This window comes from Salmo trutta, chromosome 23 (genome assembly GCF_901001165.1).
Source record: "Salmo trutta chromosome 23, fSalTru1.1, whole genome shotgun sequence".
Lineage (NCBI taxonomy): Eukaryota > Metazoa > Chordata > Actinopteri > Salmoniformes > Salmonidae > Salmo > Salmo trutta.
Window position 1 is genome coordinate 29,289,308 of NC_042979.1, and position 144,179 is coordinate 29,433,486.

General features: G+C 43.8%; 1 protein-coding gene across 1 annotated transcript; it reads left to right on the forward strand.

The window, feature by feature from the left end:
- Positions 1 to 7,962: 7,962 nt before the first annotated feature.
- On the forward strand, positions 7,963 to 77,859 carry LOC115159743 (GDNF family receptor alpha-2). The gene is made up of 10 exons (XM_029709770.1): positions 7,963 to 8,899; positions 11,665 to 11,964; positions 20,674 to 20,751; positions 42,082 to 42,275; positions 42,391 to 42,578; positions 72,098 to 72,207; positions 73,161 to 73,301; positions 73,531 to 73,715; positions 74,519 to 74,566; positions 75,547 to 77,859. The coding sequence occupies exons 1-10, from the start codon at positions 8,860 to 8,862 to the stop codon at positions 75,679 to 75,681; spliced, it is 1,419 nt and encodes a 472-aa protein (XP_029565630.1). The 5' UTR covers positions 7,963 to 8,859; the 3' UTR covers positions 75,682 to 77,859.
- Positions 77,860 to 144,179: the final 66,320 nt, after the last annotated feature.

Here is a 144,179-nt window from a genome sequence, read left to right on the forward strand (position 1 = left end):
GTTGCCCCTAGTGGATGAACATCGAGTACTGCATTGGATCTGGAGTGACCTGGCTGGTGGTGGTTTGCCGGAGTGTCAGTCTGTATGACCAGTGCAGTAGGAGAAATAAGGCCTAAGAGCAGCCAGGGAGAGTGTTCTGTACCCACACATAATGTCTCTATGTGTGTAGGCCTGTAATACCCTCATACATGTGTCTGGGTCTTCATACTGGGTCTTCATATTGGGGCGGCAGCGTAGTCTAGTGGTTAGAGCGTTGGACTAGTAACTGAAAGGTTGCAAAATCTAATCCCCGAGCTGACAAGGTACAAATCTGTTGTTCTGAACAAGGCAGTTAACCTGTTGTTCCTAGGCCATCATTGCAAATAATAATTTTTTCTTAACTGACTTGCCTAGGTAAATAAAATGTGTGTGTGTACAGTTAGATCATCATAAGATAAGCAGCCCTCCACCCTTGGTGAGAGCCTAATAAACTAATACATTCTCACTCATTGGACTGAGCTCCACGGTAACCCCTGGGGGTGCCATTTAGAGGGTGTGACTGTAGATTACCCACAGTGACCCCAACCCTAGAGGTAAAATGTCATCATTACTCCTGGTCCATTCTGATTGGATATGAAGATGGTTGAGAAGCCAAACATTATTCATCCCCAGATATATTGTTCATGTATAGATACCCAGAGAGAGAATAGACTGACAGCAGGTGTGTTTTATGCCTCAGTCTAACGATTTGCCTTGCCTTGCCTTTAAAAAAGTTTTTAGTCACGTGTTTCATGTCAAACGTTTTACTCTACAAAGGGATTGGTTTATAATTTACTGTTGCAGAGATTTGCCCAGAGAGATAGTCATCAGCGATGACGAGATAGGATTAGATGTGATATGATTACATATTCCGCCAGCAGATGTCTGTCTCCATTATTTAATAACATTATTACATTAATGTGAGCAATTTCCCTAATGTCATATAAATATGGCCAGAGTGAGAGAGATAGGGACGGGGCGGGGGGGAGAGTGAGAGAGATAGGTACGGGGCGGGGGGAGAATGAGAGAGATAGGGACAGGGCGGGGGGGAGAGTGAGAGAGATAGGGACAGGGCGGGGGGGAGAGTGAGAGAGATTGGGACGGAGCGGGGGGAGAGTGAGAGAGATAGGGACAGGGCGGGGGGAGAGTGAGAGAGATAGGGACAGGGCGGGGGGGAGAGTGAGAGAGAGAGAGAGATGAGAGCTGATAATGACATCAGATTCTGTGGTTAGAGTACTGTGTCATATCTGTCATCATTGATAAAAAGGTCATGCACAGTAAGACTGTTGGCCTGTATCACCAAATTGTATCCTGCACTGGGCTTGATCTCTTGATGCTCGAAGCCAGACCGCTCTGCTTAGAGCCTCAATACTTATTAAGCCTTCCCTTAACCATAGCCCTAATCTGAGCCACTCGGAATGAATGACTAAGCTGTTAACCTTTGTGTTGTTTCTGTTTTAACCCTGTAACCACATGGAATTAACCCTGTAAACATAGGGAATTAATGCAGAAAAAGTAGACCATCCATAACACGCCAAATTTTGAAGGGAAACAATGAGATCTTTTTGGAAAGGACACATGCTATACCGCACACATGTTAATGATACTGTATAGTAGCATACTAAATACATGCTTATGAAATATACACACTAATCATATGCATACTTACACTCACTAATAAAAACAACACAAAAACAGGTAACACTTTATTTGGATAGTCCATCTGTTGATGCAGTACTGAATATCTACAGACTTTCAGTAACATTTCAACTAACTATCCATTAAACCTAACCCTAGCTCTAACCCTAACCTTAACCCTTACCCTTATTCTAAACCTAACATTAACCCTAACCGTAACCATTTGTTGATACTATGACTATCTGTAGAGCATCTACAGATGGACAATCTGGACTATCCAAATAAAGTGTAACCCAAAAACAATATACAGACACATTGGCGTAAGCAAATTATTGGTAGCTTCATTCTAGGTCCTTTAATTAGCCTTTATGCAGTCATTTTTGTCACATATACAGTAGTTGGTAAGTGTTATTTGATGTTATGAATAAAAAAAAACTTCCACACGAGAGTGTGTTTGTGTTGTCACCTGCTCTGAATAAAATGTAACTTTTGTCACTGTCAACAAAACATTTTTGGTCAGCACAGGAGAGAATAGATGTGTGTGTGTGTGAGAGAGCGAAAATGGTGATGTTGTCTGCTGCCATTCTGAGAAGATAACCTTGTCAGTCAGCCCATCGGCAACATTTATGTAAATACTGAGAAACACTGACAAATGCACTCATCCATGCACGCACGCACACGCACACACACACACAGACACAGAAACACTCACACACACGCAAACAAGCATGCATGAACACACAGACAAATACACACAGTTAGTAGCAGTAGTGGGCTGTTTCTCAGATTTGAGGGGGAGTGTGTATCTGCTCATGCTTTCTGCCAAAAACAACCGTAGGACAATATCCGTGGAACACACACAAACACGCACTTTCATAAAGACATGCATGGACACATACGCACACACACACACACACACACACACACACACACACACACACACACACACACACACACACACACACACACACACACACACACACACACACACACACACACAGACTCTCAGAAAGACATGCATGTACACACACACACACTTTCACAAAGATGTGCATGTACACACACCAGAGGAGTGGACTCGAGTCACATGACTTGGAGTCACAAATTTGATGACTTAAGAGTTGACTTGGACTTGGAGCCTCAAGACTTGGGACTCAACTTTGACTTGAGACTGATGACTTCAAATGATCTGGCCAGGTTTTGTAACATTTTGTCACTAATTTTGTTGCACAGAGTCGGTGTTGATTACTCTCAATGCAGCCATAGACAGTATCCCACTCGCAAAAAAAAACAATTGGCTAGTGAAACGCACACCTGGCCCTCTGAGTGGACTAGTAAACCGTCAATCAACAAGAGTCGGGTGAGCTAGCGCAGTGAGGTTTTGTGGGTTGCAAGTGTGAAACTGAATGGGAAATATATGACATATTTTAATAGGCTACATAGGCCTATAGCCTACCATTTGTATTTTATATTTATACCATTGCTTATTTGATCTGGTGACTAACATAGGCCGACGGCTTTGCACCAAATTCTTGTTTGAAAAACATCTAATCTGTGCTTCAGAAGTTAAAAGTTGTTCGCCTTGACTGTTGACCAATGACCGGTCATCAGCAAAGGCGGGAGCATATATCCATATTAGTGACCAGAAAGCGTCTGGAAAATCAGAGTAGCCTACCTACAAATAGCCACGGGAAGTAGGGGTGCTGAAGGAGCTGCAGCACCCCTTGAAAAGTCTTAATACATTGTTTTACAATGTAATAATAATTTAACATTAAAAAAATCATAGAAGTAGTTCACTGAGCCTTTACTAGTCCTGTCTATAGCTGTCTCTAGGGCGGGCAAGTATTTATTTTTTTGGACCATTTTCTTTTTTCACAAAGCAGTGCACTGGGCCTTTGATAGTCCTGCATTAGCCGATTGATATAGCCGTCTGTAGCGCTGGCAATTATTTATTTATTTTGAACATTTTAAATTTTCACAAAAGTAGTGCACTGGGTCTTTTCAAGTCCTGTATTAGCAGACCGAAATATCCTTCAGTAGCACAGGCCAAAAAAAATCCTGAGCTAGCGAAACAGATATAGGATTGGGTGCAGCACAAACCTCAAATTATAGGGAGAGAGGAGCACCATAAATTAATATGCAGCTCAAATTGTTTTGGGGGTGATCAAGAAAATGAACCATTTACTTTGCAAGCTCATCAGCAATAGGGAATCAAGCAACATTTACTAGCATAGGCCTACTGGTCTTTTGGTAGGTCAAAATTGCTTGAAATTGATAATTTACTTATGAAACTTGCATTTGGAATTTGTTGTTTAAAACAATTATTACATAATCAAAATGTATTGTAGACGAAACAATGAAAAAGGCTCTCTGGTAGCCTCACTAAATAGGCAAAGATTAGTAGTAGTTGAACAAGTCATTGCCTGTATGTATTTTTTTTACTTCACTTGAGACTTGACTTCCTCTTAGAATGCATGACTTGGACTTGAGTCCTACTTGGGAGTCAACCTGAGACTTAGACCTTGTGATTTGAATAATAGTGACTTAGTACCACTGACACACACACATACACACACACTTTCAAAATGACATGCCTATGCACACACATTTACATACACACTCTTGTGTGTACATACACATGTAAATGCACATACACTAATACACACACTTAATTATGCACACACAAAAACTGTCATGCACACTCACCAAGACTCTTCCCAGAGCTGGCTGCCCGGCTAAACTGATTAATCGGGGGAGAAGGGCCTTGGTCAGGGAAGTGACCAAGAACCTGGTGGTCACTCTGCCAAAGCTCCAGAGTTCTTCTGTGGAGATGGGAGAACCTTCCAGAAGGACAACCATCTCTGCAGCCCTCCACCAATCAGGCCTTTATGGTACAGTGGCCAGACGTAAAAGGCACATGACAGCCCGGTTGGAGTTTGCCAAAAGGCACCTAAAGGACTCTCAGACCATGACAAACAAGATTCTCTGGTCTGATGAAACCAAGATTGAACGTCACGTCTGGAGGAAACCTGGCACCATCCCTACAGTGAATCATGGTGGTGGCAGCATCATGCTCTGGGGATGTTTTTCAACAGCAGGGACTGGAAGACTAGTCAGGATAGAGGGAAAGATGAACAGAGAAAAGTACAGAGAGATACTTGATGAAAACCTGCTCCAGAGCGCTCAGGACCTCAGACAAGGGCGAAGGTTCACATTCCAACAGGACAACGACCCTATGAACACAGCCAAGACAATGCCAGAGTTGCTTTGGGAGAAATCTCTGAATGTCCATGAGTGGCCCAGCCAGTGCCTGGACTTGAACCATATCTAACATCTCTGGAGAGACCTGAAAATAGCTGTGCAGCGACGCTCCCCATCCAACCTGACAGAGCTAGAGAGGATCTGCAGAGAAGAATGGGAGAAACTCCCCAAATACAGGTCTGCCAAGCTTGTAGCGTCATACCCAAGAAGACTCAGGGCTGTAATTGCTGCCAAAGGTGCTTTAACAAAGTACTGAGTAAAGGGTCTGAATACTTATGTAAATGTTATATTTCAGTTTATTTTATTTTATACATTTGCAGAAAAATGTAAAACCATGTTTTTGCTTTGTCATTATGGGCTATTGTGTGTAGCTTGATCAGAGGGAAAAAAACGATTTAATCCATTTTAGAATAAGGCTGTAATGTAACAAAATGTGGAAAAAGTCAAGGGGTCTGAATACTTTCCAAATGCACTGATACGCATGCTGTATTGATCTAAGTGCTATAGCAGTCAGTATAGGCACTGGATGTATTGATAGTCCTATACAGATGTAGTATCTTAATTTGACCACCCTGTTGCTGGAGAACTTTCCTGCAATGCAGGACATTTTAAACTTGTAGTGCATTTGAGGTTTAAAAAGGCTTTTGAAGTTTGCAATTTCCACTTAGAAATTTCAGACTTGATTTTCCCAAATGTATCAACCCCTACAAAAATGTCCATTAATTATAATCCACATAATAATTCAAATGTCTTGTTGCTGAAAGATTATTTTCCTGCTGTAGCAAACTGGCTCAAATTAAGATTCTATCTGTAGCATCCTCTGCTGAACAGAGAGAAAAGACCTTGAAGATTAGAACACACTGAGAAGGAGACAACTATCCTTCTGCTCTTATAATGGCACTGGCATAGAGAGAGAGAGTTGTAGTTACCCAATGTGTAAAACAATCTCCTCTCCTCCAGAAGGTTGCTTGTTCAAATCCTGGCTCGGCAGATACATTGTATGTGATTAATCAGTAAGCTAGTTTCAGAACCCAGGTACCATCTCCTGCCCTTGTGCCCTTAAGCTCAAACAGCCCCAGGGCATCTAACGTGCCCATTTAACATCACTCCATCATTATCACTGATGTATCCTTTAACTTCAGCTCATTAATCAGCCTTAATTATTCATTAGACTTAATTGTCTTTCTGCCCGCTTGGGTAATTAAATTAAAGGTCCGGCTCATTGGGACTGACCCCACTGTCTTCCACTGGGAAGGAAAGAGGGAGAGAGGGAGGAGGGAGAGAGGGGTAGGGGAGAGAGAGATGGTGGGGGAGAGAGGAGGAGAGGGATGAGGGATGAGGGGAGAAAGAAAGAAAGAAAGAAAGAAAGAAAGAAAGAAAGAAAGAAAGAAAGAAAGAAAGAAAGAAAGAGGGGAGAGGGAGAAAGATATTGACAGAGGAGAGGGAGAGATAATGAGAAAGAGAAAGAGAGAGGAGATGAAGAGATAATGAGAAAGAGAAAGACAGAGGAGAGGGAGAGATAATGAGAAAGAGAAAGAGAGAGGAGATGAAGAGATAATGAGAAAGAGAAAGACAGATGAGAGGGAGAGATAATGGGAAAGAGAGATGAGATGGAGAGATAATGAGAAAGAGAAGAGAGAGGAGAGGGAGAAATAATGAGAAAGAGAGAGGAGAGGGAGAGATAATGAGAAAGAGAAATACAGATGAGAGGGAGAGATAATGAGAAATAGAAAGAGAGGAGAGGGAGAGATAATGAGAAAGAGAAATACAGATGAGAGGGAGAGATAATGAGAAATAGAAAGAGAGAGGAGAGGGAGAAATAATGAGAAAGAGAAGAGAGAGGAGAGATAATGAGAAATAGAAAGAGAGAGGAGATGAAGAGATAATGAGAAAGAGAAGAGAGAGGAGAGGGAGAAATAATGAGAAAGAGAGAGGAGAGGGAGAGATAATGAGAAAGAGAAAGAGAGAGGAGAGATAATGAGAAAGAGAGAGGAGATGAAGAGATAATGAGAAAGAGAAAGAGAAAGAGAGAGGAGAGGGAGAGATAATGAGAAAGAGAAAGAGAGAGGAGATGAAGAGATAATGAGAAAGAGAAAGAGAGAGGAGAGGGAGAGATAATGAGAAAGAGAAAGACAGATGAGAGGGAGAGATAATGGGAAAGAGAGATGAGATGGAGAGATAATGAGAAAGAGAAGAGAGAGGAGAGGGATAAATAATGAGAAAGAGAGAGGAGAGGGAGAGATAATGAGAAAGAGAGAGGAGAGGGAGAGATAATGAGAAAGAGAAAGAGAGAGGAGAGATCATGAGAAATAGAAAGAGAGAGGAGAGAGAGAGATAATAAGAAAGATAAATAGAGTGATATGATGTTAGTGAGGAAAGAGAGTGATGAGAAGAGAGAGAGTAATATTGGTAATGATTTAACTCATAGGCTAACATATGGAATTGTTTTAAGATGGTTATGCCATGGATCATATTGCTATTTGATTTTGAATATTAGGACCCATGTAGGTATATCATTTTTTTAATATAAATTATTTGATATAATATAGAATTTGGCCCCAGAGAAACACATTGCATAACACATTCATAAATGGCATAACAGACAGTCAAATAATAAATAAAGGAATACAGTTTTGAAGTGTCTGTCTTATATCTAGCATATACTAGATACCCCCCCCCCCCCCCCCCCCCCAGATATCTCTTACTTAAACCAGCGGAATTTTGTGGTGATGTTTCTATAATGTGTGTGTGTGTGTGTTTGTGTTTGTTTGTGTGTATTAGCCTCACTCGCTTTGATGAGTGCCCTACACCCCAGGTCATGCACGGTCTCGGTTCTCTATAAAACCGGTGTGTGTATGTCTGTTTGTGTGTGTGTGTATAGGCCTGAGAGTGTTTGAGTGAGTGTGTGTTGTGTAAAACACGGTTACTCTCATGTCGTTCGCGGTAACTTGCACAGCCCCGAGGGCCGAAATGCAACTTCAGTTAGAGAGAAAGAGAGGGAGGGAGAGAAAGAAAGAAAGAAAGACAGACAGAAAGAAAGAGTTTCCCCATGATCGAACACGAGCTGCTTTTCTCCCGCTGTAACGGAAAGGCGGGCAGACAGGCTCTAGGCTCTGGAGTGAATTAGAACTCTCCGCTATATCTATTACCGGGTAACTGTCTACCCGGGTTGGAGGGTGTACCACCATCACATACACACTCCCGGTCTCGGAAGTTTAATTGATTTAAGGACATCTGTATTAAACAGCCATCAGCTGCCTCCACGAGTCCGGAAGAACCACCTAGTTAGAAATAGCATACTGCTGTCTGACGTCCTCTCTGCCCCTCTCTCTTCATCTCTCTTTTTCTTTCTCTTTCTAGCTCACACACGCGCGCGCACCTTCCTCTATCACACACTAACACTGGAAAGTTTGAATGCGTTGGCCCGTGGTCAAGAAGACAGCGTTTTTAACGGAATCAGCCAGTCGATGTCAGAGAGACCATCCCTCTCCTGGCCCGGAACAGGGCACTCTCGAACCGTTTAACGGATACCGGGACAGCCAGCGAACAGGTTCTTGGCTCCGCGGCGGGTCCTGTTTCGCAAGGACAGCTGTTATTAGCGGGGAACTTTTCTTCCAACTCTTGCTCCTTCCAGAGAGGATGTTAACGTTATCAGTCCATTTCACATGACAACACTCCGTCAGAGTGTGTGTGTGAGTGCGTTTGTGCGAGCCTGTGTAACCTACTATATGTGTGTGTGGTTTCAAATGAAGACCTGAGTTCGTGTGTGTGTTTCTGGGTTCGTCTGGCGCGGCTCTGGTTTTTGGATTATTAACCGGCGAGGAGCAGTGTTGGAGATGTGTCTCTGTTTTACCGATTTACCTATTTATTTAGCCGTTAACGGCTGAACCGGACAGCTCGCATTCGACTCGTGACTTCAGGATTACTGCTCTGGAACCTGCCATGATTCTGCTGAACCTACTCAGCGTGCTGGTTCTGTTGGGTGAGTACACACACACACACACACACACACACACACACACACACACACACACACACACACACACACACACACACACACACACGGGTAAGAGGGCATCCACTCCACGACCAAAAATTCAGTTAAGGATATAACTAAAAGCAGTCATGCCTCCACCTGGTGCCTTGCTGCTGCTGGTTAAGGTTTTAAGAAAGTATAACCTAATAATTTACAATTATATGACCTCACGTAGACATAGTAAGCATCTGAAAGTGATTTGGGGTTTTGCGTAGCACAATAGTTCTTTGGAGTGTGATGACGTACAAGCTCTCCCTTCTGGTAGGATCTGACGGTCAAAGGGACAGAGCATGGGGCATGTTCCCTCCGCCTCAGCTGCTTGCTCAAGTGTGTGCGTGTGTGGGTGTATGTGTGCTCCTGCGTGTATAGATCTGGTTGCCGCTGTGCCTGAGGACTCGGCTCGCGCGGCAGAGCTGTCCTTGGTGCTGAAATCCGTTCACGGTAGTGGCGCGAGACTATGGTCTGTCACATTTCAGCCCTCAGCGTGCTGCCTGTTTGTCTGTTCAGTCGGCCACCATGTGATCCTATGAGTGTTTTATAGATTAATCTAGAACGCATTACTAACAAATCCAGAAGTTTATGATGTTTTCCTATATTTACATGATAGGTATTTTCACCCTTTGTTGTCATAGCTTTATGTTTTGAGGTGATTTAAAATAGGGTAAGAGAGAAGAGGAGAGAGGGAGAGGAGGAAGAGTGAGAGGAGAGAGACTGGAAGAGGTGAAAGAGAGAGAGGGAGAGAGAGAGAAGGGGGAGGAGAGAAGAGGAGGAGAGGATAGTGCTAGGAGAGAGTGAGAGGAGTGGAAAGGAGGGGATGGGAGGACAGGAGGGGATGGATAGAAGAGGAGAAAGTAGGGTAGAGGAGAGAAGGATGGAGGAGAGGAGGATGGACAAGGGGAGATCAAGAGAGAGGAGAGGAGGATGGAGGAGATGAGGATGGACAAGAGGAGATAAAGGGAGAGGAGATGGAGGAGATGAGGATGGACAAGAGGAGATGAGGATGGACAAGAGGAGATAATGGGAGAGGAAAGGAGGATGGAGGAGATGAGGATGGACAAGAGGAGATAAAGGGAGAGGAGAGGAGGATGGAGGAGATGAGGATGGACAAGAGGAGATAAAGGGAGAGGAGATGGAGGAGATGAGGATGGACAAGAGGAGATGAGGATGGACAAGAGGAGATAATGGGAGAGGAGAGGAGGATGGAGGAGATGAGGATGGACAAGAGGAGATAAAGGGAGAGGAGGATGGAGGAGATGAGGATGGACAAGATAAGATAAAGGGAGAGGAGAGGAGGATGGAGGAGATGAGGATGGACAAGAGGAGATAAAGGGAGATGAGAGGAGGATGGAGGAGATGAGGATGGACAAGAGGAGATAAAGGGAGATGAGAGGAGGATGGAGGAGATGAGGATGGACATGAGGTGATAAAGGGAGATGAGAGGAGGATGGAGGAGATGAGGATGGACAAGAGGAGATAAAGGGAGATGAGAGGAGGATGGAGGAGATGAGGATGGACATGAGGTGATAAAGGGAGATGAGAGGAGGATGGAGGAGATGAGGATGGACAAGAGGAGATAAAGGGAGATGAGAGGAGGATGGAGGAGATGAGGATGGACATGAGGTGATAAAGGGAGATGAGAGGAGGATGGAGGAGATGAGGATGGACATGAGGTGATAAAGGGAGATGAGAGGAGGATGGAGGAGATGAGGATGGACATGAGGTGATAAAGGGAGATGAGAGGAGGATGGAGGAGATGAGGATGGACATGAGGTGATAAAGGGAGATGAGAGGAGGATGGAGGAGATGAGGATGGACATGAGGTGATAAAGGGAGATGAGAGGAGGATGGAGGAGATGAGGATGGACATGAGGTGATAAAGGGAGATGAGAGGAGGATGGAGGAGAGGTTACTGCCCCAGATAATATTTGACAGTGGTGATTTTACTGATGATGACATAAACACAGAACTCCCCTGTAAACAGCCTGCAGCCAGCTCTGTACTCAACAAGATATCACTGTGTTTGATGTCCTTGGATAAACGTCTATTTTTGACTAGTAAACTGACTTAATCTCCCGACATCATGTATTTATGCACAAGGCTGACTGCGTCTCCCGACCTCCTGGGGACCTGCAAAAACGTCAAATTTCTACTTGAATCTGGAATGATCTCTCTGCTATACTGCTACCCCCCCCCCCCCCCCCCCCCCCCCCACACACACACACACACACACACACACACACACACACACACACACACACACACACACACACACACACACACACACACCTTTGGCTGTTCTTTTCTAGCTTTGACCTTGAGGGAAAATGTTATATTTTTTTACACCAGCATGAACAAACAGAGCAATTAGAAAAAACATTGTTCTAATGTAGCTAGAAAATATTTTTGAAGTAGATTATATTTAATGTAGTATATAGATCATATTTAATAATCTCCCAGAAGGAGTGTGTGCTGTGTGGGAGTTTAACGTATATCAATATGACCTTATTTCCCCCAGATGGTGTGTACAGTGTATCTGTGTGTGTGTATCTGTGTGTGTGTGGGTGTAGGATGTGGTGGTTAAAGTTAATCGTTAAAATGAATATAATGATGACATTTTGCCGCCAGACGCTGTGTGCGTGGGTTGTTAGGGTCAGGGTTAACTATTGTTAACATTATGACTAATCATTATTCCTCTTCTCTCTCCGCTGCAGGGTGTGTGTGTGTGGTGTGTGTGTGGGGACATGGATGGAGGGAGCCGCTGGACTGCGTGCGGGCGTTAGAGCTGTGTAACGGGGACAGTCAGTGCAGCTCCAGCTACAGGATCATGCGCCAGTGCCTGTCAGGCGGGGCGCGGGATCGCCAGACCATGCTGGCTGGCAGAGAGTGCCAGGGGGCCATAGAGGTCCTACAGGACTCGTCGCTCTACGATTGTCGCTGTAAGAGAGCCATGAAGAAGGAATTACAGTGTCTGCAGAACTACTGGAGTATACACCAGGGCCTGACAGAGAGCGGTGAGTTACCTGGGCTACATGGCACAGTAGCACACACTAGGGCATACCTGCGCAGGCAGTTTCATGTGTGTACTTTACTTTACTGACTTTATTGTCCCCATGAGGACATTTTGTTGCTGTGTCATGTACATGTTTTAAAGTGGCATTTTAAATACAAAACAAATTGACAATACAACTTTCATAACAGTTTCATACCAGTACCTGCGTGTCAGTAGAATGGAACATTGTTCAATGATGTTACTGTTGAGGATAATCCAAAACATATTTTTTGGTGCTTGCCGGGAATTCACTGTTGGTTTTTCATTCTTCACATTCCTCATGAATTATAATATAGTATTACTGATACCTCCTGTTAGTTGGGTTGATGTGAATGTATATGACCTCCAGTGCCTCTGCTGGCTCAGAATGCAATGCTCTTTTCTGTTTGTGTGTGTGTGTGTCCTCACTGCGGCTCTTTGGCACTTTGGCTCACACACGCACACACAAACACACACACGCACACACAAACACACACACACACACACACACACACACACACACACACACACACACACACACACACACACACACACACACACACACACACACACACACACACACACACACACACACACACACACACACACCCAAACACACACACACTCTCGCTGGGCTGGGAAAGCTGGCCTAGTTTAGTTTTTGCGGCAGTAGGCCTCATTAAGGAGCTTCTCTCTTTGTTCTCCCTTCCTCTCTGGATGTCTGCTGCCAACAATGCCTGCAACACAAACACACACACACACGCAAGGGCATACACACACACACACACAAACACACACACACACACATGCTCACCCTCAGCATGAGTGGGGACACACAGAGCTCAAGGGCACAGAGAGAGAGAGAGAGAGAGAGAGAGAGAGAGAGAGAGAGAGAGAGAGAGAGATTCTAGTTGTGGGTGTGACTGTTATCAGATATAATACATTCATCAATGTGGCTCCCTGAAAACTAAAATGCTCTGTTTATATTAGCATCCTGTGTGTGTGTGTGCAGAAATAAAGCTGAAAGGACAGCAGAGCAGTACTTGGTGTGTATGATACTCTGTAGTCTAGTCAGAAATAGACTGGCTCACTAAACAACAGTTACTATGGGGAACAGGGTCTTAAAGGAAGGAGAGGAGAGGAGATGAGATGAGAAGAGAAGAGAAGAGAGGGGAGGAGAGTTAAGGAGAGGGGAGGAGAGTAAAGGAGAGGGAAGGAAAGGAAAGGAGAGGAGAAGAAAGGAGAGAGGAAAAAGACATTGTAGAATCATAGTGAAGACATCAAAACTATGAAATAACACACATGGAATCATGTAGTAACCAAAAAAGTGTTAAACAAATCAAAATATAATTTATATTTGAGATTCTTCAAAGTAGCTACCCTTTTCCTTGATGACAGCTTTGCATACGCTTGGCATTCTCTCAACCAGCTTCACCTGGAATGCTTTTCCAACAGTCTTGAAGGAGTTCCCACATATGCTGAGACCTGTTGGCTGTTTTTCCTTCACTCTGCTGTCCAACTCATCCCAAAACATCTAAATTGGATTGAGGTTGTGTGATTGTGGAGGCCAGGTCATCTGATGCAGCACTCCATCACTCTCCTTCTTGGTCAAATAGTCCTTACACAACCTGGAGGTGGGTCATTGTCCTTTTTAAAAACAAATGGTAGTCCCACTACGCGCAAACCAGATGGGATGGGGTATCGCTACAGAATGCTGTCGTAGCCATGCTGGGTAAGTGTGCCTTGAATTCTAAAGAAATCACAGACAGTGTCACCAGCAAAGCAGCCCCTCCTCCTCCGTTCTTCACGGTGGAAACCACACATGCAGAGATCATCCGTTCACCTACTCCGCGTCACAAAGACACGGCTGTTGGAACCAAACATCTCAAATTTGGACTCATCAGACCAAAGGACATATTTCCACCAGTCTAATCTCCATTGCTCGTGTTTCTTGGCCCAAGCAAGTCTCTTTTTCTTATTGGTGTCCTTTAGTAGTGGTTTCTTTGCAGCAATTCGACAATAAAGGCCTGATTCATACTGTCTCCTTTTTGATGTTGTTGTGATGTGTCTGTTTCTATTTTTTTTATTTTTTTATTTCACCTTTATTTAACCAGGTAGGCCAGTTGAGAACAAGTTCTCATTTATAACTGTGACCTGTCCAAGATAAAGCAAAGCAGTGCGACAAAATCAACAACACAGAGTTACACATAAACAAACGTACAGTCAATAACACAAAAGAAAAGAAAAATTGAAAAATCAATGTACAGTGTGTGCAAATGTAGAAGAGTAGGGAGGTAGGCAATAAATAGGCCATAGGGGTGAAAATAATTACAATTTAGCATTAATACTTGAATGATAGATGTGCAGATGATGATGTGCATGTAGAGATACTGGGTTGCAAAACAGCAAGAGGGTAAGTAATAATACGGGGATGAGGTAGTTGGGTGTGCTATTTACAGATTGGCTGTGTACAGGTACAGTGATCGGTAAGCTGCTCTGACAGCTGACGCTTAAAGTTAGAGAGGGAGATATAAGACTCCAGCTTCAGTGATTTTTGCAATTTGTTCCAGTTATTGGCAGCAGAGAACTGGAAGGAAAGGCAGCCAAAGGAAGTGCTGGCTTTGGGGATGACCAGTGCAATATATAATATAAAACGGATGGCACTGTGATAGACTACATCCAGTTTGCTGAGTAGAGTGTTGGGGGCTATTTTGTAAATTACATCGCCGAATTCAAGGATCGGTAGGATGGTCAGTTTTACGAGGGTATGTTTGGCAGCGTGAGTGAAGGAGCCTTTGTTGCGAAATAGGCAGCAAATTCTAGATTTAATTTTGGATTGGAGAAGCTTAACGTGAGTCTGGAAGGAGTTTACAGTCTAACCAAACACATAGGTATTTGTAGTTGTCCACATATTCTAGATCAGAACCGTCCAGAGTAGTGATGCTAGTCGGGCGGGAGGGTACGGCAGCAATTGGTTGAAGAGCATGCACTTAGTTTTACTAGCATTTAAAAGCAGTTGGAGCAATTCGACCATGAAGGCCTGATTCATGCAGTCTCCTTTTTGATGTTGATGTTGTGATGTGTCTGTTACTTGAACTCTGTGAAGCATTTATTTGGGCTGCAATTTCTGAGGCTTGTAACTCTAATGAACTTGTCCTCTGCAGCAGAGGTCACTGGGTCTTCCTTTCCTGTGGTGGTCCTCATGAGTGCCAGTTTCATCATAGCGCTTGATGGTTTTAGCGCCTGCACTTGATGAAACTTTCAAAGTTCTTGAATATTTCCATATTGACTGACCTTCATGTCTTAAAGGAATGATGGACTGTCGTTTCTCTTTGCTTATTTGAGTTGATATTGCCATAATATGGACTTGGTATTTTACCAAATAGGGCTGTCTTCTGTATACCACCCCTACCTTGTCACAACACAACTGATTGGCTGAAACGCATTAAGAAGGAAAGAAATTCCACAAATTAACTTTTAACAAAGCGCACCTGTTAATTGAAATGCATTCCAGGGGACTTCCTCATGAAGCTGGTTGAGAGAATGCCACGAGTGTGCAAAGCTGTCATCAAGACAAAGGGTGGCTACTTTGAAGAATCTCAAATATAAAATATAAACACTTCTTTGGTTACTACATGATTCCATATGTTTTATTTCAGAGTTTTGATGTCTTCACTATTATTCTACAATGTAGAAAATAGTAAAAATAAAGAAAAACCCTTGAATGAGTACGTGAGTCAAAACGTTTATATATATATACATTACCAGTCAAATGTTTGGACACACCTACTCATTCCAGGTGTTCTGCATTTCAAATGAAAACATAACAGATGTGTTTAAATAGCAGCCATATATTCACAGTGTTACTACTGTTTCTAATGGCCTGAGTAACTGCTCCCAATTAGTGGTGTGACGCTCGTCGTAATGAGTAGACCAAGGTGCAGCCTGGAAAGTGCTCATCTTTATATTTATTGTAACTCAGAACACTCAAACAAAATAACAAACCAAGGGAAAACGAACGTCACGTTCTGCAGGCTTACTGAGCTGACAAAAACAAGATCCCACACAGGAGGGAAAAAGGGCTGCCTAAGTATGATTCCCAATCAGAGACAACGATAGACAGCTGCCTCTGATTGGAAACCATACTCGGCCAATCAAAGGAAAAAACACAACATAGAAATATAACCCATAGAATGCCCACCCCATGTCACACCCTGACCTAACCAAACAGAGAAAAACGTCTCTCTCAGGTCAGGGCGTGACAAGTGGGTCATTCTGTCTTGTAATGAATAAGTTGTTATGATTGTTTAGGACCCCCTTGGTTGCAGGTGTGTCACCACACAGATGATAACTTTTATTTGTTGCATCTAATCTGATCAAGTGAAGTTTGACACATAATGTAAGCACACAGTCTTTTCAGGAATTAGAAGCAGCCAGTCCCACACTGATTGCTTAATTAAGGTTAGCTCTGATTGGCTGTTATTCACAGCTCTTGTCCATCATTGGACGGCTCTTTGTGTTAAGTGCTAATTAGACTGACGGGACTGAGCCCGATCATGCACATACACACACGGACACACACACATACACGCACACACACACACATATACACACACACACGCACAGAGAGAGAGCATGATTCATTAGGTATTATTCTCTGCGACAAATTGGGGAACAAAGAGCAGCTTGGTACTGCCAACGCTTAGCATCCAAGCTAATAAATCAGCTTTTATCCATTCACTATAATGATTCCTACTCAGGTATTTAGCGATCAAGCTAATCTCAGGTTTCTAGTATTGACTCAGGTACTTAGCGTGCAGGCTAACACATCAACAAGGATAATTCAGGCTTTTAGCATCCAGGGCAGGCTAATAGATTACTCATTTAGTATTGACTCAGGTATTTAGCCTACAAGCTAATCACTGGGGTATGTAGCATTCGGGCAAATAAATAACTCATTTGCCATTCAAACTAATCAGGGAGGTATTTAGCATGCAGCGCTAATGAGTCAGTCTGAGGCAGATTAGTGCTGTGCCACTGAGGAATGGCACTGTTGTTCTCTGTTTACTCACTTCATTTTCTGTCAGAAAACATGCACATGCTCACACACAATAGAGCCAAAAGGAACAGCGATTCATCAGAGAAATGATTTAAACAGTCCAAAGACAGAATAGTCAGAAAAAGACGGTGAGAACGAGTGTGTGTGTGTGTGTGTGTGTGTGTGTGTGTGTGTGTGTGTGTGTGTGTGTGTGTGTGTGTAGATGGTGATTTAGAGTCAGTATTGGACTAGAACAAAACTGTGCACTGTGTGGCGGTCCCTCAGGAGAGAGTTGAGAAGCTACTCAGTATGCAGCTGAGTTAAAGGAGAAAGACCCACTAAGAACTCACACACACAAGTACACAGCTTGCTCATTACACACACATACATACACAGCTCGCTCATTACACACACATACATACACAGCTCGCTCATTACACACATATACACACACAGCTCGCTCATTACACAAATACACACAGCTCGCTCATTACACATACACACAGCTCGCTCATTACACACATACATACACAGCTCGCTCATTACACACACATACATACACAGCTCGCTCATTACACACATATACACACACAGCTCGCTCATTACACACATACACACAGCTCGCTCATTACACATACACACAGCTCGCTCATTACACACATACACACAGCTCGCTCATTACACATACACACAGCTCGCTCATTACACACACATACACACACAGCTCGCTCATTACACACATACACACAGCTCGCTCATTACACATACACACAGCTCGCTCATTACACACATACACAAACAGCTCGCTCATTACACACACATACACACACAGCTCGCTCATTACACACATACACACAGCTCGCTCATTACACATACACACACAGCTCGCTCATTACACACACATACACACACAGCTCGCTCATTACACACACATACACACACAGCTCGCTCATTACACACATACACACACAGCTCGCTCATTACACACACATACACACACAGCTCGCTCATTACACACACATACACACACAGCTCGCTCATTACACACACATACACACACAGCTCGCTCATTACACACATACACACACAGCTCGCTCATTACACACATACACACACAGCTCGCTCATTACACACACAGGCACACACAGACAGAGTAGGTAATTAAAAGTAGCCATTCTCTTATTCTGCTAGCTTCACTCATTACCCTACTGTACTCTTCTCTCTCTCTCTCTCTATCTCTTTCTCTCTTATTCCCTTCCTCCATCCGTTCATACTCTCTCTTACTCTATCTCTCTTTCTACTCTCTCTCTCAAACTCTCTCCCTCCCTTCACACTCTTTCTTTCTTTCTTTCTTTCTCTTTCTTTCTCTCTTTCTCTATCTATATCTCTCTCTGTCTCTCTCTCTCTCTCTCCTTGACAGTAATAGCTGTATTAACCACTCTGACCCCTGTTTGTTTAACTACATGCTGCTCTTTATTTCAGCTCACAAAGCAGCAGACTCAGATACACTCAGACTCCCACAACACTACAGAGAGAGGAAGAGAGATAAAGGAAGGCAGAGAGGGAGGGAGGGGGAGATGGAGACAACATTTGCAGAATGTATTTCATGCCAATAATGCACCTTGAATTGAATTAAGACAGAGAAAAAGATAGAGTGAGAAAGAGCTTGACTGATTAGGAGAAGAAGACAGATAAAAAAGAAAGCGAGGGGAAAGGGAGAGAGAGGAAGTATATTAAGAGTGGGTGAGTATGTGTTCTGTATTGTCAGTAATAATTAAAAAGGGATGAGAGGGAGTGAAAGATGAGAGGAGGCCTAGAGAGAGGAGTGCAGCTACAGCAGTTCCTCACGCCTCAAATTCAGCTTACTCCACAACACGCATGCAATCACACCTATACACCAGCACTCACACTCTACTCACTCACACTCTAAGCGCACACACACACGCACACACACACACACACACACACCCACACACACACACACACACACACACACACACACACACACACACACACACACACACACACACGCGCGCGTGCTCACACACAAACACGCACACACACACACACACACACAGACACACACACACGCACACACACACACACGCACAGACACACACACGCAAACACATACACACACACACGCACAGACACACACACACACGCAAACACACACACACACACAGACACACACACACACAAGTATTTTAACCTTGATGTAACATTGAGCTAATTTGAACTAGAATTGAACTAACACTGAGCTAATATAGACCATAACTAAAGTTGAAAGAACATGGAGACGGGTAAATGTGTAGACCAGGAATGTTAAGCGCAAAAGCATGCAAATACTACCTGTGTTACAACTGTAATGTACATGCTAATATTGTTACCGTTAACCAAATTACTGTTGTGAGCTTTGATGTTTGTCTTCCTCACCTCCAGACATCGTGACTGGAGTTCTGACTGAGGGTTCTGTTACCCAGGCAGGTGGTCAGCTAGTAACAGCAGCTCTCTCCACGGCACACAGGGAGAGAGAGAGAGAGAGAGAGAGAGAGAGAGAGAGAGAGAGAGAGAGAGAGAGAGAGAGAGAGAGAGAGAGAGAGAGAGAGAGAGAGAGAACCACTCACGTAATCAGAGGTGGTGTGTTGGAAGCGAAACAGCGACTTTACATAAATTACCCACCTGTAATCTGAATGCCCCCGCAATAAAGACTCGTCAGGAGTGTGTGTCTGTTAGTGCAAGTGTTCTGGAATGTAGAGTAGGAAAGAGGAGGCCAGAGATTGGTGGATAAGCTATCTGCTGAGTGATGGGATTGGTGGGCTGAGCTGTACAGGGACTGGCAAGGTGAGGATGGAGGATTGAAATAAGGCTGACCACACATACCTCTCAGGTGGGCGGGGGGGGGGGGGTTGTTGTAAGAGGAGGAGGAAACAGGTGAGGGGGATGATAGAGAACACAGGATAGGAGAGGATATGGGTTTGATGCAATAGAAATGAGAGGAGAAGGGAGAGGAGAGGAGAGGAGAGGAGAGGAGAGGAGAGGAGAGGAGAGGAGAGGAGAGGAGAGGAGAGGAGAGGAGAGGAGAGGAGAGGCTTAAGTCAGTAACGGTATGTATGGCTACAGGTGAAATCAGTCTTACAGACCTAAACCTTGTTTCAGAGCCTCATACATAAACATGGAGCCTTGTCACCAGCTTCATTAAACCCCTAAGGTACAATACCCCTCCACACACACACACACACACACACACACACACACACACACACCACACACACACACACACACACACACACACACACACACACACACACACACACACACACACACACACACACACACACGATCGGTGAGTCACCAGCAGAATAGAATGTGTTTTGTCAGGTCTACTAAATGCTTGATAATGTGTAGTCAACTGTTAAAAGTTAGGCTACATTGTTGCTGGAATTGAAAAAGAAATGGTTTATGTCTTAGCTTTTTAAAAGTTATATTCTAAATGTTTGATGGCTGCTGTCTTGGGTTCAATCTCAATGCTAAACAGGGCTTGATACCTCTTTATATCTCTTTCTTTCTCTCTGTCTCTCTCTTTTTCACTTTCTCTAACACACACACACACACACATTACACACACTCACTCTGTGTTTTTTTGTATTCCAGGGGAGGACTTCTATGAGATGTCACCCTATGAGCTCCACGAATTCTCAGAAGAGTTTAGACACGCCTCCATCATCTCAGGTAGCCTACCACTGGATATGTGTGTGTATAGTCCATGTCTAGTAAGGAAGCAGGGTTGGTGTGCAGACCTGGGTTCAAATCAAGATTATTATAGTAAACCTTCTAAACTTTGGGCAAAAATCAAATGGGGTATTCAAGCAGTTTTTTTTCTAATGGGGTTTTCAAGCTTCTGAATCTTGTGGGTAAATGCTGCCAGTAGATGCCGGTGTTTCAAATAGGCCTAGCTTGTGCATCACTATCACTAGCTATCACTAGCTAACAGGGAAGAAATATGAGGGTGAGCACGGAGCATGACTGGGCCAAGCTAGAGCAGCTTGTGAAGTTTCTGGAGCCTTTAGAAAATCCACACCGACCAACATACTGTCCAGTGACTGGGCCAATCTAGAGCAGCTTGTGAAGTTTCTGAAGCAATTGGCAAAATTCACACTGACCAGCTTCAAACTGACAGCCAGTCACTCTCTGATGTGGTGCCGTGCCTTCTCAACCTTGAGGCACACTTGCAGTCAACTACTGTTGCAAAACAGTTGGCGCAGGTTCTGCGACAGCACTTCGCATACATACTGAATCCTCTGGCAGCCAACTTCGATCCAACCCCTGCAGCAGCTTGCCTGATGGACTCAATTGTGTCTCTGGCACTTCGCTCAACAGAGATGGAGCCACTGAAGAGGGAAGCAGAGTCTTTTGTACTTCAGCAAATCAGAGAGTACAGCCATGGAGTAGCAGGACCCCAGGAAGATGCCAGCACAATGAATTCGGCAAGCATCTCAACCACAGTGCTTCAGAAATATAGCTTCCTCACATCGAAGATTGTGTCTGGGATCACTGTCCAGCCGGAGAGTTAACCTGGCTGGGCATTAAGTGCCCCTTGTGAGCTATGGAAATACCTGGAAGAGGTTAAGGGGGTCATGTTAACAGAGTCATCTTCTCCAGTTCTGGCAGGTAAGAATGGCTTTTTTTATCTAAAGCTGTGCTATGTGGCATTGGATCTGGTTTCTGCCCCTGCATCCCAAGCGTTCGTGGAGAGAATATTTTCAGTCTGTGGACCACTGTCATCAGGCTTGAGAAACCAAACAACCACCTCTCTGGAATACATAGTCTTCTTGAACACACACACACACACACACACACTGGCTTTGAACTGATAGATTTGTGAAGAAGTGTTGTATTGGTAATGTTTTTGCTGTTGTTGTAGCTGTTGTTATGAACACTATTGGAAGGGGTTAGTCAGTATATGGTTAGTCAGAATATTACATAAACATAACACGTCAAATGTGCCATAACTTCATTTGCTGTTTTTTCCCCTCTCATTCTGTCAGATTTAGGTAAAGGTTCTTGATTCTTCTAACATCTAATGCCAAAGTAAAAAATAATTTCCTTCCACTATATTTATTGTACCAATCTAGGCGCTTATCCTTTAAATCCAAGCCACATTAGGATTGATTTATAATTTAAACCTAACCAAACCTATGACCTGGCCGTAGAGTTGTATGGAGTCCTCTAGAGGCCAAAAGCCTGTGTTAGCATGGCCAATGCCATTAAGCACTTTCACCTTTTTGATTTAGTCAACTGGGTGGGACATCCAACTTCATTGGCTGATCCCACCTGATGACCCTGTTGACATGACTTAATGACCCGGTTGGAGTTGTGACAGCCGGGTCATCAAGAGGGATCAGCCAATTCATTTTACTTGAGAAGAAAATTGACTATTTCAATATTGAGCTGGCCTCAATGGTGCTGCCAATGCTCTCACAGATTCCATCATGACAGAGATACAGAGATGTTATGTCTATCCAATTCTATGGTCCTGGCCCACCACCTTATGTATTACTGCTCTCCAGTGGCAAGAAGTAACATCCTCCCAAAAAACTATAGGCTTACAACACCTAAATGGCTCTTAGCCTCCCAATCATAGGCTACTTTTTGTCCCTAACACTAACAATTGTTTACAGACAGATTATTTGACTTATAATTCACTGTATCACAATTCCAGTGGGTCAGAAGTTTACATACACTAAGTTGACTATGCCTTTAAACAGTTCAGAAAAGTCCAGAAAATTGTGTCATAGCTTTAGAAGCTTCTGATAGGCTAATTGACATCATTTGAGTCAATTGGAGGTGTAGCTGTGGATGTATTTCAAGGCCCACCTTCAAACTCAGTGCCTCTTTGCTTGACATCTTGGGAAAATCAAACGAAATCAGCCAAGACCTCCGAAAACAAAATTGGAGACCTCCACAAGTCTGGTTCATCCTTGGGAGCAATTTCCATATGCCTGAAGGTACCACGTTCATCTGTACAAACAATAGTACGCAAGTATAAACACCATGGGACCACGTAGTCGCCATATCGCTCAGGAAGGAGACGCGTTCTGTCTCTTAGAGATGAACGTACTTTGGTGCGAAAAGTGGAAATCAATCCCAGAACAACAGCAAAGGACCTTGTGAAGATGCTGGAGGAAACAGGTACAAAAGTATTTATATCCACAGTAAAACGAGTCCTATATCGACATTACCTAAAAGGCCACTCAGCAAGGAAGAAGCCACTGCTCCAGAACCACCATAAAAAAAGCCAGACTATGTGCAGTTTGCAACTGCACATGGGGACAAAGATCGCACTTTTTGGAGAAATGTCCTCTGGTCTGATGAAACAAAAATAGAACTGTTTGGCCATAATGACCATCGTTATTTTTGGAGGAAAAAGGGGGACGCTTGCAAGCCGAAGAACACCATCCCAACCGTGATGCACGGGGGTGGCAGCATCATGTTGTTGGTGTGCTTTGCTGCAGGAGGGACTGGTGCACTTCAGAAAATAGATGGCATCATGAGGAAAGAAAATTATGTGGATATATTGAAGCAACAGCTCAAGACATCAGTCAGGAAGTTAAAGCTTGGTCGCAAATGGGTCCTCCAAATGGACAATGACCCCAAGCAAAGTTGTGGCAAAATGGCTTAAGGACAACAAAGTCAAGGTATTGGAGTGGCCATCACAAAGCCCTGACCTCAATCCTATAGAAAATTTGTGGGCAGAACTGAAAAAGCGTGTGCGAGCAAGGAGGCCTACAAACCTGACTCAGTTACACCAGCTCTGTCAGGATGAATGGGCCAAAATTCACCCAACTTATTGTGGGAAGCTTGGGAAGGCTACCTGAAACGTTTGACCCAAGTTAAACAATTTAAAGGCAATACTACCAAATACTAATTGAGTATATGTAAACTTCTGACCCACTGGGAATGTGATGAAAGAAATAAAAGCTGAAATAAATCGTTCTCTCTACTATTATTCTGACATTTCACAATCTTAAAATAAAGTGGTAATCCTAACTGACCTAAAACAGGGAATTTTTTTCTACGATTAAATGTCAGGAATTGTGAAAAACTGAGTTTAAATGTACTTGGCTAAGGTGTATGTAAACTTCCGACTTCAACTGTACATGTGTTAATCCCCACCAAAACTAAATAAAAATTTGAAAATCAAGTCTGAAAACTAACTGAAACTAAGCTGAATTTCAAATACAAATCTAAAAACTAATAGAAATAAAAACCCATATTAAATCACAAAACTATAATAACCTTGGTAATAATACATGGGCATGTTTTTTAACTATTTATTGTTGTGTATTTGAGTATTTTCAAATGATTTCTTATAAATAGCATACATTTTATTTTCTCCCAAATACTTACTACCAAAATGTCTATGTAAGTAATTGAAATACCCTGAATAGTATTTGAACCCAGGTCTGTTGGTCTGTGTGAGTGTGATTCTGACACGGAGGGACTACTCAGAACGCAAATATAGAAAGCTCAGCCCGTTGCTCCTATGTTGATTGAGATGAACAAACAGAAGCTATCTTCTGAATGTGTGTGTGTGTCTTTCTGTCTGTAACTGAAGCATGTGTGTGTGTGTGTGTATCTGTAACTGAAGCTATCCTCCATCCTGTCACGAAAAGCTATTTTCTTTCTAATTTCTGTATGCGCCAGTTCACAATTCTCATTATTTAAAGCATTGAGAGGTAATCTTCAGCTTCTCTAGGAGACAGCTTCACTGCAGAATAAATAACATTCACACACACACGAAGACCAAAGACTCCACCATTCCATTTGTACATGTGAAACAGAGTGTGTTTATATTTTATGACTCGTGTATACTCTCTCAGTTCATCAAAGATAAACACTCTGTCTGATGATTGATCATACTTAATTTGAACTTTCTCTCTCTGTTTCTGTATTTTGCACGGAGTCCTAAGCTTGTAAATGTCAGTAGGCTCCAGCAGCACAGTGTGTGTGTTTGTATTTGTGGACATGCAGGTGAGTATGTGCATGTGTGTGCGTGTGTTGCCTAGAGTGAGGTGATGACCTTATAGACAGAGGTAAAAGGATCCTATCAGTCCGATTAGATTTGTAATAATCTCATGTGAAGATGCCCACTCATCCCTAGATAGTACTCTATCCACTTTCCATTCACCATGCAGATATCTGAGACCTGAGGGAGAGAGAGACAGGGAGGGAGAGAGAGAGGGACAGCGAGAGAGAGAGAGGGAGAGAGAGAGTGAGGGAGAGAGAGAAATAGAGACAGAAAGATAGATAGACAGACAGACAGATACAGAGAGATTAAGGGAGGTAGGAAATGACAAAGAGAAATGGGAGAATAGGAGAGGGAGAGACAGATAAAAAGAGAAGGATGGAGGCAACAAGAGAGGGAGAAGAATGCAGAGCAAGAGAGAGACAGATGGGGAGGTAGAGAGAGGGGTGAGATAAGAGGATGATATAGAGGAGTGTTAAATAGCATGTGCAGAAGAAAGAGGAAGAAAAAGGGTAGAACATTAAAGTATGTCTTAGACAAGACTGTTACCAATCGATTGGAGGGAAAGGCAGAGTGTGACAGAGAGAGAGTGTGTGTGTGTGTGTGACGAAGGACATTTTAGCAGACAACGGAGAAACAATCACCAACAAACACACTTATTTTTCCAAAACACTGAGACACATCAATATAGACAGCTCTGACTCAAATGTGTGTGTAAAATAGAGGGAGATAAATAGTGTGTGTGTGTGTGTGTGTGTGTGTGTGTGTGTGTGTGTGTGTGTGTGTGTGTGTGTGTGTGTGTGTGTGTGTGTGTGTGTGTGTGTGTGTGTGTGTGTGTGTGTTTCTCAGAAGACAGCTGCTTTGTTACAGATAGAGTTCAACTGTGGGATGCTTTAACTGTTTTTGCTGTTGGACAGAGAGTTGGATTGATCTGTGAGACAACCCTTTGATATGAAGGTACAACTCCCTGTCATAATAGTGACATAACAGACATCATAAACAGTTATAACCTCTCATATCAGAAGAAGAGAGAGAGAAGAAGGCAAAGAGAACCGAACAGAGGAACAGTAGAGAGGAGAGGACGAAAGGAGAAAAGAGGAGAGAGAAGGAAAGCAGAGGAGAGAAAGAGGGGGAGGAGAAGAACAGAGAGGAGGATGAGAGAGAAGGAAAGCAGAGGAGAGAAAGAGGGGGAGGAGAGGAACAGAGAGGAGGATGAGAGAGAAGGAAAGCAGAGGAGAGAAGGAGGGGAAGTGAGGAGAGGAGGATGAGAGAGAAGGAAAGCAGAGGAGAGAAGGAGGGGAAGTGAGGAGAGGAGGATGAGAGAGAAAGAGAAAAGGAGGAAGGAAGAGGGGATATAGTTACTTTTAGCTGTTCTGGCAGATAAGCTGCAATTACCAGCTTAGTCATACATCACAGTTTCAAATCAAATCATCACATTTTATTCATCACATGCTTTGTAAACAGCAGGTGTAGACTAACAGTGAAATGCTTACTTACGGGCCCTTCCCGACAATGCAGAGAGAAAGAAATTAGAGAAATAATAGAAAAGTAATAACACGTAATAATAAATACACAATGAATACACAAGGTTGGAAGCACAGAATAGTCTAGAAAGTCATTTTATGCTGTAGCGTTAAGATTTCCCTTCACTGGAACTAAGGGGCTTGAACCATGAAAAACAGCCCCAGACCATTATTCCTCCTCCACCAAACTTTATAGTTGGCACTATGCATTGGGGCAGGTAGCGCTGTACTGGCATCCACCAAACCCAGATTCATCCGTCGGACTGCCAGATAGTGAAGCGTGATTCATCACTCCAGAGAACACTTTTCCACGGTTGCGAGCTATACACCACTCCAGCCGACGCTATGCATTGCGCATGGTGATCTTAGGCTTGTGTGTGGCTGCTCGGCCATAGAAACCCATTTCATGAAGCTCCCGGCAAACAATTCTTGTGTTACGTTACTTTCAGAGGCAGTTTGGAACTCGGTAGTGAGTGTCCCATTATGTGAGCTTGTGTGTCCTACCACTTTGCGGCTGAGCCGTTGTTGCTCCTAGACTTTTCCACATCATAATAATAGCACTTACAGTTGACCGGAGAAGCTCTAGCAGGCCAGAAATGTCTCAAACTGACTTGTTGGAAAAGTGGCATCCCAGTATGGTGCCAGGTTGAAAGTCATTGAGCTCTTCAGTAAGGCCATTCTACTGCCAATGTTTGTCTATTGAGATTGCATGGCTGTGTGCTCGATTTTATACACCTGTCAGCAACAGGTGTGGCTGAAATAGCCGAATCCACTAATTTGAAGGGGTTTCCACATACTTTTGTATATATAGTGTATGTACTGTACATATAACTAGGAATAAAATGACTAGGCAACAGGATAAGTAATAAACTGTAGCAGCAGGGTGTGTGATGAGTAGGGATGTTGCGGTGACTGTATTACCGCAACACAGGCGGTCACGAGTCATGAAGGCAGTCAAATTCCACATGCCTGTTTAGTCACGGTAATTAGGCTTCTCCAAGCTCTGTAGCTGCTGCTGGTCATTAGTAGCCTACCAAACTTGCTAACAGCCTGGTACTCAGTACTCTATTGTTGTTACGACTTCCGCCGAAGTCGGTCCCTCTCCTTGTTCGGGCGGCGTTCGACGGTCGACGTCACTGGCTTTCTAGCTATCGCCGATCCACTTTTCATTTTCCATTTGTTTTGTCTTTGTTTTCTACACATCTGATTTCTATTCCCCAATTACATGTTAATTATTTAACCCTCTGTTTCCCCCATGTTTGTGTGCGTGTTTGTATATAATGTTCAGGTCGTTACTTGTTGGCTGGTATTATTTGCCAGGTTCGTTATTACGCCTGTTATTTACGAGTGACCGGTAATTTCACGCACCTTTAGTATTTGTTATATACTGGTGTTGTTCGTGTGGCACGGTTGTCGTAAGGAGAAGCGGACCAAAGTGCAGCGTGTGTGTCGTTCCATATTTTATTAACACGGTGAAACTATACAATACATAAACATGAACTAAAGAACAAAACAACAAACCGTGACGCAGAGGTGAAACATACACTACTCAAAAACAATCTCCCACAAACCCAGGTGGAAAAAAACCCTACTTAAGTATGATCTCCAATTAGAGACAACGAGGACCAGCTGCCTCTAATTGGAGATCATCCCAAACAAAACCCCAACATAGAAATACAAAACTAGAACCTGACAACATAGAAATAGAAAACATAGAAGAAAAAACCTGTCACGCCCTGACCTACTCTACCATAGAAAATAACATCTTTCTATGGTCAGGACGTGACATTGTGGAATAAATTACCTTGTACACTCATCTCTGCTCTCCTGCGCCTGATTCCATACACCAGTTACCCACAGCCTGACAATTGTCCCTTTAATCACTCTGACATCAATGCAAATGTACTCGAAATGAGAGCCCATCAACTCATGTTGCACAACATTTCAGTAGGCTATGCAATAGGCTATGCAATTGCACAAGAAAACAGAATGATGGCTTCTACTAAAAAGTGAAAATAAACCATGGAGAAAAGTGTCCTCCATTTGCTATTTAAGGGCATAGATGACATATATTTTTTCCCGCTGCCCCAGTTTTGATACATGTGCATGATAGTTGTCTATTCTAAATAAAAAATAATTTCACACATATATTATTTAGTATATGTAAAGACAAGATTAAATCAAGAACAGTCTGATGGGTGACAATATTAGCCTATCACTTGTGAATTATATATTATAACTTGTGATTGATGACCAGCATAAGAAACAATGCCTTTTTTTGCGACTTTTTCTAATCATAGTCGCACACCTCATGTAGCCTAGCCCATAGACCTATATGTTTTAATAAAGTTTGTATCACAACTAAAGTGGCCAAATAACTTCTTAAAATTAAGCACATTAATCCACTTTACAAGGGGTGTAGAGTCTAACTGGCATACATAAGCAGCGCGTGAGTTTCAAGTTTGGGGAAGATCATTTTCACCATAAAAATGCACCTTTATAATAAAAGCATAATTGCATTTGCGGTCACTTTTGATACTGGTGTTTTCAGCTAATGGAACATTCTTGCTTATAGACTACTAGCATGTGCACATTGCTGCGCTTATAATGTGAAGAATTAGCCTAATCAACATTTTAAGCTAAACATTCTGATCTGTTGCGTCAGCCACATTGCGTAAAAAAGTATTTTTTATGCTAATAGTTGTATTAATTTAGGATCTATCACACTCCAAAACTGTCCCAGAATATGTTTGGAATATTTATTTCTCACATAGAATAGGTCAACCTTTGTTCTATGGGGGATAGTAGATGACAAAGGCTACTGCTTTTGCTGTTTGTTATGCCTACTCATCTCGTTGGCTGACGAAAAGTAAATATCTTCAATATGCACTTCGGAATTGGATAAGTATGACTTAGGTGGCTGGAGACTTTGACATCTTTTAGGGCCTTCCTCTGACACCGCCTGGTATAGATGTCCTGGATGGCAGGGAGCTCGGCCCTAGTGATGTACTGGGCTGTATGCACTATCCTCTGTAGTGCCTTGCGGTCGCATGCCAAGCAGTTGCCATACAAAGCGGTGATGCAGCCAGTCAAGATGCCTTCAGTGGTGCAGCTGTAGATTTTTTTGAGGATCTGATTGCCCATGCCAAATCTTTTCAGCCTCCTGAGAGGGAAGAGAGGTTGCCGTGCCCTTTTTACAACTGTTGGTATGTGTGGACCATGATAGATCCTTAGTTATGTGGACACAGAGGAACTTGAAGTTCTCAACCCGCTCCACTACAGCCCGGTCGATGTGATTGGAGGCTTGCTCGGCCCTCCGTTTCCTGTAGTTTACCCTCCTGTATGTGCTTGTGTGTGTGTGTGTGTGTGTGTGTGTGTGTGTATGTATGTGTGTGAGTGCTTGCGTGTGTAATTGCATGCATGTGTGTGTTTGTGCATGCCTGTTGTGCTACCCAGCTACGTGCGCATGTACCTTCTGAGTACAAGGGACTCTAGACATTGATCATTATTATCTAATATCTGATGGGGTTTGAATACATTCCATGTTCAGCTGTGTTTTTATCAGTCTGGTTCTAACAAGGTTCTTCTTTCATCTGACACATCATAGGTCTGTCTGTACAGTATACTGTAGGTCTGTCTGTACCGTTACAAGCGTTGGTTTTTCCATCGGACGTTACCATGTTAGCCCGTTGGGCACACTGATTGGTGTCACCTCGTTAGTCAGTATGCGTTACAACTGTGCTGGTTTGTCATCTCATTAGTCGGAAGGTGTTTCACCAGGTGATATTTAAGAGCGGCTGGCCCAGTGCTCCAGTTGTCTTGATAGATGTGGATTGTTAACACCTTTAGTTGGCTCTCCCTATTTGATTTCTAAAAAACAAACCTTTATCTGATCTTCCGTGTTTTCGTTTTGCTCCACTTTTTGGTTTGCTTCCTGTCTTAAAGTTTGGTGTGGGTTTTTATTTTCTTTGCCTCTTCTTGGGCAAATTTAGTGGGTCTCATGGTGGATGTCTTTTAGGTTCCAGTTGTTGTTGCTAGTCAACTTTCAGTGGACACCCCCATAGTGTCTTTCAGAACCCCTCCTAGAATCCCAGCTGTTTTGTTTTGGTTGTTGTCAGTGACTATTTGTTAGTTCTAAAGAAACCAATTGTTGGTTTCTTGATGGGGAACTTAAAAGTACAATATACTGTAGGTCTGTCTGTATAGTATGTCTCTGCTCTGTTCTGTCCAGCTCCATCCATACATCTGTAATTCTCCATATCGTTTCCTTTCATATTCTGTCCATCTCTCTAACTCTATGGATGCGTGTATGTGGCTGTGGTCAGGCTAGCCAGCTGTGTCTACCCTGCTCTCAGGCAACTCTATTGATCTCTCTTCTCCCCCCCCTGTCAACTCCCTTCTCCTCTCTTTTTCCTCTCCTCACTTCTCTAGTTCCCCCCCCTCTCCCCGTCTCCTCTTCCCTCACTCCCCCCTCTCTCTAACCTTGTTAGATCAAGCCTCGATACGATGCGTGTGTGTGTGTGTGTGTGTGTGGGGGGGGGTGGGGGGGGTGGGTAAGTTGAGAGGCTGCCTGACTGCAGCACTTAAATAAAACATATGTGTAAGAAACCGTGTATGTGTGTAAGTGTGTGTGTACAGATAGTGTATGAGTGCATACGTGTTTGTGTGAGTGTGTGTGTGTGTGTACGTGTGTATGCGCCTGGTGCACGTGTGTGTGTGTGTGTGTGTGTGTGTGAGTGTTGGTGCATGTGTGTGTATGCATCTGAGTTCATGTGTGTGTGCGTATATGTGTGTTTGTGTCTGTGTGTGCCTGTGGGCAAGGCTTTGTGTGTAGATGCTGTAAAGGCTGTGTGAGAGAGAGATAACAGCCGACCTAGGGCAACACTCTAATTGGCCCATGCACTCACTCCAGATACTTCTTTCTCTCTCTCTCTCTCTCTCTCTCTCTCTCTCTCTCTCTTTCTCCTTCTTTCTTCCTCTCCTGGGATCCCTCACTCAGTTTATTACAGGAAAGAGAGGAGAGGGGATGGAGGGAGGGAGGTGTGGAGAGCATAGGAGAGGAGAGGATAGGGATGGAGAGGAGAGGAGAATAGAGGGGAGAGGAGGGGAAGAGCAGGTTGCTCAAGATCCACTTGTAGATCCAACATCCGTCCAGGTACCCAAAACCGGTCACTATCGGCAACGGTGAGAGCTATTACAATTAAGTAGGCTGAGGTTTTGCTAGGACGTTGTGGATGGGAGTGGTGGATGGACGTGAGTGATAGGCACCCATTTTTTTATTCTAACCTTACTCCAAACCTTAACCCTTAACTTAACTATTTGAAATTAATGCCTAAACTTAACTGTGGAGTTGTTTGTGTTTTAACCCATTCCCAAAGGCACAGTGGTCAAAAACGAGATTTTCCTGTGTTTTATATACACTCACTGGCCAATTTATTAGGTTCACCACCCCATTCACAAAAATGGATCTGACAGAAAGTGAGTCAAGGGGCTGTGGCTTGCTATATAAAGCAGGCAGACAGGCATCAAGGCATTCAGTTACTGTTCGATTGAACGTTAGAAGGGGCAAAACTAGTGACCTAAGCGACTTTGAGTGTAGCATGATCGTCGGTGTCAGGCGTGCTTTTGCTCCACTTTTTGGTTCCAGTATCTCAGAAATGGCCGCCCTCATGGGCTTTTCATGCACGACAGTGTCTAGGTTTTACCGAGAACGGTGCGACAAACAAAAAATATCCTGTGGGCGAAAACAGCTCGTTGATGAAAGAGGTCGAAGGAGAATGGCAAGAATCATGCAAGCCAAAATACGAGCCACAAACAAATAATGGCACAGTACAACAGTGGTGTACAGAACAGCGTCTTGGAACGCACAACTTGTAGATCCTTGTCATGGATGGGCTATTGCAGCAGACAACCACACCAGATTCCCCTCCTATCAGCTAAAAACAAGAAGAAGCGACTCAAGTGGGCACACGATCACCAAAATTGCCTGGAACATGACAGCGAATTCAGTTTACTTAAGTGGCCTGCGCAGTCCCCAGACCTCATCCCAATAGAGCATCTGATGCCCTTTTAGTGTGAGATCTGTGCCAGCCTGTTTTGGCGGGATGGAGTTTACGTCTGCCTAGTTAATATACCAATAAGAAACAGTGCTCCAAACCTCTCTGCCATTAACAGCTAGGTTTCAGTTTTCCCCTCTCCACTCAGACTACTCCGAGACAGTCCTCTTGCTTGAGAAATTGTTATTTTCTGAGAAGCTATTTTTGTTTCTTTTTGACCATTTTAAAAGAAACCCATCACAGTTAGGTACTTAATTGTTATCCATAAATAATTTGATATTGAGATAAAAACAGCTACATTGGGCCTTTGACTCTAAACTTAAACATTCTGAATTAATGCATAAATGTAACCAGTTGCGAGACATCGGCAACAGCAGCGGTACATCCCGGGGTGCAGCTGCAGCAGATGGAGCAACGCAGGGTATCCAAAACACTTTGAATTTAGACTTTGGAAAAATGTGGACAGACATCAGAATCTGATGTCAAATTGGTCAAACCGTGATATGTTGTTGAGAGGAGAGGAGAGGAGGGGGATTGAGATGAGATTAAGAGATAGACAGGGCCTTTTAACAAGAATACAGGTTAGATTACAATCAACATGGTTGGGTAGGTTACTTTCTAAATGTATTCCTTACCAGTTACTAGTTACCTGTCCAAACTCACTAATGTCATCTGATTACTTTCAGGTACTTTTTTATTACTTTCCCCTTAAGAGACGTTAGAAGAAGACAAAGATGAATATTACCAATTGCAGGATAAATCAATGTTAGAGTTTAAATAGCTGGCCATAAATGGATGTTGCATTTTACAATATGGATTATGTAGGCATCTTCTAACCCATTGCTTTCTACTGCAATACATTAAAAAAACTAAGTCCATCAGATTTCCAGTCATTCCAATTATTTTATACATCTTGATCTTCAAGAATAGGACTTGGAAATATGAAAATATAGATTTGTCAAATTATTTTACCTGAAAGTAACCCAAAAATGAAGGATTTATTAGCCCACTCTGTTATTTATGACTTTGTTGTCATGGAGGACTGATTGGGTTCATTGCTTCGAGTTTACAAATAAATGCTGCCCTTATTGAGTGGCATTTCTTTTAGTACCAATGAAAAGTGCTATTTGCGTGTGGAAAATGAATGCCATATGCTACATTTGCTATAGGCCTATTGTTTACGTGTTTTGTTGGTGACACTTTAATATCTCGATAATTGCTTTATTCATCACAAATTAGATTGAGCAATAAAAGCCCCATTGTGGTCTTAACCTTTTACTGCATTGGGCTAAATCAGGGTCACACAGAGTATTTCTTGGTAGTCTTAAACAAATCTACCTTGAAACAAAGGATACACCTCACATACATGGTTATGGGCTTTAAAAAGACACCTGTACCATGTCAGATATACTGTAGAGTTGAAATGGAATGCAAACTCATTTTTTGTTTGCATTCCAATATTACACTATATATACATCACAGAATACCGAAATATAGCAAAACTGTTTGACATAGAAACACCGGATTTTTGGCAGGGTTTTTGAACTAACATTTATTAATTATGAAATTCTGAAAAATATTAATAGCATTCCACCCATGATTCCACTAGATCATTTGACTGCAGGAAAGGGCTACATTAAACTTGTTTTTGACAGTATGTGGAGAACAATACCACGGAGGAGTTTAAAAGGGAGGAACTCCCTCAAACTTGAATTCCATAGGCTGGGATCCCCACTATGCTGTTGGAAGAGTGCATTTTTCACTGGTCGCAAAAACAATAATTGATAGGTAGCTTAAACTTCTTCAATTGAATGTTATTGTGTTAAAATACACACATATTGTATATACATTTGTGAACAGCCATCCACAGCAAACCATCCATAAGATGCAAATAGCTAAATGAGAGAGCAGCAGTGTGATTCACATAACTGCGCTATGTATCACCAGTAGGCTACACCGTTGCTGTCGTCCTCAGCTTCAAGCATTTATTCAAGATGGATGTATATTCTTTGAATGCCAACAGCCGTCGCACCATTTGGAAGACAGCGTAGCCCACAAAAGGCCTATTCCTGCTCTTTTCACACGATCCATCAAAATGCATTTGTTTGTGTCGTTATAGTGGTCTCTGACTTGTAGTCAGATTCGTTCAGGCGGAACAAACTTGAGCCTTTTTCGAATGCTGATTTGAATATCATTGATAAAGAGTAAAGGTGTCATAAAGAATTGTTTCGCAAATATTCTTTCTGAATTTAAAAGTAATCCTAGAAGTAGTCATCTAGTTTTTCAAAAGTATCAGTAATTTGATTCCAATATTCTTGCTGGTAACGTAACGGATTATTGTTACAGTTTTTTGTAATCAATTAAATGTAAATGATTATGCACACACACACACACACACACACACACACACACACACACACACACACACACACACACACACACACACACACACACACACACACACACACACACCTGCAATGAATACAGACATCAGTGCACACATCAGTAGTTCTGTGCAGCTGGAAGGTGAAGCTGTAATGAAGTCTTTATTCTCCAGTCATTAAGGCTTGTCTACTACAATCACCCTGAGCTCAGCTCATTTCACACAATCAATACACTACGAGGAGGAGGGGTGTGTGTGTGTGTGTGTGTGTGTGTGTGTGTGTGTGTGTGTGTGTGTGTGTGTGTGTGTGTGTGTGTGTCAGAATTGCCCTAGGGGAACAATCATGCTGTATAAGGCTTGAAGGACAGGACACATGTGTTAGTTGTACTTAGTCTACTATGGAAGCTAATATGCCCTGTGCTGACTTCACATTACTATTGGAAACACATATCCAATGCCAGTCCTGAGGCAAGTTCAGCAAGGCTACATGTTGCCAGTGTAACAAATTCAGTTGAACGATTTGAATGAACATTCCAAAATGTTACGGTGAAACATCAAACAGCTACTTTTTGTAAGGATTACTGTTTGTTTTTAAGCGATAATATTCAAACTGAAAATGTCTTAGCTATTCCTACTAAATCTAATAGAAAGTCTACATGTCCACTTGTTTATGTTTAGAGGCAGTTTAGACCCGAAACAGACACTTACGTTCGCTGCACACTGCCTTCTAACATTAGCGAACGGTCATGGCTAACACAAAACAAAATGGAATATGTTAGCTAACGTCAGCCAACTTTCATAAACTATTTCCCGTGTTTGAACGCACCTCTGCTCTATTAACAGCCTGATCACAAGAAATAGACTTTGATTTTGGACATTTGAAAAGGTCCTGAGAACATCGACATATATGCCTTCCTCGGCGCTCACAAAAAAAAATAAAAACGATTGCCCAGCACTGGGCACAAACTAGTGATGCTCAGAGCTGGCGCATGCTGCTTTGTTCACAATGTTCTAGCAAGCCGTGAGAATACTTGGTGATACTTGATGGTAATAGTGCGTTGTTTTTTATTATTTTGTTTTAAGCCTTCACAAACCATAGACTTAGTCTTAACCACTCGGAATGAATGCCTTCTGTTTTAACCCTGTACCAAGCGGGGATTAAAGGATCCGCCCCTTTTTTGTTGTTGCCTAAAATGACATACCCAAATCTAACTGCCTGTAGCTCAGGCCCTGAAGCAAGGACATGCATATTCTTGGTACCTTTGAAAGGAAACACTTTGAAGTTTGTAGAAATGTGAAAGGGATGTTGTAGAATATAACACAATAGATCTGGTAAAAGATAATACAAAGAAAAAAACAACAGTTCTTTTGTATTTTTTTGTACCATCATCTTTGAAATGCAAGAAAAAGGCCATAATGTATTATTCCAGCCCAGGCGCAATTTAGATTTTGGCCACTAGATGGCAGCAGTATATGTACAACGTTTTAGACTAATCCAATGAACCATTGCATTTCTGTTGTATCGAACACTGCCCAAATGTGCCTAATTTGTTTATTAATAACTTTTCATGTTCAAAATTGTGCACGCTTCTCAAACAATAGCATGGTATTCTCACTGTAATAGCTACTGTAAATTGGACAGTGCAGTTAGATTAATAAGAATTTAAGCTTTCTGCCAATATCAGATATGTCTATGTCCTGGGAAATGTTCTTGTTACTTATAACCTCATGCTAATCGCATTAGCCTATGTTAGCTAAACTGTCCCGTGGACGGGACACCGATCTCGAAGAAGTTTAACTTGTTATGGATAGGGGGCAGTATTTTCACGGCCGGATAAAAAACGTGCCCGATTTAATCTGGTTATTACTCCTGCCCAGAAACTAGAATATGCATATAATTAGTAGCTTTGGATAGAAAACACTCCAAAGTTTCTAAAACTGTTTGAATGGTGTCTGTGAGTAAAACAGAACTCAAATCGCAGGCCAAAACCTGAGAAGATTCTGTACAGGAAGTACCCTGTCTGGCCATTTCTTGGCCTTCTTTGTCATCTCTATCCAAAACAGAGGATCTCTGCTGTAACGTGACACTTTCTAAGGCTCCCATAGGCTCTCAGAAGGCGCCAGAACGTTGAATGATGACTCTGCAGTCTCTGGCTGAAAAACAGTAGCGCATTTGGATAGTGGTCGATCTGAGAACAATGAGACGGGTGCGCGCATGCATGTGAAGAGGCTATTTTACATTTTCAGTCTTAGAACGAAAACAACGACTCCCGGTCAGAATATTATCGCTATTTTACGAGAAAAAACGCATAAAAATAGATTTTAAACAGCGTTTGACATGCTTCGAAGTACGGTAATGGAATATTTAGAATTTTTTTGTCACGATACGCGTCCGCGCATCACCCTTTGTTACCGTTCGGATAGTGTCTTGAACGCACGAACAAAACGCCGCTATTTGGATATAACTATGGATTATTTGGAACCAAACCAACATTTGTTGTTGAAGTAGAAGTCCTGGGAGTGCATTCTGACGAAGAACAGCAAAGGTAATCCAATTTTTCTTATAGTAAATCTGAGTTTGGTGAGTACCAAACTTGGTGGGTGTCAAAATAGCTAGCCTGTGATGGCCGGGCTATCTACTCAGAATATTGCAAAATGTGCTTTCACCGAAAAGCTATTTTAAAATCGGACACCGCGATTGCATAAAGGAGTTCTGTATCTATAATTCTTTAAATAATTGTTATGTTATTTGTGAACGTTTATCGTGAGTAATTTAGTAAATTCACCGGAAGTGTTCGGTGGGAATGCTAGTTCTGAACGTCACATGCTAATGTTAAAAGCTGGTTTTTGATATAAATATGTACTTGATTGAACAAAACATGCTTGTATTGAATAACATAATGTCCTAAGAGTGTCATCTGATGAAGATCATCAAAGGTTAGTGCTGCATTTAGCTGTGGTTTTGGTTTTTGTGACATTATGTGCTAGCTTGAAAAATGGGTGTCTGATTATTTCTGGCTGGGTACTCTCCTGACATAATCTAATGTTTTGCTTTCGTTGTAAAGCCTTTTTGAAATCGGACAGTGTGGTTAGATAAAGGAGAGTCTTGTCTTTAACCTCTCTGGGCTAGGTGGGACGTTAGTCAACAGCCAGTGGAATCCCGTGGCGCGATATTCAAATACCTTAGAAATGCTATTACTTCAATTTCTCAAACATATGACTATTTTACACCATTTTAAAGACAAGACTCTCGTTAATCTAACCACACTGTCCGATTTCAAAAAAGCTTTACAACGAAAGCAAAACATTAGATTATGTCAGCAGAGTACCCAGCCAGAAATAATCAGACACCCATTTTTCAAGCTAGCATATAATGTCATATAATGTTTTTGCGATGTTTCTCGTAAAATAGCGATAATAATCCGACCGGGAGTCGTTGTTTTCGTTAAAAGACTGAAAAAGTAACATGGACTCTTCACGTGCATGCGCACGCCCGTCTCATTGTTCTCAGATCGACCACTTACCAAATGCGCTACTGTTTTTCAGCCAGTAACTGCAGAGTCATCATTCAACGTTCTGGCGCCTTCTGAGAGCCTATGGGAGCCTTAGAAAGTGTCACGTTACAGCAGAGATCCTCTGTTTTGGAAAGAGATGACAAAGAAGGCCAAGAAATGGTCAGAGAGGGCGCTTCCTGTTTGGAATCTTCTCAGGTTTTGGCCTGCCATATGAGTTCTGTTATACTCACAGACACCATTCAAACAGTTTTAGAAACTTTAGGGTGTTTTCTATCCAAATCAAACAATTATATGCATATTCTAGTTACTGGGCAGGAGTAGTAACCAGATTAAATCCGGTACGTTTTCTTTCCGGCCATGCAAATACTGCCTCCTATCCCCAACAGGTTAAAATGGTGTGAAATAGTCATATGTTTGAAAAATGGAAGTTTTCGGATTTTCGAGGAGTTTGTATTTCGCGCCACGCCCTATCATTGGATATTGGAGCGGTGTTCCGCTAGCGGAACGTCTAGATGTAAGAGGTTAATTAACCCTGTAACTACAAAATTCAGTCTCAATTACCAATTTCCCTGGGAAATAAATGGACATCACAAGAGACTGTATCCTGCACAGAGGTGACAGACGGAGAGGGGTAAGCGTGCCTTTCTCATTGTGGACAAACTTTTTATAGATGGACAGCTATTCCCGAGACAGCTCCATAACACCATGGCTATACTAAATTCTACGGGGACACCAGGTTACGAAAGAAATGATGGGGACTGTAAAATATCTGAACAGTATGAAGTTGATATGCGCACACACGCACTCAATTACACGCTCACTTACACACACACACACAGACACACACATACACACTTGATCTCGCGCTCTTCTCTCCTTCTCTCTTTCTCTCTCTTCTCGCCCTCTCTCCGCCCTCTCTCTATTGTCTAGAACTTTCTATAATTCAACATGGTTCTTGTTTGTCTGTCTACATGTCTATTTATGTTTACATCAAGCAATGGGAAGATATCAGAGCAGGGACATTGGGGAATAACATCTTGTACGGGATACATTTGTACTGTAGTGAAGCCGTCTCTATAGTAATGCAATGTCTCTTTCATAATCATATGATACGTCAATTACTATGTAAATGCTGGGATGTGTTTTCTATGAATATGATGTTTAATGCAACTTTGACGTTGATTCTATATGGATTACAATTATCATGTTGAATATGAAGGCTACACTCACTACAACAACATGAAACGTCTAAGAAGCCAGGCCTGGTATTCATAGCAGATTTTGAAAAGGCCTTTAAAAAGTAAGATTGGATTTTACATGGATCTCAAGAAGATTAATAAGAAAAGCTCAACCCTTGTTTAAAAATGGACTTTTGCCTTTGTGCAGAAATTAAATTAAAATGAAACCTTGTTTAAAGTATCTCTCTTTTTCAAACAAGCAATGCAGAGCTGGTTATAATTTCATCCCCCAGAAAAGACAGAATAAATGTTATGGTTGAACTAATAATCTGCTGGTTGATAAAATACCTGCATTTATGGAAAAGATGTTTGAGAAGGGTATTTTATTTTTAAATAATATTGTAAATTGGAATGATAGAGTTACAGTATGTCTTTCATGGAGCTATCGGAAATGTATGGGAAGGTCTTCTCAATCCAAGATTACAACCAATTGATTATAGCACTACCCCAAAAATGGAGGTAGGGAACTGGTCTGTCTGCCCAATATAAAGGATCAAAACTGGCAGAGGATCAAAAATAGCATAAATAGGAAAATAACCCAGTTTCATTTGGGGACCAGGATGTTGACAGCTGTGCCATACAGTTTGAAAAATAGCTGGGAAGAGATCTTTGATGTACTGATTCCATGGCACAGGGTTGTAAGAGTTCAAGATTCAAAACTTCATGCTTTTCAGCAAAAATTATGCCACCAACAAAATGCTGAATATTTGTGGCATTTTGTTGCCATGATACAGAATCAATAAACCATTTGTTCTGGTATTGCCGTCAGGTAGCTTGTTTCTGGTCTCAGTTCAGGAATGGCTAAAAAAGCATAGCATTAATCTAACATTGACGCTAGAAATAGCATTATTGGGAGATTAGAAAGACCTGGTCAGTCAATTACTAATATACTAATACTCGTAGTAAAAATATTTATCTTCAACTTGCAATCTGTGGATTCGATCAGATAGATAAAAAATGGTATGTTAAACATCAAAGCATAGTTGAAAGATGTTTAAATGGCACGTAGATATCCAAAGAGGGTGGCCAGCAGAGATAGGTGGGATGGGCTGAGGGAAACTGAGGGTTGTTGGAATGTGGAACTGGAGACAAGTGGGAGTGAAGATTGACGGTCAAATATAAAAGTAAAAAATACAGTCAAAATGAACAAAAAGGGGAGGGGGGGCTGTGGGGGAGTCAGGGGGGGCTGTGGGGGAGTCTTGGATGGTTGAAGGGCAGCTCTTGAGGGGAACTGTGGGGGGATCTTGGATGGTTGGTGGCCTGGCAGTTGGGAGCTTGGCCCGGTGGCCGAGAGGTCGCTGGTTCTGGTCCCCAATTCGACTGTGTGGGGGATCTGTCCATGTGCCCTTGTGTGGGGGCGCTTGACCCTGGTTGCTCCTGTGGGTCGCTCTGGATGGGAATGTCTGGTGGATGACTGAATGTAATGGAAATGTTGAGCGGCTTCACTGCAGGTAGATAGTAAGTAAAAAATAAAAAACAATAAAAACTGTAATTGACATTCATTCATAATATGTCAAATTCCAAAGGGAAGCTATGAGATCTTGTTGCTATTAGAAGCGTAGGAGGTTGCTGAGGGTTGAACAGCTCATATTAATGTCTGGAATGGTGTGAATGGAATGGTGTCAACCACATGGAAATACATTTTACATTTTAGTCATTTAGCAGACGCTCTTATCCAGATCGAGTTAAAGTTAGTGCATTCATCTTAAGATAGCTAGGTGGGACAACCACATATCACAGTCATAGTAAGTACATTTTTCCTCAGAAACGTAGCTACTGTATCAGTAGAGTCAGAGCTAGAAGGAGGTGGGGGGGTCAAGTGCAAGTGCAGGTTGTGTTTATTTAATTTTTTTATTCTGTTTTTAATTCCATTCCAGCCATTACTATGAGACCGTCCTCCCCAATTAAGGTGCCACCGGCCGCTTGTGATTAGAAGTCTAATATAGGATGTGAAGTATGAAATAAAAATGCTAATATAATATTTGTTCCCACTACGACAAACTCTGTCACCGATGATGAGAATTAGGTCTTGATCTTTACAACTTTTACATTTCTCCTCCCAATGCACTTAAACTGTGTGTGTGTGTGTGTGCGTGCGTGTGCATGCACATGTGTGTGTGTGTGTGTGCGTGTTTCTGTTGTAGCATCATTAAACAGATAATATAGTGAGTTTATATTTAGCTACAGTCACATTAGATGCTAGTGATGTGTAACAAGACAAACACTGGGGTTACACAGTGTGTTTGTGTCTGTTAACTGTTTGTGCTCATCATTTTCTCTCTCTCTGCCTCTCTTTCTCTATCCAACCCATCTCCCAGACTCTTCTCTGTCCAAGGCCAGCCCCTGTTCGGAGCCAGGGAAACCCTGTAACCCATGTCTCGATGCAGCCAAGGCTTGCAACCTCAATGAAACCTGCAAGAGACAACGCTCCAATTACATCGCTATCTGCAACAAGCTCTCTCAGCCCTCACTGGCCAACCAGGAGCCTTGCAGCCGCAAACGATGTCACAAGGTGGGTGGGGGTTGGACCTGCACAAATGACATCCTATTCCCTAGTAATACACTACTTCTGACCAGAGCCCCATCACATGGTGAATTATAATAATTATATTATTTTGTGTTCCCAGGCGCTGCGTCAGTTCTTTGAGCGTGTGCAGTGGGAGCTGAGTTACCCCCTGTTGTTCTGCTCGTGTCCGGACCAGGCCTGTGCTGAGAGACGTAGACAGACCATTGTACCTGCCTGCTCCCACCAGGAGAAACACAGACCCTCCTGTCTAGAGCTACGACGCACCTGCCGCTCCGATGCACTCTGCAGGTAAACAAACCCAGACAGACACACACACAAACACACATACACCTCTACAAAACGTACACTCAAGTATACACACGGATTTGCACACGCATGCAAGAACATAATTCCAAACACACTCAAGTGTGCACACTCATTTATGCATGAACACACAAACAAACACATACACATACATACCCGAGCACTGGGATCTGAATCTTTTGGCTGCCTCATGCATTTAATTTCCTTTCTGCCTCCTACATAATGTTAAAAAGCACCCAGTAGTGTGTGGATCTGTTTGGGTGTTTTTTGTGTGTGTGTGTGTGTGTGTGTGTGTGAGAGAGTGACCAAAGATGGACATAGAAAGAAAAGAGAGAGAGGTGTAAAAAAAGAGAGCAGAGAAACAGAGAGAAAGAAAGAGAGAGCGGTAGAGAGATTAAGAGGATAGTTAGAGAATGGTAACGGGTGTAACTTGGGGCAACCTCTGAGTTGGATGCTAATTGCAACAGGCAGCCAGGAACTCATTAGCTATGCAAATATGGTAAATATGTAAATGAGCAGTCCCAATGAGGGACGACTAATTAAAGAGAACGTTTAGACAAAACAATCTAATTATAACCAAAAACAGACACAAACATACCCACGCACATATGCATGTGCACACGCGTGCACACACGCACAACCACACACTAGGCAACAACCCATCTACACACTCCTATCTCCTCTCCCTTCCTCTCTTCTACAATCCTCTCCTCATGTAAATATAGGTACAAGTTGTTTAAATGGGAGTTTAGGCTATTTCTGACTACATTATGTTTTCAATGTCAGCAGTGTCAGGTATGCGTTTATATGTTATTATAATTACATGGTGTATTGTGTGTGTGTGTATTTGTGTGGATATGTGTGTGTGTGCGTGTGTGGGTATGTTTTTTCTGCCTCTGCTAATGTAGATATTATAATAAGGTGTCTCCCATGGGATTACTGTGAGTCTGCTTTACTGTGACTGACAAGTCAGGGTCAGAGAGAGAGGGGAAAAGAGCGAGAGGAACGAGAGCTGGGGAGGGTGAAACAAATAGAAGGATAGAAGGAGAGAGAGAGTGTAGAGAGAGGGGGGAGAGATGTCCTCATTAGATATGCATGCACACCCCTTTAGCCAGCCAAGGTTGTTAGCTTAGACACCAGAATACAGCATGTAGCAGCTAATTGTCACGCTGTAAGTCCAACTTATATTTCTTTGTGCCCAACTTTTTATTCAGTGTTACAGGTACAAAAAACAACGCATAGAAAGATAACCCCAACCCATCAGCAAACATTCACTGTCTACTTGATAAGCAACTCCAGTGTATATTTGGCCTTGTGTTTGAGGTTATTGTCCCCTTGAAAGGTGAATTAATCTCCCAGTGTCTGGTGGAAAGCAGACTGAACCATGTTTTCCACTAGGATTTTGCCTGTGCTTACCTCCATCCCGTTTCTTTTTATCCTGAAAAACTCCAGAAAAAATACCCATAACATAATGCAGCCACAATCATGCTTGAAAATATGGAGAGTGGTACTCAGTAATGTGTTGTATTGGATTTGCCCCAAACAAAACACCTTGTATTCAGGACAAAAAGTAAATTGCTTGCAACATTTTGCAGTATTATTTTACTGCTGTTTTGCAAGGGAGATAAGGTGTCAGATATTCTGTACAGGCTTCCTTATTTTCACTCTGTCAATTAGCTTAGAATTCTGGAGTAAATACAATGTTGTCATCCTCAGTTTTCTCCAATCACAGCCACTTTGACATTATCTGATATTGTGTGTTGGCCAGTGACAAAAAAAATCTTAATTTATCCATTTTAAATTCAGGCCGTAACACAACAAAAAGTCAAGGGGTGTGAATACTTTCTGAAGGCACTGTGTATAGTTTGTATTTATTATGGATCCCCATAATATCCTGCCAAGGCAGCAGCTACTTTTCCTGGGGTCCAGCAAAATGAAGGCAGTTTTATAATTTTAAAAACATAACAATACATTCATACCAGATTTTACAACACATTAAGTGTGTCCTCTCACTCTACTACCACATATCTACAACATAAAATCCATGTGCACTGTACGTGTGTGTATAGTGCATATGTTATTGTATGTTTGTATGCATGTGTCTGTGCCTATGTTTGTGTTGCTTCACAGTCCCTGCTGTTTCATATGGTTTATTTGTATTAATTTTTTTATCAAATCTTATTGCTTGCATGAGTTACTTGATGTGGAATAGAGTTCCATATAGTCATGGCTCTATGTAGTACTGTGCACCTCCCATAGTCTGTTCTAGACTTGGGGACTGTGAAGAAACCTCTGGTGGCATGTCTTGTGGGGTATGCATGTGTAACAGTATAGCTTCCGTCCCTCTCCTCGCCCCAACCTGGGCTTGAACCAGGGACCCTCTGCGCACATCAACAACTGACACCCACGAAGCATCGTTACCCATCGCGCCACAAAAGCCACGGCCCTTGCAGCGCAAGGGGAACAACTACTTAAGGTCGCAGAGCGAGTGACGTCACCGATTGAAACGCTATTAGCGCGCACCACCGCTAACTAACTAGCCATTTCACATCGGTTACACATGGGTGTCCGAGCTGTGTGCCAGTACTTCAAACAGACAGCTCAGTGCATTCAACATGTCAATACCTCTCACAAATACAATTAGTGATGAAGTCAATCTCTCCTCCAGCCAGGAGAGATTGACATGCATATTATTAATGTTAGCTCTCTGTGTGCATCTAAAGGCCAGCCATGCTGCCCTGTTCTGAGCCAATTGCAATTTTCCTAATTCCCTCTTTGTGGCACCTGACCACACTACTGAACAGTAGCCCAGGTGCGACAAAACTAGGGCCTGTAGGACCTGCCTTGTTGATAGTGCTGTTAAGAAGGTAGAGCAGTGTTTTATTATGGACAAACTTCTCCCCATCTTAGCTACTGTTGTATCAATATGTTTTGACCATGACAGTTGACCATGACAGTTGACACCATGACATCCTTGGTTAGTCCAAGCAGTTTAGTCATCTCAACTTGCTAAATTTCCACATTATTCATTAAAAGATATAGTTGAGGTTAGGGTTTAGTGAATGATTTGTCCCAAATTCAATGCTTTTAGTTGTTTTTCCTTGCTACCCATTCCGAAACTAACTGCAGCTCTTTGTTAAGTGTTGCAGTCATTTAATTCGCTGTAGTTGCTCACACATTTTTATTTTACATTTTTATTATTACTTTTTATTTTAGCCTACTTGGTAAATATTTTCTTCTTCTTGAAATGCACTGTTGGTTAAGGGCTTGTAAGTAAGCATTTCACGGTAAAGTCTACACTTGTTGTATTTGGCGCATGTGGCAAATAAAGTTTGATTTGATTTGATGTATAGTGTTGAGTAATCCGCATACATAGACACACTGGCTTTATTCAAAGCCAGTGGCATGTCATTAGTGAAGATTGAAAAAAGTAAGGGGCCTACACAGCTGCCCTGGGGAATTCCTGATTCTATTGTGTTGGATAGACTTCAATTTAGAACATCTTCTGCGTTCTGTTAGACAGATAACTCTTTATCCACAATATAGCAGGGGGTGTAAAGCCATAACACATACGTTTTTCCAGCAGCAGACTTTGATCGATAATGTCTAAAGCCGCACTGTAGTCTAACATAACAGCCCCCGCAATCTTTTATCATAATTGGTTTGTATGTGTGGGGCTTTAGCTGAGTCAAGTATATTCGTCCAGGCCTCAATTGATCCTTGATTAGCGCTATTCATTCTTGTGGTTGATAATGCTAATGTTATAACTTCTAATAGTAACTGTATCCACTAATTAAATGGGAGAGAGTTTGCAGTGCTGCCTGTGAGCAGTAATCTTCTCTGATTGGTTGAGAGATTCAAAGTGCTATCATCGTTAAGTGACATACTGTAATAGATGAAAAGCATTGAATATTTAAATTCATGCACTTCAAAATGTATTTTGTAAGTTTACCACAGAAGCATTCAATTGCAGGGCACTGCCACATCCTTTACCTGATTTAGGGGACACAGTGAACAGTTGGGAATTGGGGCCAATTTCATCGTAATATGTTTCCTTGGTGTTAAATACCGTCTGTGAACAAATGTAAAATGTATAAATTGATGGTTTGGATTACGGAATACCAAGGTCATATTTTTCCATGTTCTGTTCCAGTTAAAGGGTTGTTAATATTCAATTAGATCTACGGACCATACTTTTATAATGGATAATTATTCAGATACAATTAGATCTGTCAACCATACTTTTTTAATGACTAGCTCATAATATGAGCTTTCCCAAAGCTGTTTATATATTATAGAGATTGGAAGCACAGATTATTTATTTATAAAACCCATCATTGGATGGTTTGGTAGTTGGGTTTCCCAAGGGACTCCATAAGGGAAAAAATGTGGAATGTTCTCATACAATTAGTGTCCATGATATCGGTAAGGGTACGGATTCCACATTTGGACCATTGGGGGGATGCAAAAGGTTACCCTCTGGATTACAAGGCATTATTGTAAAATATTGGAGTACGGGCATACTATTTTGATTCCCAGTTAAAAAAAAAATGTAATGTTGTGCCAAATGGAAATTGTGGGAGCAATAATAGGACCAAAACATAGTTTAAATGTTTTAAGGGATATATCAGTGAAGACCACCTCATCGAGGGCAAGAGGAGACACTATATTTCTCTCTATACTCAGCCAAGGGACTGAAGAATTATGTCTAAACCAATTTAGGATGGGGTGAAATACTAGTACCTGGAAATCCTGGAAATACATTTTAATGTTTGGTACGGATAGTCCTCCTATCTCTTTCCCTCTTTGCAAATGTGTTAATTTTATCCAGGATCGTTTACCTCACCACACAAATGTTGAAACCGCACTATGAATTGTATCCCAATAGCCAGAAGGGGGAGCCATGGGAAGCATTAAACTACAGAAATTCAGCTGTGGCAGTTTTTCATTTTGACAATAGATATTCTGCCAGTTAAAGCAACTGGGATATTATTCCATCTACTGAGGTCCGATTTAATTGTTTTCAGTGTTCTGTTAAAGTTCTATCAATGGTTTTATCTAAGGAAGGAAATACATCTACTCCTAAATATTTAAAATGGGAAACAGCAGGGTTTCCATAAATAGAGATGGAATGCTCCAATGGGGTCTTGAGAGGCATTGGGGCAGAAATTAAGATGAATTAATCTATGATCTTCAATGCGTTTGGGACCGATTGAGATACATTGTCCAGATACAGTACAGTAAAATATTGTCTGTGTATAATGAGAGGAAGTAATCAGTAGATTTAGGAAAATGTGTGTTATTTCCTTCGATTGATGAATTGCCTGGGCCAGGGGTTTCATGGATAACAAGAATAGCAAAGATGAAATTGAATTGCCTTGTCTGCTGCTTCTAGTGATTCTGAATGGAGCAAAACATATATTGCTGGGTATAACTATGACTGAGGGATTAGAATAGGGTATTTTAATCATATGAATTAAATTGGAACCAATTCCCATATTTATTTTTATTCTACCTTTATTTAACTAGGCAAGTCAGTTAAGAACAAATTCTTATTTTCAATGACGGCCAAGTTCAGGGGCAGAACAACTGATTTTTATCTTGTCAGCTCTGGGATTCAATCTTGCAACCTTTACTAGTCCAACGCTCTAACCACTAGGCTACCCTGCCACCCCAAATATGTTCCAACACAGACCAGAGATATGACCATTCTAGTCTATCAAAAGCTTTTCCTGCATCGAGAGATAATACACTCCAAGGAACTGTTGTTTCTGATGAAGCATCTAACATACTGTACACTTTGAAATAGTAGAAGGAATTTATCAGAGAATAAACGCTTTTTAACAAACCCGTTTTTGTCCGTGTGGAACTATTAGGGTACGTACTTCTAGAGACGGGAGATGACAACATTTTGGAAAATAGTTGAATATCTGTATTTATCAAGATAGTGAGAACACTGCGTGGCATCCTTCACTATTTTTAATAAAAGCGAAATGAATGATGTATTCACATCTCTCCCAATTTAACCTTTGTGAATGGCTGTATTAATCATTTCGATTCAGGCTGGGGGTGCCTGTGTATGCTGCCGCAGTGCCTACTACTACAATTTCCAAGTCGATGTCGGCAACCCGTCCCTGCTCTGGATCGAGCGGAGCTTCTCCATCTTTCGGAGGCCTGCGCCAGGCGCCGGGAGCAATGGGCTCAAGTTATCCTGCCTCTCACCCATCCATAAAGGGTTCTCCGAGTCCTGTGAAGCGTGGTAGTGGGTGGATTTCCTCATCCTTCTCGCCAGCCGTGATTTTGGGAAGCTCCATGGTAAGAAAAGTGACCATCCCTGGTGCAAAAACAATGTCCTATCCCGGAGCTCGAGTAAATTACATTACTAAGCTGCTCATGAATGTACTACGTCAGGACATGGACATTGATTCTATCGTAGTCCATGTGGGTTTTAACAAAGAGTTGCAGTTAGTTTCAGAGTGGGTGGCAAGGACTAAGTTAGTCCTAAATATTTCCAAAACTAAAAGCGTTGTATTTCAGACAAGTCATTCACTAAACCCTTAACCTCAGCTAAATCTTGTAATGAATAATGTGTAAATTGAGCAAGTTGAGGTGACTAAACTGCTTGGAGTAACCCTGGATTGTAAACTGTCATGGTCAAAACATATTGATACAACAGTAGCTAAGATGGGGAGAAGTATGTCCATAATTGTCACGACTTCCGCCGAAGTCGGTCCCTCTCCTTGTTCGGGCGGCTTTCGGCGTCACCGGCCATCTAGCCATCGCCGATCCACTTTTCATTTTCCATTTGTTTTGTCTTTGTCTTATACACCTGGTTTCAATCCCCCAATTACTTGTTCATTATTTAACCCTCTGTTCCCCCATGTTTGTTTGTGAGTAATTGTTTGTCTTGTATACGGTCTGTTATTGCGGGCTTGGTATATTGTGTTGTATTTGTGATTTCTTGAGTAAATACGTTGATTACTCATATCTGCTGTCCTGCGCCTGACTCTCTACACCAGCTACACACAGGCTGATTACAGAATTACTCACCTGTCAAATGGAGTCAGCAGGAGCAGACCCCCTCCCTGTGGCGGTAGAGGAGCGCGTCCAGCAGCACGCGACCATGTTGCAACGTCTGGGCACCGCCATGGATTGCGTGCTGCAGACGATGGATCGTTGGGAGAGAGGAGGAGGTCATCCAGCACCTCCACCAGCCCCACTACAGCAGGCCCCACTGTCCACCTCTCCTTCACCCTGTCCCAGCGGGATTCGACTCACGCTCCCGAGGGAGTATGATGGGACGGCTGCCGGATGCCAGGGGTTCCTACTCCAGCTGGAACTCTACCTGGCGAATGTCCACCCGGCTCCTTCGGGACTTGAGAGCGTGTCCGCCCTCGTCTCCTGACTCTCAGATAAAGCCCTGGAGTGAGCCAACGCCGTATGGAGTGAAGGAGACGCGGCGTTGGACCATTACACAGAGTTCACCTGCCGCTTTCGGGCAGTTTTCAACCACCCGCCTGAGGGTTGAGCGGCGGGTGAACGTCTGTTGCACCTGAGGCAGGGGACGAGGAGTGCGCAGGATTTCGCATTGGACTTCCGGACCCTGGCCGCCCTGATCGATCACTACCGGTGCAGTCTGCGCGAGGACGTCCTTCCGGAATTGGCCTGCCGAGACACCACCCTAACGTTGGACCAGCTGGTGGATCTGTCCATTCAGCTGGACAACCTGCTGGCTGCCCGTGGACGTCCGGAACGGGGCCTGTCAGTTCCATCCCCCAGCACCTCCGCTCCGACGCCCATGGAGCTGGGAGGTGCTGCGCTTAGGGCGACCAGAGGAGGGGCCATTCCCTGCACCATCTGTGGCCGCAGAGGGCACACTGCTGGTCGGTGCTGGGGGGGTTCCTCATGGAGTCGAGGCAGCAGGCAGGGCACTATCGTGTCACTCCAGGTGAGTCGGCACCAGGCTCACCCAGAGCCCCCTGTTGCTCACATGTATGTGTTTATTACATTTCCTGAGTTTTCCCCGCATTCCTAGCATAAGGCGCTAGTAGATTCAGGCGCAGCTGGGAATTTTATTGACTGTTTATTTGCCCATAGTTTAGGGATCCTTCTTGTTCCTGTGGATATGCCATTCCCTGTGCACGCACTAGATAGTCAACCATTAGGGTCAGGGCTGATTAGGGAGGCCACCGCTCCACTAGACATGGTTATGCAGGAGGGTCACAAGGAGAGAATCAGTCTCTTCCTTATTGATTCTCCTGTGTTTCCTGTGGTGCTGGGCCTACCCTGGTTGGCCTGTCATGACCCCACTATTTTGTGGCAACAGAGGGCTTTATGGGGTGGTCACGAGAGTGCTCAGGGAGGTGTGTAGGAGTTTCCATCGGTGCGACTACGGTTGAAAGTCCAGACCAGGTCTCCACCGTGCGCATCCCCTCAGAATATGCCGATTTGGCTCTCAGCTTCTGTAAGAAGAGGGCAACTAAATTACCACCCCATCGACGGGGGGATTGTGCGATAAATCTCCTGGTAGAAGCAGCACTTCACAGGAGTCACGTGTATCCTCTGTCACAGGAGGAGACAGCGGCTATGGAAACATATGTCTCCGAATCCCTGGGGCAGGGATACATTCGGCCCTCCACTTCACCTGCCTCCTCGAGTTTCTTTTTTGTGAAGAAGAAGGATGGAGGTCTGCGCCAATGGATTGACTATCGGGGTATCAATCAGATCACAGTGAGGTATAGCTACCCACTGCCTCTCATCGCCAGTGCGATCGAGTCAATGCATGGAGCATGCTTCTTCACAAAATTGGATCTCAGGAGCACTTACAACCTGGTGCGTATCCGGGAGGGGGACGAGTGGAAGACGACATTTAGTACCACCTCAGGGCACTATGAGTACCTCGTCATGCTGTACGGGTTGATGAATGCTCCATCAGTCTTCCAGGCCTTTGTTGACGAGATTTTCCGGGACCTACACGGGCAAGGTGTAGTGGTGTATATCAACGACATTCTGATATACTCCGCTACACGCGCCGAGCATGTGCCCCTGGTGCGCAGGGTGCTTGGTCGACTGTTGGAGCATGACCTGTACGTCAAGGCTGAGAAATGTATGTACTTCCAACAGTCCGTCTCCTTCCTAGGGTACCGCATTTCCACTTCAGGGTTGGAGATGGAGAGTGACCACATTTCAGCCGTGCGTAATTGGCCGACTCCCACCACGGTAAAGGAAGTGCAGCGGTTTCTAGGGTTTGCCAAGCAGTAAAATTAGATTAGAAAAACCGAGAAAAATACACCTTATAGAACAACGGGGGCTGTGAACCAACACAAACATAGGCACAGACACATGCACACACAAGTACACGATAACATACACACTATACACACACTTACACATGGATTCTGTACTGTAGATATGTGGTAGTGGTGGAGTCGGGGCCTGAGGACACACAGTGTGTTGTGAAATCTGTGAATGTATTGTTTTAAAATTGTATAAACTGCCTAATTTTGCTTGACTCCAGGAAGAGTAGCTGAGGCCTTGCCAGCAGCTAATGGGGATCCATAATAAATACAAATACAGTAATAATAACGAAGTACAATGTTCAGCAATCATAATAATAATCAGGGCCGGCTCTAGACTTTTGGTGGCCCTCAGCGAGACTTGTTTGGGGGGCTGCCCACCAACTGGGCAAAATACATTTGTGGCCCCCCTCTTGTCATTGGAGAGAAAAATGTAAGCTTTATTCAGTCAATTCGACACCTTTTATAAACTAGTCAACACTTGCTGTGTCACGTCCTGACCAGTATAGGGGTTATTGGTTATGGTAGTTTGGTCAGGACGTGGCAGAGGGTATTTGTTTTATATGGTTCGGGGGTTTATGTTATGTAGAGGGGTATTGTATTTATGTGTTCCGGGGTTTTTGGTGTATGTTCTTGTTTTGGGTTTCTAGGTTTTCTAAGTTTTGTATTTCATTGTTGGCCTGGTGTGGCTCTCAATCAGGAACAGCTGTACATCGTTGTTCCTGATTGGGAGTCATACTTAGGGAGCTTGTTTTCACCTGTCTCATTGTGGGTAGTTGAATTTTGCACTGCTGTTATTATAGCCTGTGAAACTGCCGGTCTGTCGTTCTTTGTTTCTTGTTTTCGTGTTCACTTTAATTAAAATAAATAATGATGAGCACGCAACCCGCTGCGCCTTGGTCCCCTTCTCTCTTCAACGACGCCCGTTACATGCTGTTCAGTTGTAGTATGTGAAGCACACATAATAAAATAAATGAATGTGTCAGAAAACAATAATTAGGCTTAGTCGTGGATTTTGACTTATTGTTACCACTTATATTACATGGGACGTGCAAATTTATGTGCATCATGCTCTCTCTCCCTCCACTGTGCAAAGAAATTTGACAGCAACCAGAGATCTGTATATTATGACGAGTTTCCCTAACAATGGGAGTTGCTGTCCCAAAGGCAGGAAGGCAGGCGACAAGCTTAGGTCCAAAATACGCCCATAGAATCTCATTGGGCTTATTTTCGACAGATTCTCCCCTCTTCCTCTCTGCTGTGTTTCTCTGTCATCACTCGCTTTGTGACCGACAGGTGCCTATCCTATCAATAAATCGCTGAAGATGCATATCATTGAAAATTTTGAATGAAAAGTAGCCTAGTTCATATGAAGTGCAAAATGTAGTCGGCTGAAATTAAGCCGACGCTAATGGAAAACACTGATTACCACAAGTTTAGATAACTTGCTAAACTAACTTACCAATCGAAAAATTGTTAGCTGACATGACTAATGTAGTGACTGTCAGTGACTGACAAAACAAGAGAAAAACTGCTGATGTACAACCACATTTTGAACTTGCACCTTGTGTTTTCTACTATTATAACTTTCAACAGTAAATTGAGACCCCTACTGAGTCTTGTCTTATGCTGAGGGCAGCATCACAGCCATAGGCTAGGCTGCATGATAGCATACCTGACTATTATGCCAGTCAAACTGAGGTTAGCCTAAATCTGTTGGGTCATACCCTTGTATCAGGTATGAAGGTAAGACCCAGATGCAGACCACGTTGAAGAAACAATAGTTTAATATTTCAACAGGGGCAGGCAATAGACAGGTCATGGCAGGCAGGGGTCAGTAAACCAGAGGTGGGGCAATGGTACCGGATGGCAGGCAGGGTCAGGGTAAGGCAGAGGTTAGTAATCCAGAGGGTAGCAAAGGTAAAGGTTGGCAGGCAGGCTCAGGGTCAGGGGCAGGCAGAGTGGTCAGACAGGCAGGCTCGGAGTCAGGACAGGCAAGGGTCAAAACCAGGAGGGTGAGAAAAGAGAGACTGGAAAAAGCAGGAGCTGAGACAAACTAGCAACAGACAAACAGAGAACACAGGTATAAATACACAGGGGATAATGGGGAAGATGGGCGACACCTGGAGGGGGTGGAGACAATCACAAATACAGGTGAAACAGATCAGGCTGTGACACCTTGTGTGTTGGGCTTCATGTGCTTCTCGAATAAGTCTTGAGGCAGAGGAAAACTTGTGTGTTGTATTCTTGAAGGTCAAGATTTGTTTTGCCGGGTGGATGAAGCCACATCTCAGGTTTAGCATGGGTAACTGGGATCTCACCAGTAGGTTGCCCTCTGTTTCAGCAGTTCGGCACTTAGTTCTGGGTAGATGCTGATCCTCTTCTCCGCCTAGGTCAAAGCCCCTGATTTGATTTGATTAGAGTTGATTACGCTACAAGGCGAATAAATTGCAGTTTGACTTCAAAACTTTGGATTCGTACAATCCTGCACCAAGATCCAAGTTAGAAACGCCAAGGCTAGCTTTTTCAAACAGAAATTTGCTTCGTGCAACTCCAACTCTAAAAAGTTCTGGGACATTGTAAAGTCCATGGAGAATAAGAACACCTCCTCCCAACTGCCCACTGCACTGAGGATAGGAAACTCTGTCACCACCGATAAGCCCACTATAATTGAGAATTTCAATAAGCATTTTTCTACGGCTGGCCATGCTTTCCACCTAACTACCCCTACTGCATTCAACAGCACTGCACCCCCCACAGCTACTCGCCCAAGCCTCCCCCATTTCTCCTTCTCCCAAATCCATTCAGCTGATGTTCTGAAAGAGCTGCAAAATCTGGACCCCTACAAATCAGCTGGGCTTGACAATCTGGACCCTTTCTTTCTAAAATTATCTGCCGAAATTATTGCAATCCCTATTACTAGCCTGTTCAACCTCTCTTTCGTGTCGTCTGAGATTCCCATAGATTGGAAAGCAGCTGCTGTCATCCCCCTCTTCAAAGGAGGTGACACTCTTGACCCAAATTGCTACAGACCTATATCCATCCTACCCTGTCTTTCTAAGGTCTTCGAAAGCCAAGTCAACAAACAGATTACCGACTATTTTGAATCCCACCGCACCCTCTCCGCTATGCAATCTGGTTTCAGAGCTGGTCATGGGTGCACCTCAGCCACGCTCAAGGTCCTAAACGACATCGTAACCGCCATCGATAAGAAACATTACTGTGCTGCCGTATTCATTGACCTGGCCAAAGCTTTTGACTCTGTTAATCACCACATCCTCATCGGCAGACTTAGTAGCCTTGGTTTCTCAAACGATTGCGTCGCCTGGTTCACCAACTACTTCTCTGACAGAGTTCAGTGTGTCAAATCGGAGGGCCTACTGTCTGGACCTCTGGCAGTCTCTATGGGGGTACCACAGGGTTCAATTCTTGGGCCAACTCTTTTCTCTGTATACATAAATGATGTCGCTCTTGCTGCTGGTGAATCTCTGATCCACCTCTACGCAGACGACACCATTCTGTATACTTCTGGCCCTTCTTTGGACACTGTGTTAACAACCCTCCAGACAAGCTTCAATGCCATTCAACTCTCCTTCCGTGGTCTCCAACTGCTCCTAAACACAAGTAAAACTAAATGCATGCTCTTCAACCGATCGCTGCCTGCACCTGCCCGCCCATCCAGCATAACTTCTCTGGACGGTTCTAACTTAGAATTTGTGGACAACTACAAATACCTAGGTGTCTGGTTAGACTGTAAACTCTCCTTCCAGACTCACATCAATCATCTCCAATCCAAAGTGAAATCTAGAATTGGCTTCCTATTTCGCAACAAAGCATCCTTCACTCATGCTGCCAAACATACCCTCGTAAAACTGACCATCCTACCAATCCTCGACTTCGGCGATGTCATTTACAAAATAGCCTCCAATACCCTACTCAACAAGCTGGATGCAGTCTATCACAGTGCCATCCGTTTTGTCACCAAAGCCCCATATACAACCCACCACTGCGACCTGTATGCTCTCGTTGGCTGGCCTTCACTTCATAATCGTCGCCAAACACATTGGCTCCAGGTCATCTACAAGACCCTGCTAGGTAAAGTCCCCCCTTATCTCCGCTCACTGGTCACCATAGCAGCACCCACCTGTAGCACGCGCTCCAGCAGGTATATCTCTCTGGTCACCCCTAAAGCCAACTCCTCCTTTGGTCGTCTCTCCTTCCAGTTCTCAGCTGCCAATGACTGGAACGAACTACAAAAATCTCTAAAACTGGAAACACTTATCTCCCTCACTAGCTTTAAGCACCAGCTGTCAGAGCAGCTCACAGATCTCTGCACCTGTACATAGCCCATCTTTAATTGAGCCCAAACTACTACCTTTTCCCCTACTGTATTTATTTATTTTATTTATTTTGCTCCTTTGCACCATATTATTTATATTTTAACTTTTAACTTTCTTCAAACTACAAATCTACCATTCCAGTGTTTTTCTTGCCATACTTTATTTACTCTGCCACCATGGCATTTTTTTGCCTTTACCTCCATTATCTCACATCATTTGCTCACATTGTATATAGTCTTATTTTTTTCTACTGCATCATTGATTGTATGTTGTTTTACTCCATGTGTAACTCTGTGTTTTTGTATGTTGTCGAACTGCTTTGCTTTATCTTGGCCAGGTCGCAATTGTAAATGAGAACTTGTTCTCAACTTGCCTACCTGGTTAAATAAAGGTGAAATAAAAATAAATAAAGATCCGTTCCGGAGAGGACCTGTGCGGTGCGCAATGTTTATCAGCAGGGATCAAGCTTTTCCTGCCAAACGGTTCATAGAAACGATTGCTCATGAAGGTAGTTGGGTTCCAAACTTACACACCAGTTTCAAGTACTGTGACCCGCACATTGAATTTACGGGAATGATTTTTGAGTGATTCTGTTTCATTTTTAAAAGATGTTTCCCTTTTTAGCTTAGTTTGCGGTGTCTCTAGGTCATGGAGTCGCCCCTCTGTCACATTGGCTGCTGTCTCGAAAATGTTCACATTAGTTGAGTAGGTATCCACTTTAGAAGTGAACTGTGCAAGACATTTATTTATCGGTTTAATTGCAAGTCGAGGGCAGAGATAATTTCCTCACGAACAATCTTTCCGATAGTAGCGGTCAACTCTTTCTGTTGTCGGGTGTTGAGAGCTGCCATGTTCCTACAGGTGAAATGTGAACGGACAGAACATGCCAGCTGCTGGAGCAAATAGACTTACTTTTGTTCCTTGTAATACAGTGAATGACCCACACCTTAATGTGATGTTGTATATTGACATTTATTTGAAAATAAGTCAGTTAATTCATAGTTGTTTTGCAAACGCATGAGAAATCCATGTGTTTCAATGCATTCCTCCGGAACCGGAACCACCAAACCTTTCCTGTCTGTCTTGTATTTCAACACAGTTCTCTTTTTGAATATGAACTCACACACACACACACACACACACACACACACACACACACACACACACACACACACACACACACACACACACACACACACACACACACACACACACACACACACACACACACTTACACACACACTCCACCCTTTGATTGTGGACTATGAATCAGACACCACATGCACCATCACAGCTCCTCCAAACCAATGGCACAGAGATCAGTGTGTGTATGTGCCCAATTTAAAGGTAAAGCAATTCTCATCCATCCTCACACACATAAACCGATACCCAAGTACACACCCAAAAACACACAGGCATGTGCACACACGCTCCCATGTAGTGACTTACCTCTATGAGAATGTCAACAGCACAGCATTCAGACTATGGCTGGCCAATATGGCCTGAAGCTCATATCTACATTTTTATTTTTTTTTTACTTATGAGCGATTCACAATACATATCTTGATTTTTTTCAATGTTTTCTCTAAATAAGCTTTGTTGTACAATTAAAGGTCAAATCCACAGCATTTAAAAAAGAGTCAACTATAATGTAATGAAGTCAGAGCTTGTGTAATTATACCTATGCTGAATATAGGCCTTCCACAACCATGAGACCCACTAATCATTATTTGATCAAAATAGTTGTACCTGCTTTTTTGCAATAATCACTGATCTAGCTTTCACGTCTTCTATAAAAATGCCCTTTTGTTTACAAATTTAACAAGAACCATGCATAACGCACATTCACTAATAATGTAGCAGGCATTATAAAAAATGATTACCCGTCTCATAAACAATCTCTGAAGTACAAGCCCACGTGCTACTGAGTAGCCAGCTAATCTTTATATTTCAAGTTTAGCCAACTTGGATCTAGGTAAAATTTCACAAGCGTTGAATTCAGCTAACAATGCAAAACAGTTGAATTGTTATGAACACAACCTTCTGTCTGTCTCCAACTGTTTGAACAGCATGCTAGCCTGTCCACTTTGTTCGAAATCAAGTGACCTACCTTATTTCTCAGAATGAGAACGTGTTTCCAATTCATTATATAATTGTTATATGCTTATTGCATATTTATAAAACACCAACTAAACAGCTATTATACAGTTCATTCAGAAAGTATTCAGACCCCTTGACTTTTTCTACATTTTGTTACGTTAATGCCATATTCTAAAATGGATTGACTAGTTTTTTTCCCTTATCAATGAAAAACAAAAACAGGTATTCAGACCCTTTACTCAGTACTTTGTTGAAGAACCTTTGGCAGCAATTGCAGCATTGAGTATTCTTGAGTTTGACACTACAAGCTTGGCACACCTTTTTACTGCTGCTCTTTAATTCTTTGTTTTTTAAATTTTTTTACTTATCTATTTTTCTTAAAACTGCATTGTTGGTTAAGGGCTTGTAAGTAAGCATTTCACTGTAAGGTCTACACCTGCTGTATTCGGCGTATGTGACAAATACCATTTCTTCTCTGCAGATCCTCTCAATTTCTGTCAGGTTGGATGGGGAGCGTCTCTCCAGAGATGTTCGATACGGTTCAAGTCCGGGCTCTGGCTGGGTTCTCAAGGACATTTATAGACTTGTCCCGAAGCCACTCCTGCGTTGTCTTGGCAGTGTGCTTAGGGTCATTGTCCTGTTAGAAGGGCAACCTTCCCCCCAGTCTGAGGTCCTGAGCGCTCTGGAGCAGGTTTTTATCAAGGATCTCTCCGTTCAACTTTCCCATGATCCTGACTAGTCTCCCAGTCCCTGCCGCTGAGAAACAAACCCACAGTATGATGCTGCCAACACCATGCTTCACCGTAGGGATGGTTCCAGGTTTTCTCCAGACGTGACGCTTGATTCACGCCAAAGAGTTCAATCTTGGTTTCATTGGACTTTAGAATCTTGTTCTTCATGGTCTGAGAGTCTTTAGGTGCCTTTTGGCAAACTCCAAGTGGGCTTTCATGTGTCTTTTACTGAGGAGTGGCTTCCGTCTGGCCAATCTTCCATAAAGGCCTGATTGGTGGAGTGCTGCAGAGATGCTTGTGCCAAGCTTGTAGCGTCATACCCAAGAAGACTAGAGGCTGTAATTGCTGCCGAAGGTGCTTCAACAAAGTACTGATAAAGGGTGTGAATTCTTATGTAAATATAATATTTCATTTTTAATTTTTTTTTATACCTTTGCAAAAAAATCCACTCAAAATTTTTTTTGCTTTGTCGTTAAGGGGCGAGATGAGAACAAAACAATTAATTTCATCCATTTTAGAATAAAGCTGTAATGTAACAAAATGTGGAAAAATTATTTGTCACATGCGCCGAATACAACAAGCGTAGACGTTACCGCAAAATTCTTACTTGCAAGCACTTAATTAACTTAGTTCAAGAAGAAGAAAAAAATTACCAAGTAGACTAAAATAAAAAGTAATAATAAAAAGTAACACAATAAGAATAAAAATAACGAGGATATATACAGGTTGCACCGGTACCGAGTCAGTGTGCGGGGATACAGGCTAGTTAAGATAATCTGTACATGTAGGTGGGGTTGAAGTGACTATGCATAGGTAACAAACAAACAGAGAGTAGCGGCAGTATACAAAAGGGAGGGGGGAGGGTCAGTCAACGTAAATTGTCCGGTGGCGATTTTATGAATTGTTCAGTAATCTTATGGCTTGGGGGTAGAAGCTGTTGAGGAGCCTTTTAGTCATAGACTTGGCGCTCCGGTACCGCTTGCCATGCGGTAGCAGAGAAAACAGTCTATAAATTGGGTGACTGGAGTCTCTGACATTTTTATGGGCTTTCCTCAGACACTGCCTATTATATAGATCCGGGATGGCTGGAAGCTTGGCCCCAGTGATGTACTGGGCCGTTCGCACCACCCTCTGTAGTGCCTTACGGTCAGATGCCGAGCAGTTGCCATACCAGGCAGTAATGCAACCGGTCAGAATGATATCGATGGTGCAGCTGTAGAACATTTTGAGGATCTGGGGACCCATGCCAAATCTTTTCAGTCTCCTGAGGGGGGAAAGGTTTTGTTGTGTCCTCTTCACAACTGTCTTGGTATGTTTGGACCACGATAGTTCGTTGGTGATGTGAACACCAAGGAACTTGAAACTCTCGACCCGCTCCACTACAACCCCGTCGATGTTAATGGGGGCCTGTTCGGCCTGCCTTTTCCTGTAGTCCACGATCAGCTCCTTTGTCTTGCTCACCTTGAGGGAGAGGTTGTTGTCCTGGCATCACACTGCCAGTTCTCTGACCTCCTCCCTACAGGCAGTCTCATCATTGTCGGTGATCACGCCTACCACTGTTGTGTCATCAGCAAACTTAATGATGGTGTTGGAGTAGTGTTTGACCACGCAGTCATGGGTGAACAGGGAATACAGGAGGGGACTAAGCACACACCCCTGAGGTGCACCAGTGTTGAGGATCAGCGTGGCAGATGTATTGTTGCCTACTTTTACCACCTGGGGGCAACCGTCAGGAAGTCCAGGATCCAGTTGCAGAGGGAGGTGTTTAGTCCCGGAGTCCTTAGCTTAGTGATGAGCTTCGTGGGCACTATGGTGTTGAACGCTGAGCTGTTGTCAATGAACAGCATTCTCACATACAGTTGAAGTCGGAAGTTTACGTACACCTTAGCCAAATACATTTAAACTCAGTTTTCCACAGTTTCTGACATTTAATCCTAGTACAAATGTCCTGTCTTAGATCAGTTAGGATCACCACTCTATTTTAAGAATGTGTAATGTCTGTATAATAGTAGAGAACAATTTTTATTTCAGCTTTTATTTCTTTCATCACATTCCCAGTGGGTCAGAAGTTTACATACACTCAATTAGTATTTGGTAGCATTGCCTTTAAGTTGTTTAACTTGGGTCAAACGTTTCGGGTAGCCTTCCACAAGCTTCCCACAATAAGTTGGGTGAATTTTGGCCCATTCCTCCTGACAGAACTGGTGTAACTGAATCAGGTTTGTAGGCCTCCTTGCTCCCAAACGCTTTTTCAGTTCTGCTCACAAATTTTCTATAGGTTTGAGGTCAGGGCTTTGTGATGGCCACTCCAATACCTTGACTTTGTTGTCCTTAAGCCATTTTGCCACAACTTTGGAAGTATGCTTGGGGTCATTGTCCATTTGGAAGACCCATTTGCGACCAAGCTTTAACTTCCTGACTGATATCTTGAGATATTGCTTCAATATATCCACATAATTTTCTTTCCTCGTGATGCCATCTATTTTCTGAAGTGCACCAGTCCCTCCTGCAACAAATCACCCCCACAACATGATGCTGCCACCCCCGAGCTTCCCCTTTTTCCTCCAAACATAACGATGGTCATTATGGCCAAACAGTTCTATTTTTGTTTCATCAGACCAGAGGACATTTCTCCAAAAAGTACGATCTTTGTCCCCATGTGCAGTTCAAAACGTAGTCTAGCTTTTTTATGGTGGTTTTGGAGCAGTGGCTTCTTCCTTGCTGAGTGGCCTTTCAGGTTATGTCAATATAGGACTCGTTTTACTGTGGATATAGATACTTTTGTACCTGTTTCCTCCAGCATATTCACATGGTCCTTTGCTGTTGTTCTGGGATTGATTGTCACTTTTTGCACCAAAGTACGTTCTTCTCTAGGAGACAGAATGCGTCTCTTCCTGAGTGGTATGACGGCTGAGTGGTCCCATGGTATTTATACTTGCGTACTATTATTTGTACAGATGAACGTGGTACCTTCAGGCGTTTGGAAATTGTTCACATGGTTTTGTTCACATCGGCTACCGATAGTGTATCACACAGTCATCCAGAACAGCTGGTGCTCTCGTGCATGCTTCATTGTTGCTTGCCTCGAAGCGAGCATAAAAAGCATTTAGCTCGTCTGGTAGGCTTGCGTCACTGGGCAGTTCGCGTCTGGGTTTCCCTTTGTAGTCCGTAATAGTTTTCAAGCCCTGACACATCCGACGAGCATCAGAGCCGGTGTAGAAGGATTCAATCTTAATCCTGTATTGACGCTTTGGTTGTTTTATGGTTCGTCTGAGGGCATAGCGGGATTTCTTATAAGTGTCTGGATTAGTCTCCCGCTCCTTGAAAGCGGCAGCTCTAGCCTTTAGCTCGATGCGGATGTAAAAGGGTCTGAATACTTTCCGAATGCACTGTACGTACGCACACACACAAGCACAAACTGTAATAATATTCTTGTCACACATTTTCCTTAGGAGGCTTGTGCTCACACACTGCTCTGGTACTGCTGATAACCGCATGACATACCACACACACACACAAACACACACACAAACACGCAATTACTCCCTACAGGAGACATAAACATGCACGCACACACACTTTCACTGCAATTACACTCAACAGGACAATGAAAGAGAGCAAAAGAGTGTGATAGGATACATAGAGAGATAGCGGTTCCACGCAGGGTAGCCCAAAATGTTTTTGGTATCTGTCACGTCCTGACCAGTAAAGGGGCTGTTTGTTATTGTAGTTTGGTCAGGGCGTGGCAGGGGGTGTTTGTTTAGGGTGTTTCGGGGTTGTTTGGGTTATGTTCTATGTTAGTGTATTTCTATGTGATTTCTAGTTGGTCTATTTCTGTTGTTGTTTATTGCGTTGACATTCAATTGGAGGCAGCTGCTTCTCGTTGCCTCTGATTGAAGGTCCTATTTATAGGGGTGTTTGTTTTATGGGGGTTTGTGGGTAGTTATTTCCTGGTTTAGTGTTTGTTGCACCTGACGGGACTGTTTGAAGTCGTTTGTTTTGTATACGTGTTTATTTTGTTTTCCTTCAAATAAAAAAGAAGATGAGTACACATTTTCCCGCTGTGTTTTGGTCCACTCCTTACGACAATCGTGACAGTATCTCGGATTGTTCTGGTAATTCTCACATACAAGCTTCATTTGGAGGAAGGATGTTTGACATGCTTTTTACATTTCTATTTTTTTAAATCATGTGGGGAAAATCATGATGGAAGTGGCCATTTTAGGCTCTTTTTAAACCTATAAGCCTCCTTTGAGGCAGAGAGAGAGAGAGTATAGACTAGATTATATGAGTCAGGTGAGTAGCAGTCATTGTGAGTGTATAGGTCGTTATCAGTAAGGTGTCACAATAAGGTGCAGAGTGTTTGATTTGCATGCTTGGGGGAAAGGAGACTCGCATCTCCCCTAAAACCATTGACAACTGCGTGCGGTTTTCAAGGGATTGTTAAATAAATATTAAGTATTTGGTTGTAACATCATCACCTCTTGAAAAGCATAGTCAGAACTACACATTTCAGATTATTCCACATTTAGCTCAATCATCAGAGCTATAGAGCAAGTAACTCCATGCTTTTCATGATCAGTAAACATCAATTGATCATGTTTTTTCAGATACAGGAGGGTAGCCTATCCATTTGGCTTGTAGCTCGCTAGCTAAGCAAACAACTTGTGTCATTTAGCTTGCTTCATCAGAGTTTAGGCTTTTGGAAAGAGCTTGACATTGTCCTTGTAAGGCTGTCAGTTCGACTAACGTTACTGTCATCACCACTAAAGATGGCATGCAAATCAAACAATATTTGGATATTGCTATCCATCTACTTTATCCCCTGAAAGTTTGCTTGATAACTAGCCATATTGACGTGATCTGTTATTAGCTAGCTAGTCAAATTGACATGGTCCATCAATCAATGTAACCTATCATGTCTGTCAGCAGCAATCATGATTAAACACTCTTAAAAACAATGTTGAAATGGTGATAATGTTCGCTAACTTTGCTAGGTAGGCCTACCATGTTGGAGGAACAAGTACATTAGGTCTACTTACCAACATGTTTAATCAACTGTACAAAGTTGATTTGATTTGAAAGTTTCTAATGGTAGTAAACATTATTAGCTAACTGTATATCGGCAAATTCACAATTCTGCTGCTTGACAGGCAGAGCCCACAGAGGATTGGAAATGTGTTTACTGATCATGAAAAACATGCAGCTACTTGCTGTATAACTCTGATGATAGTGAGCTAAATGTGCGCAATTGCTTTGCATGGAGTAATCCGAAATGTTTAGTTCTGACTCTGCTTTTCAAGAGGTGATGATCTGTCTCCCCTTGCTCTTCTTCTGCTTCCTCAAAACGCAAACATATTTTATCCAGGTGTATTGCCCTTTAACTTTCAACTAAGAAATATACTGTAGTTTTAATGAACAGCTTGCTTGTGCTAGGCATGTATTATCGATATCACATACGAGACCTAGCTAGTGGTTTGATTACAGTAAAGCTAGACTATAATACCAATTCTAGCACTGACGCCTTGTGGTGATAATGTTGAACTGCATATAATTACAACAGGATGATACATATCATGAAGCAAACAAATTGCAACTTTGTTTCAAGCAACATGTATTTTGAAATTAAATGAAATTAACATTAAAATATTCCTTTCTGCATGCCCTTATGATAGTGATATTTGCTAATAATGTCTCTCTCCTGTGCAAGTCAACCTTAAAGTGGAAATGACATAATTTACCAACATGAAATCTTAATAAAACACTTTTTAAAAACATTTTCTGACAAGCGAGCACTTACAGTATATATAGTCATTTTCACGGTTTCATAAATTCTTAGAATGTTTAGGAATTATGTATACTGAGGCATTTGTGAAAAGTCGATAGCAATATAGAGTGGGAAAGTGGCTGTGTGTTTGGACAATTAATGGACACTGCAGTAAATAAAACCTAAAAAAACATCTGTCTCGTCCAGGACTGGAGTCTACGCAGATCGGTGCACAATAGCCAACCAGAGCTACAGTAGGCCTTTATGCAAACGAGCCCTTTGTTACACACACCTGCCATCATTCACTTTGAACTGGATACAGAATGTCAATCTTCTTACATTTGGGAACTTTACAGTCCTATTGATCAAACCATGAAAAGGTAGGCTCTCTCTCCCTCAGTTATGCACATCAACAACAACAAGATCAACAACTAATGTTAGCCATAGCAAGATGAGGTAAAATCTAACCTAGGAACATTAGATAAACCCTGTCTAACTTTTTCAGCTAGTTGGCCGTCAAAATTGCACTAATAAAATTGTAGCCTACTCGTCCTTCTGCAGCTTTCCTGCAATCAAGCACCCAAGCTAACCGGCTAAAGTTGGCTAGCTTGCTAGCTAGCTACTTCCAGACACAAATAAGAGAACTCACTCTGACCATTTTACTCGCCCTAACAGAGCTGGTTAGCTAGGCTGTTTACATGTTATCTAGCAGATGGCTAGCTAACGTTAGGCTCGTGTTTTTATCTTGCTACATAAATAGATATGCTAGCCTATTAGTCACGCTATGACTGACTTGTAATCATTGCCCTTGCTAGTTTGATTGTATTGAGATTCCCAGCCTTAGTTACATTCATCTGTTTTTGTCCAAAATATTGAGTCATTGAAACAAACAGTGCATCCTGATAGCAATATTTTTTGGACTACCAAGAAATGTATTAAGGAGTTATATGAAACATGCATTGAATTGCATCCATCTATTCTACCAACAGTGCCTTAGTATACGTCATGGAATGTTGAGTCAAATATAAACTATTTTTTAAACGTCTTATAAAGTTGGTTATGTAGCATAAACTGAGAATTTGATATTTTTGACTGATATTATGATTGTCTGTTTGTTTCATATCTGCAAAGTAGCTAAAATGCTGTCAGTTCCACTTTAAGGCCTACCTTCATTGCAAGGGTAAGGCTTGCACTAATCCATTTTAATGAAGGGATGAAGCTGTAGAAGTCAGATCTGGTATCCTTCAACATGGTTAGCCTCATTAATTGTCTAATAAAAAAGAAAAACCCACACACTGCTCTTGCCAGTATCAGCCTTTTATTTTCTTTCAAGTTATTAGCAAATGATTCCCACACACATATGTTCTCAGATGTGTGAGTGCTTTTCCTATTTCTAATAGTATTATTTCAAATGCAGAAAATATCTCAACAAAATGTAAACAAAATGTAAACAATTTGCTAATCCTGTTTTAGTATAGAAATTACAAGCCATATGTGCATTGGACATCCCCACAAGGCCAATTCTAATCCCATCATACAGTATGTCTGCATTGGGCATTCATGCCATAAATAATCTCACATCAGCTGTAAGCAATGGAACCAAAAGGGTAGAGCACGGATAGTGGAGGCCAGAGAAAAATCCCCTGGAGAGTGACCATTGTGAAGGGTCACTTCTACGTGGGCCGCAAAGTCGCCATGTAATGTATGAGTTCCGTCTCTGTATGGCTGATCGGGCCAGGGTGCAAACCCTAATCAAATGACACTTGTAGCTAGCATGCCAACCACTGGAGAAGGAGGACAGTGAGTGTAGCAGAATGAAGCAAATTGGCACAATATTGCAGGAGGGGATCCTCCCGCAGCTGAGATGCTTACGGTATTTAAGTATAGGTACATTCATAATAGAAAGGAGACACTAATTCAAGTATAAGGGGGATGACATCACATCACAGTTGCTACTAGAACTCACCTCTACTAGTCACACCCCTTTCACCTCCCATGACACTGACAGTATAAATCAGCCGCTGACTGTGTGATCTGAGTCAATGTAGCAGAATGAAATACCCACAAAATGAATTCTGTGTGTGCTAGATTGACTCAGTTCACACAGTCCACTCTGCTGGCTGCTGAGATTGATGAGGAAAGGGAGGTGGTCAGTTAATGTAGCAGAGGGGTGAGTGTGCTGAGGATGATGAAGAGAAGGAGGACGTCAGTGAGTGTAGCAGAGGGGTGTGTGTAGCACATGAGCTAGTTTCAAGCAGACGACCATAGTCCCTGTGCCCAAGGAAGCGAAGGTAACCTGCCTAAATGATTACCGCCCTGTAGCACTCATGTTGGTAGCCATGAAGTGCTGAAAGGCTGGTCATCCCGGATACCCTAGACCCACTCCAATTCATACCGCCCCAACAGATCCACAGATGACGCAATCTCAATCTCACTACACACAGCCCTTTCCCACCTTGACAAAAGGAACACCTATGTGAGAATGCTATTCATTGACGACAGCTCAGCGTTCAACACCATAGTACCCTCAAAGCTCATCACTAAGCTAAGGACCCTGGGACCCTGGGAATTTAATAACATTTGATTTGATGTTGTTGTCATTCCGTTAGGGACCTTTTCAGCGTATTATGTCTCCAGTCAATAACCAGTGCAAAGTGTGTGTGTTTATCCTGTGTTCCCATTTAATTAGATAGTAAATAAACAATTAAACCAATTTCTGTAGTACTGAATCATCAGTAAGACTCGGGTTTTTGCAGATGCAAGGAGGTTATGACTGTTTAGAATGGTGATATGATACGAGGATATGATTAATAAATTGACTGTTTATGGATATGATAGTTAAAGACCTTTTAGAGTTTAATTCGGGAGATGGTAACTCTATTAAAGAACCGCTCTCGTGGTGCCCCAGATCCTATTGAGTCAATTGTTACATGATTAATTTAATCGGGTAACAATTAAACATTGTTATTTATCTAAATAACTAACTATCTTCAGATTAATGTTAAAGTCAAGTCACGACACTGCACACCCAGTAGCTAGATCTCTAGGAGCAAGATTGGTCATGCATATTCTACGTCTATGCATTGTTACTTTTATCAGTATTTTCGTAGTCCTACAACCAATTCTAACAGTAAATGACATATCAAACAGGCAAAGAGTCAATACAGGACTAAGATCGAATCAATGACATATTTAATCCATTGGAGATATACCCTTCAGTCTCTCCAGGATTTAAGACTTTCTCTGGGACCTTCATCCGCAGACAGGGTTTAGCAGCTTTCACAGGTCTCTGTATCTGAGGTTAGGAAACAATAGAAATTAGCACCTCCTGCTGCTAATGTTACTATCCATGCAGGCAATGCTGCCCGATGCGATGCTTCTTTGGGAAATCTATAAACTAACATTTTCTAAAATAGATTTGCCCAGTTCGCAAGGACCAACCCACCCACGAATAATGTGGTCAAAATGCAAATTTTGGCTTTGAGAAAACAACTAGAATAAGCTAGCTAGCTAGCTGTTTACAAACACACCAGAAGGTCTTTGAGGTTCTAGGGTTCACTTCCTCTCCTCCTCAAAAAGCTGTTAAAGCTGAGATATGTATAACTCTTTTGGCGGCCTGACCAAATTCACATAGAAATGTGAGTTATAGATCTGTCAATTTTATTGAAATCAAGTCCTAAGAAGCGGTAGATCTGTTCTATGTGCACTATTTCAATGTTTCCCGTTCTTAGGTTTTGTACACCAGCTTCAAAAAGCTGAAAATACAATATTTTTCAGCGGTTTAGATGGTACAATGAGTATCTACACAATGACTGCTTGTTTTGTCACATAAACTGAAACTATTAGACATTTTTCAACCAGGAAATGGCGGAGTGGACTGTGAGAATGAGTGATGGGACAATTGATACCTGCGCTCCAATGCAGTTTTCAAAGTACTACTGAACTAACACGTAATGATGCTTGTTGCAAAGTAAACATTATCACATGATCAATGACGTCCGAAGCTTTGTTTGATCATGTGGTTTTTCAAATCGTGTTGCAAAATGCAAGATCCCACTGATTTCAATGTCATTCCGGTTCTTTCTTCGATTCCAAGTTGCTTTCAAACACTGACATCTACTGGTCACCGTGCTTACACATTTACATTTTTTTATGTAGCGTCACCTGAATGGTAGCAGGTAGAGTTGGGGTCCCGGGGATCAGAACACTCAGACTACAGGGAATGGGGTCGAATCGTTGCATAGGCATATTATTTTGAAAATCGTTTTATGTGACACCACACTTTCTGCACATTGTTGTTTAAACAGTCAGTTTTATTGAGTAAAGTATAAGCTTCTGTCTTAAGCATCCTATATAATGCCACTGATTCAGTTGACAGTAAAAAAAGGGATTCAAAACAAAAAAGGGAAGCATGATGGAAGGTGCAACTATGTAATGGTAACTGATTGGAGGCTACTAAGACTCATAACTAACTGCTGTGCCATGGCCATTTGATGAATATTGTGGAAAAACATATACTTTATATTAACATCAAACGCTGCTTTTCATTGCTGACCAGAAGATGTCACTAATGTGCATTGTGTTAAAAGCTCAGAGTAATGAATAGTTTTTCAGCACAATTTGGTGAAAGCCCAAAAGGCTTGACTAGTGAGAATGGATGGTGTAGGAGTAGAGAGTTGACTCTTCATGGGGTTGAGACTCTTCAACAGTAATCCGTACAAAACAAGAGAAGGATTCAGATTAACATGGAACCGTAAAAGATAATAACATGACATGTTTTTAAAATGTGCAAAGATAGTATTGTAGTTTAAGGGTTCTTTAGATGGTGGATGGATGACTCACTTTGTAGACAAACACTGGATGAATACCGATTACAGTTTTTCTGACTTAATGATGAACCAGAGAGGAAGAGAGAGGCCCAACACAGCGGAAAATCTGTCTCCCTCCAGCAGGTGGCGTTTTCTTTTTGTTTCGCCCACCAAACAAGGTGTTTTTGTATGGAGACCAATGAGAGAGTGCGAATTTGGTCAACCAAAAATGAATGGCTTATAAGCAATGTTTTGAATATTCAAAAAAGGTTTACAATAATTAGATATATCCACCAATCCAAAGAAAGGATAGGCAGGAGCTAGACAGCTCGCTGTGCCGTTGGTGGACAACTACTCCCATTGTTATGGCGGTGTCGTATCTGTGACTATCATTAAATGTGAAGACTGTTATTTTCTCAAACCAATTGTCTGTGTGTAATTATTATTAAATTAATCATGTAAACTTTAATTAACTAGGAAGTCGAGGCACCATGGGAAAATGTTTATACAGTCTCCATTTCCCGAATCGACTCTTCAGATATCTTATCGATTAGTCTTCTATTAATGTGTCATTATTTCCTCATCAGTTCTCATTACTGATCGTCGCAAACCCTTGGATATCTGCATGAACCCTAGTCTCCAAAATGAATCAACGATATACAAATTGGCTTAATTATTTATTTACTAACTAACTAGACGAATCACAGAAATGCATAAACAAACAATTTAGTTATTGGCTACTAACACAATGCAATCATAAGTTCCTAGTTGGCTAAACCGTTATGACAGCTTGGTAGACAATGGAAAGGGGTGGGGACAGATAAAAAGTGGGAAAGACAAAATGAATTCACTACACACAGTTGATAATTATATTCATTGAAATGCTAATCCATTGCACATCAACGGCAGCTCAATCGAAAATAATTGCAATGTATATATTTACGCCCATATGTCGTTGTTGTCTTCTCTGTTGGAATCGCCGGTCCGTCTGCTGGAGAGTCAGTTCATCAGAGAGTCTCTGGTTAACTTCCCCAGAAGTCACTATGTCTTTCGCAGTTGTCGCTTTCTCAGCGGCTCTGGATAGTGTCTGTTATAATGGTTACGTCAGGCGTACAGATGGTCGTTGCATAGAATAGATGCTTGCGTGGTTGTCAGTATTCTCGTACTAGACTTACGTAATTTCCAGCTGCAGACTAGTAATTATATGTCTAGGATTTGCTCTTATTCTGTAGTGATCAATAGTCTCAGAGTTTAACAATTTCCAGCCGTGTAGCCAACACTACACGCTGTCTGGTCTCCTGGGCCTATAGAGTTGTAGTTAACCTTTTCAACATGTAGCATCAGTTCCATATTTTCTGGTCTAATGTACATTTTGTCAGGAGTGGATATATACACTTCTGAGAAAAGGGTGGTCCATGACGCCAACGTAATGCCTATGCTCACATGGGCGTGGCCACTGATTTGGTTAACTTTATATGAAAACCTATATTTTCTCATTTAGAAGGTCAACATGACATTACATCTTTCACAAATAGTTTCATGTTTAATCACATGTTTCACAATATTTAAATGTAAACCCATAATTAAGAAGTATACACAACCAAAGACACAGTAATGAGTGTTTCTTGTTCTTCATTAGATCACCAAATTACACAAACTCACCATGACTGTTACTTAAGTGTCCACGGACCACTCCCACATTCTCAAAAATAGAAATATTGTTTAATTATTCAAAATTTTGATGTCCAAGGGTCTCTCTGTGTTCCACTGTTTACATTCCAATCTCGAACACTACAGAGCATAGAGGCAGCGTATTTTATGACCGCCATAAAACAGCCGACTTCCCGCTCTCCCCCTCTACGAGAGAGGATGTTAAGATTGGATAGCGTTTATGTCAAAATGATATATTTTTTTAGTTGCATTTTAGCTAACCCTTTAACTAACTTGAACCTAATTCTCCTAACTTGCTATGTTAATTGTCCTAACCTGCTGCATAAGTTCTCCTAACCTGCTACGAAAAGTAAATTCTGACAAACTGTATACCATCTAGTCTAGTCAAAACCTAGTTACAGCCATGCATCAACTCAGCCATTTTCTATTCTATTCCAACAAATAACTAACATACAACTAATCAGAAAAGTGCAAAGTAGTTTATAGGTAGATCATTCATTAACATTACAATTCAGAACAACTGATTCACAATATCTTAGAACTATACAACAGTCACGTAGAAAACAATATCTCCCATAAAATAACCCTACAGTATGATCATAGACCGTACTGCAAGTAAAATGGTAAAATGACCATGAATTTGGTATTTTATAAGAATTCCCATTAGCTGTTGCAAAAGCGGCAGCTACTCTTTCTGGGGTCCACACAAAATATGAAACATATTACACAATGACATAATACAGAACATCAATAGACAGCTCAAGTGTGTGTGCCTGTGTGTGTGCATGTAGATCAAGACTGGCTGATTTCCATACGAACTGTCAGATGACTGGTCACTCCATCACCAGCTGTCCCCATGATAACTACCATGGATGCCTCATGGCCTACGTAGGCCTCATTGGTGAGTACACACACAAACACGCACGCATGCACGCACACGCACACACACACACACACACACACACACACCTAGCCGAAAATCTGAAACGCCCTTGAAATTTAAATGACTACCACAAAGATGGCCGCCGGTCCACTCACCGTCGAATGTCAACTTAAATGGTCATGTCTGTTCTATTATCTGTGTTTCTATGATTTCAAAAGGTTTCCTATGGAAGTTTGACAGTATAATTTTAAAACAACAGATATTCCCATTCAAGTCAACATTCTCTGATGTGTGGACCTCCAACCATCTTTGTGGTACCTTTTGAAAGTCAAAATGTATAATTTATTCCCATTTTATCAGCCAAAACATGACACCCACCATGTACTCAAGAGCATGTTGTGTCTCAACCGATGTCGGACACAACACAAAAACCTTTGATGATGTAAAATAAGTTACAACATATGGGAATATGAAAAAATCTGAGTTTAGGCATGTTTAGATAATTGACATTTAGGTGAAAAAATGACATTATTTATATATATATTTTTTTTTTGTAAATTATTATTCTTAAAACATTTGTATAGTTTGACAACCCTGTTTGTAAACTTTTAAATGATATAAATCTCAACCGTTAATCTTTTTCAGTGATGAGACATGAATATCACATGATATGGTGGGGTATGCAAAATAGGTCAACTTTATCTCTTGAATGTTTTGACATTCAGGTCCAGAAAGTCACTTTCAGAGCACTTCTACAATGGGCTAATATGTATGGAACGTTTCATTCAAATCAAAAGGGGTGCTGTCAAAAAAGTGATTGAATTGAAATGGATTAACCCAAAACATCAGATTTTTTACACACACTTTCTCCATATTACAGCAATTTGATGGAGAGGTTTCTATCCCAGCAGAAGTGTTCTTCAAACATACTCTTGGTCCTTACTATCATCCCCCCTTCCCTCTCTCTCCAGGGTCTGATGTGACTCCTAACTACATGAACAGCAGTCCCAGTAACAGCACCATCTCTCCCTGGTGCTCCTGCAGAGGGACTGGCAACCAGGAAAATGAGTGTGACGCCTTCCTCAGAGACTTCACACACAACACCTGCCTCAGTGAGTGGAGTGCCAACGTGTGTGTGTGTGTGTGTGTGTGTGTGTGTGTGTGTGTGTGTGTGTGTGTGTGTGTGTGTGTGTGTGTGTGTGTGTGTGTGTGTGAGAGAGGTCCCTAGGTGTTTTTTTTTTTTAAATAACCGTGACCTAGCTACAATACATGCCCTCCATCTTGCCTCTCTTAAAGTCACAACCTGTCTCTTCTCTCCTTTTCTCCTGCCTGTTTTTGTAGAGAATGCCATCCAGGCGTTTGGCTATGGTCCAGAGGGGAGTGTACTTCCTGTTATAGAGTCTTTGGCCACGCCCTTTCCTCCCATACAGCCACCACTGAACTCTAAGCCCGCCCCCTCGCTCCATGCCAATGAAATCAAGCCTCAGGACAGCACCTGTGTTTTCTCAACCTGCGCCAACCTTAAGGTGTGTGTGTGTGTGTGTGTGTGTGTGTGTGTGTGTAGTGACGTTGGTTCAGGTGAAGTAGTGTATCTACTTTCATAGCGGATATTGGGCATAATCTATGAATTATTTAATTATCTGAAATATCTGGTCCTGCCGCTCTATATATAAGTCTAACTGGAATGGAGCCTGGAGGGGGGAATACACACAGAAATAATACACAAAGGTAACAGTGTCAAATAGAATGGAATTATTCATGCTGTTTGTATATGTATACATACATGGGTGTGTACGTGTGTGCGTTCGTGCATGATTTTGCGTGTGTATACTGTAGTGTATGTTTAAACTGTCAGAGCCCTGCAGCTGGGAGTCTAATCCCAGGACTGCTGCCTCCTGCACAGAACTCCTGACATTCAGACTGATCATGTAGAGGGCAGGGGGAAGGTGTGTTTAATAACGTTAACTTGTTATTTCTCTCTCAGTTTTCTGCTCTCTATTATTCTCTTCATTTCCTGGCCATGAAAACAGCTCTTCTTGTTCTGAGAAGAGATAAGATTTGATTGGCTCTTCCAGCCAGGCGACGGGCGTGGATATGCTAATGAGACCCAGAGAGGGGCTGATGGGAGAGGGAGATAACTGGAGATGCTGGCGTGCGCACGAGTGAGAGAGAGAGTGAGAGTGAGAGAGAGAGTGTGTGTGAGTGAGTGAGTGAGTGAGTGAGTGAGTGAGTGAGTGAGTATAGGCTACATTACATGAGTCTGGTGAGTGTGTTGTTGTTGCTCATGCTGTGTGTAAGTCAATGCTCATGGTGTGTGTTTTTTTTACAGGATGGAGAACAAAAGTGCATTCCCTCCAATGACTTTAAGTGTGAAGAGGTGAGTGTGCATTAGAGTCTGTGAGTGTGTGAGTGAGTGTGCGAGTGAGTGTGCGTGCGTGTGTTTGCATGTGTGCGTTTGTGTGTGTGTGTGCTTGCATGTCTGTCTCTGACAGAACTAATAGCAGGTTGTAGGAAAGCAACACATTTGACATTAGTGTCTGTTGTAGGTGTTTTTGAGACCCTATGTTGCTCCTCCTGCTGTGACTCCTCTTTCATTAATACCTTAATGGTTAAGTTAAGGGTTAAGGATAAAACAAAACAATTAAGTCTACCACTGGGATTGAATACACAACCATAGGAGCCAGAGCTTGTGGCTTATACCTATCCACGATCCCTGTTCACAATGCTTTAGCAAAACCCAAGCCTACTTGATGGTATTAGCGCTCAACGCTGCCCCTAGTGGCATTTTATTTACATGGAATCTCCCAACATCCTCTGGAAATGGATGGATGTTCAATTTCAAAGTGAATCTTGAGCAACCTGGCTGAAATCGCTCCTCCTGCTTTGTAACACTCGTCCACATTCTGTCCATTTGTCACATCTAGTTTACTCTTCTCTGCATCTCCATGTCAATTATTATTATTTTTTAATAAAAAAATAAAAAAAGATATAGATGTACTATTGTAAAGTGGTTGTTCCACTGGATATCATAAGATGAATGCACCAATTTGTAAGTCGCTCTGGATAAGAGCGTCTGCTAAATGACGTAAATGTAATGTAAATGTACTCTGTCCATCCATCTTTAACTATCTTCATCACTCTGTTCATCCATCCATCTATTCACTCATAACTCAATCCTGTCTTTCCCTCTTTCTCTCATCTTCTCTCTCTCCTCAAAACACATTTACATCTTATGTTTAATTCTTTCTCCCCCTCTTTCTCTTTATTTCTCTCTCTCTCTCCCCCTCTCTCTCTCTCTCTCTCGCTCTTCCTCTGCCTCTTTCTCTCTCTCTCTTTCGTTTTGTCTCTCTCTCTCAGGCGTTATTGGCACAGGGTTCTGAGGGAGAAGAGGGTAGAGCCCAGCACTCTGCAGCAGCCCCTGGAACCCTGATTGTGAGAGAGTGTGTGAGTGTGTGCATGTCCATGTTGGGGCTTCTGCTCCAGGCTCTGTAGTACACACGTACACTCCTGACTGCTGACCTCAAAACCCTGTCCTCGGGGTCAGACAGGAAGCCCAAACGCCACCCACAGGATGTTCTGTGACATCACATCCTCAACTACCATGTCAAAACAACAAGATCAACAGAAAAACTGAGCGAAGATGAAAGCAGAGTAGAAGAAAGGAGGAAAGGTATTGGAGAAGTGATGAGATGAGGAGGGTAAGAGAGAGAGGACAGAGAAGAGACTGGCACTCATTCTACAGAGAGACAAAGAGAAGGAGAGAGAGAAGGAGACAGATGCTGGATGGATGATTCTACACAGGCCCTGTCCTATCCTCCCACCCTGAACACTGTGGACTCTCAGGTCTGCATTACCACCCTTTGTCTTGGTGTTTCTGAGTGTATAGACACTTTGGCTGAGATGGCAGTTCTGATGTCTAACTGATAGAGTGCAGAATGAGTTGGTGAAGTGTGCTGCCAAAAGATGCACTTCCTAAAAATCTGATGGGACACTGCACCTCCAGAAATTCATCCTCTTATGCATTTTAAAAGAAACTGTAAACAGGGTGCGAATTACGGGGGAGACGTGGGGGGGGGGGCTCAGCTCACCTGAATGAGACGTTAGCTCCCTTATGTGCAACTAGAGTCAAACTTTGGGGGGTCGCTAAATAATGCTAATTTAACTATTCTCCTATTTGTTTAAAATGCAGTGGTAAATATGTTTTACAGTGGTAAATATGAGAATAAAAGCTTCCAAATGAAACAAACACCTATCTCTCTGTCATAGTTTAAACCATTTATTTCTATGTAGAGGAGCTGTTCACTTAGTACTGCTGAATTTTGGCCTCAGCTGAGCTCCTTTACGCATAGATTTTCCTTTGTACTTCCTCATTTGAGGAAGTCCTTGATAAAAATAGCCTTTATTCCAATGCATTAGATTTATTTGTTGATTTATCATTGTTTGCTTTTGTCAGTCAGCTGTTTAGAGCGCTTATTGCTTTGTTTTTCAGGTGCGTGTGGGTACTGGTGTTCTCCGTGTCACCCGTGGCCAGAAGTACCAGACCATTTATTTAGCTTTATTATTTTCTATCAATATTTGCTTTCTTTCCTAGATGATGATGGTCAACAGTATCACTAACCAACTAGCCTATATCTAGTCACCAATGTGCATCCAGTCCATACATAGAGTATACATTAATGAAAGTAGGCCTTTAAGGTGACTTGTTTGGTTAGAAGCATCTGATGTTGCCATGGCATAGGTCTACATTATTTTGGATTTATGTGCCCATGACAACTGTTTTCACATCATAAAATGTCATGTAGGCAAAGTTACACTTACAGTACATTTTCAGAAATCTCCAAGATCCAGGATTCGTACAGGGTTTAAGTTCAATATTCTAATTAATTTGTTAAATACTTATTTATGACAAATAACACCGCCATTAATGTAATTCATGTAAGGAAAGAAAGTTACTGTTTTATGTCACACGATCTGTGAAGACTCCAAGCATTAACTCATGAGTTATGGACAGCTCATGAACTAGGATGTAAAACATGTTTTGATTCAACTCATGTATTATATTGAATGTAGGCTACCTGTTCTGCGTGTGTGTTCATGTGTGTAAAATTGCCTCGGCTGAGAGGGTAGGCTACCGGCAGGGGTGTAGGCCTAGCGGTGGGTAAACGCAAGTAAACGCTGTTTACCCACCTTTTTCTGAAAAATGCATTGAAAGTAGTCTATAGGAAGCGTTTTCACCGCGACCGGAAATAGGCTACTGGTAGGCCTATTAGAAGTTCATGGTAATACTCATTATAGCCTGGTCTAGTAAGTTGACACTGTGTGTTAGGGTAACCATCCTGTTTTCCTAGGATAGTTGGAGACGCATTTTCAGGTGTCCCGACTTTTCAGGCTACAAAAAATGTCAATTCGTCAGTGAGACGCTAATGCAGGCCTAATCAATGGCAACCTCTGAATGTCATTAGACACACTGTTTGGTGTTTTGTAACAAATGTCTATTTCCATTCATCAAATGACGTGAATATACATGCAGTTTGAATGCTGGAATTATTTTGGAGTGTACCAACATGCACAGGTAGCCTACTTTTTGAAGTGATTTGTTTGATAATCAGATGAAAATATCATGACTGGTTGTGTTCATGCCACATTAAAAGGTCATTCATTTTTACCGTTTAAATGACATCTTCATTATTAGGCCCATACATTTTTTTCAATAGAGACCCCCCCCCCCCCCGAATGTCATGGGGTAATTCGCACTCTGACTTTAAACCTCAAGTGTGAAGAATGGGACAGGGCAACAATCGAGGAGAGGACTAACCTGCTAGGGCCTCTGACTCTACCTTGATTAGATGGACACTACTGGCATTGGACTAGACTGCACTGACTCTAATGTGATTGGAGCAGAAAGTCCAGATAGGAGGGACTGTTCCTCTGTCTCTGACCTTCACATCTCACACAGACAGACAGACCCCCCCCCACACACACACACACACAAAACAACTCCTTAAGGATACCTTGCAGACTTTCTCCCTCAACCTCTTTAGTCCTCACTGCCTGGCAGATGGTTAATACACACACGTGCGCACACACACACATATTCCACACTCACGCACGAACACAAACACACCCAAACTTACAGAAACACGTCAAGGACACCTTGCAGACTTCTACAGACACTATTGTAGGTTGAAGTGGTTTTCTATCTCAGTTGTGTTAAAACTGTAAAAAGAAAATAGAGTCAATGTAAAAATATGATTAAAAAAGTAAGTCTCACTACACAGTTGTGTGCGGCAGTTTGAGTGTATACATTTGTATTATATATTTGTGTGTGTGTGTGTGTGTGTGTGTGTATTATAATTGTGTGCATTATACCTCTGAAACTCTGTGGAGTATTTTTCTATGTTGGAGTGTGAGGCTAGTGGAGATCCAGAACACGGACAGAGGCGTGACACACACTTGTTCTCCAGGGAATGTGTGTAAATCATCTGTTGCCATGGATACTGGTGGTGCCAACACTCATCTCTGTCAGGTCTTACTGTACTTGTCATCTTTTCTTTTCCTGCTGTGAGAGAGAGAGAAAAAAGAGAGAGTGAGAGAAGAAGAGGGGGAGAGAGAAAAGTAAGAGACGAAAGGACAGGAGGGGAGGATTATAAGGTGCAGGTTTCTATGTACGCTTTTACTGAGGTACAGCAGTGTAAATGAAATATGTGTCTAAAGACCTGAATAAAAACATCTGTAACAATACCTGAGTTTTCTGTGTGATTGACTAATACAAACATCATTAGATCTGTATTGATGTGTGTCAATGTTTTTCCTACTTCGTTTCAGCAAGGGGTTTCATGTAGTACAAAGACATCAGCTACTACTATGAAGTACACTACATGACCAAAAGTATGTGGACAATGTCATTGTATGCTGTAGAGTTAATATTTTCCTTTACTGGAACTAAGGGGCCTAGCCCGAAACATGAAAAACAGCTCCAGACCATTATTACTCCTCCACCAAACTTTACAGTTGGCATTTTGCATTGGGGCAGGTAGCGTTTGCCTGGCATCCGCCAAACCCAGATTTGTCCGTCTCACTACCAGATGGTGAAGCGTGATTCATTACTCCAGAGAACGCGTTTCCACTGCTGCAGAGTCCAATGGCGGCGAGCTTTACACCACTCCAGCCGACGCTTGGCATTGCTCATGGTAATCTTAAGCTTGTGTGCGGCTGCTCGGCCATGGAAACCCATTTTATGAAGCTCCCGATGAACAGTTATTGTGCTAACGTTGCTTCCAGAAGCAGTTTGGAACTCATAGTGAGTGTTGCAACCGAGGACAGACGATTTTTAAGCGCTACGTGCTTCAGCACTCGGCGTCCCGTTCTGTGAGCTTGTGTGGCCTACCACTTCACGGCTGAGCCGTTGTTGCTCCTAGACTATTCCACTTCACAATAACAGCACTTACAGTGGACTGGGGCAGCTCAAGCAGGGCAGAAATTTGACAAACTGATTGTGGGAAAGGTGGCATCCTATGACGGTGCCACGTTGAATGTCACTGACCTCTTCAGTAAGGCCATTCTACTGCCAATGTTTGTCTATTGAGATTGCATGGCTGTGTGCTCGGTTTTATTCAGCTGTCAGCAACAGGTGTGGCTGAAATAGCCGAATCCACTAATTTGAAGGTGTGTTCAAATACTTTTGTATATATAATGCCAATTTTAAGGTTTCGGGTAGCCTAGTGGTTAGAGCGTTTAGCCAGTAGCTGAAACATTTACATTTCCGTCATATAGCAGACACTCTTATCCAGAGCGACTTACAAATTGGTGCATTCATCTTATGATATCCAGTGGAACAACAACTTTACAATAGTACATCTATATCTTTTTATTTTTGGGGGGGGGGGGGGTTAGAAGGATTACTTTATCCTATCCCAGGTATTCCTTAAAGAGGTTGCTGGTTTGAGTACCAAAGGTGACCAATCTGTCGATGAGCCCAACAAGGTATTTAACCCTAATTTGCTCCAGGGACGCCGTAGTAGTATGTAAAACAACACATTTCACTGCACCTATCCGGTCTGTGACAATAAAACAGTATTATTTTATCAACTTTTATGAAACCTGGATCTCAAGGTTGGTGCTAATTTTCATTATTCTCCTCTAATCAGGGACTGATTCAAACCTGGGACACCAAGTACATTCTGCTAAGCTCTCCATTTCAGAGAAAGTTTGGTCACGTCATATCTTCAATCTACTTTTCTTTCACAAAGTACGAGGACAGACAGACGGACACACACACACACACACACACACACACACTGGCAGCGAGAGGAGTTAAGCACAGTCTTAATTCTCTCCTCCTTCTGTAACTGTGTTTAAAACATAAGCTCATAATATGAGGATTTATCTGCAGTGTGTGTGTGTGTGTGTGTGTGTGTGTGTGTGTGTGTGTGTGTGTGTGTGTGTAGCAGCAAAGACAAAGGGGCATTCAGCCCTCCTGCATATTGCTATAGCAACAAGTGTGAAGTGCGTTGGGAAAAGGCTAATTGCAAACCAAGAAAGAAGGAAGAGGGGAGGAGGGGGCTGAGGAAGGGAGGAGGGGTTAGAAAGGTTTGTAGCCCTTTCATGCAGTCAATGACCAAAAGCTCCCTCTTTGGGCTCAACGGTGGAATGTTATTAATATTTTTAATAAAAAATAAAGATATTTTTTAACTGCTGAAAATCCAATGTTTCTATGTCAAATGGTTTTGCTATATTTCAGTTTTCTGTGATGCACATAAAGTGTAATATTGGGATGCAAACTCAAAATGTTATTTTTTTTATTTAACCAGGCAAGTCAGTTCAAATCAAATCAAATTATTTATATAGCCCTTCTTACATCAGCTGATATATCAAAGTGCTGTACAAAAACCCAGTCTAAAACCCCAAACAGCAAGCAATGCAGGTGTAGAAGCACAGTGGCTAGGAAAAACTCCCTAGAAAGGCCAAAACCTAGGAAGAAACCTAGAGAGGAACTAGGCTATGAGAGGTGGCCAGTCCTCTTCTGGCTGTGCCGGGTGGAGTTTATAACAGAACATGGCCAAGATGTTCAAATGTTCATAAATGACCAGCATGGTCAAATAATAGTAATCACGGTGAACAGGTCAGGGTTCCATAGCCGCAGGCAGAACTGTTGAAACTGGAGCAGCAGCACGGCCAGGTGGACTGGGGACAACAAGGAGTCATCATACCAGGTAGTCCTGAGGCATGGTCCTAGGGCTCAGGTCCTCCGAGAGAGAAAAAGAAAGAAAGAGAGAAAGAGAGAACTATAGAGAGCATACTTAAATTCACATAGGACACCGGATAAGACAGATATAACAGACTGACCCTAGCCCCCCGACACATAAACTACTGCAGCATAAATACTGGAGGCTGAGACAGGATGGGTCAGGAGACACTGTGGCCCCATCCGATATACCCCCGGACAGGGCCAAACAGGCAGGATATAACCCCACCCACTTTGCCAAAGCACAGCCCCCACACCACTAGAGGGATTGCTTCAACCACCAACTTACCATCCTGAGACAAGGCCGAGTATAGCCCACAAAGATCTCCGCCACGGCACAACCTTCACACTCCTGGGCCAGACTACACTCAATCATAGGATCTACTGAAGAGATGAGTCTTCAATAAAAACTTAAAGGTTGAGACCAAGTCTGCGTCTCTCACATGGGTAGGCAGACCATTCCATAAAATGGAGCTCTATAGGAGAAAGCCCTGCCTCCAGCTGTTTGCTTAGAAATTCTAGGGACAATTAGGAGGCCTGGCTCTTGTGACCGTAGTGTACGTGTAGGTATGTACGGCAGGACCAAATCGGAAAGATAGGTAGGAGCAAGCCCATGTAATGCTTTGTAGGCTAGCAGTAAAACCTTGAAATCAGCCTTTGCCTTAACAGGAAGCCAGTGTAGGGAGGCTAGCACTGGAGTAATATGATCACATTTTTTAGTTCTAGTCAGGATTCTAGCAGCCATATTTAGCACTAACTGAAGTTTATTTAGTGCTTTATCCGGGTAGCTGGAAAGTAGAGCATTGCAGTAGTCTAACCTAGAAGTAACAAAAGCATGGATTAATTTTTCTGCATCATTTTTGGACAGAAAATTTCAGATTTTTGCAACGTTACGTAAATGGAAAAAGCTGTCTTTGACACAGTCTCTATGTTCGTCAAAAGAGAGATCAGGGTCCAGAGTAACGCCGAGGTCCTTCACGGTTTTATTTGAGACGACTGTACAACCATCAAGGTTAATTGTCAGATTCAACAGAAGATCTCTTTGTTTCTTGGGACCTAGAACAAGCATCTCTGTTTTGTCGGAGTTTAAAAGTAGAATGTTTGCAGCCATCCACTTCCTTATGTCTGAAATACAGACTTTCAGTGAGGGCAGTTTTGGGGCTTCACCATGTTTCATTGAAATGTACACCTGTGTGTCATCCGCATAGCAGTGAAAGTTAACATTATGTTTTCGAATGACATCCCCAAGAGTTAAAATATATAGTGAAAACAATAGTGGTCCTAAAACGGAACTTTGAGGAACACCGAAATTTACAGTTGATTTGTCAGAGGACAAACCATTCACAGAGACAAACTGATATCTTTCCGACAGATAAGATCTTAACCAGGCCAGAACATGTCCGTCTTTACCACCTTCACAAGTGCAGTCTCTGTGCCACACTGTTCGATTTCTAAAAGGCTTTACTGCGAAAGCAAAGCATTAGATTATGTCAGGAGAGTACCCTGCCAAAAATAATCACACAGCCATTTTCAAAGCAAGCATATATGTCACAAAAACCAAAACCACAGCTAAATGCAGCACTAACCTTTGATGATCTTCATCAGATGACACTCCTAGGACATTATGTTATACAATACATGCATGTTTTGTTCAATCAAGTTCATATTTATATCAAAAACCAGCTTTTTACATTAGCATGTGATGTTCAGAACTAGCATACCCACCGCAAACCTCCGGTGAATTTACTAAATTACTCACGATTAACGTTCACAAAATACATAACAATTATTTTAAGAATTATAGATACAGAACTCCTTTATGCAATCGTGGTGTCAGATTTTAAAATAGCTTTTCGGCGAAAGCACATTTTGCAATATTCTGAGTACATAGCCCGCCATCACGGCTGGCTAATTTGACACCCACCAAGTTTGGCCCTCACCAAACTCAGATTTACTATAAGAAAAATTGGATTACCTTTGCTGTTCTTCGTCAGAATGCACTCCCAGGACTTCTACTTCAACAACAAATGTTGTTTTGGTTTCAAATAATCCATAGTTATATTCAAATACCTCCGTTTTGTTCGTGCATTCAGGTCAGTATCCGAAGGGTGACGCGCGAGCACATTTCGTGACAAAAAAATGCAAAATATTCCATTACCGTACTTCGAAGCATGTCAAACGAAGTTTAAAATACATTTTTATGCTATTTTTCTCGTAAAATAGCGATAATACTCCAACCGGCGACGTTGTATTCATTCAAAGACTGAAAGAAAAAAATGGAGAATTCACATGAACGCGCATCTCCAGTGTCACTGTTCTCAGCCTGACCACTCACAAAATCTCCTGCTGTTTTTCGCCCAGAGACTGGAGAGACGTCATTCCACTTTCTGGAGCCTTCTGAGAGCCAATGGAAGCCTTAGAAAATGTCACGTTACAGCAGAGATGCTGTATTTTTGATAGAGATGCCACAGAAGGAGAACAAATTGTCAGACAGGGCACTTCCTGTATGGAATCTTCTCAGGTTTTGGCCTGCCATATGAGTTATGTTATACTCACAGACACCATTCAAACAGTTTTAGAAACTTTAGAATGTTTTCTATAAAAATCTACTAATTATATGCATATTCTCGTTTCTGGGCAAGACTAGTAACCAGTTTAAATCGGGTACGTTTTTTATCCGGCCGTGCAAATATCGCCCCCTAGCCCCAACAGGTTAAGTTGGAACAATAGGATGATCGAGCAGCAGTGAGGGCTCTTCGATACTGCACGGTACTCTCTTTCCAGGTAAGAACAAATTCTTATTTTACAATGACAGCCTACCCTAGCCAAACCCTCCCCTAACCCGGACGACGCTGGGCCAATTGTGCGACGTCCTATGGGACTCCCGATCACGGACGTTGTAATACAGCCAAGGATTGAACCAGGGTCTGTAGTGATGCCTCTAACACTGAATGCAGTGCTTTAGACGGCTGCGACACTCAGGAGCCCACTATATATACAAAAGTATGTGGACACCCTTTCAAATTAGTGGATTCGGCTATTTCAGCTCCCACACCACCGGTGCCACCAGGCAAGAGGCTGGAAGTATGGGAGTATGATCCATGGACCGCTCCTCTTTGTCATACATCCGGGACAGTGCGTCTGCCTTAGCGTTCTGGGAACATGGTCTGTAGGATAGGGTGAAAACAAAACGTGTAAAAAAAACATGGCCCACCTTGCCTGGCGAGTGTTCAGTCTCCTCGTTGCCCGGATATACTCCAGATTGCGGTGGTCAGTCCAGATGAGAAAAGGGTGTTTAGCCCCCTCAAGCCAATGTCTCTACGCCTTCAGAGCCTTGACAACAGCCAACAGCTCCCGGTCCCCCACATCATAGTTTCGCTCCTCCAGGCTGAGCTTCTTCGAAAAGAAAGCACCAGCTTTGGTGGTGTGCCTGAGTGCTGAGAGAGCACGGCTCCTATCCCAGCCTCGGATGTGTCCACCTCCACTGTGAACGCCAAAGAGGGATCCGGATGAGCCAGCACGGGAGCCAAGGTAAACAAAGCCTTCAGGTGACCAAAAGCCCTGTCCACATCAGCCGACCACTGCAGCCGCACCGGTCCCCCCTTCAGCAGTGAGGTAATGGGAGCTGCTAACTGACCAAAACCCCGGATAAACCTCCGGTAGCAGTTAGCAAACCCTAGAAACCGCTGCACTTCCTTTACCGTGGTGGGAGTCGGCCAATTACACACGGCTGAAATGTGGTCACTCTCCATCTCCACCCCTGAAGTGGAAATGCGGTACACTAGGAAGGAGACGGACTGTTGGAAGTACAGACATTTCTCAGCCTTGACGTACAGGTCATGCTCCAACAGTCGACCAAGCACCCTGCGCACCAGGGACACATGCTCGGCGCGTGTAGCAGAGTATATCAAAATGTCGTCGATATACACCACTACACCCTGCCCTTGCAGGTCCCGGAAAATCTCGTCAACAATGGCCTGGAAGACTGATGGAGCATTCATCAACCCGTACGGCATGATGAGGTACTCATAGTGCCCTGAGGTGGTACTAAATGCCGTCTTCCACTCGTCCCCCTCCCGGATACGCAACAGGTTGTAAGCGCTCCTGAGATCCAATTTTGTGAAGAAGCGAACCCTGTGCATTGACTCGATCGCACTGGCGATGAGAGGCAGTGGGTAGCTATATCTCACTGTGATCTGATTGATCCCTCGATAGTCAATACACGGGCGCAGACCCCATCCTTCTTCTTCACATACAAGAAACTCGAGGAGGCAAGTGAAGTGGATGGCCGAATGTATCCCTGCCCAAGGGATTTGGAGACATATGTTTCCATAGCCGCCGTCTTCTCCTGTGACAGAGGATACACGTGACTCCTGGAAAGTGCTGCGTCTACCAGGAGATTTATTGCACAATCCCCCCGTCGATGGGGTGGTAATTTAGTTGCCCTCTTCTTACAGAAACTGAGAGCCAAATCGGCATATTCTGAGGGGATGCGCACGATGGAGACCTGGTCGGGACTTTCCACCCTAGTCGCACCGATGGAAACCCCCACACCTCCCTGAGCACTCTCGTGACCACCCCTTGAGAGCCCTCTGTTGCCACATAATAGTGGGGTTATGACAGGCCAACCATGGTAGGCCCAGCACCACGGGAAACACAGGAGAATCAATAAGGAAAATACTGATTCTCTCCTTGTGACCCTCCTGCGTAACCATGTCAAGTGGAGCGGTGCCCTCCCTAATCAGCCCTGACCCTAATGGTCGACTATCTAGGGCATGCACAGGGAAGGGCATATCCACAGGAACAAGGGGAATCCCTAAACTATGAGCAAATGAACGGTCAATACAATTCCCAGCTGCGCCTGAATCTACTAGTGACTTATGCTGGGAATGCGGGGAAAACTCAGGAAATGAAATAAACACATACATGTGAGCAACAGGGGGCTCTGGGTGAGCCTGGTGCCGACTCACCTGGGGTGACACGACAGTGCCCTGCCTGCTGCCTCGACTCCCTGAGGAGCCCCTCCAGCACCGACCAGCAGTGTGCCCTCTGCGGCCACAGATGGTGCAGGTAATGGCCCCTCCTCTGGTCGCCCTAAATGCAGCACCTCCCAGCTCCATGGGCGTTGGAACGGAGGTGCTGGGGGATGGAACTGACAGGCCCCAATCTTGTCGTCCACGGGCAGTCAGCAGGTTGTCCAGCAGCTGGTCCAATGTGAGGGTGGTGTTTCGGCAGGCCAACTCTCGACGGACGTCCTCGCGCAGACTGCACTGGTAGTGATCGATCAGGGCCCTGTCGTTCCATCCCGCGCTGGCGGCCAGGGTCCGGAAGTCCAAGGCGAAATCCTGCACGCTCCTCGTCCCCTGCCTCAGGTGGGACAGACGTTCACCCGCCGCTCGACCCTCAGGCGGGTGGTCGAACACTGCCCGAAAGCGGTAGGTGAACTCTGCGTAATGGTCCAAAACCGCTTCTCCCTCACTCCATACGGCGTTGGCCCACTCCAGGGCTTTGCCTGAGAGGCACGAGATGAGGGCGGACACGCTCTCACGTCCCGAAGGAGCCGGGTGGACGGTCGCCAGGTAGAGCTCAAGCTGGAGTAGGAACCCCTGGCATCTGGCAGCCGTCCCATCATACTCCTCGGGAGCGCGAGTCGAATCCCGTTGGAACCAGGTGGAAGCGGGGTGGACAGTGGGACCTGTTGTAGTGGCGATGTTGGAGGTGCTGGACGACCTCCTCCTCTCTCCCAATGATCCATCTTCTGCAGCACGCGATCCATGGCTGTGCCCAGACGTTGCAACATGGTCGCATGCTGCTGAACATGCTCCTCCACTCCAACTGGGAGGGCGTCTGCTCCTGCTGACTTCAGTCTTCAGGTGAGTGATTCTGTAAGGGTCCTGTGTGTAGCTGGTGTAGCGAGTCAGGTGCAGGACAGCAGATATGAGTAATCAACGTTCTTTTACTCAAAAAGACAAATATACAAAGGAACATACCGAGCCCACAAAGACGGACCGAATTACAACTAACAATCACTCACAAACAAACATGGGGAGCAGAGGGTTAAATAATAAATAGGTAATTGGGTGAGTGAAACCAGGTGTGTAAGACTAAGACAAAACAAATGGAAAATGAAAAGTGGATCGGCGGTGGCTAGAAGGCCGGCGACGGTGACCGCCGAACGCTGCCCGAACAAGGAGAGGGACCAACTTCGGCGGAAGTTGTGACACTCTGCCTCCCTCTCTCTTTCAATCTTCCTCTCACTTTTTCTCTCTTCCCTTCTCACCCCCTCTTTCTATTTTGTTTCTCTCCCTCCCTGTCTCTATCTCTGATAAAGCAATCATAGTAAACATCAGGAGGAATCACAAGCAGAAACCACATACACACACAGGCACACACACAGGCACAGGAACAGGCATGCACACACAGCCCTCTCTGTGCTGACAGGACTGTGAAAGCTCTCTGCTGGTGGCAGAAAGGCCTCCAAGGATGACAGTAGCAATCAGCACAGTGTGCACACACCACCCGTGTCCTGTGTTGATGAATGTGTCAGCTGAGATCAGTGTCTTGTTCTGTCGGGCCCTCTGAGGTTGACTTCTCTTACTATAACACCCTAGCACCAGGAGATACTGCAACTTGAGAGAGAGAGAGAGAGAGAGAGAGCGAGGAGAGAGAGCAGGAGAGAGGTAGCAGGAGAGGGGGAGAGAGGAGAGAGAGAGAGGAGAGAAGAGTGGGTGAGAGAGGGGAAAGATGGGAGAGTTGGGGGAGAGAGCAAGGCTATAACACCCTAGCACCAGGAGACATTGCAACATAGCCAAGAAAGGGGGGAGAGAGAGAGAGAGAGCAAAAGTATAACACCATGTCACCAGTAGACTATAACACTCTTACAACAGGAAAAATATATATAGGCAGGCCTAGCTGGCGCAGAGAGCAAGACTGAAAGACAGAGAAGGAGAAAAAGAGATAACACAAAGTGACAGATGGAGATCCTGATAGAGACAGTGAGAGAGAGAGAGAGAGAGAGAGAGAGAGAGAGAGAGAGAGAGAAAGGGAGAGGTATGTACACCTACAGCTAATCCCTTGGCAGTAGTACTGTAGATTAGTTTATCACTGACCTCAACTTAGAGTCTCTCAGAGCGTTCACTGTCAGCGCACTGACACCCCTATCAGAAAACAGCAAAATCACAGTCTAATTGAACAGAGCAATGCTCAATCATTAGGCATCAAAGCCAAAGGAACTGCACAATATTAAGAAATGCTATTATTGGCAGGACAGTAGAGTGGAAATCAACCAAAAAACTATTAGGCGACAACTAATTCAATCCCTTCTAGACAATTTCCTAGACAAAACATTTCACTGTAATGGTGAAGGTGTACATTTGGCAATATAAAGACTAAACAGTATATTTGACCTTTCTGCTTCCCTATCAAATCTAAACATTTCAAGCAGACAACCTATGAAAAACAATGACAAATGCAAAAACCTATGAGAGAAATTGAGAAACCTATCCAACCAAAAACTATCAGGTATCAAGGTAAGACCCAGATGCAGACCGTGTCGAAGTAACAATGCTTATTACAGCAACAGGGGCAAAGGTACAGGACGGCAGGCAGGCTCAGGGTCAGGTTAGGCAGAGGTCAGTAATCCAGAGGTGGGGCAAAGGTACAGGATGGCAGGCAGGCTCAGGGGCAGGCAGAGTGGTCAGGCGTGTGGGTACAGGGTCAGGACAGGCAAGGGTCAAACACCAGGAGGACGAGAAAAGAAAGACTGGGGAAAAGTAGGAGCTGACACAAAACGCTGGTTGGCTTGAAAAACAAGATGAACTGGCAACAGACAAACAGAGAACATAGGTATAAATACATAAGGGATAATGGGGAAGATTGTTGGCACCTGGAGGGGGGTGGAGACAATCACAAAGACAGGTGAAACAGATCAGGGTGTGACAAAAACATAGAGATCCAGAAAACTTGAGTCTACACCTTCACTATGGTGAATCATTAAAACAATACATAAATACACTGCGGAAAAAGAAGGAACAGCACGTCAGAAATCAGCTCAATGTAATTGAAGAATCTAACCAGTTCTGGGAGAATTGGAACACACTAAACAAACAACAACACAAAGAATTATCTATCCAAAATGGAGATGTATGGATAAACCATTTCTCAAATGTATTTGGCTCTTTAAAACCTCTTTGGGAAAGGTGTGCCGCTCCAGTGAAATTGCACAACGTGAAATTCTAACTACAGAATTATAAATATTTAACTTTCATAAAATCACAAGTGTAATACATCAAAATAAAGCATAACTTAATCCAGCCGCTGTGTCAGATTTCAAAAAGGCTTTACGGCGAAAGCACACCATGCGATTATCTGAGGACAGTGCCCCGCATACAAAACAATGAAAAACATATTTCAACCAGGCAGGTGCGACATGAAAGTCAGAAATAGCGATATAATATATGCCTTACCTTTGATGATCTTCTTCTGTTGGCACTCCAAAAGGTCCCAGTTACATCAAAAATGGTCCTTTTGTTCGATAATGTCCTTCTTTATATCCATAAAAAATCAGTTTAGCTGGTGTGCTTCAGTCAATAATCCACACAGTTTCCCTCCATCAAAATGCATACAAAATGAATCCCAAACGTTACTAATAAACTTTTCCAAACAAGTCAAACAATGTTTATAATCAAACCTTAGGTACCCTAATACATAAATAAACATTCAAATTTAAGACGGAGAATTGTTATTGTCTTCACCGGAGAAAAACAAAAAGAACGAGTTCTCATTCACGCACTTGGAAACACTACAGCCAAAATGGGAGCCACCTAGAAAAACTACAATTTCTGGCTCATTTTTCCAAAAACCAGCCTGAAACCCCTAGGTTTGGAATCTTCTCAGGTTTTTGCCTGCCATATGAGTTCTGTTATACTCACAGACACCATTCAAACAGTTTTAGAAACGTTAGGGTGTTTTCTATCCAAAGCCAATAATTATATGCATATTCTAGTTTCTGGGCAGTAGTAATCACCAGATTAAATCGGGTACGTTTTTTATCCGGCCATGTAAATACTGCCCCCTAGCCCTAACAGGTTATTAACATTGCGAAAATGATGACATCTAGATACAGTTGAAGTTGGAAGTTTACATACACCTTAGCCAAATACATTTAAACTCATTTTTTTCTCAATTCCTGACATTTAATTCTAGTAAAAGTTCCCTGTCTTAGGTCAGTTAGGATCACCACTTTATTTTAACAATGTGAAATGTCAGAATAATAGTAGAGAGATGTCACGTCCTGACCAGTATAAGGGTTAATTGTTATGGTAGTTTGGTCAGGACTTGTCAGAGGGTATTTGTTTTATGTGGTTTGGGGTGGTGTTTTTGCAGAAGGGCGTTTGATTTATTATTTCCGGGTTTTGGTTTATGTTCTATGTTTATGTATTTCTTTGTTTAGTCTAGTGAGTGTATTTCTATGTTAGGTTAATGGGGGTTTGGGACTCTCAATTGGAGGCAGGTGCTTCCTCGTTTGCCTCTGATTGAGAGTCCTATATATGGGTAATTGTTTGGTGTAGGTTTTGTGGGAGATTGTTTCTTGTCTAGCGTGTGTGAGCCTGAGAAGACTGTTCGTTGATCGTGAGTTCGTTTTGTTATTTTGGTGTTCATTTTGAGTTTAATAAAAGTTCAAGATGAGCAACCACATACCTGCTGCATTTCGGTCCTCCTTTCCCAACGACAATCGTGACAGAATCTCCCACCACAAAAGGACCAAGCAGCAGAGGAAGGAGCAACAGGTGGATTGTAAGGAGCAGTGGGAAATTGAGTTGGACCAACGAGAAAGATGGACATGGGAACAGATTATGGCCGGAGAGGGCCAATGGAGAAAATGGGGTAAGGACCGGGAACGTTACCGAGGAACACGACTGGCGTTGAAGCACGAGAAGCACCCCCAATACATTTTTTTGGGGGGGCACACGGGTAGTTTGGCTGGGCCAAGGGTGAGCCATAAGCCAGCTACCCGTGTTTATATGGAGGAACGTATGGAGTGGAGGGCGCCGTGTTTTTCTGAAGTGCGCACAATCTCGCCCATACGCACGCACAGTCTTGTGCGAGTTATTCCAGCCCCTCGCCGATGCCGTGCTAGAGTGGGCATCCAGCCTGGTAGGAGGATGCCTGCGCAGCGCGTCTGGTCGCCGGTACGCCTCCTAGGACCAGGCTACCCTACTCCCGCTCTACGCACGGCAACCATCAGGCCCCTGCACAGCCCAGTTCGCCCTGTACTAGCACCCCGCTCGTACAGGGCTACTAGTTCCATCCAGTCAGGACGGGTTGTGCAGGAGGTAAGATCAAGACCGCCTGTGCGCCTCCATAGCCCTAGGTTTCCAGTTCCTGTCTCTCGTGCGGACCCGGAAGTGCGTCAGCCCAGTCCGACTCGTCCTGTTCCCGCTCCCCGCACTAGCCTGGAGGTGCGTGTTCCCAGTCTGGCACGTCCAGTACCAGCACCACGCACCAGGCTTCAAGTGCGTCAGCCCAGTCCGACTCGTCCTGTTCCCGCTCCCTGCACTAGCCTGGAGGTGCGTGTTCCCAGGCTGATAACCCCAGTACCAGCACCACGCACCAGGCTTCCAGTGCGTCGGCTCAGTCAGGAGTCGCCAGAGCTGCCCGTCAGTCAGGAGTCGCCAGAGCTGCCCGTCAGTCAGGAGTCGACAGAGCTGCCCGTCAGTCAGGAGTCGCCAGAGCTGCCTGTCAGTCAGGAGTCGCCAGAGCTGCCCGTCAGTCAGGAGTCGCCAGAGCTGCCCGTCAGTCAGGAGTCGCCAGAGCTGCCCGTCAGTCAGGAGCCGCCAGAGCTGCCCGTCAGTCAGGAGCCGCCAGAGCTGCCCGTCAGTCAGGAGCCGCCAGAGCTGCCCGTCAGTCAGGAGCCGCCAGAGCTGCCCGTCAGTCAGGAGCATCCAGAGCTGGTTGTCAGTCAGGAGCCGCCAGAGCTGCCCGTCAGTCAGGAGCCGCCAGAGCTGCCCGTCTGCCCGGAGATGTCAGAGCGGGACGTCTGCCCGGAGATGTCAGAGCGGCCCGTCTGCCCGGAGATGTCAGAGCGGCCCGTCTGCCCGGAGATGTCAGAGCGGCCCGTCTGCCCGGAGATGTCAGAGCGGCCCGTCTGCCCGGAGATGTCAGAGCGGCCCGTCTGCCCGGAGATGTCAGAGCGGCCCGTCTGCCCGGAGATGTCAGAGCTGCCCGTCTGCCCGGAGATGCCAGAGCGGCCCGTCTGCCCGGAGATGCCAGAGCGGCCCGTCTGCCCGGAGATGCCAGAGCGGCCCGTCTGCCCGGATCAGCCAGAGCGGCCCGTCTGCCCGGATCAGCCAGAGTGGCCCGTCTGCCCGGAGATGTCAGAGCGGCCCGTCTGCCCGGAGATGTCAGAGCGGCCCGTCTGCCCGGAGATGTCAGAGCTGCCCGTCTGCCCGGAGATGCCAGAGCGGCCCGTCTGCCCGGAGATGCCAGAGCGGCCCGTCTGCCCGGAGATGCCGAGAGCGGCCCGTCTGCCCGGAGATGCCAGAGCGGCCCGTCTGCCCGGAGATGCCAGAGCGGCCCGTCTGCCCGGAGATGCCAGAGCGGCCCGTCTGCCCGGATCAGCCAGAGTGGCCCGTCTGCCCGGATCAGCCAGAGTGGCCCGTCTGCCCGGATCAGCCAGAGTGGCCCGTCTGCCCGGATCAGCCAGAGTGGCCCGTCTGCCCGGATCAGCCAGAGTGGCCCGTCTGCCCGGATCAGCCAGAGTGGCCCGTCTGCCCGGATCAGCCAGAGTGGCCCGACTGCCCGGATCAGCCAGAGTGGCCCATCGGCCAGGATCAGCCAGAGTGGCCCATCTGCCCAGAGTCTGCCGATGACCAAAAACCAAGGGAGTCTAGCAGCAACCCTGAACTGAGTAAGCCTGACAATTCAGAACTTAAAGTGATTAACTGTTTAATTAATGAGTCTGCCTACAGGGTGGAGAGGAAGAGGTCTGCCCATGATCCGGAACAGGGGGAGTCTGCCTACGGCCCGAGGCTGATGGGGTCGGTGTGCATTTTGGAGGACAGTAGGCCGGAGCCTGAACCACCACCTGCTTAGGTGGGTTGAGGAGGGGGGGTGTAGCACAAGTGCCGTCGGTGACGGCAGCCACCCTCCCTTCCCTCCCTTTAGTTTAGGGGGATTTTTTTGTTGTTGTTGGGGTTTTGTTTATTCACGGGGTGCTTCCGGGGTTAGCACCTTTAGAGGGGGGGGGGGGGGGGTACTGTCACGTCCTGACCAGTATAAGGGTTAATTGTTATGGTAGTTTGGTCAGGACGTGGCAGAGGGTATTTGTTTTATGTGGTTTGGGGTGGTGTTTTTGCAGAAGGGCGTTTGATTTATTATTTCCGGGTTTTGGTTTATGTTCTATGTTTATGTATTTCTATGTTTAGTCTAGTGAGTGTATTTCTATGTTAGGTTAATGGGGGTTTGGGACTCTCAATTGGAGGCAGGTGCTTCCTCGTTTGCCTCTGATTGAGAGTCCTATATATGGGTAATTGTTTGGTGTAGGTTTTGTGGGAGATTGTTTCTTGTCTAGCGTGTGTGAGCCTGAGAAGACTGTTCGTTGATCGTGAGTTCGTTTTGTTATTTTGGTGTACAATTTGAGTTTAATAAAAGTTCAAGATGAGCAACCACATACCTGCTGCATTTTGGTCCTCCTTTCCCAACGACAACCGTGACAAGATAATTATTTATTCAAGCTTTTATTTCTTTCATCACATTCCCAGTGGGTCAGAAGTTTACATGCACTCAATTAGTATTTGGTAGCATTGCCTTTAAATTGTTTAACTTGGGTCAAACATTTCCGGTAGCCTTCCACAAGCTTCCCACAATAAGTTGGGTGGATTTTGGCCCATTCCTCCTGACAGAGCTGGTGTAACTGAGTCAGGTTTGTAGGCCTCCTTGCTCACACGTGCTTTTTCAGTTCTGCCCACAAATTTTCTATAGGATTGAGGTCTTACTTACAGGATTTAACCAATAGTGTAGAAAAGGTATTAGGTGAACAATAGGTAGGTAAAGAAATAAAACAACAGTAAAAAGACAGGCTATATCCAGTAGTGAGTCTATAAAAGTAGCAAGGCTACATACAGACACCGGTTAGTCAGGCTGATTGAGGCAGTATGTACATATAGATATGGTTAAAGTGACTATGCATATATGATGAACAGAGATTAGCAGCAGCGTAAAAGAGGGGTTGGCGGGTGGTGGGAGGGACACAATGCAGATAGCCCGGTTAGCCAATGTGCAGGAGCACTGGTTGGTCGGCCCAATTGAGGTAGTATGTACATTATTGTATAGTTAAAGTGACTATGCATATATGATAAACACAGAGTAGCAGCAGCGTAAAAAGAGGGGTGGGGGGGGGGGGGGGGGGGCACACAATGCAAATAGTCCGGGAAGCCATTTGATTACCTGCTCAGTTGTCTTATGGCTTGGGGGTAAAAACTGTTGAGAAACCTTTTTGTCCTAGACTTGGCACTCCGGTACCACTTGCCATGCGGTAGCAGAGAGAACAGTCTATGACTGGGGTGGCTGGGGTCTTCGACAGTTTTTAGGGCCTTCTGTCTGACACCGCCTGGTGTAGAGGTTCTGGATGGCAGGCAGCTTAGCTCCAGTGATGTACTGGGCCGTAAGCACTACCCTCTGTAGTGCCTTGCGGTCAGAGGCCGAGCAATTGCCGTACCAGGATGTGATGCAACCAGTCAGTATGCTCTCGATGTTGCAGCTGTAGAACCTTTTGAGGATCTCAGGACCCATGCCAAATCTGTTTAGATTCCTGAGGGGGAATAGGCTTTGTCGTGCCCTCTTCACGACTGTCTTGGTGTGTTTGGATCATTCTAGTTTGTTGTTGATGTGGACACCAAGGAACTTGAAGCTCTCAACCTGCTCCACTACAGCCCCGTCGATGAGAATGGGGGCATGCTCGGTCCTCCTTTTCCTGTAGTCCACAATCATCTCCTTAGTCTTGGTTACGTTGAGGGATAGGTTGTTATTCTGGCACCACCCGGCCAGATCTCTGACCTCCTCCCTATAGGCTGTCTTGTCATTGTCGGTGATCAGGCCTACCACTGTTGTGTCCTTTGCAAACTTAATGATGGTGTTGGAGTCGTGCCTGGCCATGCAGGCGTGGGTGAACAGGGAGTACAGGAGGGGACTGAGCACGCACCCCAGGGGAGCTCCAGGGTTGAGGATCAGCATGGCCGATGTGTTGCTACCTACCCTCACCACTGGGGGCGGCCCGTCAGGAAGTCCAGAATCCAGTTGCAGAGGGAGATGTTTAGTCCCAGGATCCTTAGCTTAGCGATGAGCTTTGAGTGTTGAACGCTGAGCTGTAGTCAATTAATAGCATTCTCACACAGGTGTTCCTTTTGTCCAGGTGGGAAAGGGCAGTGTGGAGTGCAATAGAGATTGCATCATCTGTGGATCTGTTTGGGCGGTATGCAAATTGGAGTGGGTCTAGGGTTTCTGGGATAATGGTGTTGATGTGAGCCATTACCAACCTTTCAAAGAACTTCATGGCTACGGATGTGAGTGCTACGGGTCTGTAGTCATTTAGGCAGGTTGCCTTTGTGTTCTTGGGCACAGGGACAATGGTGGTCAACTTGAAACATGTTGGTATTACAGACTCAATCAGGGACATGTTGAAAATGTCAGTGAAGACACTTGCCAGTTGGTCAGCACATGCCCGGAGCACACGTCCTGGTAATCCATCTGGCCCCGCAGCCTTGTGTATGTTGACCTGTTTAAAAGTCTTACTCACGTCGGCTACGGAGAGCGTGATCACACAGTCGTCCGGAACAGCTGATGCTCTTATGCATGCCTCAGTGTTGCTTGCCTCGAAGCGAGCATAGAAGTGATTTACCTCGTCTGGTAGGCTTGTGTCACTGGGCAGCTCGCGGCTGTGCTTCCCTTTGTAGTCTGTAATAGTTTGCAAGCCCTGCCACATAGGACGAGCGTCGGAACCGGTGTAGTGTGATTCAATCTTAGCCCTGTATTGACGCTTTGCCTGTTTGATGGTTCGTCGCAGGGCATAGCAGGATTTCTTGTAAGCTTCCGGGTTAGAGTCCCGCACCTTGACAGAAGCAGCTATACCCTTCAGCTCAGTGTGAATGTTGCCTGTAATCCATAGCTTCTGGTTGGGGTATGTACGTACAGTCACTGTGGGGACGACGTCCTCGATGCACTTATTGATAAAGCCAGTGACTGATGTGGTGTACTCCTCAATGCCATCGGAAGAATCCCGGAACATGTTCCAGTCTGTGATAGCAAAACAGTCCTGTAGTTTAGCATCTGCTTCATCTGACCACTTTTTTATAGACCGAGTCACTTGTGCTTCCTGCTTTCATGTTTGCTTGTATGCAGGAATCAGGAGGATAGAGCTGTGGTCGGATTTACCAAATGGAGGGCGAGGGAGAGCTTTGTACTGTGTGTGGAGTACAGGTGATCTAGAATTTTGATCCTAACTGACTTAAGACAGGACATTTTTACTAGGATTAAATGTCAGGAATTGTGAAAAACTGAGTTCAAATGTATTTGGCTAAGGTGTATGTAAACTTCCGACTTCAACTGTATATCAGCGAATTGGCGAGGGCACTAGAAGAGTCTGCAGCACCCGTCCTCACCCTACTAGAATCTGAAGTCAAATGTCTACTGTTTGCTGATGACCTGGGCCCTGACAGTAAATCTCAGTAAGACAAAAATAATGGTCTTCCAAAAAAGGTCCATTTGCCAGGACCACAAATAGAAATTCCACCTAGACACTGTTGCCCTAGAGCACACAAAAAAACGATTCCTACCTCTGCCTAAACATCAGCACCACAGGTAACATCAACAAATGGCACAGCGGTCTATTGCATTGCATCTCAGTGCTAGAGGCGTCACTACAGACCCTGGTTTGATCCCGGGCTGTATCACAACCGGCCGTGATCGGGTGTCCCATAGGACGGCACACAATTGGCCCAGAATCGTACGGATTAGGACAGGGTTTGTCTGGGGTAGGCCGTCTTTGTAAAAAATATTTGTTCTTAACTGACTTGCCTAGTTAAATAAAGGTTAAATAAATAAAAACTAAGCTGTGAACGATCTGAGAGACAAGGCAAGAAGGGCCCTCTGTGCCATCAACAGGAACATAAAATTGGACATCCCCAATAGGATCTGTCAAAAAAGACTTATCTTAGTTATAGAACCCAGTGCCCTTCATGGTTGTGAGGTCTAGAGCCCTCTCACCAACCAAGAATTCACAAAATGGGACAAAGACCAAATTGAGACTCTGCCTGCAGAATTCAGCAAAAACATCCTCCGTGTACAACGTAAAACACCAAATAATGCATGCAGAGCAGAATTAGGCCGATACACGCTAATTATCAAAATTCTTAAAAGAGCAGTTAAATTCTACAATCACCTAAAGGAATTCAGTATTCAGACCCCTTGACTTTTTCTACATTTGTTGCGTAACAGCCTAATTCTAAAATTGATTACATTGTTTTTTTCTCCTCATAAATTTACACACAATACCCAATAATGAAAAAGCAAAAACAGGTTGTTATAAATATGACATTTACATACTTTTTCAGACACTTTATTCAGTACTTTGTTGAAAGTTTCAAGCCTCAAGTCTTCTTCGGTATGACGCTAAAAGCACACACAGTCACAAGTCACACTGAAGATAAAGGCATCTTTTACAGTCTTAGGTTTTGTGCCTAATGTGTGTGTGCGTGTGTGTGCGTGTGTGTGTGCGTGCGTGTGTGTGTGTGCACCATGCATGTGCATCGTGCTTGTGTGCATGTCTGTAGGGGGGTGTAAATAATTGTGCGTATGTATTTATTAAGCTCATGTAGTAAATGGTATATTATGTAAATTAGTTGTTATTGCTGGCTTTAAGGTAATCAGCATTAATCATTACAAGTTTTCAGACACATGAGACACGAGTGAACAGCACGGCCTCGGAACAAACACATACACACGCACACACACACACGCACACACACACACACACACACACACACACACACACACACACACACACACACACACACACACACACACACACACACACACACACACACACACACAGAGACGGTCGTGTTATTGTACAGCAGGCCAACATAAAAATATCAGCTATGTTGTCTCCATCTGTTATTGTTAGCTGCGACTCTCTCATTAGAATAAAAGTCTGTTTCTCTCTGTGCTGTTCAAGGCTACTGCTGCTGCTGCTGCTGTTAGTACTACCTCAGCTTCTTCTACTACTACTACTGCTACTGCTACTACTACAATTGCTGCTGTTGTTCCTACTACCACTACTGCTACTGTTGCTAGTACTATTACTACTGCTGCTTCAACTACTGCTTCTACTACTACTACTGCTACTACTGCTACTGCTACTAGTAGTACTACTACTACTACTACTACTACAACTATGCTGCTATGTTGTACAAAGGGAAAGCCGGCCGCAAGCTGCTTGGTGACGCGAGCCTACCAGATGAGCTAAATGCCTTTTTATGCTTGCTTCAAGGCAAGCAACACTGAACCATGCATGAGAGCACCAGCTGTTCCGGGTGACTGTGTGATCACTCTCTCCATAGCCAATATGAGCAAGACCTTTAAACAAGTCAACATTCACAAGGCCGAGGGGCCAGACGGATTATTCTCTTGTCTTATCCGGTGTCCTGTGTGAATGTAAATATGCTCTCTCTAATTCTCTCTTTCTTTCTTTCTTTCTCTCGGAGGACCTGAGCCCTAGGACTACCTGGCATGATGACTCCTTGCTGTCCCCAGTCCACCTGGCCATGCTGCTGCTCCAGTTTCAACTGTTCTGCCTGCGGCTACGGAACCCTGACCTGTTCACCGGACGTGCTTGTTGCACCCTCGACAATTACTATGATTATTATTATTTGACCATGCTGGTCATTTACGAACATTTTAACATCTTGACCATGTTCTGTTATAATATCCACCCGGCACAGCCAGAAGAGGACTGGCCACCCCTCATAGCCTGGTTCCTCTCTAGGTTTCTTCCTAGGTTTTTGGCCTTTCTCAGGAGTTTTTCCTAGGGAGTTTTTCCCAGCCACCGTGCTTCTTTCACATGCATTGCTTGCTGTTTGGGGTTTTAGGCTGGGTTTCTGTACAGCACTTTGAGATTTCAGCTGATGTACGAAGGGCTATATAAATAAATTTGATTTGATTTGATTTGATTTGATTACCAAAACGTGTGCTCAGGGCATGCGCGGTGGCAAATGTTTTCACTGACATTTTCAACCTCTCCCTAACTGAGTCTGTAATGCCTACATGTTTCAAGAAGACCACCATAGTCCATGTGCCCAAGAAAGCGAAGGTAACTTCTACCTAAATGATTACCGTCCCGTAGCACTCACGTCCGTAGCCATGAAATGCTTTGAAAGGCTGGTCATGGCTCACAACAACACCATTATCCTGGAAACCCTAGACCCACTCCAATTTGCAACAGATCCACAGATGAAGCAATCACACTCACACTGCCCTTTCCCTCCTGGACAAAAGGAACACCTACTGTATGTGAGAATGGTGTTCATTGACTACAGCTCAGTGTTCAACACCATAGTGCCCACAAAGCTCATCACTAAGCTAAGGACCCTGGAACTAAACACCTCCCTCTGAAACTATCCTTATTCCTGGACTTACTGACGGGCCGCCCCCAGGTGGTAAGGCTAGGCAACAACACATCTGCCGAACTGATCCTCAACACGCCCCCATTCACATCAACGGGGTTGTAGTGGAAAGGGTTGAGTGTTTCAAGTTCCTTGGTGTCCACATCAACAACAAACTATTATGGTTCAAACACACCAAGACAGTTGTGAAGAGTGCTCGACAACACCTTTTCCCACTTAGGACACTGAAAAGATTTGGTTGTACAGCTGCACCATCGAGAGCATCCTGACCGGGTGCATCACCACCTGGTATGGCAACTACTCGGCAACCGACCGTAAGGCGCTACAGAGGGTAATGCATACGGCCCAATACATCACTGGGGCCAAGCTTCCTGCCATCCAGGACCTATATATTAGGTGTGTCAGAGGAAGGCCCAAAGAATTGTCAAAGACTCCAGTCACCCAAGTCATAGACTGTTCTCTCTGCTACCCCATGGCAAGTCGTACTGCAGCGTCAAGTCTAGGCCCCAAAGGCTCCTTAAAAGCTTCTACCCCCAAGTCATAAGACTGCTGAACAATTAATCAAATGGACACCCAGACTATTTACATTGATCCCTGCCCCCCCCCCCCCCCCCCCTTTGTTTTTACACTGCTGCTACTTGCTGTTTATAACCAAGTCTAGGTCCAAAATAATCCTTAACAGCTTCTACCCCCAAGTCATAAGACTACTGAACAATTCATCAAATGGCCAACAGGACTATTTACATTGACCCCTGCCCCCCCCCCCCTCCTTTGTTTTTACACTGCTGTTTCTTATCTATGCATTGTCACTTTACCCCTACCTACATGTACAAATTACCTCGACTAACCTGTACTCCTGCACATTAACTCGGCACCCCTTGTATATAGCCTTGTTATTGTTATTTTATTGTGTTTATTTCTTGAACTGCATTGTTGTTTAAGAGCTTGTAAGTAAGCATTTCACGGTAAGGTCTGCACCTGTTGTATTCGGTGCATGTGACAAATAACATTTGATTTGATTTGATTTGCATGATCTCTCATTCTGCTTTAGTGTCTTACCTTTGCTCTTCTCCCTATCCTCTATCTATCCTCTGCTCCCTCCATCCTCCCTTGCTCCTGCCTGTTCTCCCTTCACCTGTCATCTCCCTCTCTTTCTACTCCCTATCCTTATTCCTCTCTCTTTTTCTGTAGTGTCCAGCAGTGGAGGCTCCTCAGAGGAAGGGGAGGACCATCCCACTCAGTGAATTTCAGAAAATGTTTAAATAATGAAACATTAAAAAGTTATCATTTTTAGATAAAACTATACTAAATATATTCACGTGTCCATCCATATCTGTCCTCTCTCCACTCAGGCAGGTCACCCATTATACTAGTCAGTATTCAACATCCATCCATGTCTTTGATTTGACCTTTATTTAACTAGGCAAGTCAGTTAAGAACAAATTCTTATTTTCAATGATGGCCTAGAAACAGTGGGTAAACTGCCTTGTTCAGGGGCAGAACAACAGATTTTTACCTTGTCAGCTCAGGGATTCAATCTTGCAACCTTCCGGTTACTAGTCCAACGCTCTAACCACTAGGCTACCTGCCGTACCAATGGCTTGAGGACATCGGGAGATGAAGTGCAAACCGGCCACTAGAGGCAACAGTGAGGTTGATTCCAAGGGTTGAATGTACGAATCCAGCGAAAATAAATTGTTTTTGAGATTTTTGTTTTAAGCCTTACCTTAACCATTCAGAGTTAATGCCTAACCTTAAGAACTCGGGGTTAATGCCTAAACTTAACCTTGGAATGATACAGAGAAGAAACCAAAGTTTGACGTTTGGAGAATTTTGAAATGTAACGTTTGAGAAACATGGATGTTAGACTAAAGTGAGACTATGAGAACTTGTTGCTCCTCCACCTCTACTCCCTAGTCTCTCTTTCCTTCCTCTCTCCTCCATCGCTTCTATCCTCACCCTCTCCTCCCCTCCCCTCCCCTCCCCTCCCCTCCCCTCCCCTCCTTGGGCCAGCACTATCGTGTCTCTGACCCTATTGTCTCGCCTCTATTTCTGGACCCCATCATCATGTTACACCACTTTATTGGAGACCTGAAGCTTTAGATACAGCAGGACACAACTTTTTATAGGGCACAGCTTTGTAGAGGACACCAGTGCAGCAGAATACCATCTGGCTCTGCAGTGATGTGATGGGGCTCACATAACTGGCACCTCTGTTACAACTCACACAGAGTGAGTAACATTGTTAAGCCAGCTTGTTAGATACATTGTGTTATCCAGTGGAGTTACTATAGTGAGTGGTACTGTACTGTATGACTGACTCTGTGTTCATGTGCTGTACATGTCTCTGCAATACAATTGCATATTTCCACACCTCCTCAGTTGAAAAACATTTTCCCCCTTTGAACAATGGATAACTCCCTTCATAGCTGTATCTGTATTAGTTTAGTTGATTTGCTATAATTTGAGTGGATTTAATCTATGAATGTGTGGTTTATTTAATCATATGAAGCGGTGCTCCAAGGTCTGTGAAGGAGGTGCGCCTACTGGCTGTATGCTGATGTGTCTGCTTGTTAATGTGTGAAAACTCACATGGTGCTAATCAGTTCAATCAGACTGCACTAACGAGGGGTCACAGACGCAAGCACACACTCACACACACACACGCACATACACACACACGGCATGACATCTCTGGTTAACAAATGTGTGATTGTTTTAGAGGTCTGCTCTAGGTTGAATTTTCTACGTGTGATGTTGTAGGAGGGTCAGATGAAGGTTGAAACTCAGATGAAGATCTGAATAAGCATTGATTGGGTAATTAGAATTCTGGCCTGCTATCTACAGCGTCACTGATTGAAGAGGGAGAGAGAAGAGGAAGAGAGAGTGAGGGGGGAGAAAGCACAAAGACAGATGGAGAGAGAGAGAGAGAGAGAGAGAGAGAGAGAGAGAGAGAGAGAAAAAAAACATTAAGAAAGTTGCAAGATAAATAAAATAGAAAGGAGAGTGTTGACATTTAAAAACAGAACAGACAGAGAAATCAAACAACAAACAGCCCTCCACTGATCTGATAAGAGTGATGGAACGTAAAAGAACGTAATAAATGGGTTCTTGCATCTCCAGGTTTTTATTAAGAACAGACAGAGTGAGAGCAACGGTGATAAGCAGCAATGTTCTCTCTCTGATCAGAATGTCAATGGGTTTCTGTGGCTCTGGTAAATATTCTCTCATAAAGTTTTCACTACCACTGTTTACTTTGAAAAAGTCAGATAAACAAACTCCCACTCGCTCCTCAATCACAACTGATCTGCCTGAGAGAACATAGAGAGAACAGGTGGAGGGGAATCAGTCTTTCTTCACCTCTCTCACTATCCATCACTTTATTTTTTTAAAGAATGAAATGATAGAAAGTAGAGAATGAATAGAGAGAAAGAGAGAGAGTAGAGTAAGGGCTTTCATCTCTTTCTCTCCTTCTCTCACTTCTCTCCTCTCTCTCCCTCTCCCCCTCTCCCTTCTCTCTCCTCTCTCTCCCTCCTCTATCTCTCTCTCTTTCTCTCTATATATCTGATTAGCTGAGTTTGTTTAGTTAATTTCCCAGGATGCTGATGGGCAGATGGTCAGCACTAAACTGTTCAATATGCTCAGCTGTTCCTGATCATTAACACATTTACCTGTGTGTGTGTGTGTGTGTGTGTTTGGCAGCTCTGTTCCAGGGAAAGGCTTGTATGTTCAGCAGAAAAAAGGCTGAGAAAGGAATGTTCCCACTGACCTGGAGTCTCCATGGGCTAATACCCTAACCACACACACACACACACACGCACGCACGCGCGCACGCACGCACGTACACATACGCCCCCACATACACATGCACACAATTGATCTCCAAGGCCTCTCTGTCCTTCTGTTCAATGTGTTAGAGTTGATTTCCTTCTGCTTCACAGGCAACACAACATACATTCTATTGATTATGAATCTAAATCTACATTGTTGTTGTATTGATTGTTCTAACCAGTGGAACAAGCAGAGGACCTGCAATGCCACCTGCAGTCTCCATCCCTCCATTTTACTTAGACAAACAGTTCACTATCACCCTATCCAGAACATCTTAATGTGATTGCCAGAAATATGCTGCTCTATTTTGTGCCACAGTAGCAGCCGTGTGTGTGTGTGTGTGTGTGTGTGTGTGTGTATGTGTGTGTGTGTGTGTGTGTGTGTGTGTGTGTGTGTGTGTGTGTGTGTTCGCATGTTTAGATTTTTACATTTTATTCTATTTTATTTGGATCGCTAGTCTTCCTGGGGTCCGACACATAATGAAAACTACATTACAGACAGAAATACTTTACAATTTACATACATTTAAAAACATTAACAAGTAGACATTAAAGATATTTAAATTACCTGAAGGGTAACATTTAACAGTCAATACCTATATTCAGGGATCAGAATCTGTCAAGTCATATGATCAATCTTAGTAGATGTACTTTTAATGTTTTCTTGAATGTGAATTTACTTCTCGCTTGGGAAATATGAGTTGGTAGGGAGTTCCATTCAATGATGGCTCTGTATATAACTGTTGATTTAAGGGGATTTGTACTATCAGATGCCCCAAACTCGCCTGTCTGGTTTGGTGATTATGTCTAGTGCCGGTATACACTAATTGGTTTGAGAAGTAATGGGGTTTCTTGAACAGGATTGCATATTTGTGAAAAATCTAAAGACCGGAGAGAAATTTACTTTCAACAGAAAACCATGAGAGGTTATGGTGCGTTCAGTTAATATTTGTATAGCAGAGCAGTGAAGAGCTAGTTGGAATTTTTGTCACGCCCTAACCATAGAGAGCCCTTGGTTCTCTATGGTGTAGTAGGTCAGGGCGTGACTAGGGGGTGTTCTAGTATGTCTATTTCTATGTTGGTGCTAATATGGTTCCCAATTAGAGGCAGCTGTTTATTGTTGCCTCTGATTGGGGATCATATTTAGGGAGCCATTTCGTCACCTGTGTTTTGTGGGATATTGTTTCTGTTTAGTTGCCTGTGTGCACGTCATGACTTCACGTTTCGTTGTTTCTTTATTGTTTTTGTTTGTTTCACGGAGATTAAAAATATGTGGAACTATACTCACGCTGCGCCTTGGTTCGCTCATTACGACGATCGTGCCCATTTTTTTTTAAATGACCATACGACTGGACCGTAATCTAGCTGTGACAGGACCAAAGTTTGAATCACCTGGCAAAGAATGGAGGATGTTAAATATTTGGAGCATTTTCTTGTCACAGCTATACCTTTTCCCATTTTAAGAACAATGTTGTTGATATGATCTGGCCAGGTTAGCAATGCGTCCAATATGACGCCAATTAGTTTGGTCTTTTTCACTTGTTCTACAGGCAACCCATCCATTGACAAGTGTCAACGTCGGTCACCTGCAAGCATATTTAAAGGAACAAACACAATACTTTAGGTCTTGGAAATGTTCATCAATTTGTTCTTAGCAACCCAGTCAGACACAGTTCTTGATTAATTGTTCAGTTAACTCATTATGTGCTGATGCAGCACTATGCATTGTAGAGTCATCAGCATACATAACCACACTTGCTTTTTAAATTGCAGATGGTAAAATTATTAGTAAAAATTGAGTAGACCTTCTGTTTCAACAAAAGAGTGAGACATGTTTGATTTCCTACCCATTATGTCATTCAGAGTTCTCCACAGATTTTTCCCATCATTCTTAACTTCATAAATTATTTGCTGATAATATTGCTTATTTTTACATTTGTTTAGTTTTGTCACAACATTTCTTAATTTACAATAACTTTGCTTATTAGACAGAGTGCCAGATCTATCTGGCGCCTTTTTGGCATCATTTCGCTGAACCGTCAGATTTCTCAGCTCGTCATCAATCAATGGGGCACTGTCTGACCTTACAGCATGTTTTCTTAATGGGGCATGCTGATCAACAATACTCATGAATAATTTCATAAACGCTTTATGCCATTTCAGGACAATCTTTACTACACACTTTTATCCATTGAACATTCTTTACCTTCTACATTCTGAACCCCTTGCAGGTCCTTCAGTAGATTACCTTAGGACCAGCCTATTTCGGTGTTTCTTATGCAAGTGCAACTAAATAATGACCACTACAACCCAGTGCCACTGATACAGCTTTGGAATAATGCTCATGCTTGGTAAAAATATGATCAATACAGGTCGATGATGTGGTACCAGACCTACAGTGCCTTCAGAAAGTATTCACACCCCTTGACGTTTTTCACATTTTGTTGTGTTGCAGCCAGAATTTAAAATTGATTAAATATAGTTTTTTTTTGTCACTGGCCTACACACAATACCCTATAATGTAAAAGCAGAATTATATAGAAAAAGGTTTTTACAAACAAATTAAAAATGAAAAGCTGAAACGGCTTGAGTCAATAAGTATTCAACCCCTTTGTTAATGCCAGTCAAGAGTAAAAATGTGCTTAATAAGTCACATATATTAATAAGTTGCATGGACTCACTCTGTGTGCAATCATAGTGATTAACATGACATTTGAATGACTACCTCATCTCTGTACCCCACACATACAGTTATTTGTTAAGTCTGTCAGTTTAGCAGTGTCAAGTTCGTCGTATGGAGTGGACCAAAATGCAGCGGGAATGTAAGTGCTCATCTTCTTCTTTATTTATAAAGAAACGTGATACAAAACACTTAAACAAAACAACGACGAAAAACCAGTCTCGTAAGGACAAAATGACTATACAGAGAAACAACTACCCACAAATCCCATGACAAAAACACCTCTATTAAATAGGACCTTCAATTAGAGGCAACGAGGAACAGCTGCCTCCAACTGAAGGTAAACCCAATAAACTACGCATAGAAATAGAACAAATAGAACGAACATAGAACATAAACCACACACACTAACAAGAACATAAACCAAAACACCCCGAAACACCCTAAACAAACACCCCTGCCACGCCCTGACCAAACTATAATAACAAACAACCCCTTTTACTGGTCAGGACGTGACAAGCAGTGAATTTAAAACAGATTCAAACACAAAGAACAGGGAGGTTTTCCAATGCCTCGCAAAGAAGGGCACTGATTGGTAAATGGGTAAAAAAAAGCAGACATTGAATATCCCTTTGACCATGGTGAAATTATTAATTACACTTTGGATGGTGTATCAATACACCCAGTCACTACAAAGATACAGGCGTCCTTCCTAACTCAGTTTTCTGAGAAGAAGGAAACCGCTCTGGAATTTCACCATGAGGCCAATGGTGACTTTAATGCCTAATTTATCATAACCTTTACAGATAACTAAATCCTAATTGTTAAATTGCCCTATATCTATTCAGTCAATAAAAAAGCAAGTGACATTTAAGATTAATTTATTGAAACAATAATATCAACTGCTTATATTATATTGTGGAACACAATTGTCACAAAGGCAGTAACCTCAGCAATGGCGCTTGCTTGTAGAAGCCTATGGTTGTGCAATGGCATAGCCTTGCTTGTTAAATTTAGCATACAAAACACTTTTATTTCCCAAACCCTTATCACAATCAAAACTCCTATCTTATAGTAAAAAAAAACATTATATAATATTCAGAATAAAATATAAAATAATATTTTTCTAAATGAAAAAAGTTGCCATTGTGAAGGGATGCCAAGATGACGTAGCAGTGCAGACATGGTTTGTTGTTCTCCCATGTACATATTGTATTTTTCTTCTTTTTTTGGTATATTTTTCTATTTATTTTCAATCTCTTTTCCATTTTTAAATTAAATATACCTTCCGGTAACCCGCCTCACCCAATGTGATACGGATCTGCTATTTTTAGACCTTATAGCCAGAACCTCCATCAAAAGCTAGCCATCAGAAGCTAACCAGCTAGTTAGCTGCTAGCTATTTAGTCATTGTCAGCCACTGCTAGCGGCCTTTACCTTCTGCAAAGACACCAGCCGCTTTTAGCCTGGATAATACTTGCCAGCCTGCCAGTATCGGACTGTTTTCTCCACTACAATGCCGGTTCCCTGCCATAAGCCCTGGACCATTACTCCTGATCATCACAGCTAGCTAGCTGCCACCTATTGGCCCAGCCCCAAAGCTAGCTCTGAGACAGGCCCACCTCCCGGCCTGCTCAGTGATCACTCGGCTACACAGCTGATGCCTCCCGGACTCTACCCGAACATGGCTAGAATCCACTACTCCACCAGATCCTTGCCGTAAGCTCTGGACCTTAGCATCGGATCATCACTGCTAGCTAGCTGCTACCGAGTGGCTAATGCCCCTGTCCTGAAGCTAGCAAGCCAGGCGCATCTCCTAAGCCAGGCGCATCAACTAAATTACTACAATTACAATACCACTTTCGCCAAATTTGTCAACATGGCGCCCCGCCGTACCACCACGACTGGTCTGCGAACATAACTCCATCCGCTGTGCCATCAAATGGCCTTTGCCGGACGACGGAGCAGACGCTTTTACTAGCCCCGGCCTGCTAACTTTAAACGCCATGTCTCCCGCTTGCTAGCGTAGTAATGACTACCCCGGCTTCCCTGTTTCATCTATTGCTGTTCACTGGACCCTATGATCACTTGGCTACATAGCTGATGCCTGCTGGACTGTTCATTAATCACGGTACTGGGCACCCTCATAGATATTATCCTGACCAACTTGCCCTCCAAATACAGCTCTGCTGTCTTCAATCAGGATCTCAGCGATCACTGCCTCATTGCCAGCAGATATAGCCCTTGGTTCACTCCAGACCTGACTGCCCTCGACCTGCACAAAAACATCTTGTGGAGGACTGCACTAGCATCGAATAGTCCCTGCGATATGCACATTTTTAGGGAAGTCAGGAACCAATACACGCAGTCAGTCAGGAAAGCAAAGGCAAGCTTTTTCAAACAGAAATTTGCATCCTGTAGCTCTAACTCCAAAACGTTTTGGGACACTTTAAAGTCCATGGAGAATAAGAGCACCTCCTCCCAGCTGTCCACTGCACTGAGGCTAGGTAACACAATCACCACCGATAAATCCATGATAATCGAGAATTTCAATAAGCATTTCTCTACGGCTGGCCATGCTTTCCTCCTGGCTACCCCAACCCTGGCCAACAGCTCCACACCCCCAGCAGCTACTTGCCCAAGCCTCCCCAGCTTCTCCTTCACCCAAATCCAGATAGCAGATATTCTGAAAGAGCTGCAAAACCTGGACCCGTACAAATCAGCTGGGCAAGACAAGCTGGACCCTCTCTTTCTAAAATTATCCTCCGCCATTGTTGCAACCCCTATTACCTGTTCAACCTCTCTGTCGTATCGTCCGAGATCCCTAAAGATTGAAAAGCTGCCGCGGTCATCCCCCTCTTCAAAGGGGGTGACACTCTAGACTCAAACTGTTATAGAACTAAATCGATCCTGCCTAAAGTCCTAAAGTCTTCAAAAACCAAGTTAATAAACAGATCAATGACCATTTCGAATTCCACCGTACCTTCTCCACTGTGCAATCCGGTTTCCAAGCTGGTCACGGGTGCACCTCAGCCACGCTCAAGGTCCTAAACGATATCATAACCGCCATCGATAAAAGACAGTACTGTGCAGCCGTCTTCATCAACCTGGCCAAGGCTTTCGACTCTGTCAATCACTGTATTGTTATCGGCAGTCTCAGCAGCCTTGGTTTCTCAAATGACTGCCTCGCCTGGTTCACCAACTACTTCTCAGACAGAGTTCAGTGTGTCAAATCGGAGGGTCTGTTGTCTGGACCTCTGGCAGTCTCTATGGGGGTACCACAGGGTTCAATTCTCGGGCCGAATCTTTTCTCTGTATATATCAACGATGTCGCTCTTGCTGTGGGTGATTCCCTGATCCACCTCTATGCAGACGACACCATTCTGTATACATCTGGCCCTTCTTTGGACACTGTGTTAACCTCTTGACGCACGCCTAGGATAGGGGGCGCTATAGCGATTCTTGAAAAAAATATGTGCCCATTTTAAACGGCCTCCTACTCAAACTCAGAAGCTAGGATATGCATATAACTAATATATGTCGATAGAAAACACCCTAAAGTTTCTAAAACTGTTTGAATGGTGTCTGTGAGTATAACAGAACTCATATGGCAGTCAAAACCCCGAGACAGATCGTAACAGGATGTGGAATTCTGAATTGCGGACTCAACTTCAGCACTTTGCCTATAAATCACACCGTGAGCTATGGTTCATTGAGGTTCACTTCCTATTGCTTCCACTAGATGTCCCCAGTCTTTACAAAGTGGTTTGAGTCTTCTACTGTGAAAACTGACTGAATGAGAGGCTGTTGATCTTGGTCACATGGGGAGGGCCATCACCATTATGACGCTGGCGCCCCTGGCTACCCTCCCCTTTCGAAACGTTTTGAAAGACAATGCAACCGTCCCCCTTGAATATTATTGGAGCTCTGGTTGAAAAAGGCCCTAAAGATTTATGTTATACAACGTTTGACATGTTTGAACGAACATAAATATATTTTTTTTGCATTTTGGTGAGAGAGAAGTCCCGCGCACGATGTTACATTTGGTGCAGCCTTCAGAACGCGCTAACAACAAGAAGCTATTGGGACATAAATTATTAACTTTTTCGAACGAAAATACATTTGTTGTGGACCTGGGATTCCTGGAAGTGCCTTCTGATGAAGATAATCAAAGGTAAGGGATTATTTACAATAGTATACAAGAGTAGATTTGATATGCAATTGTTCCAAGATGGCGCTGACCTGTAACGGTAGCCTATTTTTCTGAGTATCGCATCCCCTTTTATCGCAAAGTGTGATTACCCAGTAAAGTTATTTTTAAATCTGGCATTGCGAGTGCTTTCACGAGATGTTAATCTATAATTCTTAGAATGACAATATTACATTTTAAAATGTTTTCGAATAGTAATTTAGTAAATTGTAGCGCTGTTTCACCGGATGCATTTGAACGAAAATAGTTTCTCAACGTCACGCGCCGATGTAAAATGCTGTTTTTATATATAAATATGAACTTTATCGATCAAAAGAATGCATGTATTGTGTAACATGATGTCCTAGGAGTGTCATCTGATGAAGATTGTCAAAGGTTAGTGCTGCATTTAGCTGTTTTTTGGTTATTTGTGATGCATGTGTTTGGTCGGAAAATGGCTATGTGAATACTTTGACGATATACTCCTCTAACATTATCTAATGTTTTGCTTTTGCTGTAAAGCCTTTTTGAAATAGGACAACGTGGTTCGATTCAGGAGAGGTGTATCTATAAAACGATATAAAATAGTCCTATATTTGAAAAAATATATATATTACATTTTTCTATTGTTCGGTTATGAACATGGCGAAATGATTTTACGCTGGATGTTGATCCTGCATGCGGGACGGGTGCTTCAAACCTCCAAATGAGCTTCAATGCCATACAACACTCCTTCCAAGGCCTCGAACTGTTCCTAAACACGATTAAAACTACATGCATGCTTTTCAACCGTTCGCTGCCCACACCCGCCCACCCGACTAGCATCACCACTCTGGAGGGTTCTGATTTAGAATATGTGGACAACTAAAAATACATAGGTGTCTGGATAGACTGTAAACTCTCCTTCCAGACTCATATTAAACATCTCCAATCCAAAATAAAATCTAGAATCGGCTTCCTATTTCGCAACAAAGCCTCCTTTACTAACGTCGCCAAACATACCCTCGTAAAACTGACCATCCTACCGATCCTCGACTTCGGTGATGTCATTTACAAAATAGCCTCCAACACTCTACTCAGCAAACTGGATGCAGTCTATCACAGTGCCATCCATTTTGTCACCAAAGCCCCATATACCACCCACCACTGCGACCTGTATGCTCTAGTCGGCTGGCCCTCGCTACCTATTGGTCGCCAGACCCACTGGCTACAGGTCCTCTATAACTTTATGCTAGGTAAAGCTCCACCTTATCTCAGCTCCCTGGTCACGATAACAACACCCTCCCGTAGCACGCTCTCCAGCAGGTATATCTCACTGGTCATCCCCAAAGCCAACACCTACCTTTGGCCGCCTTTCCTTAAAGTTCTCTGCTGCCAATGACTGGAACGAATTGCAAAAATTGCTGAAGCTGGAGACTTATATTTCCCTCACTAACTTTAAACATCAGCTATGTGAGCAGCGAACCGATCGCTGCATCTGTACATAGCCCATCTGTAAATAGCCCATCCAATCTACATACCTCAGCACCATATTGTTTTTATTTACTTTTCTGCTCTTTTGTACACCAGAATTTCTACTTGCACATCACCATCTGCTCATCTACAGTGGGGAAAAAAGTATTTGATCCCCTTCTGATTTTGTATGTTTGCCCACTGACAAAGAAAGGATCAGTCTATAATTTTAATGGTAGGTTTATTTGAACAGTGAGAGACAGAATAACAACAAAAATATCCAGAAAAACGCATGTCAAAAATGTTAAAAGTTTATTTGCATTTTTATGAGGGAAATAAGTATTTCACCCCCTCTCAATCAGAAAGATTTCTGGCTCCCAGGTGTCTTTTATACAGGTAACGAGCTGAGATTAGGAGCACACTCTTAAAAGGAGTGCTCCTAACCGCAGCTTGTTACCTGTAAAAAAGACACCTGTCCACAGAAGCAATCAATCAATCAGATTCCAAACTCTCCACCATGGCCAAGACCAAAGAGCTATCCAAGGATGTCAGGGACAAGATCGTAGACCTACACAAGGCTGGAATGGGCTACAAGACCATCGCCAAGCAGCTTGGTGAGAAGGTGACAACAGTTGGTGCGATTATTCGCAAATGGAAGAAACACAAAAGAACTGTCAATATCCCTCGGCCTGGGGTTCCATGCAAGATCTCACCTCGTGGAGTTGCAATGATCATGAGAACAGTGAGGAATCAGCCCAGAACTACACGGGAGGATCTTGTCAATGATCTCAAGGCAGCTGGGACCATAGTCACCAAGAAAACAATTGGTAACACACTACGCCATGAAGGACTGAAATCCTGCAGCGCCCGCAAGGTCCCCCTGCTCAAGAATACATATACAGGCCCGTCTGAAGTCTGCCAATGAACATCTGAATGATTCAGAGGACAACTGGGTGAAAGTGTTGTGGTCAGATGAGACCAAAATGGAGCTCTTTGACATCAACTCAACTTGCCGTGTTTGGAGGAGGAGGAATGCTGCCTATGACCCCAAGAACACCATCTCCACCGTCAAACATGGAGGTGGAAACATTATGTTTTGGGGGTGTTTTTCTGCTAAGGGGACAGGACAACTTCACCGCATCAAAGGGACGATGGACGGAGCCATGTACCATCAAATCTTGGGTGAGAACCTCCTTCCCTCAGCCAGGGCATTGAAAATGGGTCGTGGATGGGTATTCCAGCATGACAATGACCCAAAACACACAGTCAAGGCAACAAAGGAGTGGCTCAAGAAGAAGCACATTAAGGTCCTGGAGTGGCCTAGCCAGTCTCCAGACCTTAATCCCATAGAAAATCTGTGGAGGGAGCTGAAGGTTCGAGTTGCCTAACGTCAGCCTAGAAACCTTAATGACTTGGAGAAGATCTGCAAAGAGGAGTGGGACAAAATCCCTCCTGAGATGTGTGCAAACCTGGTGGCCAACTACAAGAAACGTCTGACCTCTGTGATTGCCAACAAGGGTTTTGCCACTAAGTACTAAGTCATGTTTTGCAGAAGGGTCAAATACTTGTTTCCCTCATTAAAATGAAAATCATTTTATAACATTTTTGACATGCGTTTTTCTGGATTTTTTTGTTGTTATTCTGTCTCTCACTGTTCAAATAAACCTACTATTAAAATTATAGACTGATCATTTCTTTGTAAGTGGGCAAACGTACAAAATCAGAAAGGGATCAAATACTTTTTTCCCCCACTGTATCACTCCAGTTTTCATTTGCTAAATTGTAATTGCTTTTCTACTATGGCATATTTATTGCCTTACCTCCTCACACCATTTGCACACACTGTATATAGACTTTCTTTTTTTCTATTGTGTTATTGACTGCACGCTTGTTTATTCCATGTGTAACACTGTGTTGTTGTTTGTGTCTTACTGCTTTACTTTATCTTGGCCAGGTCGCAGTTGTAAATGAGAACTTGTTCTCATCTAGCCTACCTGGGTAAAAAAAAAAAATGTAAATGCTAATTGATGGGCATCTCTCAAAGAGTGATCATTAGAAATAGGGCTCAATCAGCCGAGCTGAAAATCTTATTTTCGATACACTGTACATACGTTCGATTTAGTTTATTCTACCTCTTCTTTGGAATTTTCAGAGTGGATTAACAATTCCACATTGAACACTGCATGGTGGTGTAATGTAATTTATGTAATGGTGCCAGAGGCATTGGCTGCCGTTTTACGGGCTCCTAACTAACTGTGCTATTTTGTTTGTTTTTTGTAACTAATTTTATACATAATGTTGCTGCTACTGTCTCTTATGATGAAAATATCTTCTGGACATCAGAACAGCGATTACTCACCTCGAACTGGACAAAGATTTAGGATATACTACTTCCCTGAGACCAGGCCCAAATCCATGAGAATTTCCTTGAAGAAAAGATGGAAACACAGTGGGCGGAGGTCTGTGTGCCTTGTGAGAATTCGTCGGCGAGTGAGTAAACCTCCCCTACCCTGTGTATATTTGGCCGGCGTGCAATCATTGGAAAACAAGCTGGACAATCTACAATTAAGACTATCCTACCAATGGGACATTAAAAACTGTTATATCTTATGTTTCACCGAGACTTGGACGAACACCGACACGGATAATATAGAGCTGGCTGGCTTCTCCTTTTTTCGGCAAGACAGAGCAACTATTTCTGGTAAGACGAGGGGAGGGGGTGTGTGTCTATTTGTCAATAACTACTGGTGCACGATGTCTAATATTAAAGAAGTCTCGAGGTATTGCTCGCCTGCGGTAGAATACCTCACAATAAGCAGTAGACCACACCATCTACCAAGAGAGTTCACATCTATATTATTCATAGCCATCTATTTAAAACCACAAACCGATGCTGGCAGTAAGACCACACTCAATGAGCTGTATAAGGCCATAAGCAAACAAGAAAATGCTCATCCAGAAGCGGCACTCCTAGTGGCCGGGGACTTCAATGCAGGCAAACAAAAATCAATTTTACCTAATTTCTAGCATTATGTCAAATGTGCAACCAGAGAAAAATAACTCTAGACCACCTTTACTCCACACACAGAAATACATACAAAGCTCTCCCTCACCCTCCATTAAGCAAATCTGACAATAATTCTATCCTCCTGATTCCTGCCCACAAGCAAAAACTAAAGCAGGAAGTACCAGTGACTCACTCAATACAGAAGTGGTAAGATGATGTAGATGCTACGCTACAGGACTGTTTTGCTAGCACAGACTGGAATATGTTCTGGGATTCATCCAACGGCATTGAGGAGTATACCACCTCAGTCAATGGCTTCTTCAATAAGTGCATCGACGACGTAGTCCCCACAGTGGCCATACGTATATATCCAAACCAGAATACATGGATTACAGGCAACATCCACACCGTGCTAAAGACTAGAGCTTTCAAGGAGCGGAACACTCATAAGAAATCCCGCTATGCCCTCAGACGAACAATCAAACAGGCAAAGCATCAATACAGGACTAAGATTGAATCCTACTACACCGGCTCTGACGCTCGTCGGATGTGGCAGGGCTTGAAAACTGTTACGGCCTACAAAGGGAAACCCATCCGCGAGCTGACCGGTGACGCCAGCCTACCAGACGAGCTAAATGCATTTTATGCTCGCTTTGAGGCAAGAAACACTGAAGCATGCATGATTGCACCATCTGTTCTGGACGACTGTGTGATTGCGCTCTCCATAGCTGATGTGAGCAAGACCTTTAAACAGGTCAGCATTCGCAAAGCCGCGGGGCCAGACAGATTACCAGGAAGTGTACTTGAAAGCATGCCTGGACCAACTGGCAAGTGTCTTCACTGACATTTTGAACCTCTTCCTGACCGAGTCTGTAATACCTACATGTTTCAAACAGACCACCATAGTCCCTGTGCCCAAGAAAGCCAAGGTAACCTGCCTAAATGATTATTGCCATGTAGCACTCACGTCGGTAACCATAAAATGCTTTGAAAGGCTGGTCATGGCTCACATCAACACCATCATGCCAGAAACCCTAGACCCACTCCAATTCGCATAACGCGTCTAACAGATCCACAGATGACGCAATTTCAATCGCACTCCACACTGCCCTTTCCCACCTGGACAAAAGGAACACCTACTGTATGTGAGAATGCTGTTCATTGACTACAGCTCAGCGTTCAACACTATAGTGTCCACAAAACTCATCACTAAGCTAAGGACCCTGGGACTAAACACCTCCCTCTGCAACTGGATCCTGGACTTCCTGACGGGCCGCCCCCAGGTGGTAAGGCTAGGCAACAACACATCTGCCACGCTGAACCTCAACACTGGGGCCCCTCAGGGGTGTGTGCTTAGTCCCCTCCTGTACTCCCTCTTCACCCATGACTGCATGGCCAAACACGACTCCAACACCATCATTAAGTTTGTTGACGACACAACAGTGCTAGGCCTGATCACCGACAATGATGAGACAACCTATAGGGAGGAGGTCAGAGACCTCGCAGTGTGGTGCCAGGAAAACAACCTCTTTCTCAATGTGAGCAAGACAAAGGAGCCGATCGTGGACTATAGGAAAAGGAAGGTCAAACAGGCCCCCATTAACATCGACGAGACTAAAGTGGAGCGAGTTAAGAGTTTCAAGTTCCTTGGTGTCCACATCACCAACAAACTATCATGGTCCAAATACATCAAGACAGTCGTGAAAAGGGCACGACAAAGCCTTTTCCCCCGCAGGAGAGTGAAAAGATTTGGCATGGGTCCCCAGATCCTCAAGAAGTTATACAGCTGCACCATCACGAGCATCCTGACCGGTTGCATCACCACCTGGTATGGTAACTGCTCGGCATCTGACCGTAAGGCACTACAGGTGGTAGTGCGTACGGCCCAATACATCACTGGGGCCAAGCTTCTTGATATCAACTACTTATATACTAGGCGGTGTCAGATGAAGGCCCAAAAAATTGTTGAAGACTCCAGTCACCCAAGTCATAGACTGTTTTCTCTGCTAACACACGGGAAGCGGTACCGGAGCACCAAGTCTAGGACCAACAGCTTCTACCCCCAAGCCATAAGACTGCTGAACAACTAAACTATTCAATCAAATCTAATCAAATAATCAAGCAGAAAATAGACGTGATGCAATTATTCCAAAACTGCAGCTAGTTGTTGGAACATATTTTTCTACTTCAGTCAACCAGTCCATTTTGAATTTGTGATAAAACTGTCATCATTTGGCAAGGAATGTAGCTTGAGTATCCCATCAGTTAGATACGTTTTTAATAGGCATTTGTTTCTGTAGGCCTAATGGGAGTTTGTATGCGGACTGTGTTATTTTAGTTTCTTTTTTGTTGTGTCCCTCAAATGCACATGTACAAATGGAACACTAGAGTCATAGCAAATTCACATTGTTTTCAAGACAACGTAAAAAAAAAATCACTTGCCCGTTCGGGCAGCCACGAAGCACATTCCACCAAATAGTTTTACAGTATTCGATTTTTCTATCTCTGGTTGAAGATCGAGCTTTGAAATCCGTTTGAGTAGGGTATGACTGTGGACATAAACTGTAACTCCACCACCATATATATTCCCATCCTTTCTAAACATATGATATTCATGTATTGAGATTTCTGCATCCTCAAATGAAGCGTCCAAATGAGTTTCTGATATTGCTAATACATTAATGTTATTTGACAGCCCTAGACAACATAATTCATGATTCCATAAACTGTATATATTCAAATGAGTAATCAACAGATCTTTCTTTGGGAAGTTTAGAGTATTTGATTGTTCAAGCATGAATCAGCAGAGATATTCAGAGTCTGTGTGTGTATATGGGGGTGAGGGGCGGGGGGCTGGGATTACTGACCCAAAGGCTTGTTTCTGTCACTAATTCTAGGCCCTTGGGAGCGACGGTGATCAATCAGTTTGTCATACTGCAGGTAGGCTATGTCCCCATGTTCTCTTGCAGCCTTCGTAGCTTCATCTTTGGCGGACTGCCTCAGAGAAATTCTCATTGATTAAGATATGGACCCTTTAAGGCTTTTGGCTCTTTCAAGAACCACAGGCTTGTCCTTGAACCTGAGGAACTTCACTACAATCGTCCTGTATCTGGCAACACTAGCAAGCACCAGTGTCACTTAGTTTCTCAGACCAGTGAGCACATTCCAGCTCAACTTTCTGTGGTCCAGTTGTAGCTTTTCAAGAGGCAATTTACAAACTTTGTCTTCTGATTCAGCCCATGTTTCACTTTGACTTTCCTGGATACCATCTATTACAACATTATGTCCAGCCGTTTGTTCATAGACTCCATAATCATGTGTATAAAGCTTTCATAGTTATTTTCCTATTTGGAATAATATTTCCTTATAGAAGTCATTCAGCTTCTCAATGAGTTCACGTAACAGCCCAGCAGAGAAGTAGTCATCTTCGTTTTTTGGCTTTTAGTGGCATGGTAGTAGATGCCCACTATCCATTCAGTAACGAGACGAGAGACACGGGCAGGAGATAATCCGAAGCCCAGGACAGATGGAATGCTGTCCCAGCCACAAAGGTTAACCACATTGCGGGCTTGGTTTCAGGCTGTAGTAGAACAGGTTAGCTTGATAGCTTGCAGCTAGGCTAGCTGCTTCCCCAAGCTAGCTCCAAACTTGTTCAAGCAAAGGTCCCAAGACAGAAGTTTGCGTTCCCAGCACTAAGACTAACCACGTCGAGAGAGAGAGGATCAGACCTGCTTAACAGCTTCCACAAATACCTCCTTTCTCTCTATCACCATCCATGTCTCTTTCTTTTTTCTCCCTCTACCTTTTTATTTTTCTCTTACCTGTCTACTTTACTTGATCAATCTCTCTGCCCTTTCTCCCCAACCCTCTCTTTCTCCCTCTCTCCCTCCAACTCCCTCTCCCTCTCTCTTCCTCCCTCCATCCCCTGTCCTTCCCTGCATCTCTATATTGCTCTCACCATCTCTCTCCCTCCATATCTCACCCGCTCTCGCTCTCTTCCTTCATCTCTTTCTCCCTGTCTCCCCCTCCATCCTCTCTCATTCCCTCCATCTCTTTCTCTCTCCCACCATCTCTCCCCCTCCATCTCTCACTCCTCTCTCCCTCCCTCCATCTCTCTCCTTCCCTCCATCTCTGTCTCTCTCTCCCCCCCTTTCTCACATCATCTTTCTCCCTCCAACTCTCTCCCTCTCTCTCTCTTTCCATCCCTCCTTCCTCTCTCCTTCCCTCCATCTCTCTCTTTCTCCCTCCATCTCCCCCTCTCTCCCGTGCGAAAGTGTTCTATGCAATTATATGGTGACCTTTCGTTAGCCAAGCTGTAATTGGCTAAATCAGCACAGAGTTCCCACGCTTCACAACACACAATCAGCAGAGATGCCATCAGAGGCCACACACACGCACACACACACGCACACAAACACAAACACACAAACACACACACTACAATCAGTGTAGATGCCATCAGAGAGCAGACTGTGACATAAGCATTTACACAGAAATGTTCCCTGGGGCTGGCAAAAGGTCCGGCTTTGGTCTAAAGAGCGTTTGTGTGTGTGTGTGTGTGTGTGTGTGTGCGTGCGTGCGTGCAGGCGTGAGTGCGTGCGTGCGTGCGTGTGCATGGGTGTCAGTTTTCATGCGTGTGTTCCAGTATGTGTGTGACTAAAGGTCCAGCTTTGGTGTAAAGACCGTTTGAGACCATTTTACCTGATCAGTCAATTGAACCTGCAGCCTCTGATGTGTGAGGGAGAGGATGATGTATGAGTGTGAGAGGGGGAGATAGGGGGAGGAGGGGAAGAGGGGTAGAAAGGGGGAGGAGGAGAAGAGGGGGAGAGAGGGGAGGAGGGCAAGAGATCGGGAGGATGGCAAGAGGGGGAGAGAGGGGGAGGAAGGCGAGAGGAGGAGAGAGCGGAGAGGGGGAGGAGGGCGAGAGGGGGAGAGAGGGGGAGGATGATGAGAGGGGGAGAGAGGGGGAGGAGGGCAAGAGGGGGAGGAGGGCGAAGGGGAGAGAGGGGGAGGATGACGAGAGGGGGAGAGAGGGGGAAAGAGGAGGAGAGAGGGGGAAGAGGGTATGAGGGGGAGAGATGGGAGAGGAGATGGGGAGCGGAGAGGGGGTGAGAGGAGGAGAGAGGGTTCACGGGGCATAAAGTTGACGTTGTTTCCGTGGGGACATAGTAGCTTACTGAAAGAGAGGGAGAGAAAGAAAAAAAGAGAGGAATAAAAAGAGAGGGAGAGAGAAAGACTGATGCAGCCAACTCATTACAGACAGCCAGACTACTCTGTGAAGAGTCACTGTTATTGCTCACTTCCTTTTTCTTCTTTCTGCTGTCTCTCTCTCTCTTTCTCTCTCTCTCTTTTCCATCTCTCATCTCTCTCGCTCTCTCGCTCTCTCTCTCTCTCTGTTATGACTGTCTCTTTCTCTCCATCTATATATATATATATCTCTCCATCTCTCTAATGCTCTTTCACTCCGTCCATGTGTCTCTGCATCCCTTTCTCTCTCCATCCCTCTCTCCATCCCTCTCTTCCCCCTACTCTCTCTGCGTTAATGGAGGAACGCTGTGAAAGGCTTAAAAAGCATTGACCCTTTTCATCTCCCGTCACTGCCTAAGAGCAAACACACACACACACACACACACACACACACACACACACACACACACACACACACACACACACACACACACACACACACACACACACACACACACACACACAGAGTAATGGAATTCAACCTGGTGAAAAGAGCAGCGTTACCATGGAGAGAGATATGGGGGAGGGAGAGAGAGAAGCCTAGTTTATACCTGGCGCTAACATGCATCCTTGTCCTGATCTTGTCCACATTCTGATTGTGTCCACATATTCAGAAATATGTCTACACATGGTATTAAAATGTGTCTCATATCCGTCCATCGTGCCTGCACTGTGAACAGATTTCCTGTTCCCTCCCTGTATGCAAATTATTTAACAGCTATTGTTTCGAAATAATATGTATTTATTTTAGGGCACATATTGATGCCATAAAGGCCTCTGCATGCTTCCCAGCCAAAACAGTTCAGTAGAGTTCATGCATATATAATGACGACATTTTTGTTTGTTTTGGACTTCGGTGAGGGTTTTTCCGTTGGTTCTTCGGCACACACATTTTTTTCTGGAGGCAAGCTGAAGTCTACGCCCCTTGGTCAACAGCAGGGATTCTTCAATAAAGTCTTTGTTGTCATTCAATGAGAGACGACTCGTTTTCATGCATATTTTATAATTGAAAAATACTGCACCAAACATCTTAGATCTAAAATTGCGTGACTAAGAACTCTTCATCAAAAACGTCAAAATTAATTACCGATTTCTTGAGTCCTTAGATTCATTCAGACTAATTTGAGGCTATGGACAAACAGTACTCTTGCCAATTTGTATTTGTTTCTCAAGCTAAGGTCTTAAAGGGAGTACGCGAGCGCACTCGTTCGGTTCGGCTAGCCGAGTTAGGCTAGGTGCCAGCCGAACTGAAGCATGATGACGCCTTAATAAGTCAATGGTGCCACCAGTCAATGATTTTATAGGGCGGAATAATTATGATTTAAATGGTTTCTCTGTCCAGATCTGTCTACACTTGTAAGATATCCTGACACAATGTGTGTCTAACTAACTCTGCAGGTGGGCTGATCACAATGTGTCATTTGATTGTCTACACCTGTCTAAAAACGTGGGCCCAATCAGATGATCAAGATCAGGACAAAGGAAGCATGTTAGAACCATGTATAAACAGGGCTAGAGAGAGAAGTGTGGATGCAGGAAAAAGCTGCTCCTTGATGAAAGGAGAGTAGAGAGAACCCTGAGGGAGAGGAAATGAGAATTGAGGGAGCTGCAGTCTGCGGATAAAGGTAGAGAAAGAGAGGGAGAGGTGTGTTTACATCAGTCTGTGATCAGAACCTGACCCAAACCACAGGCCAGTCACCCACCCAACCCCTACAGGGACTCAGCTCAACATGGTTCTGAGGAACAGCTGATTAGTAGAATCAGCACAGGTGTGTTAGAGCAGGGCTCAAGCAAATGCCAGAACTCCTAGAAACTCTCAAAGAGGAGGTTTGGAATACCCTTGTGTTTTAACATTCCTCCATTCTCTAACCTGTTAAGACATTCTAAAACATTCTCCTACAGCACTCTAACCTGCTGACACTGTAGTCTAGAGCATTCTCCAACCTGTGGGAAAACTATTGTGTAGAACATTGTATAACCTATTATAACAATCTTGAACATTCTCCAACCTGTTAGTTCACTGTAGTGTACACTTTACTTAATTCAATTTTGGACAGTTGTTAAACCTAATGGAAACAGATTATTTGTACATTAAATTATTAATAGTAGAGAATATTCTCAGACTGATTAGAACTCTCTAGTTTATAACGATCTCCAACCTGTTAGTACGCTCTAGTGGAGAATATTCTCCGACCTCTTAGAAAACTCTAATTGAGAACATTCTCTGACCTGTTAGAACACTAGTGGTGTCACACGGAACAGGTGAACCCAAGAGCAGACTCAGAAGAGGAGACTGGGATGAGGTAACTAAGGTATTTATTGAAACAAGGGGAAAGATTGAGTGCAGGCCAGGGGAAGCTCGGGCGGGTTGCCGGAAACCAGGTGCGGGGGTCTGAGGCTGGAGCGAGAGGAGTTGGGACCTGGTAAGCAGGTCCGGAGGGGAATCCAAGGGAGCGTAGAGTGGGGAATCCAGGATAGAGTAGCAGGATTGACGAGAAGTCGGACTGGAGATAGGGACAGAGTCAGAGCGGGCAGAACTGTAGCGGAGAGGAAAACAGTGTCAGGCAAGAGAAAACAGGCACAACAGGAACAAATGGCTAGAAACATGGACTGACTGAGCAGAGATTACGATCTGGCAGGACTGAGTATTTGTAGAGGCCTTGATTATGGAACAGTTTGCAGCTGGTGGGGATCTGCTCTGACTCCAGCGAGGGAGAGAGCACTGGGGGAGTGGCGGCAGGTCAAGGAGACACAGGATGAGCACTAGAAGGCGTGGCAGGAGCAGATGTGTCACGTCCTGACCAGTAAAGGGGTTATTTGTTATTGTAGTTTGGTCAGGACGTGGCAGGGGGTGTTTGTTTTATGTGGTTCGGGGTTTGTTGGGATATGTAATTATGTAAGAGGGGTGTTTGTTTTATGTGTTCCGGGGTTTTTGGGTATTGTTCTGGTTTTGTATTTCTATGATTTTCTAGGTTGTGTATTTCTTTGTTGGCCTGGTATGGCTCTCAATCAGGAACAGCTGTACATCGTTGTTGCTGATTGGGAGTCATACTTAGGTAGCCCTTTTTTCACCTGTGGTTTGTGGGAAGTTGTTTTTGCACTGCTGTGTTTAGCCTGCAATACTATGCGTCCGTTCGTTTTCTTGTTTTGTTATTTAAGTGTTCAATAAAAGTTGAAATGAGCACTCAACCTGCTGCGCCTTGGTCTACTACATACGACGACCGTTACAAGATGTGAGAAGTGGAGAACATTCTCTGACCTGTTGGAAAACTATAGTGGAGAATATTCTCCAACCTGTTAGAACTCTCTAGTTTAAAACAATCTCCGACCTGTTAGAAAACTCTAGTGGAGAATATTCTCCGACCTATTAGAACACTTTAGTGGAGAATATTCTTCGACCTGTTAGGACGCTATAGTGGAGAATACTCTAGTGGAGAACATTCGCCAACCTGTTAGAACACTCTAGTGGAGAACATTCTGCAACCTGTTAGAACACTCTAGTGGAGAACATTCTCTGACCTTTAGAACACTCTAGTGAAGAACATTCTCCGACCTGTTAGAACACTCTAGTGGAGAACATTCTCCAACCTGTTAGAACACTAGTGGAGAACATTGTCCAACCTGTTAGAACGCTATAGTGGAGAATATTCTCCGACCTGTTAAAACACTATAGTAGAGAACATTCTCCATCCTGTTAGAACACTCTAGTGGAGAATATTCTCCAACCTGTTTGAACACTAGTGGAGAACATTGTCCAACCTGTTAGAGAGCTAGAGTGGAGAATACTCTAATGGAGAACATTCTCCAACCTGTCAGAACACTCCAGTGGAGAATATTCTCCAACCTGTTAGAACACTATAGTGGAGAATATTCTACGACCTGTTAGAACACTAGTGGAGAACATTGTCCAATCTGTCAGAACACTATAGTGGAGAATATTCTCCAACCTGTCAGAACACTAGTGGAGAACATTGTCTAACCTGTTAGAACACTATAGTGGAAAACCTTCTCCAACCTGTTAGGACACTATAGTAGAAATTAAAAACATTCTGTAACCTACTATAACACTGTGGAACATTCTTTAACCTGTTCATACATTTTTCAACCTTTTATATTATTCTCCAACCTACTACACTCTTGCACATTACATAACCTAGAACCCTATAGTCTAGAACATTCTCCAACTTGCTAGAAAATTCTCAAAAATGCTAGATAATAATAAAAAATATTATTCTAGAATATTCTAAAACATTTTCCAACCTGCTAGAACATTCTGTCTCATCTCAGTGCGGTCAACAGGAACAGATCATGTCATTATGATTATTCTGTCTAAACACTGTGTGGACGAGACTAGATTGGAGCATGTTATACATGACCACACACACGTGCACATACATTCACTCAGACCAGACAGACAAAACAGTCATGACAGTGTGACTGTAGGCTCAGATCAGCCCCATTCAAACCATAAAAACTCTCTGTACTTCAATACACCGCAACACTCAATATTTCAATAAAGTGTCTAACTCTGTTATTTGATTTTACCATTTTCCTAAGAAGGGCAGTTTACACAGCAGACATTCAGCTTGTAATTTGTTAGAAATATTACTATGGAGCACAATGGCTATTCAATCGAACAACCAGAAAAGCCTCTCAGACAGAAGGACACAGACACAGAAAGAACTAGACAGAGAGCGAGAGAAAGAGAGGGAGAGTGAGAGAGGGAGAGAGAGAGACAGAGAGATAGAGAGAGAGAGAGAGGGAGAGAGACAGAGAGACCGATAGAAAATGGAAGAAGAGAGAGAGGAATGAAAACAGGGGAGGAAACAGATTTACTGGGAGAATTAGGCAAGGCGGGTTGTAGAGCTGTACATATACACACATTCATACGCACATACACCATGTGCAGCGATGTGATAAGAAATACAGGATCATTCATCTACTCCCTGCAAGTCTCTCTTCTTCTCTCCTTCTCTCCTTCTCTCTCTTCTCTCCCTCTTCTCTCTCTCCCCTCCCACTCTCCTGCTCCCTCTCTCTCCCCCTCCCTCCCTCTCTCTCTCTCTCTCCCTCTCTCTCTCTCTTTCTCGCTCTCCCTCTTTCTTCAGATTGAATAGTAAAACCTGTCTCTCCTTCCTTGCTCCTCTTCCCTTCTCCTTTCTCTCTCCTTCCTCTCTTCTCTTCCCCCTACTCTCTCCATCCTCTCTCCATACCTATACACCACGCCACCACCCCCCAAACACACATACACTACTATGGCATAAAGAAATAAACAGTACAGTACACATGACCTTATTAATCTGGCTAATGCTTGCAAATGAATTTCATCTCCTTTTTCGGTACGTAAGAAGCCACTTGGCGCTCCAAGCTCAAACACACACGCAAACACACACATGCAAGCACACACACAAAACACACACACAAAAACTCCCAAAAAACACACGAAAACACACACAGAGCCTCTCCAGTCATTAGAATTTATGAACAGAATGTAGTGAACCAGGAAACGATCTCAGATCCATGTTCAGAAACACTTGCATGTTCTGGAAGAGACACAACAGATACACACACTCACGTACAAACACTCACGTACACACACTCACGTACAAACACACACACGTACACACACACAATGTGTTTGTGGGGTGGCATTGGGTGTTAATGACGCTAAATGGCTGCCTTAGCCTGACGCTCAGAAACAGGGATAAACAACTGTCTTAAGTGTGTGCGTGTGTGCGTGTGTGTGTGTGTGTGTTTGTGTGTAAGTTTGAGCGTGTATGTATGTGTCTGTCTGTCTGTGTGAGAGTACGATAATCACATTGGGGTTTTCTGACGGCTGTGAGAGCTAAGTCCTGCTGAAGGCTGCCCAGGCAAGCCAGTCATTTGCATTCAGATATGACAACCCAGTGAACACACACAGTCAGACAGAATGGCACACACACACACACACACACACACACACACACACACACACACATAGAGATAAGTACAACTGTGTGTGTGTCATACACAGGGACCAAATGGATTGTGTGAATACTTACCAGAGATGTAGGCCCCTGGTTCTGAAACATCTCACACACACACACACACACACACACACACACACACACACACACACACACACACACACACACACACACACACACACACACACACACACACACACACACACACACACACACACACAGTCAGCAGCAGTGATAGCATTTCACCTTTCTGTCTTTCTTTCCTTCTTTCTTTCTGTCTTTCTTTCACACACACACACACACACACAAATAGACAAACACACACGCACACACACACACACACACACACACACACACACACACACACACATACACACACACACACACTCCCATAATAAGACAACAGAAAGGGTTTATCTATCATGCTGATACAGCTGTTAACTCACAAACACACACACTAGAAGAGAGGGCTTATACGGATGATAACAGCCAGAATAATAGCTGCAGGGAGAAGGCTGGACCAGCTGTGTGTATTAATGTGTGTCTGTGTGTGCGTGCGTGCATGCATGTGTGTTATAAAACAAGGTCTCTGAGACCCCCTGTGTGTGACTACTTTCATTCCAAGCAATTACCCTCACAATCCTCAATTAACAAAAAAGTAAACAAAACCTAAAATATCAAGCCGTATTCCACAGTGCATTTAGCGATATCTTCACATGAAAAAACAGTCCTTGAATTTCAGTGATATTTTCACATGGAAAACAGTCCTTGAATTTCAGTGATATCTTCACATGGAAAAACAGTCCTTGAATTCTAAGTAGGTCTGTAGAAATGACACTCCGCAGGAGTAGCACATCGTGACTAACAGCGTTTAGAAGACCAATCCAGAAACAGGAGAAATATTGGTGGTCATCTCAGCTCCAGGACTAGTGTTAGATGGACATTGAATACTGACTTATATCACAGGTGACCTGCCTGCTGTGACATGGCATTTGGTGTATTGTTAAGTACTACTGTCGGTATCCACACAGTGCAGAGTGATGTGTGGGAGTGGACGTGTATTGTAAAGTACTACTGTCGGTATCCACACAGTGCAGAGTGATGTGTGGGAGTGGACGTGTATTGTAAAGTACTACTGTCGGTATCCACACAGTGCAGAGTGATGTGTGGGAGTGGACGTGTATTGTTAAGTACTACTGTCGGTATCCACACAGTGCAGAGTGATGTGTGGGAGTGGACGTGTATTGTTGTGGAGAATCAATTCTGTCTGATTTCACTGTTTGTTTCTGTCTTCTTTACTCTCAATCTGTCATTCCGACAGAGGAGACAAAGACATGTTTATAAGCATATCACTCACAGCAGTAGTCGTGACCTGTCACACTCTGATCTGTTTCACCTGTCTTGTGCATGTCTCCACCCCCCACCAGGTGTCTCCCATTTTCCCCCATTATCCCCTGTGTATTTATACCTGCGTTTTCTGTTTGCCTGTTGCCAGTTTGTCTTGTCACGTCAAGTTGTGCAAGCATCTTTCTCCGTGTTTTTTCCTCTTTCTGGTTTTTGTTGTAGTCTCCCTGGTTATGACCTGTTTTGACTGTCCTAACCCTGGGCCTGCCTGCCATCTACGTCTGCCAACTATCACCAGGATTACGAACCCCTACCTGTCCTCAACCTGCCTTTTGCCTGCCCCTGTTTATTCAATAAATCTCTGAGGCTTGAACCATCTGCCTCACGTGTCTGCATCTGGGTCTCATCCTGAGTCATGATAGAACGAATTGGCCATGACTGACCTAGCAGACTCGGACCAGCTCTGCAACACTATCTCCTCACAAGGAGCCACCATTGGAAGACACAAGGAGTTACTAAATAACCTTATCCTGTTGGGGGTAGGGGGCAGTATTTGCACGGCCGGATAAAAAACGTACCCGATTTAATCTGGTTATTACTACTGCCCAGAAACTAGAATATGCATATAATTATTGGCTTTGGATAGTAAACACCCTAAAATCTCTAAAACTGTTTGAATGGTGTCTGTGAGTATAACAGAACTCATATGGCAGGCAAAAACCTTTATTGAAAACTTAGGATCTCTGCTGTAACGTGACACTTCCTACGGCTCCCATAGGCTCTCAGAAGGCAGGAAAAAGCTGAATGATGTCTTTGGAGCCCCTGGCTGAAAAACATTAGCGCCTTTGGTAAGTGGTCGATCAGAGTACAATGAGACTGAGGCACGTGCACGAGGCGACCCCATGTTTTTATTTTCTCTGTCTTTGAACTAAAACAGGGTTTCCCGGTCGGAATATTATCGCTTTTTTACGAGAAAAATTGCATAAAAATTGATTTTAAACAGCGGTTGACATGCTTCGAAGTACGGTAATGGAATATTTAGAATTTTTTTGTCACGAAACGCGTTGGGCGCGTCACCCTTCTTTACGCTTCGGATAGTGTCTTGAACGCACGAACAAAACAGAGGATATTTGAACATAACTATGGATTATTTTGAACCAAACCAACATTTGTTATTGAAGTAGAAGTCCTGGGAGTGCATTCTGACGAAGAACAGCAAAGGTAATCACATTTTTCTTATAGTAAATCTGACTTTGGTGAGGGCTAAACTTGGTGGGTGTCTAAATAGCTAGCCCGTGATGGCTGGGCTATCTACTCAGAATATTGCAAAATGTGCTTTCACCGAAAAGCTATTTTAAAATCGGACATAGCGATTGCATAAAGGAGTTCTGTATCTATAATTCTTAAAATAATTGTTATGTTTTTTGTGAACGTTTATCTTGAGTAATTTAGTGAATTCACCGGAAGTTTGCGGTGGGTATGCTAGTTCTGAATGTCACATGCTAATGTAAAAAGCTGGTTTTTGATATAAATATGAACTTGATTGAACAAAACATGCATGTATTGTATAACATAATGTCCTAGGATTGTCATCTGATGAAGATCATCAAAGGTTAGTGCTGCATTTAGCTGTGGTTTGGGTTTATGTGACATTATATGCTAGCTTGAAAAATGGGTGTCTGATTATTTCTGGCTGGGTACTCTGCTGACATAATGTAATGTTTTGCTTTCGTTGTAAAGCCTTTTTGAAATCGGACAATGTGGTTAGATTAACGAGAGTCTTGTCTTTAAAATGGTGTAAAATAGTCATATGTTTGAGAAATTGAAGTAATAGCATTTCTAAGGTATTTGAATATCGCGCCACGGGATTCCACTGGCTGTTGAGTAGGTGGGACGATTTCGTCCCACCTACCCTAGAGAGGTTAAGGAAGGATTCCACACCATGGCGGAACAGCATGACCATGCAGTCAGTGCATTTTGGAACAATTCTGCGGACTATCTATTAGGCAGCAAGCCACAACAGAAACCTCCCAGACTCAGTAACACCGCTACCAGCATTGCTTCTCTCCAGCATACACCGGCTTCCAGAGAACCCAGCATAGCTCCTACCGGGGAGCTACGCTGGGGATCCCGGAAGCTGCTGGGCATTTCTCTCCCAGTGCTTCCTCATTTTTGAGCATCAGCCCTCTTCATTTCTGTCGAACCGTTCAAAGATAGCGTATCTTATAATGCTAATGTCTGGGAGGGCACTCGCCTGGGCTACAACGTGTGGGAGCAACAATTCACTGCTTGCCTTAGTCTGGAGGATTTTGTGGCGAAAATAAGGAAGGTGTTAGTTTCTCCATTATTGGCAGAGAGGCGGTTCAGAAGCTACTTCAACTGCATTAAAGACTCCCGTAGTGTGACAGACTACGTGGCAGACTTTCACAATTTAGCCGCCGAGAATGCCTGGAACCCGGAATCCTTGTTTGACACGTTCCTTCATGGATTATTGGAGGGAATTAAGGACGAGCTCACAGCCCGGGAGCTGCCCTTGGACCTCGACTCTCTCATAGCCTTGACCATATGGATCGATGGCTGACTACGGGAACGCAGTAGGGAGAGGAGGTCTGTTCCCGGGGGCACGCGCCTTTCCACGGTTTTCCCCTCGCCTCCTAAGAACCCTGGAAATCCCTGACGCCTGCATTCCCGAGAGAATCCGATGTCACCCATGCAACTGGGCAGGGCTAGATTGTCCCCTGAGGAACGTTTACGCAGACTGAGCTCTAAAAGCTGTCTGTATTGTGGAACTTCATTACATATCCACCTGTCCAGTAAAAATCCCTGGCTCATCAGTAGGTACGCTGGTGGGCCGTACAGGGAATTTCCCATCTCCCATTAGTCATACTCCTCTCCATGCTATCCTGTTGTGGGGTGACCAGTCTAAATCTCTCCGGGTGTCCTCCTGCAGGCTTGGATAAAGCCTTGGATCTCTCCACCGTTCCTGTGGAGTATCAGGACCTCTGGGAGGTTTTCAACAAGGCCAGCACCACATCTCTTCCTCCACATCGATCCTATGACTGCACCATTGACCTCCTCCCTGGCACTACACCGCCTCGGGGGCGGCTTTATTCCCTGTCTTGTCCAGAGACCAAGACCATGGAAGGGTACATTGAGGACTCTCTGGAGGCAGGGATCATTCATCCTTCTTCCTCCCCTGACGGTGCAGGGTTGTTCTTTGTGGAGAATAAGGATAAAACAATGCGCCCATGTATCGACTACCAGGCTTTTTTGACATCACGAGCCAGAGACAGCAGTTGGGTCAAAGAACCCAGTTCCTACATTTGAATATAAACATTCATTTTTTTTCAAACAAAACTGCACAATATTTTATCTCTGGGACTCTCAGGATGACAAATCAGAGCAAGATTACCGAATGTAAGTACATTATTTACCTCCTGGAGAACCAGTTGTTTGTCAAGGCTGAGAAGTGTGAATTTCATTGCTCCACTATCTCCTTTCTGGGATACGTCATTGCTGCCGGGAACATTCAGATGGGTCCGGACAAGGTGAGAGCTGTGACGGAGTGGCCCCAACCCACAACCAGCGTGCAGCACCCTGGCATCCCCCATCTCTGCACTCACTTCACCCAAGGTTCCATTCACGTGGTCCCCAGCTGCTGACTGGGCGTTTTCGGATCTCAAGCATCGGTTCACTACAGCCCCCATCTTAATCCACCCAGACCTATCCCATCAGTTTGTGGTGGAGGTCGACGCCTCAAGCATTGGAGTGGGGGCCGTCCTGTCCCAGCGTTCTGCCCAGGACCAAAAGCTGCATCCCTGCACTTTCCTTTCCCATTGTCTTAATCCTGCGGAGAGGAACTAGGACGTTGGTAACTGGGAACTTCTTGCGTTCAAGGTGGCGCTAGAGGAATGAAGACACTGGCTAGAAGGGGCAGAACATCCATTCCTAGTGTGGACCGACCATAAGAATCTGGAATATCTCTGCACCGCAAAGCACCTCAACTCAACTCAAAGCAGGCTCGTTGGTCCCTGTTGTTCACTCGTTTCAATTTCAACATCTTCTACCCCCCCGGGGTACAGGAATGTGAAGCCTGAAGCCCTCTCTTGCTTGCATAGCTCAGCAGCTACACCATCTGACCCAGAAACCATCCTCCCTACCTCCTGTCTAGCAGCGACACTCGTCTGGGGTATTGAGGTCCTGGTCCGCAAGGTGCAGTGTTCCCAGCCCAGGGGGGGGGCCCGGCTAACTGGTTGTTTGACCCGGATTCTGGCCGGTCCCCGGTCCTGGAATGGGCTCATTCCTCTAATCTAACCTGCCATCCCGGCTCCCGCCGGGCCCTGGCCTTCCACCGACAACGTTTTTGGTGGCCCACTATGGTTTCTGACATCTCCCCATTCGTTGCCGCATGCATGGTGTGTGCTCAGAATTAGACTCCGCGGAATGCTCCAGCCGGCCTCCTTCAACCACTCCCTGTTCCTCATCGCCCCTGGTCCCACATATCCTTTGTTTTCCAAAGATGACCAATTCATCCCCCTTCACAAGTTACCCTCAGCCAAGGAGACTGCCCAACTCATGGTACAGCACGTCTTCCGAATCCACAGACTTCCTGTCAACATAGTCTCCGATCGTGGTCCTCAGTTCTCATCCCAATTCTGGAAGGCGTTCTGCACCCTCATTGGGTCATCGGCCAACCTGTCCTCCAGGTTTCATCCTCAATCCAATCAGGACCTGGAGACGACTCTTTGGTGTCTCGTCTCGGCCAACCCCCACACCTCGAGCCAGCAACTCGTGTGGTGAAGTACGCCCGGAACACCCTTCCCTACTCGGCCACTGGTCTCTCACTTTTCAAGTGCTCCATGGGTTATCAGCCCCGTATCTTCCCTGAGGAAGAGGTCAACATACCATTGGCCCAGAAGTTCATTCGTCACTGTCAACGTACCTGTCATCCTCCAGGTATCATCGACAAGCGGTCCTTCACCAAACTCCCCGCTATCGTTTCTGGCAGTGTGTATGGCTGTCTACTCGGGATCTGCCCTCCAGGTGGAGTCCCGCAAACTTTCCCCATTTCATTGGTCCTTTCACTATCTCTAAAATCCTTGGCCCCTCTGCTGTTCGTCTTCTGTTGTCCCACACCCTCCATATCGTTCTACATTTCATGTGTCCAATATAAAACCTGTGTCTCCCTGTCCTTTGTCTTCTGCTTCCGTCCTGACCATGAGCCAGCCTGCCGTCTACGACTGCCAACTATCACCAGGATTACGAACTCCTGCCTGTCCTCGACCTGCCTTTTGCCCGCTCCTGTTTATTCAATACATCTCTGAGGCTTGAACCATCTGCCTCACGTGTCTGCATCTACATCTCATCCTGAGTCATGATATATCCAGGACTACTGCTGTGAGTGACATGCTTATAAACACACATCTTCGTCTCCTCTGTTGGAATGACAGATTGAGAGTGAAGAAGACATAAACAATTGTCTGGGCACCAAAATTGTCTGGGCAAACAGCTGAACTAAAGCCCAGGCAAAAAATCACGCTCTCTGGAATCTTACTCTTCACACAGATGTAGTTCATCTATCCACCTCACCTGCACATAGTTATGCTTATGTGGTGACAAAGTAATATTATGTGTAATCATATAACACCAAAGCTGTAAGTATTGTCTTATTGTTTGTGGTGTGTGTGTGTGTGTGTATGTGTAGTAGTAGTAGTAATAAAACACTGTTTAGTTCATGGAGTTGTCCTTTACAGAGTTAATCACATTAAGGCTTCTGCACAAATATCCATGAACCAGTTCATATCACGTTATGACACAAACATGCACAGCCACGCACACACACACACACACACACACATATACACACACACATACACACACACTCTTTGCGAGAGTTAACAGCCCTTAGTTTTGTCTCAGGAGCAGTATCCTACCCTGTGTCTAGTATATTTTCATTAAACAGCTCAGCCTGACGTTGATTACTCCTATATCTCCTATAGCCCACACCTGTTCTCTCAGGGTTTCCCCTATGATGCCTCTGTTTAGGCTATTTGCTGTGTAGGAGGTGGAGGCAGGAAGGTCCAGGGAGAGAAGCAAAGAGGAGAAACAGGGCTGACTACTCTATGGAGTGTCGTTTAAACCTGGTGACCGACGAGACACACACGCCTTATGAATTATTCCACAGCGTAGGGCTTCTTAAGATCACATGATTGATCTTCCCACTGAATCTGACATTAGTAGGGTGCACACACACACACACACACACACCACACACACGCACATCCACACACACATATATACACATTTTTCTGAACTAAGAGGGAAATATGTGATGAAGCTGAAAGACTTAAATATATCTCTCTTTTCTCTTTTCATCCTTTTCCAAAGTGTGAAAAAATCGATAAAACGTTGTGTTCTATTCTCTCACATACGTGTTCTATCATACATGCACACAAATGGACACACACACACACACACACACACACACAAACACACACACCATACACAAACATCTGAACAAAGTGCTGAGAGGAAAGGCAGAGAGCTGAAGGAGTTTTTCTAATCACCTTCCCTCCATTATTAAATTATTAATTTACTGAGCCTCTGACAACAAAGGAAAAGTAATCCCTTGCCACACACACACACACACACACACACACACACACACACACACACACACACACACAACCTCCCTTGTGCTGTATGAAAAATAAGCTACTATTCCAGTATTTCCCCCCTGTGAATCCTATCTTATTAAAACCTATTACACTCCCACACACACACAGGTAGGTATGCCGTGCACAGACTCATTCATGCATACAAGCACACACTCATAACCACACCACTCATATACACATACACACACCCCTGTGAATTATATCTTATTAAACCATATTACCTGAACAATCCCTTTCTCCCTAAACTCATTCGAATCAGCTCTGCTTAGAATTACTGTTCTGCTGAACCTGATACATTTACACAAGCATCCACACACACCTCCTTCTCCTTCCCTCTCCCCCACACTCTCCTTCTCTTCCTCCCTCTGTCTCCTTTCTCTCTCTTTCTCCCTCATTTCCCTCTATCTCCCCCTTCCTTGCTTACCTCCCTCCCTCAGGTGCATAGAGTAATAGCTGTAGTTTTAATGTTGCTGTGTTTGATCTCTCTCTTATCCTCACCAGTCTCTCCCTCATCAAAGATATGCTAGGCAAAACTTGTATGTCAGGGAATCACTCTGTGCTCTCTCTCTGTGTGTGTGTGTGTGTGTGTGTGTGTGTGTCCAATAAACAGAAATGCAACAATAACATTTTACATTGTCAAGAGGATACTTGGTACAAAACCATTTAGTGCAGAAATGAACAACGTACTAACTCTCAGTCACATTATCTCTCTCTCTCTCACTCCCTGCCCCTCCCCCCTCTCCCACTGCCTCACTCCCTCTCTATATCACTCTCTCTCTCAGACTACAGTGTGAATAGTAGAGACCCGAGACTGAAGACACCAAGAGAAAGAGTAGAGAGATAGATGAAACAAAGAGTAGAAAAGAGATATATACATTACATAGAGTAGAGAGGAGAGATAGATGTTACAGAGAGTAGAAAAGAGAGATAGAGAGTAGAGAGTAAAGATATATGTTAGAGAGAGTAGGGAGGAGAGAGAGATGTTAAAGAGAGTAGAGAGTAAAGATATACATTACAGAGAGTAGAGAGGAGAGAGAGATGTTACAGAGAGTAGAGAGGAGAGAGGCGTTACAGAGTAGAGAGGAGAGACATGTTACAGAGAGTAGAGAGTAGAGATATACGTTACAGAGAGTAGAGAGGAGAGAGAGATGTTACAGAGTAGAGAGTAGAGATAGATGTTACAGAGAGTAGAGAGTAGAGAGTAGAGATATACGTTACAGAGAGTAGAGAGTAGAGATAGACGTTACAGAGATTAGAGAGTAGAGATAGACGTTACAGAGAGTAGAGAGTAGAGATAGACGTTACAGAGAGTAGAGATAGACGTTACAGAGATTAGAGAGTAGAGATAGACGTTACAGAGAGTAGAGTAGAGAGCGAGATGTTACAGAGAGTCAAGAGTAGAGATAGATTTTACAGAGAGGTACACGTGATACAGAGAGATAGACGTTCTAGAGAGAGAGAGAGATATAGACATTGGAGAGAGTAGAGAAGATAGGAGATACAGATGTTACAGAGAGAGATAGACATAGAGAGAGTCAAGATAGGAGATACAGATGTGACAGAGAAAGATAGACGTAGAGAGAGTAGAGAAGATAGGAGAGGAGAGGTAGATGTGACAGAGTAGAGAGGAGGGATAGATGTTAAAAAGAGTAGAGAAGATAAGAGAGATAGATGTGACAGAGTAGAGAGGAGGGATAGATGTTAAAAAGAGTAGAGAAGATAAGAGAGATAGATGTGACAGAGTAGAGAGGAGGGATAGATGTTAAAAAGAGTAGAGAAGATAAGAGAGATAGATGTGACAGAGTAGAGAGGAGGGATAGATGTTAAAAAGAGTAGAGAAGATAAGAGAGATAGATGTGACAGAGTAGAGAGGAGGGATAGATGTTAGGAAGAGTAGAGAAGATAGGAGAGATAGATGTGACAGAGTAGAGAGGAGGGATAGATGTTAGGAAGAGTAGAGAAGATAGGAGAGATAGATGTGACAGAGTAGAGAGGAGGGATAGATGTTAGGAAGAGTAGAGAAGATAGGAGAGATAGATGTGACAGAGTAGAGAGGAGGGATAGATGTTAGGAAGAGTAGAGAAGATAGGAGAGATAGATGTGACAGAGTAGAGAGGAGGGATAGATGTTACAGAGTGTAGAGAAGATAGGAGAGAGAGAGATAGACGTGACAGAGAGAGATAGACGTGACAGAGGTACTATAGAGTAGATGACAGAGACAGGTTGATGAGGGTGAGAAAAATTTGTCAGAGTGAATCCTCTCTAAGTCTGATGGAGAGAAAGGAGAAGTGAGGAGGAGAAGAACAGAGGAGCGACGGTTGGAGAGTTTATGTCCTGCCAAGGAGCTTTGAAGCTGCTGATAAGAGAGGCAGGTAGATAAGAGGGAGGGAGGGAAGGAGTCTCGTGGTGGAATCCTAGCACAGGCTGGTGGAACCTTAATTGGGGAGGACAGGCTCATAGTAATGGCTAGAATGGAATCAGTGGAATGGTATCAAACACATCCGTTCCATTCACTCTATTCCAGCCATTAGTATGAGCCGCCCTCCCCGCCCTCCCCTCACTAGCCTCGAATGACCTAGCTAGAGGTTTTCCACTGATGTAAAAATACACAAACTCACGCTCGCACACACCTTAATTGGGGAGGACAGGCTCATAGTAATGGCTAGAATGGAATCAGTGGAATGGTATCAAACACAGCCGTTCCATTCACTCTATTCCAGCCATTAGTATGAGCCGCCCTCCCCTCACTAGCCTCGAATGACCTAGCTAGAGGTTTTCCACTGATGTAAAAATACACAAACTCACGCTCGCACACACACAAACAACACTTCAAATACAAACACACCACCAGAAGAGGGTTTTGGTTGTTTGTTTTTGTTGTTTATTTTTGGAACGTCTGCAGAGAGATTTGAGTGTGTCAGATTCTCTCTCAGCTCTGACATCTAAAAACATCATTAGTCACCTACAGTTCTACACACACGCACACACACGCACACACACACACACATGTTTGTTTTACTATCCTTGTGGGGACCAAAAAATGTACTCCCTTTCAAAATCCTATTTTCCCAAACGCCTAAGCCTAAAGCTAACCTTAAATACAAACCCCTAAACCGAACCTGAAAATTAAACCTAAACCTAACCCTATCTCCTAACCCTAAATCTAACCCCTAACCCCTAACCCTAACTCCTAACCTTAAATCTAACCCCTAACCTTAATCTAACCCTAAATCTAACCCAAACCCTAATTCTAACCTTAATCTAACCCCTAACCCTAACTCCTAACCCTAATTATAACCTTAAATCTAACTCCAAACCCTAATTATAATCCTAAATCTAAGCCCTATCCCTAACTCCTAACCCTAAATCTAACCCCTAACCCCAATTCTAACCCTAAATCTAACCCCTAGCCCTAACTCCTAACCCTAAATCTAACCCCCAACCCTAACTCCTAACCTTAAATCTAACCCCTAACCCTAACTCCTAACCCTAAATCTACCCCCTAACCCTAACTCCTAACCTTAAATCTAACCCCTAACCCTAATTCTAACCCTAAATCTAACCCTTAAACCTATTTGTAACTCTAATCCTAAACCCTAAGCCTCAAATTGTGGGATTGGCGAAATGTCCCCAACTGTCCACAGTTGTATTGTTTTATTATCCTTGTGAGGACTTCTGGTAGTAGAACTAAACCATAAACATGCACACACACACACACACACACACACACACACACACACACACACACACACACACACACAGCGGCTCTATTGTTCTTCATGTTATGTAAGGTCAATTGACCCCGAGCAGGCCTGACTCAAACCCATTATACACTATTGCAGAGAGAGAGAGAGAGAGAGAGAGAGAGAGTAGGGTGGGGAGAGAGAGGAAAATGGGGTGAATGATGAGACTATCAGACAGAAGGTAAATTCAGAACAAACAACTCTAAGTCAGATTTGAACTCGCTCACTGTCATTGGTGCAGATGTGTGTGCGTGTGCACGTGTGTGTGCAGTCGTGGCCTCGTGCCAGTCAGACAGGAGTACAAATGACAAGGCAACCGCAAAGTACAGCTGAGCCCTGGAGCACATTATGTTTTTGGACTCCAAATGAAAAGGCATCAGAGCACCAATAGGTGCAGGTCAGGCAGGACAACCAATGCTGGGGGATCAGGTCAGTCCCTATATACACATCTGTTAGACATGGCACCTGAACAGTTGTACAGTACCAGTCAACAAACACACCTGTTAATTGAAATGCATTCCAGGTGACTACCTTATGAAGCTGGTTGAGAGAATGCCAAAGCTGTCATCAAGGTAAATGGTGGCTACTTTGAAGAATCTAAAATCTAAAATATTTTTGGGTTTGTTTAACACTTTTTTGGTTACTACATGATTCCATATGTGTTATTTCATAGTTTTGATGTCTTCACTATTATTCTACAACATAGAAAATAGTAAAAATAAAGAAAAATCCTGGAATGAGTAGGTGTGTCCAAACTTTTGACTGGTACTCTATATCACAGGAACCTGGTGATGGGGAGACGGCTCATAATAATGACTGGAATGGAATCAAACACAAGGAAACCATGTATTTGATGTGTCGATAACATTCCTTTAACTCCATTCCAGCCATTACTATGAGCCTGTCCTCCCCAATTAAGGTGTTGTTTATGGCTTGGTTTTGCTGGCTTCATGACCTCTGCTTCTAGTCAGCCTGAGGCAGCCTTATATCACTGCAATGGTGATGTCTCAGCTGTCTGAAACTGACTGACTGCTTGGTCTCAGGTGAGATTATAACGATATGTCTTATTAACAGGATGAAGGATGGAGGATGCTAGTTCCATGTTATGGGTTTGCTTTCCATGTTGCTGAAAAGGTTAAGGGTGATGCTGCAGGAATGACTTTTCAGTGGCTGCTGTCCTTGGTGCTGAAAATGTTTGCAGTGCTGCTGCCCGGGGTCATATGAATCCAGGGTGGCAGTACTGAAGGGACTGTGTGTGTGTGTGTGTGTGTGTGTGTGTGTGTTTATTATACTAGGAACTGAAAAAAGAGATTTCATAATTTTCATCATCTCTCCTCTCTCTTTCCTGAGCTCAAGTATTGTCTGATAGTAGAGAAATATATTTATTCTGAAATTAACAGAATGATCTATTCAGAAACTCAATTTGAACTCAATTACGGCGTCTCTCCCAGTCGACCATGCCTTTGTAGCGGTAATTGTGGCTGGGATCCTCAGACTCAGATCCTTTGAACAGTAAATTGCAGCGGAACTCAAACCTTTAGCAGAACGGTGGGGAGCATTCTAATTCTGATGACAGGGGAGGGGGGAGGAGGGGGAGGAGGGGGTGCAGATTTCTAACAAAGGAACAGGTACAAGTAGTGTGTGAGAGTGCCTGAAGTAAAACACTGCGCGTGAGCTTGGCATGACAGCTTGGAATGACACATAACACATCAAACACACACAGACACACATACGCAAACAAAACCCACGCAGATATATCCACAGGCACAAATAGCCATGAGCACACAAAAAAGCAGGCAGGGACACACACATACACAACCACTCATGCTCACAACGACGGGAAAACAAGGACTCTGCAAAGCGTTGAGCTAATGAATTTGTCAATTCCAGCCCTCGCACTTGTGATGATAATGCAACAAGCTTTTGTCCATAAACGTCACATTTTTAAAGGTTTAGTTTAGGCATTCATTCTGAATGGTTAAGGTAAGGGTTAAGGTTTGAGATAGGGCAAGTGACCCTCGGAGCCGGAGCTCGTGGCTTATGCCCATCCCCCATCCCCGTCCACAACACCCTAGAAAAACCAAGCCTATTTAATGATAATAGCGGTCACGGTTGCCCCTAGTGGCCAGTTTGTAATTCATCTCCCGACGTCCTGCTTACCTGGATGGATGTTGAATTCCGCAGTGGATCTTGAGCGACCTGGCTGGATAATGAGCTTACTGTGGCTTGAGCTCACAGAGCCGACACACACATGCACACACACACACACACACACACACACACACACACACACACACACACACACACACACACACACACACACACACACACACACACACACACACACACACACACACACACACACACACACACACACACACACACACACTAAAACCGCTATCAGTAAGCGTTCCATGGCTAAATAGCTAACAGCCGGACAACCAATGCCACATTAATTACAGAGCCTACTGGGAGTGCTGGCAAGGGCCTATGTGTGAGAGGGAGAGAGGGAGAGACAACTAACCTGGTGTTAAGCTGAACCCTGTTTTTTCCCAGGGGATAAAACACCAACAACAAAGCTATAACATGAAACTGTCTTTGTCTCTTTCTACCAGAGGTAGTGGTTATAATGTGTTTTGTAGAATGAAGTACCTGAATCTGAGATTCTGTTCACACAGTAGAAACTGTTATTATCTCACAGATCTCTCACCTCTGATGATAAAGGCAGTGATCTGATAAACAGACAGAATAGAGAGTTCAGGTGCTGGGGTAGGGTACTATTTACATTTCAACAGCTTATGATGAGAATGTCACAAAACAGTGTTGAAGAACATGTACCTGATAAGATTCATAGAATATTGTTGATGAGTGATCACCTCCTATATCAAAGACCATACAGTGCTTGATCTACACTGAACAAAAATACAGTATAAACACAACATGCAACAATTTCAAATATTTTACTTAGTTACAGTTCACTTAAGGAAATTAGTATATTGAAATAAATTCATTAGGCCCTGATCTATGAATTTCACATGATTGGCAATACAGAAATGCATCTGTTGGTGACAGATGCCTTTAAAAATAAGGTAGTGGCGTGAAACAGAAAACCAGTCAGTATCTGGTGTGACTCCCATTTGATTCATGCAGTGTGACACATCTGCATCGCATAGAGTTGATCAGGCTGTTGATTGTGGCCTGTGGAATGTTGTCCCACTCCTCTTCAATGGCTGTGCGAAGTTGCTGGATATTAGCGGGAACTGGAACACCCCGTCATACACGTCGATCCAGACCATTCCACAAATGCTCAATGGGTGACATGTCTGGTGAGTATGCAGGCCGTGAAAGAACTGGGAAATGTTCAGCTACCAGGAATTGTGTACAGATCCTTGTGATATAGGGCCATGCATTATCATCACATGAGGTGATGGCGGTGGATGAATGGTACAGCAATGGGCCACAGGATCTCGTCACGGTATCTCTGTGCATTGAAATCGATAAAATGAAATTGTGTTCATTGTCCGTAGATTATGCCTACCAATACCATAAGCCCACCACAACCATGGGGCACTCTGTTCACAACGTTGACATCAGCAAACCACTCGCCAACATGACTCCATACACGCTGTCTGCCATCTGCCCGGTACAGTTGAAACCGGCATTCATCCGTGAGGAGCACACTTCTCCAGCGTGCCAGTGGCCATTGAAGGTGATCACTTGCCCACAGAAGAGGGTTAAGACACCGAATTGCAGTCAGGTCAAGACCCTGGTGAGGACAATGAGCACGCAGATGAGCTTACCTTAGACAGTTTCTGAATAGTTTGTGCTGAAATTCTTTGGTTGTGCAAACCCACAGTTTCATCAGCTGTCTGGGTGGCTGGTCTCAGATGATCCTGCAGGTGAAGAACACGGAGGTCAAGGTCCTGGGCTGGCGTGGTTACACGTGGTCTGCGGTTCTGAGGCCGGTTGGACGTACTGCTAAATTCTCTAAAAATATGTTGGAGGCGGCTTATGGTAGAGAAATTAACATTAAATTATCTAGCAACAGCTCTGGTGGACATTCCTGCAGTTAGCATGCCAATTGCACGCTCCCTCAAAACTTGAGACATCTGTGGCGTTGTCATAAGATAGTTCTGCAGGAAGGGGTGAAGTCAGGCGCAGGAGACTCAGGTATGTGAAACACGTAGTATTTTAATAAAGGGAAAAAACTGTCCAAAATATCAAGCCGAAAAGGCAGGGAAAATTCCAATAAAGGAAGACTAACATAGTCTTCTAAAATAATTCGGGACGCAGTCCAGCAACCCTAACGCCTAAACGTTAAGATAAAAAAATGACAGGAATAAATTCCCCAACCTGCAACAGCAGACACGAAACAATCCCGCACAACCCCAAACAAGAAACTGACAAACTAAATACCCTCCCACTAATTACAAACACGAAACAGGTGCGCACAAAACAGACATAACTAACAAACACATGAAACATGGATCGGTGGCAGCTAGTAGGCCGGCGAAGACAACCGCCGAGCGCTGCCCGACCGGGGAGTGGCGCCACCTTCTGTGGACGTTGTGACAGTACCCCCCCGACGCGCGGCTCCCGCAGCGCGCTGATACCGTTCTCGAGGACGACCCGGAGGACGAGGAGCAGGGCGATCCGGGTGGAGTCTGTGAAATCTCTGCAACAAGGCTGGGTCCAGAATATCCCTCACCGGTACCCAGCACCTCTCCTCTGGACCGTACCCCTCCCAGTCCACGAGGTACTGCAGGCCCCCTACCCGACGTCGGGAGTCCAAGATGGACCTGACTGTGTATGCCGGGCCCCCCCCCCCCCGATGTCCAGGGGGGGCAGAGGGACCTCCCGCACCTAAGCGTCCTGAAGCGGACCAGCTACCACCGGCCTGAGGAGAGACACATGAAACGAGGGGTTAATGCGGTAATATGTAGGAAGTTGTAACCTACAACACACCTCGTTTATTCTCCTCAGGACTTTGAACGGCCCCACAAATCGCGGACCCAGCTTCCGGCAGGGCAGGCGGAGGGACAGGTACAGGGTCGAGAGCTAGACTCTGTCCCCCGGTTTGTACACGGGGGCCTCACTGCGGCGGCGGTCAGCGCTCTCCTTGTGCCGTCCTACAGCTTGTTTCAGGCACTCCTGGACGGCACTCCAGGTCTCCTTCGAGCGCTGAACCCAGTCCTCCACCACAGGAGCTTCTATCTGGCTCTGATGCCAAGGCACCAGGACCGGCTGGTATCCTAATACCACAACGGAAGGGCGACAGGTTAGTGGAGGAATGACGCAGAGAGTTCTGCGCCATCTCCGCCCATGGTAAAAACTTCGCACACTCACCTGGCCGGTCCTGGCAATAGGACCGCAGGAACCTGCCCACATCCTGGTTAATACGTTCCACCTGCCCATTACTCTCCGTGTGAAAACCAGAAGTCAAACTGACCGAGAACCCCAGCCTCTCCATAAACGCACTCCACACTCTGGACGTGAACTGGGGACCTCGATCAGAGACGATGTCCTCGGGCACCCCGTAGTGCCGGAAGACATGCGTAAACAGGGCCTCCGCGGTCTGTAGGGCCGTAGGAAGACCGGGCAAAGGGATCAGACGGCAGGACTTAGAGAAACGATCCACAACGAACCAGGATCGTGGTGTTCCCCTGAGAAGGTGGGAGATCCGTAAGGAAATCTACCGACCGGTGGGACCATGGCCGCTGTGGAACGGGGAGGGGCTATAATTTCCCCCTAGGCAGGTGTCTAGGCGCCTTACACTGGGCGCACATCGAACAGGAGGAGACATAGAGCCTCACATCCTTCACCAAAGTGGGCCACCAGTACTTCCCTCTAAGACCTCGCACTGTCCGTTCAACTCCAGGATGACCCGAGGAGGGTAGCGTGTGTGCCCACCGAATCAGGAGATCGCGAACACCAAGC

Excerpts from the sequence above, each read along its gene's own strand:
- LOC115159743 (XM_029709770.1), top strand. The coding sequence starts at position 8,860 with ATGATTCTGCTGAACCTACTCAGCGTGCTGGTTCTGTTGG. Across the intron at positions 11,965-20,673 it reads CCAGGGCCTGACAGAGAGCG|GGGAGGACTTCTATGAGATG; the intron begins GTGAGTTACCTG and ends TTTGTATTCCAG. Across the intron at positions 42,276-42,390 it reads GCCGCAAACGATGTCACAAG|GCGCTGCGTCAGTTCTTTGA; the intron begins GTGGGTGGGGGT and ends TTGTGTTCCCAG.